General features: G+C 42.9%; 1 protein-coding gene and 1 long non-coding RNA gene across 10 annotated transcripts; one reads left to right on the top strand and one right to left on the bottom strand.

Annotated features, from left to right (window-relative positions):
- The first annotated feature begins 56,537 nt into the window (after positions 1-56,537).
- LOC144614936 (uncharacterized) lies at positions 56,538-61,571 on the top strand. The gene is made up of 5 exons (XR_013553250.1): positions 56,538-56,620; positions 56,905-56,988; positions 57,105-57,369; positions 57,603-57,805; positions 61,464-61,571. It is a non-coding gene; the product is annotated as an uncharacterized LOC144614936 (long non-coding RNA).
- Positions 59,144-134,821, bottom strand: SNX10 (sorting nexin 10). Of its 9 annotated transcripts, XM_060632757.3 has the most exons (8): positions 133,809-134,043; positions 130,988-131,135; positions 90,764-90,810; positions 73,423-73,509; positions 69,711-69,811; positions 69,217-69,315; positions 61,409-61,621; positions 59,144-60,937 (listed from the first exon to the last, which is right to left on the bottom strand). In XM_060632757.3, the coding sequence occupies exons 3-8, from the start codon at positions 90,785-90,787 to the stop codon at positions 60,856-60,858; spliced, it is 606 nt and encodes a 201-aa protein (XP_060488740.1). In that variant the 5' UTR covers positions 90,788-90,810; positions 130,988-131,135; positions 133,809-134,043; the 3' UTR covers positions 59,144-60,855. The 9 variants fall into 9 exon arrangements, with proteins under 9 accessions (XP_060488740.1, XP_060488737.1, XP_060488742.1 ...); XM_060632754.3 differs by lacking the exon at positions 130,988-131,135 and having other exon boundaries at positions 133,809-134,042; XM_060632759.3 differs by lacking the exons at positions 130,988-131,135; positions 133,809-134,043 and adding an exon at positions 133,763-133,782.
- Between the last annotated feature and the right edge of the window lie 9,358 nt (positions 134,822-144,179).

The raw sequence follows: 144,179 nt of genomic DNA, 5'->3' as shown, positions 1-144,179 counted from the left end.
CCCTTTAAAGGAAGTTGTCGTTGAAATCATATTTCTCCTTGCTACCCCAGAGTTACCCAATTTATTCTTTATCAAAGTGAAAGTCTTTTCTACAGTCTCAATGACCCTCAAACATATCAAGTTTTCCAAATTACCAACATGTTGGAATTAAAAATTTCTAATGATCTGCATTTCTACTAAAGCATAACTTTTGATGGACAGAGAAAAGCATTATTATAATAGACATTCTCCGAATAGAATTAGAAAAATGACAGGTGGAACTAAAATGTAAAGATTTTCAATTACAAGTTGCATACCCCAGGAATTCAGTTACTGACAACCTCTGCAGGTTGCAATACTTGAAATTCATTATAGTACATACATTCACGTTACCCACTCCTGATTAAATCCTGCAGTTAGTATAAAGAGATCTTCAGATTTCATCAGACGTCTGAAAGAATGGCAATGACTTTTCTTCCGCCATGAGATTTTTTTGCTCGCAAAGAAGAATGGAAAATTAAGGGTAAAAATAATATACATATTGTCACTGTGGCTACTTGTCTCAGATTTTTGTCAAAAGATTCTTGGCTATGGTTGGTGTAGACCTTCGTGACCGCTGAGGTCTTCGGTCAATCCTTGGCCACAGCAAGCGGTGGAATCTCATCCAGCAGTGGTCAAGCTGCACTTGCTAACTTGCTTCCCAGAATCCTCACTACTAAACTGAAGCCATCCATGTCTTCATGGTCAAAGCTGACTTAGCACCTGCTCTGGTCAGCTGACGACACGCCCTTCAGCCTGATGGTCACTTGAGAACCAATGGCTTCATTGGAAAGTTCAGCATTATTTTAGAAAGGTTATGTGTGGATGCAAGAAAGAGTAACCCAGTCAAATTAGCTTAGGCGTAGAGAATTTTCTTGTAAAGACACAACAGGCAATCCTGAAAAGAATGGGAAACAGACAGGAAACGAATGAGATACAGGCCAAGTGGGAACTAGAAAGAACTGAAACTGGAAAGCCTGAAATCAGAGTTCTGCTCTCAACATGGACTTCACCTCTGTCTCGCTTTTCTTCTTTCTTCACCTCTCTCTTTCTCTTGCCACAAGCTTCCTCTGCTTTCAACATGGATTGACCTGGAGCAAGCTTTCAGTCCCAACATCATCTTCACCTTTACTGACTGAGGTTCTCAATGTCCAGACTTCAAATACCCGTAAGACAGAGTCTGTTGAGCTCAGCCCAGACAACAGTCTGGTCCCCCCACAGTCGGGGCTGAGGTGGATTTAACCTGCTGTCGGGCATAAGAGTGGGCATTAGACCTGACCTGCCCGGGACCACCCCATCAGCAAGGGCAAGGCACATACTCAAAACATGTTTTCTAGGTCTTCTTCAAGGATCAGAGGTGACATATAAATTGAAAATTCCCCACATGCCCAACGGCTCATCATCTTAATGGTGAGCAAGAGTTCTAAAACAAAATGATGCCGAGATAGTTATTCAACCATAGGACCATGAATTTGCATTAGTTGTAATATTGTCAGAGTCCTTCTTGTCAGTGTAAAATGACTAACCATGGAACACACACGCACACACACCCCTCCTCCTTCCTCACCTCATGACGGACAAAAAAATTTGAGCCTTGGCCTTCAGACCAGACTTTGCCAACATCGCACCCTATGTCCACTGTAGCCCGCGTTTGCCCTGCGCTCCAGCTACCCTGCACTGTTTTCTGTTCCCTGTTCCAGCCCTGCCCTCTCCTTTCCTCCACGGCCCCCTTCACACAGTTTCCATCCCATCTTCTCTCTGGGCCACACTATAATTAAATATAGCTAACACACAGAAGCTCTCAAAGAATAACCAGGAAGTAACAAATGGCTGCTAGAAGTGGGGTATTTTCTCAAGCAGGTAGTTTAAATGGACACTTGATGTCACTGGTTGAGAGAAAGCATACAGGGCCCATCCTTGAGGGCCAGCTAAGCTGGCAGCTCCCTCATAAAACCTTCCCTTGACTACCCAGATGAAAAATCAATAATCCCTCCTCCAAGGAAGCATTTCTTGTCTCTATCACAGTTTTCCAAATGTAAGCACTTGTGGATCCTGAAAATTACAAGCCCACAGACCACATCCTGAGGAGCATTGCATTAGAAGTTAAACCCTGTCACCTGAGGGGCCATTTGAGCCATGTTCAGTCATAAACTTGGAACCTGAAATCACATGGCAGTTCTAAGTTATTAGGCTGACCTCCAGATGATCCCGAAGATTTTTCTACTAATATCCAGATGATCATTGAAATAAGAACACAAATCGTCATCATCAAATCTCAATTTTAGGGGCACCTGGGTGGCTTAGTCAGTCAGCTCAGGTCATGATCTCCCAGTTTGTGGGTTTGAGCCCCACATCAGGCTTTGCGGATGGCTTGGAGCCTGGGGCCTACTTCAGATTCTGTGTCTCCCTCTCTCTCTGTCCCTCCTCCCCTTGCGCTCTGTCTCTCTCTCTCTCAAAAATAAACTTTTTTTTTAACTTTTAAAAAATCTCAATTTTAAATAAATTTAAATCTTTAGGTAAATTTAAATCTAAAATTTAGGCCTGTGTAGTCCGGCATACCCAGAAAACTCTCATTCCAAGTCACTGGGTCCACATGGAATTAACCAGATACCAGCTCTCTCGTCCCGATTTGACTTTGTAGCTCTGGCTTCTAAAGAACCTCAAACATCCTCTACAGCTTAGTAAACTATATACCTTCTATTTACACTTGATCAAAGCCATAAATCCAGAGCTTGTTTTGGATGGTGATAGATTTCCAGCTTGTTCACTTGTAAACCCAAAATACCAATCCTGGTCTTTTAAAGGCTCCATGATTTTCGACACACCATCTGAGCAGGAATGCCCATCATTTGCCAAAACAAGAGAACTGCTTTATATGCTCACAAGTTATTTAAAAAATATATGTGTGTGTGTGTGTGTGTGCGCGCACGCGCGTGCACACACACACACATACACATATACAGTATTGACTTCATTTGAGGGCTTTCTGCTTTTTTATCATCGCTGGTCCAAACTGAGAATTACTGTGGTGGAGACAGAGATAACTCTTTCCTATCCTTTGTCTCATCTCTGGGTGATTTTTTTTTTTCTTTCAGTTTTGGGCTGGAGCTTTTTTTTTTTTTTTTGTATCTAATATAGAAGATGCCAAGGACTGTGCCAGCATCTGAGAATACAAGTATCTCATAGCTTCATGGGGAAGACAGATATGTAAATAGATAATGCAATGGAATAAACTTTGCAAATGAGGTATATATTAAAGGCTATGAGAAAGAAGGGAAACATTAACACTTCCTCGGGAATTTTAGAAGAGTAGTACCTGTTTTTACTAACCAGATTTAGTACCTCTTCTCACTAACCAAAAGAAATCTGAAGAGGGTTTTCACTTTTTTCTTAAGATTTTTTTCAAGTGTATTTGTTTATTTCGAGGAGTGAGAGACAGCATGAGCAGAGAAGGGGCAGAGAGAGAGGGAAAAGGAGAGGGAATCTCAAGCAGGCTCTGCACTGTCAGCACGGGGCCCCACGCAGGGCTCCAACTCACAAACCATGAGATCATGACCTGAGCGGAAATCATGAGCGTGACATTTAACCGACTGAACCACCCCAGGGGCCCCAGGATTTTCACTTGTATGAAGAAAGCTGTCAGTGTACTAATAGCTTTTCATAGAAGTGAGGTGACATAAACTTTTGGAAAGCAAGAGATACCTACATGGCTGCATAACAATTACCCCAAAACACAGCAGCTTAAAGCCAACTTTTTTCTTTTCCTCACAATTTCTGTGAGTCAAGAATTCGAGAGCTAGCTCAAGGTTTCTCATTAGGTTGCAATCAAGACCACTCACATAGCTGTTGGCCGGAGGCCTCAGTTCTTCTTGTGGGCCTCTCTGTGGGGCTTCTTGAATGTTCTCATAAAATGGCAGCTGGGTTTCCCAAGAATGAGTGAACTGAGACAGAGACAGAGATAGACAGAGAAAGACAGAAAGAGAGAGGTCCTAATCTTAGACATCACACACCATCACTCCCTGCATAATCTACTTGTTTAAAAGTTACTCAGTACAGCCCATACTTAAGGGCATAGCATTTAAGCCCCATCTTTGTGTCAAAGATTTATTTTGAAATCATGAGTATTGAAGAATGAATAGGAGCTTTCTACAGCAAAGCTGAAAGAGAGAACAATTTGGGCAGAGGGAAGAGATGTACAGGTGTGGGAGAACATGAGTTTCAAGAAAAGCAAGGAGTTCACTGGAGGTGTTCGAACTTATCTCAGCACCTTCATTAGATAAGATCTTACAAAAATGCATAGTATGCAAAACAAAACTGGCTCTGATATGGTTGAAGCTAGGTGAAGAAGGGGGAGAAGAAACTCCCATTCCAAGGCAGACCTTATTAGAACTCCCTGGAGGCCCAAGAACTTGGTAGAGTTGTCTGAAAACCACTCCTATAGGCAACAGATAGTAGTGTTTATCTCTAGGTGCAAGGCATACTCTCTGTTCAACTTTGTCTTATTAGGTAACAAATTGTGCACTTGTCCTATCACTGGCCTGTAACTAAATTTTAAAATTTCTCATTAAAAAGAGAATAATGATCTTGTTGCAGCACAGGAAAATTCCAATTTAATAATGGGTTATATTCTAAGAGATCACTTATAAGAAGGTTCTTCAGAGCTCTGTGTATCAGTTAGCTATTGCCACAAAGATGCTGTGTAACAAAGCATCCCCAAACTCACTTAAACAACTTAAGCTTAAAACAACTATCACTCATTCTCATGTATCTGCAGGCCAGCTGGAGATGAGCTCATTTAAGCTGGTGCTCAGTTCCATGACTTTGCTTCAAGCTGCAACTCTGCTAAATGAGTAGTAGCTATCCACAGAAAGTTCATCATCGACAGACGAGAAGTGCAAAAAGTACAAGAGGGCAAACAAAAAAAGACAAAGCCTCTAAATACCTAGAGAGATAACTGGCATACTTTTGCCCACATGGGGTTGGCCAACACCAAGTTTTATGAATGACCCCAGAGTCAAGAGATAGTAAGATACACTGTAGACTCCTCTTACATGAGCCTAAAGCAAGGGGGTGAAGAATTGGAGCCAATCATTGCAATCTATTAGCATTGTTCCTTAAAAACAAAATTGTAAATTGTGGCTTATCATATTAGCTCACCAAAACGGACTTAATGCTAAAAGGAATGACATCAGTGGCCTAGAATCAGGTAGTTCTACGATGCAGTCACATTTTTTAAGTAAGCTAAATTTGTCTTCCCAGGTCACTTTCTTTATTTCCTTAACAGTGTTCCCTCTTCTCCCCAAGTGCCCTGCATCCTCGGGGCCGCCCTAAACCCCTCACCTCTGTGCCACATTCATCCCCTGCCTACCTCCTCCCAATTATTTCAGCCCCCTGAACTCTGAACCCCTGACTGTAGAACCTCCCAACTGGATGCCCTAAGGAAAACCATCTTATTGATCCAATTCATACCCACATATGAATGGCCCCTTGTTTCTTCACACTTCCCAAGACTTTTGACTTTTCAAAGGGGCCTGTCCCATAGCCCAGTGATTCTCCCACTGGTGACATGCAAGACAGTAAATACATTGGTAAAAGCCAAAGGTCTGGGATATTTTCAGAAAAGGGGACTATGTCTTAGGTCTTCCAGTCACTCTCATTTTGTGAAGGAACGTGTCATTTATATGTGCAGAGCCTGCCCTATTCACTTTATTACTCTCAGTTCCAATATTTTCTTTTCCTTTCTATGCTGCTACAGGGAATTGAACTTACCAGGAGAAGATAAATGTCAGTGTTATGATTTACATCTCATTACAAGACTGGTGTTGTTTCCCATTTCGAAATTTACTCCATAGGCCAAATCTTCAAAGACTTTCTTTTTTATCTTTCAACATTAAAATGACATATTTCAACATGAAATATGCCTACTTTGACTTAAGAAGAGCTTAACAGTTTGGCCTTTGTACTGGGTTTTCATATGAACATCCCTATTTGAAATGAACAAACAAAAATAGAAATTACTGTCTTGAGAACACTGTTGTTAATCACATTTGAAATAATGTTTGCATTTAAAGGCAGATCATAAAGAAGGATTCTAGGTATTAAATTTTAGTAATACCACTTTTGTATCCTGTTCAAATGTCAGTGTACAGACAAAGGGAAGTGGAAAGTGGAAAGTTAAGGACTGAAGATACCATGTAAAAGACTAATATGAATAATTTGGGCCAAAAAATACAGCTTTATTGATCTTAAGGTATGAATTTATGTATGGTTCTTCATTTCTGCTGATGTTTCATGACAAAAAATAGCAAGGTCCATATGCCTGGTGACAGCATTATTAGGCCATATTTTAGCCACTTTGAGCAGCCTTTGAAACAGTCAATATCCTCCCCCATGACTTTGCCATGCAAACTATAGTACTTAGCATCAAACTATGTGAGGATGGGCCAGTAGCAACAATTATTTCTCCTCTTGTCTGGCCAAGTGTCGATAACCACACCATCAACTTCAGGTAGGCTATGCTAGGTTAGGATTTGAGGTGTTGGGTTTAAGAGTTCCTTCTCACACTTTTTCTTACATTGGCCAAGAGGTCATCCAAATTCCCTCTACCCAAGAAAGAATGCTTGTCTTTGCTTCCTAACAATCAAATTCTGATGCCGTCTAAATACAGGCAAAACTCTCAGTGAAAACCGGGAAAGGCGGGGTGTAATAAGGTATGATTAGAAAGGTAAGCTCTACCCTTGAATGGCAGAATAACCAATCAATCACCAGTCATGAAGCTGTCTTTATTACTGGCTCATTTAGAGTGAACTCATAGGTTAATGGCTAAAATGAGGCATAGGGTTCAGAACAATGGTTCAAATTCCAGATCCTACATTTACCAGCCAAGCTACTTAACTTTTCGGTGCTCGGTTTTTTGTTTTGTTTTGTTTTGTTTTGTTTTGTTTTTACCTGCAGGTAAGGATAATAGTACATACCTCTTAGAGTAATTATAAAAGTGAAACAAGTCCGCATGTTTGAAGTGTTGAGAATAATGCCTGGCCAACATCATGTCCCTACCATCATTATCTGGGGATTCTTCTTAACCAGGTTGTCTCTCTTTCCTCTTAACTCAGATTATTTGAGAACTGCTGAGTTAGCCCCTGGTTGATTCACATTTTTGAGTCCTTATTAAACAGTGCTATTGGGAGTGCAGCTTGGACAACCACTCAGATCTTGGCCTGAAGATGCTCCTTCCCTATGAGCTAGCGACACTACTCTTGGGCATATACAACAGAGAAATGTTTAGACCAAGAGACTAGATTGGATTAGACTATTCATGGAAACATGGCTTGTAATAACAAAAAGTGGAAACATCTAGATGGTCATCAAGAAAAGGATGGATAGGGGCGCCCAGGTGGCTCACGTCAGCACAGATCCCACCGTGGGGCTGGATCCCATGAATCATGAGATCATGAACTGAGCTGAAATCAAGAGTACGATGCTTAGACATGTGCATGCACATGTGCTCTCTCTCTCTCAAAATAAATAAACATTTAGTGGCATCTGGGTGGCTCAGTCTGTTAAGCATCCAACTTTGGCTCAGGTCATGATCTCATGATGTGTAAGTTCAAGCCCCACATCAGGTTCTGTGCTGACAGCCCAGAGCCTGGAGCTTTCTTTGGATTCTGTGTCTTCCTCTCTCTGTCCCTCCCTGGCTCTCACTCTGTCTCTCTCTCTCTCAAAAATAAATAAACATAAATAAATAAATAAATAAATAAATAAATAAATAAATAAACAAACAAACAAACATTTTAAAAAGGATGGATAAAATCAGTCTTAGAGTATTCACACAAGAATAACAGAATAATAATAGAGTATGAAGAAAGCATGTTATAGGTATCAACTTAGACAAATCTCACAAATATAATACTGGGTGAAAAAACAATTCATAGAAGTATATAACAGTCCAGTTCCATTTACATATAGTTCAAACCCAGAAAATTTGTTTCCAAAAAGCAGAAGCATAAGAGAAGTTTGAATAAGCAGAACTTGAAAACAAACCCATAATAGAAAAAAAAAATCACATCATCAACATACAAATAGTTATATGCATATTGGGAGCATTATATGCATAAAATTATGATAGTGGTTACCTCTGGGAGTAAAAAGGGTGTTTTGGAGTCTCAGTGGAAGAAATATAATGTACTCCATTTCTTAATTTGGAGGGGGTGGATGCATAGACATTCGTTCTATCTCAAAATCTTCTAATGCATATGTATTATGAATTTGAAGGTAATTTAACATTTTATTCAAAAGTTCTTGAAAGAAGGGGCACTCAGTTGCTTAAGGGTCTGACTCCTGGTTTCAGCTCAAGTCATGATCTCACAGTTCGTAGGTTCAAGCCCCATGTCAGGCCCATGCTGACGATGCACTCTTTTCTCTCTCTCTCTCTCTCTCTCTCTCTCTCTCTTTCTCTCTGTATCAAAATAAATAAACTTAAAAAAAAAAAAAGTTCAGGGCTCCAGGGTGGCTCAGTCGGTTAAGCATCTGACCTCAGCTCAAGTCATGATGTCATGGTTCAAGGGTTCCAGCCCCACATCAGGCACTGTGCTGACAGCTCAGAGCCTGGACCCTGCTTCAGATTCTATGTCTCCCACTCTCTCTGCCCCTCCCCTGCTCATCCTCTGTGTGTGTGTGTCTCTCTCTCAAAAATAAATAAGCATTAAAAAAATTTATTTAAAAAGAAAGAAAGAAAGAAAAAGTTCTTCAATGAAGAAAATCTGAACAAAGCCACTACTTTGCTTAGGGCCCCATCCCTTTTCCCTCAGGTGGCTCACCCACACACATTGGTGGCAGCAGGAATTTAGAAGGTGCTGGTTCCTTCTCTTCAGTTATGCCAGGGCACTGCTTTGCAGATATTTCTGTTTAAAGATATGCAGTAGAGTCAGGTCTGAGGGGCAGTCTCCTCTATTTACATATCTGTCCGTTTTCTTCATATAAGAATGCAGTATCCTGCCCCAAAGATATAGCACCTCTTCTCACAGACATGACTCTACCTAGCAGTGGAAGCACACAACCACCACGGATCCCACTGGCCAAGGGTTCTAGTCACCCTGCTTCCTTCTGGCGGCTTCCATTCTGTTTTACCCTCAAAGGGGCCCTCGTGCCCTGTGTTTGCCTGTATTCACCATCTGCAAGTTCTTTTGGAAGTCCCAGACCGTAACTCTTAAGTGTAAAAACAAGGGAATGGCATCTATAGGGTTAAAGCCCAACTGGCCTGATTACAGGTTCCATAACGGAACATCCTCTCAATGGGATTTAAATCCATACGCGGTGCTCATTATCCACCAACACGCAAGATGCGGCGCGGGGGGAGGGAACGGAAGAGGCCGAGAGCTCACCTGCGGTCATGGGAACCAGTCCCCAGTGGCCGTCCCCTCCCTGCAGCCACCAGGACTTCACTCTGCATTATTTATTTATTTCTAAGACCTGGGGGGGGGGGGGGGGGGGGGGGAGGGGGGTAGGAGAGGAAAGAGAAGAAGAAAAGGAAGTGATTTTTCTTCTTAATAGGTTTGCTCTTCTCGCTCTGGGTAGAATCAATGCGAGCGAGCGTTGAACACGCTCTTTCACATCCCCTCCCCTCCAAACTGCTTCCTCCCATTGTAAATAATTCAGACAAAATAAAATAATCATGTGCTGGTAATTACCACCCCTCCCCCCCCCCCCAAAAAAATGAACGACTGCTGCAATGTGGTCCCCCTGGATGTTGCAGGGCCATTAATGGTGCCCCTGCTTGTGGCAAGTTGAGGCTGGGGTGCGGGTGGGGTGGCCTCTGAAGGTGAGGGCAGGAGGGCTGCTGGATGTTACTCCTGCACCGAAGGGCCCTGAAATGACGCCACCGCGCTTCCAGGGAAATGGCCGGCTTTCTGCTAAAGGGTCAGGAAACAGCACAGATATAAACTTGTCGCTCTAAACCAAATTCTTATTTTTTTCATTCTAATCTCCATCTTTATGCATGAGAATAAAGCTTCTATGAGATGCTCCAAGGCTCCCCCCAACTCCCCCGCCCAAAACAAGTATGCCTTGTTTCCCAGCCTCACTTCCTCATAGAGTGGATTTATTTTTGTTTTGTGGATTTTTTTTTTCTTCACTTGAACGCCTTGCTCACCTGCGTGGGCCTCATTAACAAGAATTTTTCGGAGAGGAGCAAGCAAGTAGTTCTTTTGCTTCAGAACATCCAACAAGTTCAGGCAGGGATAGCACCAGTTCCAAAATGAAAATAGACGCTCTCGACCCCATAGAACAAAATGGTAGCAACTCATCACCAAAACAAAAGTCTCTCCCAACAAAGCTGTGCTTGTGAACAAGATCACTGTGGTGGAAGGTATCCCATTCGGATATCAGTAATTTACAGGGAAATCTCTACTTAGTAATAGTTATCCCCAGCCGACTCCTCATCTTCGTGGAGAATTAAAGAAGCTGTCAACGATAATTTTGACAACAGCATAGACAGGACTGGCAGGACCCCTTTATTTAAAGGCATGTGGTCTTTAAATAAAAAGCTGGACAAAGGAAAACTGAACTCAGAAACATGTGGGGGGGCGGGGCGCCTGGGTGGTTCAGTCTGTTAAGCATCTGACTTCAGCTCAGGTCATGAACTCGCGGTTCATGGGTTCCAGCTACATGTTGGAGGCCCTAAATCTGACTTGTCCAATATAGTAGCCACTAGCCACGTGTGGCTATTTACACTTACACTAATTAATTTAAAATAATTTAAATAAAATTTGGAATTCAGTTCCTGAGTCACTCTGGCACATTTCAAGGGCTTAGTGGCCACACGTGGCTAGTGGTGCCATCCTGGACACGCCCTGGACACGCAGACATAGAACGTCTCCATCATCTTAGAAAGTTCTATTGGACAAGGCTGTTCTAATGTCAGCACACTGTAGAACATAGATAGATACACTCCCTATGTAGGAGGAAGTCTTTCGAAAGGGAGGGAACAGGATCTTCAACCCTAAGTCACATCTATATTTGGTGCAACTGTTTAAATAAGTAAATGTAAATATCCATGAGAAACAAGTACAAAACCCAGTGTTTTAAAAATCCCATTTCTATGCTAATGAGCTTTCAGATATAATGGCAGGGCATTTTATTTAATGGCAGTGCTTAGTAAATGTATCCCTCAGTTTGGTTAATTTCCCCCTTCTTTCTGATGTTCTTCTTGTTCTTTTCTTTCTTGTAAGTAGACTTCACACCCAACGTGGAGCCCAATGTGGGGCTTGAACTCACGACCCTGAGATCAAGACCTGAGCTGAGATCAAGAGTCGGAAGCTTAAGTAACTGAGCCACCCAGACGCCCCCCATAAGCTGTTCTTAACTGCTAACGTAGGACAGTTTTTGGAGAGACGGATAAAGCACATATCTTGGGTGAAATGATATTTTTTTCATATCCTAAAAAGAGAATAGTGATTCTACTGATAATATGAAAATTTTGCATTAAAAAATTTGGCAGGCTACATAAGACATCCATTCATTTGCTCATTCTGTCACTTTCCTAAGCAGTGTTTACACCGAGGGTTGCCAAGTGCCCAGCACTTTGCTAAGCTCTGATAAACCTTCTTTTAAGATTTTGCACTCACAAAGGAGAAAGAAACCGACACCGTAACAAAGATAGTACATGGCAATGGCCATCAGAGAAGTGCAGGGAAAGAAAGCACTCGGGGGTTTAGAAGCAGGGGAACCCACTTCCTGCCAGGGAAGCAGGGCGGCTTTCTGGAAAAAGTAGCCTTTGAGCTGGATCCTGGGGCAGAAAGTGACAGGAGGTGTGTAAACTCAGGGAGACAGGAATAAAGGAGGGACTGTGTTTGGAGAGTCCTGGATATCTCAGGTGAGCTGGGTGGTAAGCTAAGTAAAGGGAAGTAGGGGAAGAAAGGGCCAGAAAGGCAGATCACAGATGTGATAGAGGACCTGAATGTTAGACTGGGCCAAAAACTTACCACCCTAATATCATCCCAGCTACCAGTGACATGCAGATTCCAGCACCCGCCTTTATTAATGAAGGGTGGTCGCTTTTATCCATACCTGTAACTACTTAAGAGCCTCTGTCCATTACCATCACCCCATGATTGGTGCTCTGTGTTATGAGAAGTAATTATGTCATCAGTTAAAATGCCAGCTGGTCACCAACACCACAATCCACTCACATTCCAACTTAGCTCCTCTCTTTCCCTAAAATGTTTACCAGATAGCTCAATTCATCTTCATCGTGATAGATCTTTTACCAAGCTATACAATTATCCTGGGAGAGTGAAAGAAAGAAGGGACTCATCCTCAAGGAGCAGGGATTTGTGGCAGAGGTGGGGGGGGGGGGGCGGGGGGGAAGAACCCTGGTCCTGAAGCCAGAAGACAACTTAGACCCGGTTTTGTCATTTAGCAGGGGAGACGCTGAGCAAAGCATATACATGCTGTGACCCTCGGTTTCTTATCTTCGTATAACATGGAGAGAGATAAATGATGTCTGCCCTCCCTCAGCTACAAAATACTGGGGAAACAGAACCTATTATTACATTTAGATAAGAGTTTGGAATAGTTAGTATTGATTCATCATCTGAGAAAAATAAATCCACAATAAGTTTTTCTTTGTGAAGAATGTCCTTTTCCTCTTCAAAGTACCCATTTTCTTCCTAATTCAATTACTATTTCTTTTAAAATATTGTATATCCACACCGAAGTTATTTTGCCTGATCTTTCTTGATTCACTTTCCTTCTTAGCTTTTGTCTGTTAATTTAGGAGAAAGCAAAGGATTTATTTTGTGATTTACATTTTGCAACTGGTTGTGAATGTCTTGAATTCCAACTTTGTGCTTAAAATCCTCTTCCTGGCCAGGGAGGATACAGAACAAGTGTTGGGGGCCTCTGACCACAATAAGGTTATAATCTAACTAGTTAGTTAAGATAATTTATGTTGTTACATTATGTATGCAGTTACGAAAACAAAAGAACTACTAAAGGTCAAGTTGTATTGAAACTGTGTGTGCTTCAGAGCCTAGAACAATGGAGAACCCCCCTAAGACAGGAACAGCAGGCAAAGTTTCACACAGTAGGTGAATTCCATCTGAGCCCTGAGGGGCAGGCAGGATTTGCTTGGAGGACAGGAGAGGAAGGGCTCCTCAGGAAGTGAGAAGTCTAGACCATGGTTACCAGTAACACTGTGACCTTGGAGCAATGAGAAAAGTGGCCAGATCCAGTGAACAGAAAACACTGGAGAATCAGAGGAAATAAGGTTGGGTCAGAACATGAAAGACTCAGAAGTTTAGCTCCTTTGAACAAATGCCTTTTGATAACTGAAGTTATATGGGGTCACACGTAACTCACCGCAGCGGGTGGAAGATAAATAAGATGGTCTCTGTGGTTCGAGACACTAGAATTCTGGGACAGAGGACTAGGTCTCCCGACAAGTCACTAACTGCACCCACTGATCTGGGTGAAGCAAGGAACCTCCTGGAGAAACCTAAACCAACGAGTCAACAAACGTGAACTGTTGGTCAGACAGTTTTGTGCCTGTCTTGAGAAGGGAGGGCATGAGAGAAGCCAGGTTGAGGGGGAGGGTGGAGAGATGGCGGGAAAGAACTTCCTTACCGTGTGGGCTGGGGTCTGGCAGGGCAAGCCAGTCTGTGAAGGGAGCAAGAGAGCCACGTAGGAGTGGTGATCCTGGGTAACGGATGGGGCCAGGTTCCTAGACCCACCTGCCCCAGCGGACCTGATGGTATCTACATACCTGGGTAGGAACCGAGAAGAGGACCTCCGTGCGTACCTTTAACACCAAAGCGCTCAAGCAACAATGTTCTGGAACTCACTTCCGAGAAACCCCCGAGCAGTCACAGTACCCATGAAAACTGATCCCATCCGTGGGAGCAGATCCATCTTTCAGGAGCCACACTGAAGCAAAGGAGGAAGGCTCTGTGGAGCAGGCCAGAAGTAGCCACGTGGTGGAAGCGGCAAAGGCCAGAAATTGATTAGATATAGTATCAAAAATAGGTACTTGGGGGCAGTTAAGTATCTGACTCTTGATTTCGCCTCAGGTCATGGTTTGCGAGTCTGAGCATCGGCATCAGGCTCTGCACTGGCAGGGCTGAGCCTGCTTGGGATTCTTTTGCTCTCCCTCTCTCTCTCTCTCTGCCTGTCTCTCTCTCTCTCTCTCTCTCTCTCTCTCTCTCTCTCTCTCAAAATAAATAAATAAACTTAAAAAATACATGTATTTTATCCCCGTAACCTCCATGCGAGGAGTGTAGCTCCCCACTCTGACTTTGGGCATGACCACGTGAATGGCTTTGACTGCGAAGTGTTAGATGGGCCACAGGCTGAGGTTTGAAATGTGCTTGCGTGGTGGGACTTGCCTTCTTACCCTTCTACCACCACTCTGAGAAGATTACGTCCCAATTAGTCCCTTGGCCCAAGTCAGAGCCGACCCGGACCCACACACTGAAGCAGAGCCAGCCCCAGCCAGCCTGCAGACCCTTGAGAACGGACGACATAATACAATCCACACAAACTGGAAATTCAAGTCACACAAATTTCAGAATGCAACACTCCACGAGCTGGGATGGTCCTTGCCGACCTTTAGCGAACGCACTCATCAACAAACGATAATCTTATTGTGCTATTCACAAGAGACTGTGAGGAAGGGCCCCACACAAAGAGTTTTGTTTTATTTTTTCCCATTGAAAGCAGCGGTCTACTCCAGCTTTGGCTAAAATAAAGCACAAGGTGTGAACAAAACCTAAAACCTGCACGGGCTACCAGCTGGGTTTTACAGTGGCAGCTTTTGGATCTCACACCTTTTATTTATTTATTTTTTCACTCAGAGCATTGTGTCTTGTTTTTCTTTATCTTTCTTTTTTCTTTTTTCAGTTTTTTATTTTGAAATAAATTTAGACCTACAGAAAATTTGCAAAACTAGTACAGACAGTTCCCATATTCCCTTCACCCAGTACTAACATTTCTTTGGATTTCATCAGTTTTTCTACTAATGTCCTTTTTCTGTTCTGGGACCCAGTCCAGAATCCCACCCACAATGTTTTGTCTCCTTAGCGTCTTCAAATCCTTGACAATTCCTTAGTCTTCCTTGACATTCATGTCCTTGACACTTTAAAGATTGCTGATCAGTTATTTTTCAGAACATGGGACACCTGGGTAGCTCAATCGGTTGAGGGTCCAACTTCAGCTCAGGTCATGATCTCATGGTTGGTGAGTTCGAGCCCTGTGCTGGGCTCTGTGCTGATAGCTCAGAGCCTGGAGCCTGCTTTGGATTCTGTATCTCCCTCCCTCTCTGCCCCTCCCTGGCTCTCTCTCTCTCTCTCTCTCTCTCTCTCTCTCAAAAATAAACATTAAAAAAAATTTTTAAAGAATGGATTTGCCTGATGTTTATTCATATTTGGAATGAGGTTATGCATTTTTAGTAAGAATACCACAAAAACAATGTTGGCTCCTTCTCAGTGCATCATGGGAATAGGGGGGTGGGGGGAACTGTCTTATTACTAGCGATCACTTATTACTTAATCACTTGGTGGAGGGAGTATCTGCTGGATTTTACCACTGTCGAGTTACTGTTTTTCCTATATAATTAATAAAATCTTGAGAAAGATACTTTACGATTATACAAATATCCTTTCTTCTCAAACCTTCACCTGCTGATCTTAGAGTCCATTGGTGGATCTTGCTTGCAACATTATTACCGTGGCATTCGCCGAATGGTGGCTCATCCACCTGAAGCTGGAAGGGAAGCAGCTCGTGAACATGAACCATCCCTTTGCTTCCCAAGTTCAACCCAACCAATAATGAGATTTGAACTAAATGTGCAAAGGGGTGAGAAAGGTCCGGTTCCTGAAACTAAAGAGTCTCAGCCACAATTTCTGGGCTGTTTTGCAGAGTCAACTGCACAGCAGTTGACAGATCTTGCTTAGAAGACAAAAAAGGAAAACAACCAGGAGCACAGCCAACTTCCATGCTAATCAAGGTGAATAAAGCCATGACACAGAACAGAAAACCACGGGACTCTGTTTAACACAACCAGGGACTCAACTTATTCAGCCAACTACCTTGTTTTCCATTTGTAATTAGAGTCACAAAGAAGCAGCTTCCTTGTGTGCGGCCCGCGAGCAGAGCCCCAGACAACATCCTCATTTTCAATACTTCTTCCCCTTTATCTCACTCTGCCTGATGCCTAATAAGCTGATTGCTATTTACTTTGGACCAACAGCTAATCTGTTAATGATTGATTTTAAATTTTTACAGTCATTTGTCTCTGGCAGGACCTGAGACTGCAAAAGGCAGTCCTTTCCTACCTGATGAATTGGCTTTTTCAGGAGAGAAAGAGAGAGAGAAAAGAAGGAAGGAAGGAAGGAAGGAAGGAAGGAAGGAAGGAAGGAAGGAAAGAAGAGAGGGAGGGAGGGAGAGAGAGAGAGAGAAAGAGAGGGAAAAGGAGAGGGAGGAAGGAAGGAGGAAAGAAAGGGAGAGAGAGATGGAGGGAGGAAGAAAAAGGGAGGGAAAGAAAGAAAGAGAGAGAGAGAGAGAGAGAGAGACAGACAGACAGACAGAGGGAGATTGATTTAAGTCAAAAGTCTTCATGGTTCCATTCTGCTGACCAACAATTGACATTTAATGAGAAATTTCAATGCGGAAGAAGAAACGGTGACTCTTCCTCTAAAATTCCTCTGCCTTTGAAATGGTCAGCAGATGATAAAAGTGGACATTCTGCTAATGGTGACATGGGGTAAAGACCCTCTTCCAAACGAGGTAAATTGTAATTGTACTATGAATTTACAGAGCCTAAAATTCTTAATTAACAAAATTGATGCTCATTGCCCGACTAGAGTGGGATAGCTAAACTAATGCCATCACTGTCTCTTAAAAAGACCTGAATTGCACACCATATATATATTTTCTGCAGCATATATGCAAAAAGAGAATTTTGCTTTCCACAAATAAAAAAAAAAAAAAAAAACACCCCACCATTGAATACACAATGGTTAATTGGTACCACACAGCAGTGCTCTGCAATTTAATCAGTGCTTCTAAAAATAAAACCGTGGATCACCACCATGTTCTGGAAAGGAGAGCAAACCCTGCACCTGAGTACTGCGTGCATTTATAAACACTGCTTCTTCCAGAAAGTCAAGCCTGCCTCAGAGACGCCATCCCTAATTTTGCAAATAAGAATGACCCCCAGGGCCAGCATTCCCATCAACTATTTATTAAAACGCACCCCAAGACCTCTCATCTCAAAATGGAATTAGACTCATTCAAGTGTCTCTGAAAAATGAGTGATTTAAAAGGTGAACGAGCACTTGCACAAAACGAAAAGGAAGGCCCCTGGTACAAAGTGGTGTTTCGGTATCTCTAAGTGGTGGCAGGTCTTCCTGGAGAGCCAGTGTTATAAATTAACAGATCAGACATTTTTGCAGAGGCTCTAAAAGGAAAGGCTAACCTGTTTGAAGGATAAAAGCCCTGATCTTATTAATATTTTAGATCCTGCAAGACATTGAGGCTCCACCTGCTGTTAGCGCTACCTGAGAAAGAATCGAGGCGGCAGGGGGACAGAAACCGCGGCCCCCCAAAGAGTCTACTGACCTTCCTGAGAGGCAGATACCATGTGACAGCAATTGCCTGTCTCAGCAGACACGCTGGAAACAGGAGAAAGTGTTAAATATAACCGGGGAGACAGTGATGAATTGACATACTGAAAAATCGAACACTTCAGTAATCAGCCTAAGGATCTGATATCAACAACATTTTTCAGTTTTGTCCAAATTCATTGAAAGGTGTACTTTAGCAAGTTCACTTCTCATTGGTAAGACCTTTCATCTTTATGCTGCTTTTCTGATTGGATTCTGTGTCATCAATGGTTTGGGTGTCTCTGTGCTCAGGAAGCAGACAGACTGTTCCCTTGGAGAGAAGAAGGACTGGAACGAGCACAAATACAAATGCGTTTTCCTCCGACATTAATTAAAATACTATTAAATATCTATCAAAATGGTTATTTAGAAAGAATTATTAAAGCCATGGTATATGAAAATGCATCAGGTACTGTGTTCTAACAGCACAGTAAACCTGAAATATTGAAATATTGCCCTCTATTTTGCGGTAGGAAGCTTCTATAACTATAATTCTAATTACGGAACTCTAATTAATGGTCTACATGGTCTCAGATAACTTCATTAAACACTTGGAATATTTATATTATCCAAAGACAATCTCTATCCATTAGAATAAGGAAATCCTTTGAAATAACTTTTTAAAATGCCACTGATATGCTTTTCTTTTTATGAGACACATAAGTCATACAATTTACTTTAAGGTTTCATTCATCTCTATAGCAGTATTGCAAAAATGCTTTAACTGAAAACCACTTTTGTCCCTGGTAGAGATGTAACAAGGCGTTCAGCCAAGGTCGCTCTGTCCTTTGAGATTTAAATTAGAAACTGGCTCAAGTGTTCACCCCACATCCTGTGGGAAGTCTGATGCTCTCCCCTAGATTTCTGAGAATCCCGGAGAACCTATATTTTTATACTCACTTCTCTAGAGCTCCAGTGACTTCTCTGGGCTGGATTCTTGACCTCGCTATCTCTCACATCTTATGGCTGCCTCATGCCAATTTAGATTCTGAAGGTAACCCCTTTCATTTGATTTCCGTCAAAACACCACAGAAAAACAGTATTCATGCGGAATAGTATTTGTGCACAACAGACTTTCTATGTCCTTAAAAGTCTTTCATCAGGTCCATCGTATGCCGCCATCTTGCTTTCTCCCTTACTTAGTCTCTCTCCCCTCTTCTTTCTCCTCTGCTCTCCACCATTCACAAATTCCTGTAAACTTCTTCCACAGAGCAATTTTCTCTCTCCTAGTCTAGCTCCAGGCTGTTCAGGCTATCTCCAGAGGCCTCATCTTCTTAGCCAAAAGCTCCCATTAAGGTGGTAGACAGCCTCCTCCCTGAAAGGAATTCCTGGCTAGCTCTTAAAATAATTGCGTTTTCCCCTGGGCTGGTCATGTATTATAAAAAAGTTCTGATTCATCCCTGCAAATATTCAGGAGAATAAACACAGGGACAACTAATTTTGTGATAAGTACCGTAAGAAAGCATGAAAGGTCTACGACAGATAAGAATATTGAATCAGACTTTGGGGCCCCTATTACTTAGGAGCAGAACTTTGAGGAGATTCTGCTTTCAGATTCACCCTGGAAAGGGTCAATGAAAGGATTGATTCATAGACAGCCAGAGAGCCAGGTGGGCTGAACCTCTATCTCAGTATCTTCCTAAGACCCGGAGCTCCTGGCTTTTCTCAGAAAGTTCCGTGTGGGAAGACATAAATGGTGTGGTGTGTGTGACTGACTTCCTCTTGCAGACTGAGTTAGAACCTAAGATGAGACAATGCTTTGCTGTGTAGACGGGTAGAAAGAATTCCAGAAATGACAAGAAGTCAATTGTTTTCCATTTGTTCCCAGCTTGAATACAGGATACAAAGCATCTCTCCAATACCCGTAAGCTTCAGGTCACTCAGAACTATATGAATAATAACATGTGACTTACATGCCCCTATTAGATCAACAGCCTTAGCGGGACATTAAAGTCCCAGATCCATGAAGACAAACAGGATGACTCAATTCATCGACAAATTCATACACATTCTAACCCCTATCAGGATAATTCATGCAGAAGAATTTTACTTTAAACCAGGTTGCTATTCAATGAATTATTTTTCTGGCTCTCTGGCAAAGTAAGGATAATCTCTAAGCAGATGATGAAAGTAAGCCAACTAGGTTCGAACCTAAACAGTAATTTTTATCTTAGCGCAATTCTGGAAGTGTGTATTCAATGTTGACTATGTCCAGCTCAGTGGGAGGCCAAAGTGAGAATTCCTGTCTCTATACATGGGAATAAAATCATTGCAAACTGCTTGAGAGGCACTTGAGTGGTTAATTTTATGAAAAATCAGTTGCAACCAATATCACCCAGCCATAATATGACTGCCCTATGAGAGACACATTGGACAAAATTTGCCCATGCACGGAGGAAAATGTTGCATTTCAAGGGACCCAGAAAGAAAGTGACTTATAATTGGTCAAATGTCCTTTAAATCACAATAGATACGATTTGATGTAGTCGTCCTGAATTCATTCACATAGTCAATATATGACAATAAGTAGCAAACATATTTATAATACTTTCTGTAAACCAAGCATTGTTATAAGAACTTTATATATACTGACTCGTGTATTCATCACAAGACTGTTAGGTAGGTACTACTATTATTCCCATTTTAAAAGGGGGGAAACCGAGACACGGAGAGATAATAGAACTCACCTGCCGTCACACAGACAACAAGCTGTCAAACTGGCACTTGTACACGGGTGGTCTGGCTGACCCGTGTTTTACACTTGGCTGCTGTGCCCTAAACAGCTTCCACTAAGTGTGGACCTACAGCTGATTCAAAGCAACGTTCACAGTAGCAGCCGCAGAAATAAGAATCGACTTCCGGTAGTCTGATTACCCCTAAGTGCCCGAGGTACTTTGAAGACACAAGAAAACCTCCCAAATCCAACCTACCCACAGGGAAGGCAGTGGCCAAATTAAGAGAATTTGCATTACAAAGTGTTTTAGAAAGTACTGGTTTGGTTCATTCCAAACGCCTATTGTGCCTTCAACCACAAGCCATTAAGTGTGTCAAGTACTCCAAGGACTTGGAGTTCCAAGGCTCCAAGGACCTGCTTAAACAAACAAATAATTATTATTTGCATACGGGGTTTCATATGCCAGAATATTAAAAATAATTTAACACATTCCCTATACTTCTACTTGGACTATTGCAAACCATTGCTCCCTTGAAAATGCCAGAGTAAATACTAGCCTGGCCAAGGGAACTAGTTCATGTTTTGAATTAATTGAGGATGCATTAGGGGCGCCTGGGTGGTTCAGTCGGCTAAGCGTCCGACTTCAGCTCAGGTCACGATCTCGCGGTCCGTGGGTTCGAGCCCGCGTTGGGCTCTGTGCTGACCGCTCAGAGCCTGGAGCCTGTTTCCGATTCTGTGTCTCCCTCTCTCTCTGACCCTCCCCCGTTCATGCTCTGTCTCTGTCTCAAAAATAAATAAACGTTAAAAAAAATTTTTTTTTAAAAATTGAGGATGCATTAGTGAGATTATACTGCAGCAAGGACAGTGGTTCCCAGTCTCTAACCTAATCCATGAGATATTGCAACCCTGGAAAATATACCTTTTTCTACTTCATCTTGCATTTAAGCACCCTCTTTGACATAGCCAGTTGGCAACCAAATACAAACGTATTTGTACTTGAATCAAGAAGCTGGGTAGAGTACATTCCTCCAACTCTCAGAATGCAGTTCTCTCTTCACTTATTATCCCAGCCCTTAATTTGCATATAACATAAATACTTGTTTGGGCACTTGTTTAATTAATTTTTGCTCAATAATTCCTTTTATTTCCCTAAGCCTCCAAAGACTAGGTGTATCCCACACAGTTGGCTGCCCTCTGGTCTTCTTTTGTGGCATGGCCAGAATCTGTTCGGGTATCTACCCCTCCCACACGAAGCTCAGGATTAATCCTAACCTGATCCAAGCCAGTGATTGATTTAGGTGTGCAGGTGAGCAAATGTCAACTGCAGGGATTCTGGGCTTCTGTGTGAAAGGATATGCAAGGAAGAGAGAGGCTCCCTCCGTTTCTGTTGGATGTCCCTGTGTCCAGATATGGTGCCTGGAACCACAGCAGCCGTTCACGACTGTGACATCAGCTAACCTGAAAATGACAGAACAGAAAGATGAGAAGGAGTTGGGCCAGGCATGATGGTAGCCAGCAATCAAATACGCCAACCTTTCAAACTTCTGGTTGTATGAAATAATAGATGTCCTTACTGGTTTAGCAAGTTGAGTCAGGGTTTTCTGCTGCTCAGGGCTGAAAGTATCCTAAAGGAGACGGCAGAAAAGCATGACTATATAATTCACTTTAATTAATTTGTTCAGCATGTGCTAATTGAACATCCACTAGCCCCAGGCATTGTTCTAAAACTTGCAGGCAGACCAATAAATAAAACAGACAAATCCTTGCCTTTATAAACATATGTTCTGGTGGGAAATTCACTTCGTGTGATGCCTTATACACTTAGCACAGCACAAAGTGGGGAAAGAGAAGTCACCTAACCTTGGAAGGAGGGGAGGAAAGTTGCATTTATTATCCATCAGGACACGTTTCAAGGGCTATCTCATTCAGTCACCACAGCGGCATGGCAGGATTAGTGTTACGGCCCCAGTTTGCAGGTGAGGACGCTGGCGCTCAGAGATCATAAGTGGCAGAGTCAGGATAAAAATCCAGATCTTCAACCTCAACTCTGACACTCTTTTGGTGCTAGTGCTACATTAAGCCTGCAAAGTAGTGAGTGGGTCAACAGTAGGAGCAGGACTAGAGACCCACAGGATCCGGGTGTGCTGGCACAGATACATGGCTGCTACCTGGTCTCAGACCAACACGGGGCCATTGTGTGCCCTGTGGGGATTGCAAACAGGACAAGGCAGTAAAATTCAGGACAATCCCAAACAGAGGGACATCTGGCAGTCGTGAGATAAGCACTCAGAGCTTTTGATGAGTCAGTGACAGCGCGGGAAGGAGCAGAGGTGAGTGTTCTGAAGGGTCTCTGATTTCCTGGTCTGTCAGCTCTGAGCCAGGCTGTCCTGTAAGGGATGTGACCCCACCCTCTGTAGAGGATAAACGCGAGAGCTGCTGGATCACCGTTAGGCGTACGGGAAGGGGGAGTTCACTCGAGAGCTGTATGTTTTGCAATAATAATGCATAAAGGAATCCTTCCCAGACTTCTGCTTGGTGTGCTGTTTAGTGACATAATGATGGTGGCTTCCATTTATTAAGCACTTAATGCATGCCAGGCAATGTGCAAAGTCCTTTGTCTGTGGGATCGTATTACGAAGTTAATTCTACCCTTATTCTTATTTTTACAGATGGGGAAAACCAAGGCACAGAGAATTTTAGTAATTTTAGTAACTGCTAAACAGGAGGCAGAACTGGGATTTGAACCAAGTCTGTCTTCCGACTGTTGTCCTCCGCTCTGTGAGGGTTTATGCAGCTTTCAAGATCCTGTGTGCTGGCATTCTCCACTCTGATTCTCAGCCTGTCCAAAGTGAAGAACTGGTTTGTTTGCTTATTTGTTTTGTCCAGTTTGCCATGGACCGATGCAGAGTTCTCATACGCTTAGAGATTCCCACCACATAAGAGTCAGAACCCAGCCTGCACAATATCCTATAAGATAATCTTCCGACCACTTCTTGGATGGTGTAGCAATGTCAAACCACTATGTCATTTTGAGATCTAGACACTTCCTCTCAGTTGATGTATTTGTCTCGTTGCAGACCAGCAGCAAACAGTTCACAGACATGCACTGGTCCACAGACCACACGTTGAACAGCAGTGATGTAGGACATTGAACCTGCAGCCCGCTAATCTTGCAAAGGCAAGGAGGCCAGTTGACAAGGATTAGTGTTTGTATGTACAGGTACATCTCAGAGAAGGAAAGCCCAACATTAAAAAATCCAAAGGAAAATGAGGAAGCAAAGACGTTTATAAAAAGGTAGTTCCCAGACCTAAAAGCATCTTTCATATTATAAACCAATAGGATAGGTGCAATTGTCTAACAGTAGAAGAAAGGAACAATAATTCTGGTGAAGTTATTCACTGGAATAGTATACAGTCATTGGAAAAATAGATATAATGCTAAATAGAACACAAGAGTAACATATAACAGTATAATCCCCATCTCTAACACACCAAAATCTGCTATCAAGAAAGGACTCTATAAACTATCTTGTTTCTAATTATAATTTGGTAGACGATTTTAGCTAGCATCAATGTTTTTCTTAACATACTAATTAATATCTCCTTAACTTATTTTAAGAAAATGTTACAAATTCATTCTCACTAAGGTGTAAATGACTAATAACTAGTAATGCTTTCCGGGGAGCATTTACCTTTTAATAGGAGACATAGCAAAAAGAATTAGTTGTCCAGTTTCAATTAGCTATGCATTAGGAATATTACTTTGAAATCAGGCAACTGAAAGAGGCTGGATCCCTGATATATATGGCATATGCCTCATAAACTTGGTCCCAGCTCTTCACTTTCCAAGAGTCCTTGCCCACAACAATGAGCCATGACACCAAAACAGAGATGCTGCCTTCGTCACCCACTTAGGAGGTATATAGAGAGAGGTTTTTCCATTTTTTAGGATTTAAGGCTCACCTACTTCCCAAAAGAATTTGAAAACACTGATGACACTTAAACAATTCAATTAGGGGCACCTGGCTGGCTCAGTCAGAAGAGTGGGCAATGCTCCATCTCAAGATTGTGAGTTTGAGCCCCACATTGGGTGTAGAGATTATTTAAATAAATAAAACTTAAAAATACAGACTTCAGTTAAAAAAAACACAGAATAAAACAATTCGTAATGGCTGGAAAATAGATATTAAAAAAAGTGAAGCAATGAATTTAGCTGACATTTTCCTTCTAGAACACAGTATTATTTTTGACTCAACAAAAATATGCTGATTGTATCTCGTGTAGACTTCCCACAGGAGGTGTTTAAAATGAACAGACTTGGGGCGCCTGGGTGGCTCAGTAGGTTAAGCGTCCGACTTCAGCTCAGGTCACGATCTCGCGGTCCGTGAGTTCGAGCCCCGCATCGGGCCCCTGTGCTGACAGCTCGGAGCCCGGAGCCTGTTTCGGATTCTGTGTCTCCCTCTCTCTGACCCTCCCCCATTCATGCTCTGTCTCTCTCTGTCTCAAAAATAAATAAACGTTAAAAAAAAAAAAAAAGAACAGATTTACTCAAAGTACAGCAACTTCAAGTTTTAACCATCTCTTCCTAAAGAAACTTGTGGAAGTCAGTGTGTAAATTATGAAGTATTGGGTAAATTCCAAAGCAATAGTATATTCTGGTAATTGTTTTATTTTTCCACTAGGCCATTTAAAGCATCTCAGTCCTGAACTACATTATGTACATTAAGTGTTATCGCTTTATAATGTATTTAGAACCCAACAGACTCCCTTTCCCCTCACCTCACCATCAGATGATCCACATAGGTCGAATTTGGTGTCAGGCAAATTAAAAGTGTTATTTTATTATCCAAAGTAATTGTTTCAGTATTAACAGGCCATTATGCTGAATTGGCTATGTTGGTGATTATGCCATTAAGAACGTGGGGCTAACTATTGGTTTAGCTGAATGCCCATGCTTGTGAAAACCTTCTTTAAGCTCTCCTACATGTGGCAAATCATTCTTAACTGGGTACTGCAAATGGTCTGTGTACCTCAGATGTATTTTTCTAAGCCATTAACACATTGAGGTCCCTCCCCCAATTCCCCAAGCGATCATTAATTAACAGTGTAAGAAGAAAAAACCAGGCCTCCCATTGCCATGCGACTGGGACCAATCCGTTCAGCAATGATCTTGCTCAGAACCAGTCAGTCATTGGATGATATCTCTTATTCACATCAAATATGCTATCATGGGAAGGAGGGTGTTGGGAGGGCAGAGTGTTAGAACAATGATTTTATTAAGAACATTTGTTAAAAATCTGCTGGATATGGATATGTTTCTGAAAGCTTCAAGGAATCTCAGTCTTGTAAAGAATTTTGAAATGAACTCCTTAACCCGGCCCTCAAATAGCTCCCATTATCTGAGGACTCACTAAGTGCTAAGACCTGTATTAAGTGATTCATTTATCATTATCGATGCTTACAAATTCCTGCCAGGTTTTCTATTTTATAGATGGGGAAAAGAAGCTTAGACAGGAGAATCTACCTAAGCCTCTTGGCAACCTGGAAGTTATATCAAAGATCCACTTGGTCGGTTTCTATTACATACCAACTCCCTAAAACACCTCACTGCAGCTCTGAGTTTACAATCTATGTCAGAGGGTAGCCTGTCTAAGCATATACCTGAGAACCATATGATTAATCGCGAAACCAACAAAACCCACAAAAATACCCAGAAACAAACACTGAGAGAAACAGGCAAAATCTGTGATACCCACTCACACACAGGGACATTGTCACTTGAGACTCAGAATTGTGAAGTAACCAGCTCTCCCCCCCAACCCCAAATTAATCTATACATAAAATACAATTCTAATGAAAATCCCAAAAGGATCCTCTCTGAACCTTTGAAAAATGATTCCAAAATCTCTCTGGAAGACTAAACATTCAAAAATAGCCAGGAAAACTCTAAAGATGAATAGTAATGAGATGTTAAAACGTGTGGTCCTGGCACAGAAATGCACAGAGCAATCAAATGACCGTGGTAGAGCCTGGAAAGTATATATGGACCTTTAGTACGTAATAAAAGTAGCATTTTATATCAGTGGGAATAAGATAAATTATTCAAGAAATGATCTTGAAAAAACTAGCTAGCCATTTGGAAAAAAATAAATAGAGTTGGATCCCAGCCTCGTTCTTTATACTGAGTTAAATTCCAGAGGGATCAACAAAATTACAACAAATGTAAAAATTGGAACTGTAAAAGTAATAAGGGAAAAAAGAACAAAGATTTTTATTATCCAGGAAAAATGGCAGTCTTTCTTAACATGAGTCAAAGGCCAGAAATGAAAAGAGGAAAACATGATAAATTTTATTTCATAAAAAATGTAAAACCCTTGTAATTAAAAAAGAAGGCAAATGACAAACAGAAAAACATTTGCAGCAAGCATAATTTTCAAAGAGTTAACATCACTAATCTAAAGAGAGTGTTTAAATACTTTCTTCTTTATATTTTCCAACGTTGTTTGATTTTTTACAATGAACATATACCATTTTTCCACCAAGAAAAATAATAAGTCTGTTTTTATTTTTTAAATGAAATATTTGTTTAACCATACCGATTTCCTCCACCACATAACTTCCAATATTGAAGGAACCGGGCAATAACTTTAGATCACACCCTTGCAACCTTAACCATAGGAGGTCTCAAAGTTGGATGTGCTTAAGAATCACCCAGGAAGGTTTTATTTCAGGGGTAAAGGAATTTGCCTTTAATTTTTAACAAGCGTCTCGATGTGTCTCGCCTGTTAATCTCACTTTGAAAGCATCTCCAATCACAGTACATTTTAACCTGTGGAAAAAGTACACTGAGAGACTATCTTGAATTTAGGAAGAGATGAAGAAAGGTCCAGTGCTTCCTAAAGCAGCTCCACTGGCCATTGAAGAATTGCTTTCTCTGTCTCCTAGCTTTGGTGGCCTCTTAATATCTGATGTTAAAATGCTGGCGCTAAATAAAACTTATTATCTAAGTTTTATCCTCAAGATGTCTTACATTTTATACCAGGAAACCAATTCTGGGTATGACACTGTATTCTCCACATTTCTATGATGTGAAGTATGAGCTCTGTCCTCTGCAGTTAAATGACCATTACAGGAATTCAATCTTCTGCATATAGTCCGAATTTCATTTACTGAAGATGCCATATATGTCTCCTAAGTTGAAATAAAAAATTTGGATTCTTTATTGGAACTTTCCTGCTCCATCATGACACTCTGTTTTTTTCATATATTTGGAATGACTTTGCAAGTTTCTGTTGGCTCTTTTTCCCTCCTCAGTTTTAACGTTTATTTATTTTTGAGACAGAGAGAGACAGAGCATGAACGGGGGAGGGGCAGAGAGAGAGGGGGAGACACAGAATCGGAAGCAGGCTCCAGGCTCTGAGCCATTAGCCCAGATCCCGACGCGGGGCTCGAACTCATGGACCGCGAGATCGTGACCTGAGCTGAAGTCGGAAGCTTAACCGACTGAGCCACCAGGTGCCCCCCCCCTCCTCAGTTTTAACTTCAGTGTTAGGATCTTCACAGGCTTTAAGTGTTGAGACACTAGTACAGTCCACTAGCTATGTGTGGTGTTTTCAAATCTACTTTGTTGGAATAGAAACTCAAGACTTCGAGTCAATTGATGACATGTCTAGGTACTCTAGGTACTCTCTACTTTGAGAGATCTTCCTATAATTGGGTTTTTCAAAAGATGTGATGGCCTTAGAAACTGACCATTTTTTCTAATTGTTTTCTCTTTTCTTTCAACTTTTAGTGACAAGTAGTTAGATCCTACCACCTACATATTTAGGCTTGCAGTCATTTCTCTCTTCATACATAGGTATTATCAGACTAGATAAAAACAATCGGTTATCTTTTTATATTTTATCTGACATTGAGTTATTCTTTCTTCACTCATCATTTGATTAGTTTGTATTGACCACCTAGATAGGGTCTAGTTACTTTGCTAGATCATAAACACATAAAAATTTGGGGACATCAATTCTAGATGATATCCTTTTGTTCTTTCCCAAGCTTTCTCAAGAAGGAGTTGAACTTCACAATCACAACAGAGCTCCAGAAATATCAACTATATAACTACTGTGAAGTTAGTATTAATAATCTTGGCAAATGGCCATGAAAAAATTCTAGGGTGATGTCTTACCAGTCAGGCCCTAACAACTAGCATTACCTTCATGTGTTGCTCATGGCCCCCGGACAGGTACTTTTGGACCTTCTTGTCTCCGCTGGTGTAAAAATACGTAAGCTTCCAGACACCCAATGATTGATTAGATGTCATGCTCTGCTAGTTGCGATACCTCATACCTGTTAAGGGGCACATCCTTTCACAATGTTTATCCTTTCAGAACAATTTTGACTTTCCTCCTTGAATCTAGGAGAAAATCACTGAGGAAAGACTGCTGTCTGAACAAGGATTGCATGTCCCCAGAGTCCTAATGATGTCTGGGATTGCCAGATCATCTTCTTCACCTACGTAGTAAGAATTCTCTCAACAACCTTGTGCTTCTGTTCGATATCTGAGAAAATTAGAAATTTATTCTCATGGCCCAGGCTTTGTTCCATGCCAATGAAAATATCAAATTTGGTTTTGTCAGGAGTCCCTCTCGGAGGTCATTGCCAAGAATTTCACATAGGAGGTGATCTCATGGGAAACTATGTTGGAAATCCCCAATATCAACGTGTGGGGGCAGGTGGCTTGACTCTGTGAGGTTTCAGCAGAGCCTCTCAGACCTCCTGCTTTCATTTGTAAAATTCAAGACTCTGAACAGGGACTGGTAGGTCTGACAGGACATCCTTCTTCAGTAATTCAATCATGTCATCAAACTCCCTAATCTGAGGCTAGTCACTGGTCACAAGAGATGTTATTGTGCCACATGTTTGGTCCTATGGGAGGTCTGCTTGTGCTTGTTTTGTTTGCTTCTAGATAGCCTCAAATACAACACGGAAATCCCTGAGCCTAAAAATTGGGGGAATTACGTAAAGTTCATCTGGAAGTCAGCACAGACTCAAACCAAGCCTCTCGTTCTTTTAAGCAAAATGAGCTGGCTCATAATTCTCAAAGAGGACTGGTGTCAGCCTGGAGGGAGGTCTCTAATCAATAGGCCACAGGGTTCTCTCTGTCTTTAGACATTCCCTCAGTCCAAATGTTTTCCCCCGCCAGCGACGAGGACATGGATGGCATGCTTATCAAATCCTATGAAATTTATTCAGCGTGTGAATCCAAGAAACAGGACACTTGACATCCAACTCTGCAATATACTTCAGGGAAACGATGTAAGCAGTGTCTTTTCAAACTCCGGTAAAGATAGGATTTAGCTGCATGTGCAGAGTAATTATCAAAAGATGTATACTGCCTGCTGTTGTTTTGTTTTCTTCTTCATTCTCATTAGTAACTTTTTTGGGCGTGGGGAGGTGACTAAAAAGTGTATGTAGCTTTGAGATCACAGCAAGTGGCGTTGGTAGTCAGTTGCAGCAAATTATAACGAGACACTTCCTATCATCTTAAAGGAACACCCTGAGATATCACACAGTGCTCCTTGGCACACAGAACAACAGACAAAGTCCTTGCAGGCAAGTTCAAGTCCTGTAGCTCAAAGACCATAGAATTTTAGAAATGATAAAATATTAGAAAGTACATAGCTCATATGTTCCATCTTAAGACTGAGGCACTTTAAAGGTACAGGATTTCCATGGCTTTTGAATGCCCCAGTGCAATTCAGATTTAGAGTCTAAGTGAAAATCCCACTCCCTCCTTATACCTCATTCTCTTTATGCTCCTGAATGCCTGACTCAGTGCCTCCTCCTAAGTAGGCTGTGCTTCCCTTTCTGCTCCCTTTCCTCTCTGTGAGCCATTCACACCAGCATTCCCACAAAGCTTCACCCTCCTATTGTGGTTTCTTCTGTCTAGAGGTCCCTCCCTGTTGCCATGGAAACGGTTCCCTAATCATCTTCCAAGACCCAGGTCAAATAAACTTTGAGGAAACTATTTACTCCGTCAGAGTTAGTTGCTCATTGTTCACTTTGCCCGTATTATGTGAATTTTCAGACTGGTTTCCATTCCCCTGTCTCTCCTACTCTGAGCTGCTGGAAGAGGAATTAAATGTCAGCCATCTTGAATGCCCAGCCTCAGGGAGAGCCAAGTATACCCAGGTATGTAGTGGACAATAAATGGCCAAATTAAAACAAGCCAATAAACAATAATAACAATAAAAACAACCTTAGGCCAGACCCAACTCCATAAATCTGTAGAAGCCACAAAGGTAAAAAGACAAAGCTTTTGCTCTCAAGGGGCTTACCATCCAGTGGAGAAGTCGCTTATAACTTCTTAGCAAATATTTGATGAATGATGAATTAACATGACTTAATTCCAATTGTCCCAAATTGATAGGCTATTATGAAATTCAACCGATCTCAGTGTGTTTTGTAGAGCAATCGCTTTTTATCTCTACTAACAGGACTTCCTACTTTGTAAGCTGACTTCCGCACTTCACCGCATTTATCACAGCGCCCCCCCCCCCCCCCCCCCCAGGGCTGGGCTCTCACCATAAAGCTGTGCAGAAAATATGGTGGGAAAATTCACTCACACACATCAAAAGTGTCCCCCATGATAAACCATCGTATTGGCCTGGCGTGGGAAAGTAGGCACACGTATGTTAGTTGGAGTATAAGACAGCATAATCATTCTAGTGACCAACTTGGCAATATGTCTCAACATTTTAAATGTACATCTCTTTGTCCCAGCATCTCACTGCTAAAAATTTACTCCATGAACATGTTTGCACAAATCTGCAAGTGTGTAAGTATATTCATTGCAGCAATGGTTGGAATAACATAAATTTAAAATTTGTTACATCCATACCCTGGAATTTCATGCAATCACCACAAAGGATGCAATAGATTAAATATGCTGGGGGGGGGGGGGGGAGACGTTCACTATGTTATTAAAAACAACAGATGCCTATATTTGCATATGTATAAAAATTACTAAAAGAATATAAAAAAAATATTAACAGAGATTATAACAACGGATGGTACAGACGCCAGAAGGAAACAGGAGAATTTCATTTTTTTAGTTCATAGTCTTTGGCAGTGTTTGAATTATTTTACTATAAAATATATCACTTTTGTGATTTTCTAAAAGTGTCTTCCATCTCCTTACCACCTTCTTATTTTATCTATTTCGGTTTCGCAACTAGATTTTTCTCAGGACTGAAGTTATTTATTCCATGTTAACTCTGAAACTCATATGCATCTCTCAAACTTATTCTCTCTAAACCACTTTTGCACTTTAAACACGGCCTTTCCCACGTCTTCAGTTTATCATCAACCAGGTGAAATCATCAGTATGTGGCCCCCCAATCCAGGTATTGACTTACAAAAGTACATTTGGGGGAGGCGGTGGGAAGCTAACTCAGCTGCAGTAGTGAAAACATCAACAAATGTTAGTAATGCCACAGTGGCAGGAGGTCAAAGACCCATGCACTCTGCACCAGGAGTCACAGGGGGACTTAACTGGGGCAGTTCTGGTTCTGCCGCTAGGACCAGGGGCACTCTCATCTCAAGGAAAGTGCGTAAGACACCGCCATTATCCCCGGATCATTGCCATGGTAGACCCAAACAACTCCAGTCTGTCGTGTCAATGTGTATTTGGGGAGTCTTTAATGCACGGATCATTGGCAAGTTGCACCATAAAAGCCCTGTAGGAGCCATGGCCATGCGTGGAGTCAATGCACACTCAGGGACGCCCTCATGCCTGGATCATTTGCAGCGCATCGTGTCAATGCATACTCGGGGAGCCCTTACTCCACAGCCTGTGCATGCTGAGGAACAATGTACACCAGAAATACTTATGAAATAGTCGTTACAGTGCATACACAGTATTCACTCTTTTAAACGGCATGTCAGCAAGTTTAGTGTGCGACAAATAACTCCTAAAAGGCACAAAACGCTCCTAGAGGCCCAACTTCACACACAGACAGTTGGCCCATGGAATTGTGGCGTGGCTGTAGCGGGAACAGGGGTCTCTCTTTACAGTGAACAAAGGGAAAGGGATAGTTGTTGGTCCATGCAGTCTAAGCCTCTGCCTCTACTCAGTGTAACCCCAACTATTTTCTAATTATTTTCCTGGGCATTTGACACTTGACATCCCAGAACCTTCCCTCTCTCCCTGCCCTGCTCCAAAGCACCTGCAGTCAGGTAAGAGGTCACGGCTAGAGGCAGGCTGCTTGGGTCTTAAGTCTCTAGACCAGCACTGCCCAACAGAAATACAGTGCAAGCCTTGTATGTCATTTTAAGTGTTCTTTGCAGTCTCGTTTTTTTTTTAAGGCAAAAAGGAACAGACTTAACAGATTTTAATATTTTATTTCACACAAAATACCAAAACGGCATGTCAATAACCAATCAATATTTGTAAATGATGGGGAGTTTGCATTCCTTTTTCATAGAGCCTGTATTTTGCACTTACAGCACATCTCAATTTAGACTAGCCACATTTCAAGTGCTCACTAGCCACATGTGGCCAGTGGCTGCTCCAGTGGACAGCACAGCTCCAGAAGCCCAGGAAAATGAGTCTCGCGAGCTTCAAGGTTCACCAGCAACTACCTATGTCAAAGCAGGTATGTGTCTGTCTTTCCACATCATTTCCTTACCAGTGCTGCCGCACCTACAGCCTTTTCTTAGCAGTCTGAGTGGGTGGCTATGTTTTGGTTTTGTAATCAGAAAAATGACCACAAACATGCATTCAGCAAGGGGAGAAAACCACTGCAGGCCAAAGTGATAATGACAGCATTTAGGTCCTCCTTCTCGGAGATGGAGATAAGGAGAACAAGGGGAGCTACCGGGGGAAGGGAAGGGTGCCAAGTGTGAGGGTGGTGGCCTCACTGCCACGAATTTCGTCCCCCTGGGTGCTGTCCGCAGGGCAGCGGGGACGGGCGTCTCGGGGTTTGCGGGGCCACCGGCGGCCAGCCGGGTGGGGTCGCTGGTATCTGAGGCTGAGCCTTGCAGAGACACAAAGCGGGAGGGAGGCGGAGACAAAGGCGCGGGGAGAGAAAGGGAAGAGGGCGAGGGCGGGGCGCCGGCCGGAGCTGACGCCGGGCGCGGGGAACCGGCGCCCCTGCAAACAAAGCGCCCGCGGCCGTCGGGGAGGGGGCGGGCGGCGCGCGCTCATCCGGGGCCTCGCAGGCCGGCGGGGGGCGGGGGCGGGAGGCTGGGCGAGTCGGGCAGGTCCATTTGAATATCAGGCTCTGGCACACTCCGGGCGCCGCTGACAACTTCATTACCTCCGCGTATAAAAATGACTGCCGGCGAATGCAAATGGCTCGCCCGTCTCAGCCGCCTGCCTCCGCTCTGCCGCCGGCTGCGGGCGGAGGCCCCGGGAGCCGCCGCCGCCCGACCTGACGAACCGCCCGCGGCAGGGCCGGCGCCTCCTCCCGCGCCCCCGCGCGCCGCCGGGACCCCGGACCCCCCGCCCGGCGCGGGCTTTGAGGGCCGCGGGGGAGGCCAGTTTCGGGAGAGACATGGGGGTGGGGGCGGCTGAGAACTGCTGATCGACTGAGATGTGCTCGTGAGTGTGAAGCAAATGCCCTGCCTCTTAACTGTCATCTAATTAATGTATGGAAATGCCGGGAAAACAGAGTACTCGGTGCGTGGGATTCTCAACCTTGAACCCTGAAGGAAGAGGTTGGACCCCACTGGTCCCCGGCCGCCCTGCCTGGTGATTAATTTGAACGAAAGCATCCCTACCGCCCATTTGCGCCTACTGAGCAAGCAGGGAAGCGAGCGTGCTGCTCCCTGCTCCCCAGGCCTTAGGGTGCACCTGCCCCCCAGGACGATGCCGCGTCACCCTGCAGAGCCCCTCTCCCAGTCCAGATGGCAATAGAGGCAAGTCTAGGGCGGAAGGAAAAACAGCCCTTACAGAGCCTCCCTCCTTCCTTTGGCACGTAGAACGAGAGGAGGGCTCGCTCCCTGGCAAGAAGTCACCTCTCTCCTTGTGACAGTTCCACTTATTCCATGAGGACTCCTTGGGAGCTCCTCTAGGGCAGGAGTTAGGTCATTTTTATTAATCACATCAACAGCAATAGTTAACATCTGCTGATAGCTTTTTAGGCGCAAAATATATACCCACTCCTTTATCTAGATGACTTTATTTTTGCCATAACAACGCTACTGCTCTCCTAGAAACCCAGGGTTATGGAAGCCTTACCAGGGGCCCAGAGTAACCCAGCAGGAAGGGATGGAGCAGGGGTTGGGAAGCAGGCCTGTCTGCCAGCAAGTCTGCTCTCAACCACTCGGCAATATTCATTTTACGGCGCCGCTGGCACTGCTGTGCTGGGCGCCCTCCTCTCGACTCCCCAACCCCCTCCCACAGGGTCCTCTCCCTTGTGGCCTAGGAGTAAGTCCTAAATCTGTTCCAGTCAACCCCTTCCTTTGTCCCGGGCTTGGTTCAGAAAGGAACACGTGACCAGTCCCGGCCAATGTCATGGGAGGGGACATCTGCTAGGGGGCTCTGGGAAGTGCTTAAAACAGGGACACGCAGAAGGGATTCCCGTTTCTTCTGTTGGATGATATCTTGGTGCTGTGTGTAGTTTGATAGTGTCTACCACCTGGTAACCATGGGGGTGCCAGCCAGCGAAACTACTTTTTGTGGAGACAGATCTGCAGGATTCAGTAATGCGGGCAGAGGGAGTCCAAGGCCCCAGGGAGGGAGGGGGGGAGGGGGGTCCCACAGGACCAGCCAAAAGGGTCCTTGGCTTGGCGCAGGCTAGAATTCCAATGCAAGCCAAAGAAAGTGAAAGCAGAGTTTATTGAACAGCGTGAGTGACAGAGCACAGCAGAGTGTCTGGGAAACTCTGGAAGGGAAGGAGGGTGAATCTCGTCGTCACTTTTTCCAGTTTATACTGGAAAGGGGTCTGGGGTATGTGTTCCTTCAGGAATCCAGGGTAGCGGCCAAAGGCTAGTGTCAGGTGAACAGTAGGTGCTATTCTGTAAACGATCGAAGGTAGGGGTATTGAGGTTGAGGTTTGTTTGAAGCTAATGTCCTGGAACATGTCAGGGATCTGGCTCTCTCTTCTTACATGTTGTGAAGCCTATGACAAAACTCGGAGAAGGATTAACTGTCTTGCTTCCCCCCTTGAATTGGGAACGTAGCTTTTTGGGCTTACTCAGAAGCAAAATGTGGAACACGAGTAAATCGTTTCTAGCAGAAAAACAGCAGAGATGGAGCCTTTCTAAAATGGAGTCCCTTCATCAGTACACAATGAGAGAGCTAAAGTGTAGGCAAGTCTCATTTTATTCCCATGTCTACCAGCAGTGAAATCACGCTGCCTCATGTTCGTTCAGGGGTATGTTTAAGTGAAGCCTGTTTGGGAACGAGAGAAAATATAAAGAAGTAAAGAAGGGAACCCCCCCCCCCCCCAGAAATTTGGTCAGGTCTCTTCCCTGGTCTCTTTACCTGTCTTCATCGGTAAAATGAAGTAAAATGACTGAAGTGTCTGCACAGACGCTTAAAATGAGACCTCGCCTTTGCAGATTCTCTTCCCGGACAGTCACCTCCAACCTCACTCAGTGTCAAGGCACTAGGCAGCTTTTCCCCAACCCCCTTTTTTTCTTCAAGACATTCCTCTGTCTACACAGGCAAGGCGTCTCTTCCCTCTCAGCATCAGACCCTCCATCTAACTGTCCCGCACACACACGCACACACACACACACGCAGGTGTCTGAGCTTGACCCCCTGTGAAATGTTGCTTACTAGCCTTCAAGTAGTGTCTTTAGAGAATGTGTATCTGGTTTGGGACATTTTCAAAAACGATGGCTACGTAACCAGGCACTTAGTAGTTTCCTTTGGCAGATGCTTTAAAATATAGAATCCACATTAGAATGGAAAATTGATTTTTATTGTTTCATTAAAACCACGCACACTTTTGGGGGTGCCTGGGTGGCTCAGTTAATTGTCTGACTCTTGACGTCGGTTCAGCTCATGATCTCACAGTTCATGGGATCAAGCCCCGCGTTGGGCTCTGTGCTGGCAGCGTGGAGCCTGCTTGGGATTCTGTCTCCCTCTTCCTCTCTGCCCCTCCCCCACTTACATGCTCACTCTCTCTCTCTCTCTCTCTCAAAATAAATAACAACAAAATCCACACTTTTCATTAAAATATGCAAAAAAAAACACTACATAAAATACATACCATGTGCTTTAACAATCCATCCAGAATCAAGTATGGTGAACAGCTCAAGTATCTCTAATATTTCCCACCACTGAGGAAAAGAAGCCCTCATGCATTAGCAAGGCATTCAAGACATGCCACAATCTGTACCTAAGCAGCTCTCGCCTTATCTGTCTACATCATATACCCCTAAATCGTACTCTTGCATTTTCTCTCCCATGACAGACACTTTAGTATGTTCATGGCCCATGCTATCTAGAAAGCCCTCGAACCCCATCTCCAACTATTCAAATACCACTGCCCTTTTCAGGTACAGATTAAATACGACCTCCTCCCCAAATCTTTTCCCCTTCCTCACATTTAATGACAGAAAATTTTGTTACCTAGTATTTGTTCTCAGTAATATTTAGCCTATGTTTTGAGTTTATTGACACCCAGTATTCTAAAAGTAATGTACATGCCCAAATAGCATAGGCCTTAAATATCCTCAAGCAAACAAATCAAATAGGTTATATATATTATCAGCAGAATGTATAAACCTCACTCCCAACTTAAGGATGTTCTCTTAGATATGATAAAGTTTCTTGCACTTCTTGTTTTTACTAGGACAACTTTTTTTTTTAATTTTTTTTTTAACGTTTATTTATTTTTGAGACAGAGAGAGACACAGCATGAAAGGGGGAGGGGCAGAGAGAGAGGGAGACACAGAATCGGAAGCAAGCTCCAGGCTCTGAGCCATCAGCCCAGAGCCCGACGTGGGGCTGGAACTCACGGACCGTGAGATCATGACCTGAGCCAGAGTCAGACGCTCCACCGACTGAGCCACCCAGGCGCCCCTTTACTAGGACAACTTTAATGTAAGTAATAGAAAAGCTGTCCCTGCTAGTTCAAGTAACAAGGAAAATGTAGCATCTCACATAGGAAGTCTCAAAGTGGCAGGTGCTGAGGCCGATTAATTCAATGTCTCCATAATGTTTAGTGTTGTCAAGGACCCACGCCAGCCTCAGCTTGTTGACATTGTCCTTAGCTGGTTCTCCTCAGGGTCTCAAAATGGCTACCAAAGTTCCAGGCATCACCTCAAGACATGCTAAAGACCAGCCAAAAAAGTGGGACTGTTCTAACCTTTCATTTCCTCTGAAGAGTTAGGAAAATTACACCAGACGCATCTCAGATGATCTTTTCTCATATGTCATTAGCCGGAATTGGATCACATCTCCAAACTTTTACTGGCAAGGGAGAGGAGATTATCATCACCAGTGACTAACCGGGATTTATCCCTGGGTTATATTGGGAGAGCAGGCAAGGGATAGGACAGGTAACATCAGAACAAACGGCAGATTTTAGCCAGTCATCTCATCTGCATGCAGACCATACCAAATTTACCGGCTTAAAAAATAATTTGTTTTTCTCAATATTCTAGACTGGGTGAGGAAAGGGGTGAACCCCAAGCAAGAAGGGAGGTTTGGTTGGGTGGGCAAGTGACAACATCTCTTTCATGCAAATTATGATGGTTTATTTGAAAGTTAGAAACAGTCACACTTAGATTATTCTTGTAGTTGTCCTTTCTACAAAATGTGTTAAAAATGGGACATATTAGGGGCTCCTGAGTGGCTCAGTCAGTTAAGCCTCTGACTCTTGATTTTGGCTCAGGTCGTGATCTCACGGTTTGTGAGTTCAAGCCCCGAGTCGGGCTCCACGCTTGGGATTCTCGCTCTCTCCCTCTCTCTGTCCTGCCCCTGCTCGCTCTCTCTCTCTCTCTCAATATGAATAAATAAACTTTTAAATAATATTTTTAAATGGTATATTTTAATTGCATCAATAGCCGATTGGCTAAATTCAACCGATAATTTTCTTCATGGGTGGTAGAATCATGTTTGCTCTTTTGCATTGTTTTCTCCTAAATAAGTAGCCATGCTATGTACTCCACATAGGGGTTTTCCTTCAGTAACATTAACGCTTGGCTGAATTAAGCCATTTCTGCCCTAAATCCTTTAGGTTGTCGAGATCTGAGAATTGAGGTCAGGAGGATAGCAAATAATTCCTTTGGTTTTGCAAATAATTTGGTAACTGGACTATTCGCCACCAGAGTATTACCCTTTTGAAAACCTGTAAACCACAGAAGCTTTTGAGGATACAATTATTAAATAACCATTCCTCTCGTTTTAATCAGGGCAGGTAGAAAATGGCAACCTAATATTCTTTGTTTTGTAATGCCACCGCCTTACCCTAAATAGGCCTTCCAATCCTAACTTCCATATGTGTGAGGCAAGAAACGCTTTAGTGGCGGCTACGGTGAGATTCATATCATTTACTAAAATAATACATGGGCTTCCTTTTGTGATGATATCTTCCATCTTCTAATAAATGTATAACCGCCTCTCTAACAATACCCAGTCAGATGATGAATGTCCGTATAATAATACTACCTCTCTCCCCCATTTTTTTTTTCAAGAAGCTCGTGGAACTGCTTGCACAAAAACAGATGTATTTCGACCTCATCTCTGTGAGTCATAGACCACGCAATCCAGAACGACAGCCCTCTAATGTGGTAAGTGAAGAACAGGAGGGCCCTTGCGTTTGGAGAACTTTTTGGAAGTTGCCGGGCTAGTTGGTGGCAGAGTAGGGTCCCATCATCTTGTTTTCTGGTTACCTGTCCTTTACACCACAAAATGCCATTAATGATTGACGTTAAGGACAGAACTCACTCTAACCAGGTCATCAGGTCAAAGTCTTTATAGGTGGCACCCGCTCAGCCAGGTCCCCGAGAGGGCAGGGTGTAGGTTCTATCCTCTGGGTGTCCTCCCCACCAGCCCAACACTACCTACATCCTGACCCACAGGTACCTCGGGTCTCCTCAGATCCCTGTTTTCATGACACGTCCCAGCAGTCCAGGCCAACCCAGGGTGTGAGGAGCATCCCTGACAAGGTGCTTCTCCCCCACACTCCCATTCAGCACAAGAAGGGACAAACAGAAGAGCACAGCTACAAGGCATCGCTGGCCATCATGTCACCCTCACGGTGAATTTGAAGCCAAATTTTAAGAATAGAGTCTTTCAGTTCAATCATGAAAGTAGGTTTTTACTTCTCAAGGTCAGCTGAATTTTCCCCCTTCAATAATTGTTTGGAATTATTCCAGAATGGAATAATAGATTTATTCCATGGGCGGCATTCACTCAAACCTACAACTCATTTGTTCATATCGTACATTTCTTTTTTTTTACGTTTATTTATGTTTGCGGGGGCTTGGTGAGGGCAGAGAGCGAAGGAGACACAGAATCCTAAGCAGGCTCTGGGCTCTGAGCTGTCAGCACGGAACCTGACACGCGGCTCAAACTCACAAGCCTTGAGACCATGAGCTGAGCCGAAGTGGGACACTTAACCGACGGAGCCACCCAGGCGCCCCCATATTGTACATTTCTAAACATCAGAAAGGAAAAGGAGCTCCAATTCACTAATATTTTCAACAATTGAGGCACAACTAAGAAAATGAGGCCATATTTCTCCTCTCTATCCCTTGCCTCCTCTCCTTTGACCAACAATTGCCATAATCCACACTAATGAGGTAGACTGTGTTAAGAATTTTCTTCACTTAACAGTTCTCATTATTAATAAATTTTACACTGACAACTATAAAGTGAACACTTTGGATTTATGCACCTAACCTAATTACATATGCTGCATGTACGCATTTCATTATTTACTTGACAGATTCATTCCTTGATATCATAAATAATTAAACAAGAATCAAATATTAACAATCAGATACATGTTAATTCCCCTCGAATCTGTAGAAACAAACTATATTTTTATCTTCAGTTCAACAAGCACTGATGAAAATTTCTTCGTTAGGCAAATTTCATAAGCAAAGTTCTTGATCTACTTTTCTTACTTTCATTGAAAATTAAACCTGGAGCAAATTATTCCAGGATTACTTCATGGGCAAAAAAATGGAATGTAACAGTATTTCTAACAAGCCGTTGGATTCACAATCCTTCTCAAGCACTGCTCTCTCTTATATATGAAACATTAATCTGTGTGTTTGTTAGTTTTCAAATATGGATTTTATTATAAGCCAGGAGACAGCCCCATATTAGTAGTTGGTAGTATATAGCTTGGTTTCCAGTGAGCTGGTGGTTTTAACCAAACAATTATTTTATAAGTTGTTTAAAGAATAATATCTGGGCATTACAGATAATGGTGGAACTAAATTTACTGGGGCTGAAAATTCACTCTGAGGTCAAAGTATAGCTTTTTCTGCTTTGATGAGCTGGGTTTCAATTTTTTTTATTCGTGTATAGCAACATCTTCATTGATCAAACCATTCTCACATTTTATCAAATTTGCTTTGGTAGAGCATACCATACAATTTCATCATTGAAAAAATATTAAAGATTCATAGATAGCCACATTATTCATAACACAAGATTAATGCCAGGCTGACAGGTTTTTGTAAAGATCTGACTCTTTTTTTCTAAGTGCATATACCATATCTATGTGAAATGTACCTCTGATGTTGCATATTGATTTCTCCCTTCTCTTCTCTTCTGATGCTAAAGAGAGAATATTATGGGATGATTGTCAGGGTTAGTGTGTCTCTGACCTACACATGTACTATTAATAATTTATGAGCCGATTTGAAATACAGCACGAAGAAACCGACTGAGGACCAGTGCCACTGCCTGGGAGGACGTACACCCAGGGCTGACAGCATGTGCACCCAGATTTTGAGGTTCTGTTAAAATACATGGAGAGACACAAACGCTCTAAGTGCCAGAGCTAACTGGATAAAAGGAAGCCATGCTTCTTTGTTAGAAAGTTCAAGTAGCTACATTTACCTCTTTCCGTCCTATCCTTTCTATGACATCAGATTTCCTTTGTCAATTATTTAATTAGATTGCCAAGGGAACTCATAGCATCTTAAAACATCAGGTAATCTAAATTCAAGGAATATGAAAGCATATAAAGCAAAAGATCAGGGCTTTCTTCTTATTTCCCCCATGCTTTTACACATAGAGGTTGTCTGATGAGTAACCTCCCAGACTGTTCTGTGCTCATTTAAAGATAGAGAAGACGGGTGCCTGGGTGGCTCAGTCAATTAAGCGGCCGACTTCGGCTCAGGTCATAATCTCGTGATTCACGATTTCGAGCCCCACGTTGGGCTCTGTGCTAACAGCTCAGAGCCTGGAGCCTTCTTCGGATTCTGTGTGTGTCTCCCTCTCTCTGCTCCTCCCCGGCTCACACTCTGTCTCTCTCTCTCTCTCAAAAATAAACATTAAAAAATAAATTAAATAAATAAATAGATAAAGATAGAGGAGATGGGGAGGAAGAGTTCCCCCTGCCCTCAAAAATGGCATCACACTCTACATCACTGTGCTGCGATTTGCTTTTTTCCCTCAACAATATATCAAAGACATGCCCCGTATCACCACGTACATTTGTAGCTCGTATTTTAAACAACAATATAGGGCTCCATTTTATAGAGGTGCCATGGTCCATCTATCCATTCCCTCATTAAAGATTGTTACGCTGTCTCCAGTTTTTCACAATGAAAAAATAGTGCCACATACACTGAACATATATGCTTATGCACTTGCTCAACTATTTCCCTTAGATGGAGACCTAGAAGTGGAATTGCTAGGTCGGTGACTGATTTTTCAGTAGAACATGTGACTCTTGATCTCAGGGTCATGAGTTCAAGGCCTACATTGGGTGTAGAGCTTACTTACAAAAATAAAATAAAATGTCCTTAATCCATTAAGTGCATAAGGCTAGAATAAATGAATGTCCCTATTTAGGATCTGACTACAACATTGCATTAATAGATTTGTACATAATATTTAAGTACATTTTCTTAAAAGTATAGTTTTAAAACGTTAATAATATGAAGTAATTTAGGAAAAGTTCATCTAAAGTTTTAATTCCTGAGTAGCTTTATGCAAAAGCAAACTAAAGTCTAAGTTGTTCCTAATGCTTAACAATATGCCACCAGGCCACACATCCGTATGTATTTTTAAAAAATGTTTATTTGTGGGACACCTGGGTGGCTCAGTCGGTTAAGCGTCAGACTTCGGCTCAGGTCATGATCTCACGGTTCGTGGGGTCGAGCCCCACGTCGGCCTCTGGGCTGACGGCTCGGAGCCTGGAGCCTGCTTCGGATTCTGTGTCTCCCTCTCTCTCTGCCCCTCCCCCTCTCACACTCTGTCTCTCTCTGTCTCTTGAAAATAGAGATGTTAAAAATACAATAAAAAATAAAAATGTTTATTCGTTTTTGAGAGGGAGAGAGACAGCGTGAGTAAGGAAGGGGCAGAGAGAGAGGGGGACAGCAGATCTGAAGCAGGCTCCACGCTGACAGCAGCAAGCCTGACGCGGGGCTTGAACTCACAAACCCGTGAGACCATGAGCTGAGCTGAAGTCCGATGCTCAACTGACGGAGCCACCCAGGCGCCCCTGTATGTATTATTTTTAATACCAACACTCAGAGCAGGCAGTCTTCATTTTAGCAACACTACATGTAACAAACCCTCTTAAAGTGTGTTTATAGAGATTGACAACTGTTAAACTATCGAATGTTTTACAAAAATATATTCAAAGAATTTTACGTTGAAAGACATCTCATCCACGAAATCTAATTAAAACCAGTATTGTTATGTTTATGTGAAATCATCACGAGCGAAGTGTATTTGTAAAATTCTCTGCTGTTCACCTAAACGGCTTGAAGCTTTCTACAAACAGAGTAGCGGTTACCTAGTGTGTCTGTCAAGTTCCATTACATGAAGTAGAATATGCTTTCAGAAAAGACGCCTTGCATCCGATGACAGGCACTTCCTATCTGCTAGGTTTCATAAAAATTGGAACATTGATCATTTCATGTAGAGATTTTCTTTAGCAAGAAGATAAAGGGAAACCTTGTTATGCCAAATGACTTACTAGTCAAAAGTATCCAGGACACTGAAACCTGGAAACTAGTTAATGGTTTGTAACAAGTCAGAAATAAAGATGTTCAACCAAGAAAATGACATTAAGCAGCACCGGCTACAAGAGAAAAGAGCAGCCTGTCAGAATCATGCAAGGGCTGTGGTGACAGGTAGACAATAAAATGGGATGACACCCGTTCCTCTCACTGGGGGTGTTTTCAACGGCTTTCTCTTGAGAGTTTCCATGCACTTCCTTTGTAGGAGACTTTCCCTCTGAAAATGGCAGCAGACCCGTTGGAGGTCTTATTAAAATTCTCCTTCTGTGTTATAAAATATGTTGTATAAGGCAGATGGCTGTACCTGAACAGTTAATTCTTCATTGTGTAAAGGAATGTGGGGATAAGTCATTCCCGTAAGAGGTAGCTCCTCGGCTGACATATCCCAGCAATACTGCACCGTAGGCATCGGGAAACAGGAAATGAGTCAGGGGTGAAATCCGTCCACAACCCCATCTAAAATGGCAGACAGCACGAATCCAAACAGAAGCAATATGGTACATGATTAATATTTCATACCCAGATTGGTATCCATTATATCTCCAGATGAATTCCACACACTCGCTTAAATCTCCACAGTGTATAGTCCAACAGCACCGTGAGGATAAACACTGTTTTCATTTTTAAGAGAAATTTTCTTTCATTTACTCTCCACCACAAAACTGCTGTGGGAAGAGTGTACCTCGACCTACCTCATCATGAGCTATAAAGGCTGTGCCATCAAAGAACAGAAAAAAAGCAAACACCCAGCAAGTGCCCAATGAGTTCCTTAACACCAGCAATTTCAAGGAATGAACCTACTCGATCTAAAATAATACTATCAATGTGTTTTACTTAACCCCGGTCTACTGTAAAGTTCGATCATTTCATATATGTCTACTTAAAATGTTGTAATACCACTGAACTAATTTCCAGGAGAGTAATAGCTGTTAGAACAGTTTTCGAGACCATTTCTCTCTTTTAAAAATTCTGTTCCCAACATATTTCAAGTTACATGACAAAATAAACATTTCATAACCCTTTTCAGCTAATTTTTTTTTCTACTAATGTCATTTCAACCAGTGGGGGGAGGGGGGTCTATATTTTTCACAGTTCTACATCTAAAGTTATTTCTGATATAGATTAGCTGTCCCTTCCTGAGCAGTGAAAGACAAAATCTTAGTGTCTTTAACCCCGTCTGGTTTACAGCATGCACATATTTACACGAAATAAAAAGCAAATATTTGCTCTTTTCATACAGCTGTCAGTACAAACTTGGGTTGTTTAGAAACCTGTTCACACAAACAGAATTTGTGTTTAATACATGACATATGAGAAAAGGTCAACGATAGGTAAAATCAAAGATTATTTAAAAAGAAGTATGGAGTTGATAACACATTTTTGGAACAGGAGGTGGCCGTGTTATGCCATACATTATATAGCACACTGACAACTAGAACTTCGTTGTTGATTCATTTGGTTGTTTATTTAAGAAAACATGGGCCTCATTTTAGTTGCTCACTTACCAGAGTATTAACTTTGGGTTCACTTGCGGGGATAAGTATACGAAAATGTTGTTACCCTAAAATATTTCCAATGAAAGCTGCCTTTCAGCTCTTTCTTTCAGGGGATTTTTCTAATAGCTAACGGGCACGTATTCTGAGGTCAGGCAAGCTGAGCATTCCCGATATCACTGCCACCTACTCTGGGATCCTGAGCCACACCACCTCCAGTTACCCGACAAAGTCACGCGGCTGCATTAAGAAACTGGTAGCTCCCGAGTGTGCGAGAGCAGGAGCAGTGATTTACCAAAAGATGGTTTCAGGGCTGAATCTACTTTCTTCCTTCCCCCGGGATTTGTGCTGTCCTGGGGACAAATTTCACCTGCCCCCAGACCCACTCTGTTCTGAAGCCCCGAGGACAGAACTTGTTCAGCTTCCTGTGGACAGCGTCCCATCTGCGGAACACACATTTTAATAAGTAAACTCTATTTCCAGGGAAATACCTACTGGTACTAACAAGAAAATAGCATCTCTACAAGATGCTCTGAAAAGAAACCCTGTCAGCGCCACTCACTCTGCCTTCAAAGACAAGTCCCTGTAATTACTTTCTCCTCTTCGTTTCCTTGTCTGGATAAAGCAACAAGATCAGGAGAGCCTATCCATTTTCCCCAGATACCTTCCAAAATGTGCGTCTGCTGTGCAGGCTGGGATCAGAAATTGCATTATCTGTATTTGTATTAGTAATTCACTGCACAAAGAGAACAGGGGGCAGAGGAGGAGAGCAAGCATGGAAGCAAACATCAGACAGACAATTGTATATATGCAAATGCTTGCAAATTTCGGCCAGCATCTCCCTATCTATAACCAAGCAACATGGAAGCCTATTCATCCCTCATCTTCTTTGCTGCCAACTATGGTTGTGGTTTTGGAGGAAAATATTGAGAAAACGTTGAACCTTCAGCCACCAGGACTAAATCTAACTCAAAGCCTACCATGTCAAAAGCTAATGCATAAATATAATCAGTGATTTTCTGGAAAGACATGAGATATTCAACCTCCCAGCCACAGAGGGTGGGAAACAATACGCCCTGGGAGGGGGCAGGGGAAGAGAATGGTAGCGTGCAGCTCTCCAGCCCAATTGACAGAGAACTGAAATGTTGCCTCTTGGCTTGGGGTTGTGTATTTGCATAAGCAGCCTGAGCAAGAAGGGGCATGGAAAACCGGAAACAGGCATGACGAAGAAAATGCCCCAAATTCAAATTCATAAATGCAATGTACTACCTTTCAAATGAATATGCATGATGGTTGAAAAATGACAGCGGGACTCACCATGCATTTTGCTTTGTCTTGAAACCGATTAGTCCCAAATAATGATGGTTATAGAAATGGGGCACCCGGATGGCTCAGTCGGGTAAGTGTCTGACTTCGTCTCAGGTCATGATCTCACAGTTCAGTCAGGAGTTCTAGCCCTGCGTCAGGCTCTGTGCTGGCAGCTCTGTGGAGCCTGCTTTGGATTCTGTGTCTCCCTCTCTGCCCCTCCCCTGCTCGCTCGCTCTCTCTCTCTCTCAAAAATAAATTTAAAAAAATAATAATGGTTATAGAAATTCTCATGACTTTCTTTTTATATATTTAGTCTACTCACTGCAAATCAGTAATAATATCAATAATTCACCCATATATATGCATTTCACATGGAGTAATTCCGCTCACCTTCACAATCATGCTTGGAGAGAGGATCGGTATTGTACTCACTTTACAGGTAAAGAAAGCAAGGCTCTGATGTTCAGAGGTTCACATCATTAATAAATGACGGGACTGGAACTCCTCTTCTCACGATCAACTGAGCCCCGGGTGCTACCACAGGTAGCTGCTGAGCAACATTACAAAGAGAATTCACTCCAACTGTAATGGAAGTGGCCCTTTTTCACCTCCCAGCAACATTTGGCCCTGCTGCTCAGTCCTGCCTTCTTGAAACCCTCTGCTTTCATTATGCTCGGGAATCGCTCATTGATTGGCCTTCTGCCTCACAGACTTTCTCGGTCTCTTCCAAGATTTCCTCTTCCTTGGACTTCTGTCCCCTCCTCTCAATTTCCGCCAGCAGTGAGCAATCTCATCCACTTCTGTTCTTTCGTTTATTCATTCAACAAGTATTTCTTATGCATCTCCAACGTACCACACCCTAGTCTAGTCCCATGGGATAGCACAGCGCACACCAGCGATCTCCCTGCACAAATAAAGTTTATACTGTTGGGTGGGTGCAGAGAAAACGGATAAAACAAATAGATAAGGAAAAGAGATACAGGTGGTGAGCGCTGTGGAGAATAGAAAGCAGAGAAGGATAGGGGAGCGGCCGGGTCAGGGAGTTGAGACGAGATTGCAACTTGGGGGGTCAAGGCAGGCCTCACTGGCCAGACATCTGTGCAGAGGTGACCTCTGCGATTCTCCTCTCAGACGATTTCTGAATTTCCACATCTGACCTCTCTCCTGATTCCAACCCCACGCTGGCACTCCTAAACACACCATCTCTTCCTGTACCCACACCCCAAAGTCATTCACCCTTTCCTCCTCTTCCTCCTGCACCTCCTGAGTCAATAAATGTATCAGGAGGACCTCTGAAGCAAATGCACTATTCTGGGTGCTAAGGGAATTCATTGGTCAATAAGACCTATTTTCTTCTTAAGAGCTGTGTCTGGGGAAATCACAGAGGGAAATGATTAAGGGTTTATAAACAGACCTGTGTTCAATTCCATCTCCTCCATCAATGAGCAGCAGGTTCATCTATTCAATGGGGATAATGGTACCTACTCATATTAATGCTACAGGGATTAAATGCAACAATATCAGGAAAGTGAGCAAGTGCGTTAATGAATGAATAAATCAGCGAATGGTGTGCTTCCTGCCGTGCGTGAGCTGGGAAGTACTTAAGATATTTACATGACGTCATCAGGGCCCACTCTCTTGTCTCCCAGCTCTGTTCTGTTTCGCGTGGCATCACTCTCCTCATTCTCAGGCAGGCTCCCCTTACGGTGGCAAGACGGCATCCCAGAGTTCCGGGCTTACACCCTCACCCAGCCACTCCAGAAGGCGAAAGAGAGTTTCTTTCCTCCATAATTGCACGAAAGTCACTGGTCCTGGTAGAGTCATGTGCCCACCCCTGAGCCAATCACTTGGGCCAGGGAAATACCGTTGCTCTGATTGGCCAGGCTGGTGGCCGCCCCCTCTAGGTAGGGAGGTTGAATCAGCTCCACTGTGAACCGAGAGCAAAGAGATGCCCCCCGAGGAAAATCAAGATGCTTGCAGGAAGACAATGCGCAGTAGGCACGTAACGCAATGTTTGCCTGCTACTCTCGACTGTGGCACCTAGTTCATTCTATCCCGTATTACGGTCAGATGCTTCCATGTGTATCTGCCCTCCGATTGAGAGCCCCTGAGAACAAGGGCTATTTGTTTGTTACCATGGTATCCCCAAGACCCAGGACAATCCTTGAATATAGTACAAGTTCAGTAAATGTTTCTTGACACGAATTGATTCATGACGCTAGTTTCAACTAGTTCTTCTTGTGCTCCTTTGAAATTCTGTGCTGTCTTGTTCTTTTTTTATTACACGAGGGTACGTAAAGTCTCAAACACACACACACCTTTTAACGCCGAAGAGGCAAGACTCCAACAGCAGAAGCAAATAAACCACCTTCATAATTTACATATATATTGACTCTCCTCTAAAATCATTATCTCAGCTAATTTTACGCAGGTGAGAAAAAAGCAAGATTCGGTGGTGCCTCTCTAAGCCGCTTCGTTTTGCCGTTCTGTTTTCGTTCAGCAAATGTTGCACTTGCTAAAAACTCAAGGGGTAAGACTCACACTCGGCCTTTCGCAAGGTATCAGCAGTACACGGTTGTCATCATTTGGATTTCACCGCAGTGCAGAAATGTCCTTAGTCTTTCCTTGAGTAACTTAACTTCGATCTCTGTGGCCTTTCTCAAGGACGCCTCTCAAATCCTGTGGCCTCAAGTGGGGCACTTTCCTCCACTCTCCTGGGCACACAGCCGCCTACTGGAGACTGCCCCGGCTTTGCTTACAGCTAGATGTGGCCGGGTCACTGAGTTCTTGCCAAGCGACGGGTGTGGTGACGGCTGCCACTTTCAGATAGCTTCTTAATCACAGAGTGACGGGCACGGCCGCGGTACGGGGTGGGGGGGGGGGGGGAGTGTATTATACTACATTATCCTTACCTGTGGGTGTGTTTGAAAATTCCTACTGGCAGATGAATCCAAATAAATTAAAATAAAACATAATTAATTAATTAACACGCACTCACCCCAGTTGTTCTAGCCTTTCCATCGGACTGGCTAGAAACAGGAAGGAAAGGGGCAACCTTGGAAAGCAAGTGTGGAGGGTGACAGAGCTACTCCACCAGCCTGGGTCCCTGAATGATTTCCTGGAGCCGGGCTTGCTGGTCTGTGTTGGACAGTGGCTGGAAGAGAAATTGATTTCTGACTCATTGGAGCCATTGCACTTTGGGCTCTCTTTCTTATAATTAGTGTTCTCTACCCAACTCCAGCTCCTTATTTACTTACGTTCTATTTCGAAGCAGCCTGCTTTCCTCTAACAGACAGGATAATTCGCCTGCCTTCACCATCCCCTTACTGCTTTCTGGTTCTCTTCGCGGTCAGAAGGGTGCTACAGCTCAATACATGTTTACTACGGGTACATTTTCTGCTCCTCTGCAGGTCAGGCTCCACAAGCCCCCCAGATACCTAGATTGCACTGAGACGACCTTAATTCGCCCACGACACAGCTCACTGTCAAAACCCTTACAAGAATGTCATGTTTGAGTTTGCCGGTCTACAGTTTACCACAGTTATGGGCAAATTTGATTCAGAAAAGAACCATAGATTCTTACAGCAAAACTTAGGATGAAAGAGTGATGTTGAGAACATTTCAACAAGAGAATGAAAAGTGAAGAAAAAGTTTAATTTTTTTTTTTTTTTTGCATAAAATATGGTTGTATTCGAAACCATCCCGTAGGTTGCATCCAACCCGTGGAACTGTTTGGCCTTCCCCTCCCCAGATCTGGCACAGTCCAACACCACTTGCAGGATTTCTGAATTTCTGTACTTCAAGGACATACACGCTCCAGTGCTGCACCCACCCCCCCCCAACTCCCGCCAGGCTTCTTACACATTTCCCTGGAGCCCGAGGGATTTGGCCATAGACTGGGCTTCACACGTAGCATGAGGCACACGGATTGAAAATAATTTTCTTTTAAAATAAATTTTAATGTTTTTTTATTTATTTTGAGAGAGAGAGAATGAGCAGGGGAGAGGCAGAGAGGGTGAGAGAGAGAGAATCCCAAGCAGGCTTCACACTGTCAGCGCAAAGCCCGACGCGGGGCTTGAACTTATGAACCGTGAGATCATGACCGGGGCCGAAACCAAGAGTGGGATGCTAAATTTGACTGAGCCACTCAAGTGCCCCTAAAATTAATTTTCTAAAAGGAGTTGTTACCCCTTACCAAAGGACACAGGCTCTTTCCCCAATGGTCCTTAGAAATAAGGACCATTCACACTTGTGGCTTTAGGTGAATTCCCCTGAAGGTCAGAGGATGAAACTGGTTGATAGACCTACAGAGAGGAACATAGAAATGGGGTGCGAACTACCCTTTGTTGTTATTGAACCTAAAAAAATTGGGAGTCTCAGGAAAGCTGTCCTGGCAGTGTGAGACTGTGGGTTTCCTCTGCTCACTTCTGCGATGGGGGAAGGGGAGGGGAGGGGGAATTACCTGGCGACTATAGCCAGCCTGCTCCCGCCCTCTGCCCCCCCCCCCCGCCCCCGGCACACCCACATACACACACACACACACCCCAGCCCCCCTCCCCCCAGGGCTGGCTGCGCAGGCTGGAGTCAGTGGTAGTGTGGGTAGGAACCGGGAGGATCGGAGATTGTCTTCACCAATTTACACAAGAGCAAGGAATGGATAGGGCAGGTTCGAAAAGAAGGGGAGAAAGACGAGAGCCAGTGTGGGCTGGGATTTGGAAGTCTCGACAGACGCCCAAGTTGCCAGAAGTTTGAAAGAAACTGACTAGGAATGTGAGGGGTGCGTGTGTGTGTGTGTGTGTGTGTGTGTGTGTGGAGAGACAGAGAGAGACAGAGAAAGTGTAGGGGGCTAAAATGAGATTCCTTTGGTGTTTGTTTTAGGAGACTTTAGTAAAACTTTAAAACTCCGTCTGGGCTTCAGCTTTATGTAGGGTTATATGACAAGAGCTGCAGACATTTGGAGAAAAGGCTCACCTGTCCACAGAGTCAAATATTTCTTTTTTTAATTAATTTATTTTTTTTAGCGTTTATTTATTTTTGAGATAGGGAGAGACAGAGCATGAACGGGGGAGGGTCAGAGAGAGAGGGAGACACAGAATCCGAAACAGGCTCCAGGCTCCGAGCTGTCAGCACAGAGCCCGACGTGGGGCTCGAACTCATGGACCATGAGATCATGACCTGAGCCGAAGTCGGACGCTTAACCGACTGAGCCACCCAGGCGCCCCATAGAGTCAAATATTTCAACTCGATCATCAACTCTGTTTTGGATGTCACTCTACTGTTGACACACTGCACTAGGCACAGTGTCTTGTCAGAACCGAGTTGGCCAGAAGAAATATTTCATCAAAATGTTTCATTGAATGGTCTCTTTGATCAACGAAAAAAGTAATGTCGAGCAAGGCATTTATTGACCCGCCAGGCAGACCTCACGAGTGGACAATTATATTACCATCGCAAGGCCTATTGCAAAAGAGAACTGGGAAACAAGGCACTGTGCATGAGGGTTCTCATGCACCGTCAGGATGACCAAAGTCTCCAAGTTCAAGGAGGTAAATGTCTCTGAATTACCTGCTGCATTCTCTAAGCTCTTCTATTTTTGCTGGTTCTGCCACAGGAAATGGAGCCTTAAGAGGGTCCACAGGCCTTTTGCCCACCACATGGCATCATTGACTCCAGAACGTGCTCCGTATTAAACTGTAGGTTGGTGCTGGGTGGCAGGGGGGTGGGAGGCAGAAATGAAATGCGTTCCTCACCGTCCAGGAGCTTCTGCCTGAACAGAGGAACAGACAGGCGGGTGACCAATCATGAAGAGCAGAGGGAGAAGTGCTACCAGAAAGTCACGCGGGGATACGTGGGTCTTGCTACAGAAACACCACGAAAGGGCACCTGACTTGTAGTGGATGCCCTCAGAGTAGACCTCAGCCATCAGCGCATAGGAGACATATCATGAGTCCTGAATAACTAGTAGGAATTAGCCAAGCTATGAGGCATTGGGAGGGGAAAAGAAAAGACCCTTCTGAACCAAGGGAACCCGCAGTGACTTCATCAGCAATTCACATCCAGCCTCTCGTTGTATTATTATCCTCACGCTATAAATGAAGGAACGAATTCCGTAAGGTTGAGTGACCTATTCCCACTTATCTTGTAAGCAGTGAAACCAAGATTTAAACTTGTTACCATTTTCCCTGCCTCTTTATAGAACTTGCTCTCTGAAGGAGAATCCTTTTTACTTAGTGATATTCACACTTCCCTCACACACCACACCTCAGGGACACCTGGGGTGAATGCAAGTGCATTCATTCTGGGAAGAGATCCAAAGTATTACAGAATCAAATATCATGGAATTTTAGATTTTCTTCTTCAAATCAGGTTAAGGAAACTGCATAGAGAAGCCACCCCCCCACGCCCTCCCACACACGTACACTTAAGAGATTCACAGTGCATATTAACATATGAAAGGCACTGACAAGTCCTGCAGAAAAATTAATGTTAAATTTTGTTTAACTCAATGTGTCTGAAATGTAACTGACCATGGAAACCTCCAACTTAACCCCTTTCCTTCCTTCTTTTCTTTCTTTCTTTCTTTCTTTCTTTCTTTTTCTTTTTCTTTCCTTCTTTCCTTCCTTCCCAACCCCCTTCCTTCCTTCCTTCCTTCCTTCTTTTTTTAGTAACACTTATTAACACCTTTAAAGACATTCTGTATCCAATTTTCTTACTGCAGTGATGAGGAAACTGCAGTGGAGAGGGGTTGGGAGCTACCTTTGGGTATGTGCTAATGGCAGAGTCAGAACTCAATTCATCAGACTTCCTTCCAGTCAACATTCTCTCAGACAAATCATGCTTCAATATGTCCGTTCCATACTTCCAATATGTAAACAGTACACACAGCACATGAGTTGATAACCTTGTAATTGCCAACTTAACAAATTACCCCTCTAAAAAAAACCACAAAGAAATCCGTAGGTGAGAGCTGAGATCATGTATACAAATCTGAAGTGTGTTTATATACACTATTAATCGCCCTTGTCATGGTTTATATTAGTTATCCAACTCTTGCTGATATCAACTGTTTATCTTCACAGCCTTCCCACTGAAATAATAATACTAATAACAACTACTAGCTCTCTCGTTGCTCTCAGTGTGAAAGATAACATTAATATTTTGATGGCAATTTCTAGTGTTTATCTTTATGCATTCATTTAAACGGAACCAAAGCTGAAGAAATCACTTGTTAACAAGATAATCACAAAACAAATCTTTGCACCAAGTACTTCGTTGCGAGATCAAATCCCATCATCGCCACCTAAAAGGAAAATTCTTACTTACTTTGGAATTCAGTTGGAATCCAGACAGCACAAAAAAGGAAGGGAAGGTTTTTTTTTTGTTTTGTTTTTTGGGTTTTTTTTTGTGTGAAGATTTCTATTATAACAGTATCTATTATATTAAAATTTAAGTTATGTTTGAATGAAAACATTTTCCAGGTAATATACAAATTAAAGAACACATTTCAAGAGCAGTCAGGGTGCAAATTTGAAGAGTATTTATGAATAATAATGGATTAGGAAAGGCCAATTGGGCTGTCTGTCTAAACAGTTAAATGTTCAGTGCCTGCATTCTGCATTTGTTACCAAAGGCTTCTTTATCAGCAGAAGGAGGCAAATGATACCCTGAAAATGTTTTAAACGTGCAACTTTGCTTATCTTCCTGTATTAATGATCCTTACGGCAGTTGTTATATTAACCTTATCACATAGAACAGCAATAGGGGAAAACTATTGTGAAAGGAAGGAAAAGAAAAGGCATTTAGTTTAATCTTGAGACCCTTTTTTCAACCTAGCAATTTTCTGATTGTCAAGGGCAGGGGGTAATGAAAGTAAGGTTTTTACTGGGTTTTCTTAAAATCTCAAAAAAGAAATCAGACATTTCAGACATTTCCAAATGGGTGATTCATTAAACATCATATGCTGTGAAGAGGACAGAGATTAGATTATCAATGAAAGGCTCATTACGTGAGTTCTGGGTTTCGTGAGGTCCGGGAAAGAGCTCTGACCGGGAGACAGTGAGTGACTCCTGAGAAAGCCAGCCTCTCCTTCAAGGCTCTGAATTACTCATTTGTGGATATGACAAGAAATACAATTTGCCCCTCAGAAGACTTCTAGATTCTTCTTCATACAGTCCCTGTGCTCACATAGAGGAAATTCAAAGGCTCCGTCTTTTAACTCCGTTTAACTTGGACAACAATACCAAACCCGACCCTAAGACCCCTTACCTTCTCATTCTCTCAAGGTGCTTAGGGAACCACCTAACTTTATGACTGCAATTAATGTTTTCGTTCCACTGCAAATGCTTGAGCTTAACACACAGACCAGCAGAGTGAAGCCCCTTCGGCTTCTTCAGCCAGGTAATACGCTTCTTCCTTTTTTTTTTTTTTTTTTTTTTTTCCATTATCCCTTTAATGCAGAGCAGGGCTACTGATTACAAAGAGGCAGTTTGACTCCAGCAATAGGTCTTCCTCACTAATCCTCACTGTCATGGAAATTCCAGCTGCTACAAGAATAAGAGGTTCAATCCATATTTGCCAGCTCTAATATGAAATCTGTCAGAGCCCAAATTAATGAGTTCCAAATTCCTTACATCACGATAACAGGTTAAGACTGGTCAATTAATTACATAAATCCTTCCCGATTCATTGTGCGTTTGCAGCCCAGATTGTGTCTTACATTACTCCATGACACAAGGCCTTTTGGCTCCTGTTGTTCTGCAGAAAGGCCCCATTTAAGTGGAGGCTGCCTGCCACGGCAAAATGTTAAATGTCACACGTTAAATTTGCACTTTTCTGTAATTGCTTTTGTTAAAAAAAAAAAAATTAAATTAAAGCACAGGGCTCCCAGTACACCACTATGCAGAGGGCTGGGGTGGTACTGAATGGATCCCCAGGCGTGCAAGGAGCTACCTTTCACCTCTAAAGGTTCACAGGGTCTCTCTGTAGCAAGTGCCCAGTAGGCAGTGGAACCCAGAACGCGCACATTTGTGAAAATGAACCAAGTTTCCCGAGGATCCGTGGCAGCAAAAATATATATTTGGGAGAGTCTTTTCTTGATGAAAGGATTAAAATAGCACTCTTTACATAGCCAGATTCCCTTTTGTCTACCAGCAAAAGTTAGATATATAAAACACGGTTGATCTAATCACTTCTTCAGGAACATACATGGTACAAACGAATGCGTGTCATACGTGTGTAGATCTTTGCCATAAAAAAAGATGTTGCTGATGGCTTTGCTATTTGGGTTTGTAACTGGGACACATCTACAGAGGGAAAATAACTGAGGATTAAGATCTCAAAGGAGTTAAAAAATCGTCCAGGTCAAACGTTTTCCTTTCTAAAGCATCAAAATGAGCTTGGAATCACAACTCGTTTGAACTAGACGTAGACTGTGGACTTCCAGCTTCCTAGGGCAGCCGGTCTTCACTCCGGTACATGTCCTTGTGGAATGGCCTTTTATGTGCCTAGGTGTTGTGTACTGAAGGACCGAGTCTCTGGTATTATTTCCTGCATCATTTCATTGAGGGCTGGGGGTTCTGCGAATACGCTAGCGAGCAGACGATGCCACTAAGCACAAAGTGAAATCTACATGGGGCGCAGGTTCCTCCGACCTGGAACCCCTAACGCCACTCACTCCACCACGCGGACAACTAGCCAGACCCGAGGCTGCGTGTTCTCTCCGCCGCCCTGGCCCCGCAGCGCCCCCCTCTGTCCTCCGACGGCCTTGCACCGGCTATGCCATCTGCGCGCGCCTCTTTTTTCCAGGCGAAGAACAGCCCCCCCCCCCCCCGCCCCGCTTCTGGGCCCGCAGCCTAAAGCGGTGGAGGATCCGTGTTCCTAAACTACCCCGCTACCCCCACCCCCGCACACAGAGACATTAAACTCTGACCCAGGGCCGTTTCTGGACCCGGAGGCACGCGCTTCTATCCCGAGGCCCAGTCCCGCCACCAGGCGCGACCGTCCCCTCCCTCTCCAAACGGGAGGAGGCGAGTTTAAGGCGACGGCGCGTCCGCTCGGCAGGTTTTAAGGTCCTGGGGAGACTGGAGAGGAAAGGGGTTAACTAACGGGTGCGGTGCGTGCGCAGACATTCGGAGCGCACCGGCTTCGCCCCAGCCTCGCCGCGACCCCGGGGCGTTCGCCGCCCCCCCCGTACCCCCCAGGCCTCGTCGCCTCCAGGCCGGGCGGCACGTCGTCGCCCTCTCTCCGGCCGGCCGGCGGGGCCGGGGGCCGCAGCGCCGCGAGCATCTTGCAGAACAAAGACTCAGGTCTAGACGGGGCAGCGCCGCCGCCGCCGCCGCCGCCGCCGCCGCCTCCCCCGGCTGCGGCTCCGGCGCGGCCGACCCCGACCCAACCATCCCCAAACCCACCAGAACGGCGGAGTTGCGGCTCCACGCGCGCTCCCAAACCCAGCGGGGCCCCAGGAGACCACCGAGCCCGGAGGCCCGCGGTGGGGACGTCGCTATTCAAAGCTCCCCCCGCCCCTCCGACACCAAACCCACCCTCCGAGGCCCCTCTGCATTTTTATGTTTTATTATTGTTTTTCAAGCAGCCAGAGTCGTCATTTTCACATTGGGAAGGGGGCCTCGTGGTGCCCACGTTGGCAGCAGGTGGGGCAGGGGAGAGGGCGCTGCAGGTTTGTGCTGTAAATCGCTGTCTTTTTGCGGCCGTTGTTCCCACTCGCCACCCACCGCCCCCCTCCACCCGGGTTTTCTTTTTTTTTTCTCTCTCTCTCTCTCTTTCTTTCCGCAGCGCAGTTGCTATGGGTTACCAGGGCGGTTGCCATGGGTTACCGGACCGAGGCCGGCTGGCTCGCTACCTGCCACCCAGTCGCCGCCGCAGCCGCCGCCGGCGGAGCGCCCGGGCGGGAGGAGGCGGGAGCGCGCGTGTACGGGACGCGGCGCGGGGGAGTGTGCGCGGGCCGCCGAGGCGCCGCAGCCAACGGGCGGCCGAGGGTGCAGCGGCGGGAGCGCCACCGCCAGTGGGGTGGGGGCAAAGCTATAAAGAAGACCCAGAGGTAAGAAACTAACAAAAACACAACCACAAGTTATGCCCGTGCTGTGCCTCTGCAGCAGCAAAGACAAGCGGTGTGGGGTTTGGGGATGAGTCTACACTTCTCGTGGGGGAGAGAAAGGGTGTGTGCCTCTTTGGCATAAGCCATTTGCATAGTGTCTTTAGACCAGAGTTTACTTTCAGCAGAAAACCGTGGCTGAATTTTTTCCCCTCTTTTCTTCTGTATCGTTTGAAAAGAAGTCTTTGGAATTTTGGAGACAGAGAAAATGATCATTACCAGAGTTGGCGCAGCTGAAATAAATGACTGTCCAAGGCAGTGTTCATAACAATGATCCAGAAAAGTTTCCAACAAGAGTGAACAGCAATTGTGTCTGACTTAAAGGGACAATGGTGACTCGTTTGTGAGATGCATACGGCAAAGAACAGAGTCAAAATCCTTAGTAAATATTTCAAATTTTAAAATGTTGCTTACCTACATTCTTCTAAAATTTTTGAATTCCCTCTATTAAAATGTATTTCTTATGACCTTTATTTGCAAAGAAAATTGTATCTATGCTTTGAATGTCAAATTGCAGTAATTAATTTCAGACGGCGTTTTGTACTTGAAAATGTGTCTATATAATAAAGGAAGAGAAGGTCTATATTCCAAACAAAAACAGAAAATTGTGTTGAAATTAATGGTTTTCCTCCACTGAAAAGATGCTACATTGGATTTACAGGACACCAACTAAGCAATTTAAGTATTAAGAGGGCAACTATTTAGAAAGAGAATAAGCTTTTGTTGTGTTATATTTGTCTTAAAACTGTAGAGGCCTTTTGTGAAAAAAACTGTCTTCCATTTATAGCTGAAATACTAAAAACCTTATTTGTACCACAGTAGCTCCATAATGATAAATCCTTAAGGCACCAAAAAAACGGAGTTCAAAACAACATTCAATTTACTGTTGGATATAACTGTAATTGTGGCGAGGCTAAATGAATTTGTTTATGTTCTCAATAGCCATAAAAGAAATTTTATTCTTTTACCTTACTACAGTAAGGTTATTGCATATCACTTGTTTGTATTTAATTATTCAATAAAATGTGCATTAGGCTTGAAAAGCTCCTGCAAGATATTTAATATCTTAAGGGACATAACTATTTAAAGATAAACATTTCTGCTTTTCCTTGGCAATTTTTAAAACTTGTAATTTTAACTAGAATCTAAGTCACTTTCTTCCAAGTGAGACTTTAAAGAAGCCCTAAGTAACAGGTTGTTGACTTTCCTTGTCGACACCTCTGGGTTATATATAAAACCAGTTCTCAAACAAAACACACAAACTGGCTTTATAGGTGAATCATTTACCCTTTAAGAACTAGCCAGGGAAATACAGTTCTGCTGTATGTAAATCATAAAGCATCCAAGATTACATTAAAAATAGTTTTAAATACACATCGACTTAATTTAGTTACTTAGTAACTACTTTTTTTTCCCAAAGAAAGCTTTATAAAATTACGCCAGAGAAAAATAAGAGACTTGAACATAGCAAGAAGGCCACTGGGGGCTGAAGTTTACCTAAATATCTCAGCTGCAGAAAATGAGAAGCCAGTGCTTACAAAACAACCAAACCCAAGGCTAAAAACCTCAAATGTGTACAACTATACTGAGCAGTAAACCAAATCTTACCCACGTTTCTCATTAAAATTTACTGCTTGCTCAAAAACACCCTGAAATTAGGTGGAAGTCAAAAAAAAAAATGTATTCTCTTCTATAAAATAAGTGATCCAACAAACTGAACTTGATTTTTTCATGTTTAATGTGAAAACGATGATCATGTGAAGGTTACATACCACAGTATTAGGCATTACTTAATATCAACTTTAATGGCTATGTTACATCATCTAAAAATATGACAATTGGTGGCACATTACATGCTGTTGAAAACTGCTGTAAAACAGAAATAATGTGAATTCAGACACATATTGCCAAACAAGCTGGGGATCGCTCTTACATGGCTAGATGGCAAACTTCACAGGTTAGCAAGATAAAAAGAAATTGCTCCATCTTTTCCGCCCCCGTGTTAAAATGAGTCTTAGATGATAAAATAACAAGATCCAAGATACATTAAATAAAAATATTTACAAAAGTTCAATAATGTTTTGGACCAAACAAAAACAAAAAAGGAAAACTTAAGGAAATCATTCTTGTTCTAAATTTAATTTATTTTCTGTTCTTAGTTACGAGCACTTCAAAGGCTTTTTAATAATACAGTCACTTTTAAACTCCCAGTTAAAATGAGGTGAGGTAACATTTAATTAAAGCAACAAGTTATCGCAGTTACGTAGAAGTGTCTTCCCGGTAGTTTGAGAGACGCTTCACACCATTCAACAGAGAAGAAACTTGGATAATTATCTCAAGGAAACGCTGCCTCATCTGAAATTTGAAGTTCAATGTAGTTTATCTAAGACATTTTATCTTTGGGCCACTAACAAAGAAGACATTTTATTAAACTGCGCCAGTCCTCAGGCAGATGCCTTAAAAGAAAGGCTCTTGAAAAATGAGTAATTCTTAAATTAGCAAGTTGATATTCTTTTCTAAATGATGGGAATGTTTATTGAAAACATTAAATGTATTACTTTTTATAAGATCCCACTTGTAACTTAAAAATAAGTAACAAGTAACCACCACTGACACTGAAAGTTATCTAGTGATAAGAAATTGCACATTTAGTCAGAAAACAGTCAACCTGGAATTCTAATTACACGCCGGTAATGAAACCACAGTACCTGTTTCCAGAAACCAGGTGTTAAAGCTTAATGTGAACAATGCAAATGTATTTCTGAATCTATATATTGCAAGTATGAGCAAAATTACGAGCACGATTTCTGTTTTCATGGAAGACGTAAACATTATTTTACCATGTCTCTAGTCATAAGGTACATTTTCCATCTACGTATGAAATAAAATACTGGAAAGGCGAAGCTTCTTAAAATATTTCAAACACCCAAAGCGAAGTGTTTTGCCAGTGCAGGGGAGGTGCCCAGAAAACATCAGCCACATGTCTGAAAGAGGCCGTCCGGTCGATGCCGTCAGTCTTCATACTGGCTAAGATCACACGAGCTGGGTTTATGCTGACGCTGTCCCACTGACACGAGAAGGAAGGCGCTTTCTGGATTTTCAATGCTGCCTATTTATCTATCTTTTCAAATTCAGCAAAACCAACTCGGTGCTTCTAAATGTATGTGGCATTTCAGTTCAGGACAGGATCTAGTTTTACCGATAATGTTTGCCTACAAAGGAGAGTTGCATTCGCGGGCCTTTAGCTTTTTACAGGAGCTTATCCAAAATAAGACAACATAAAAATACCACTAATAAACAACCCAACGTCTTTAATTAAATACCTACTATCATGACAGGGAGCGTTAGGTAAGAAGCTATTATTAGTGAGCTTGCTTCTCCACGACTGGACGTAATTCACTATTCCGAAGATGGTAACATCAGAATTCTTTTTCAGGATTCCTGCGGGGCTGTGCTCATTTTACATCCGTGTGAACTGCTGTCATCACTACTGTGTCCGAGCCCAGAGGATGAACTGGAAAAGAAGAGAGGGGGAAAATAATAAAAAGAGGAAATTGGTTTTCACAACACACTCAAAGCCTGAGTAACAGAGGAGAACTTTAATTATCTCCAGTCACAAAGAGAGACAGGAAATTTGGACTTTTAATTAGCCATTTGGAGTGCAGTTGGATATTTTTTTAGCTAGATAATTTAAACGCGAATAATTCAAGTCTGACTAAATGAAAGTCACATAATCAGAATGCAGATAATTGAATTTCTACTGCGTTCATTAATTCAGTGTGGAGGTGTGTGTGAAGACTACTATGATGAGCTGTCACAGCTCAATAAAATCTCAGTCAATTAATTTTTTCATTATCTTAGTATTACATCAACAAAACAGTGAGGTGCCTATGCATATACACACATGTACGTGTATATGCGCACACACATGCGCGCTCTGTATCATACAGACGCATACACGTTAACTCGAAATGCAAGGCGATACCTTTCTGAGTCATAATCTATATCATTTTCTTTTTTTCCTTCTTCATCTTCTTCAGGGAAACGTCTGTTCATCAAGGCAAACTTGTGAATTGCGTCTTCTACCGAGTACTTCGTCTGCCCGGAGACGCAGGCCTCAATGTCTTCCGAATTCAAATGGCTCTGCAGGAAGAGGTGAAGGCAGCTGTCCGAGAGCAGAAGCGCGTTCTGTAGGACCCTGGGCAAAAGAAACAAGGAGACATCCTCGGTGAACGGGGGTGGACAATTCGAGGGTAGGAGAGAGGAGAAACGTTAGAAATGTGCCACCGCTATAATTTCTCTACTATGGCAAACTTTGCATCAATTACAGACTCTGCCTATTAAAAGGATGAAAGCATATGTTAACTTTTATTCAATTATTTGGAAATTTAGGTGAGTAAAAACACGAAGCTAATAGTTAACAACATCTGTTAAAAGAATAACTTCAAGGACGTTTCTTCAATTTAACCATCTGTTATGACCGTGTGGATTAATTATGGAAAGATTCTGCTGATAGTCCTAGAAATTTATTCTACTTAAAAAAAATTTTTTACTGCCAACCAGCATGTCTGTTCTGTGATCTTTATTGGCTAGGCTGTCATCAAACATCAAAACTTTCCACTGCCATTAAAAATTATATTTAAAAAGTCAATACGTTTCTCAGCATGTTTTACATTTTAAAACTTTACAAGTATACTTATGTACATGTTTACAACAGCTAAGTTGAGAGGTGGCTTTTTTTGAATACCTAAAATCGGCGAGAAATTTCTCCATACTCTGCAGTAGCACTGTGTATCTATGTTATTAAAATAAGCCATCAAATAAAATTGCTCCCAGCTAATTTTACCATATCTATACTTAAACCATGATGATTCTGTGGTAAGTACATACTAGCCTTCCCATATTCAAAGTCAAAGTTTACAACGAGTACAGATTTCAACCAGTGCATCAGAACTACACGGAAAATTAAAAACGACTCTAACAAATCCATACATGCTCAAATTCATATTATTACTGAATGTGGGTTTTCTTTCTGAAATGCATGTCTTGGGAGGGGAAATGAAGTCAGAGTACACCCTTATTTTTATTTTTATTTTTTTAAATGTTTTTATTTATTTTTGAGACAGAGAGAGACAGAGTATGAGCAGGGGAGGGGCAGAGAGAGAGGAAGACACAGAATCTGAAGCAGGCTCCAGGCTCTGAGCTGTCAGCACAGAGCCCGATGCGGAGCTCGAACTCATGGACTGTGAGATCATGACCTGAGCTGAAGTCGGACACCCAACCGACTGAGCCACCCAGGCGCCCCACCCTTATTTTTTTTTTTTTTTTAATTTTTTTTTCAATGTTTTTTATTTATTTTTGGGACAGAGAGAGACAGAGCATGAAAGGGGGAGGGGCAGAGAGAGAGGGAGACACAGAATCGGAAACAGGCTCCAGGCTCTGAGCCATCAGCCCAGAGCCCGACGCGGGGCTCGAACTCACGGACCGCGAGATCGTGACCTGGCTGAAGTCGGAGGCTTAACCGACTGCGCCACCCAGGCGCCCCTCCACCCTTATTTTTAAATGAAACCCGTTTCATATTTTCAGGAAAGATCTTGATGTATGATAATTTAGTCTCTACAAATAGTCCAATAAAGATATAATACAAGGCACTCAGACCAGATGGAAGGGACAAAACTAAAATACTAAAACCTGAGCATAATTTTGCCCAACATGGGATTTTTCATAGAGAGCTCTAAGAAAAACAGATTATGTATGTCAGGCCAAATGAACCTTGCCTTATAGTCTGCATTTTTACACAAATAATTAGGAAAAGTGAATCTTTTCTGGCCATTCATATTAATTTACTTAAAATCCAAGGTCATTACAAGATTTCCTTTTCTTCAAAATAAAACAGAGGCAAAAGTCTAAACACGTACAGTATCACAACCAAAATGTAGCTTCGACAGGCTTACCAAATGTAGCCTGGGAAAATATTCTTTACTGGCCCCACGAAAAGGAAAATGAAAAGCTTTGTGCGTTTTGAAAGGGCAAAACTCTCAAGCAAAGCAGCTAAATACTTCCCTTCCCTCCGTGTCTTCTGCCCTGGCTTCTCCCAGAAGATGAGCATGTCACATGGTAAAGATTAACTTACCAAGTACAAGTAGTAAAGTAGTAAATCCCTTTTACTACTCTTTGAGATTTATTTTCTACATTTACAAATGTTTACCACTCTTGTTTTAAATACTTGAAATCAAGAGAAGATTTATGTGGCAACAGCCCATTAATATGAACTTGCATCCACTGTGAAGTTTGCACGGAGTGTTTCCTGCGCCCTTCTGTCTGTCAGTGGTTTTCCTGCCAGCCAGGGTACAAGTAACTGCTCACAGGATTATACTTACTGCTTTATTTCTGTTGGAAATGTGTTTTATTTTCTTTATAAAATAATGGGTAATCCTTAAAATTGATTTTAGATGGTTCGAGGCATTACACCACAAAAGTAATGAGCACTAATGCCAATGATATTGGACACAAATTCATTTTAGCTTTATTTCACGTCTAAAGCAATTCTACTGAGCCTTGAACTGCTCACACGCTGTTATTAACTTGCTGGTAACCTAACACACGGGTACAGCAAACAAAAGTGATCAGAGTCCAGGTTGATCGGGACCTCAAGGCTACTGTCCTTTTTCTTGAGCTATAATTCAATTTCCAATTTTACTGTACATTAGACTCATTATTTCCCAGTGTTTTCTCTTCTGCTCGCTACTGCCATCTGGAGGACATGCCCGTGAAAAGCGAGAGGGAGCCCACACACACCCAGCTCACAATTCTGAAGTGGGAGAATGTGGCTGGGGAGGCGAGATCTGAACACCACACAGGCCTGGAGTTCAAAGACAGTACATCTGAATGCCCGCTGGCTGGCTAAACTTATGCTACCATACTCCATGGGTATGGCCTTTAAAGAAGCAAAATAATTTTTTAATGTACTTATGATTTTTTTTTTTTACTCAGATAATTCATTTCACAATTAAAAATACAAAATTTTGAAAGCATTTTCCCATCTGGTTCAGTGAGCGTAACCAGTTCATTTTAAGTAACACCTGGTTTACTGTATTTCAGAGAACGTTGTGACTGCCATCATCATAGTATTAAATCCTATTTTTACCTTAGTCATATTTGTGCCACACTTTCCACAAACAAATCTAACAGCAGAAATTAACTTCAAACTTAATATAAAGAGTACTTTGTAAAATGGTCAATAAAATGTCATCTTTATAAGCCTCCATAAAAACAAATGTATACAATTTTCAAGCCTTTACAAAAGGAGCAACAAATAGCCTCTAGAATTTTAGAGGTATTTCTGAAAAGATATTTACAACATGAGTCAAACGTTATTCCTTTCCCCATAACAAATTTAAACTAAACAAAGCAAATCTTGTTTTTCCCTTGAATTGGACACAGTTGAAAATCTGGTTTTCCTCAACCTGATTTTATTAGGTGTATTATATACCAGTTCAGTTGGGAACAATATATAGCTATGCAAAACCATTTAATCCTAACTAAGGATGCCCTGTCTACTGAACCCAATATAATGATATATACACATGTGTACAGTGTGGAAGGTTCGCAGTTGGATGTAGGGGAGAAAGAATTTAAGTCAGCCTGTTTACCTCTTACCATGAGGGAAAAAAAAAAAACAACCTACAAATCTTCTCCGAAGACATTCATGATCTGTGCTATGGTGCCCTCTATTGAACACAAAGACTTATATTGTGTGTGTGTGTGTGTGTGTGTGTGTGTGTGTGTGTTTCCATGGTATCCTTTCACAAAAAACTAATATTCCTTAAATTTTTAAGGAATATAAAGCTATAATAAAAAGTCTACACTGTAAGGCACATGTAGTTATATTAATGGGATGAATTCAGCAAAAAAGGAAAGCTGGCTCCCATTCATGATATGAATCAAACAAAAAATTAGTAGGACTGCCATGTTTATAGTTAGGGACTTACCAACACAGTTTATCATTTTAGTCCATAACTTTCTTTTCCCATAACTATTAGCAGAAGTGACTTACAATTTATAATTAGCTAGGGAGGGAAAATCCAAACGGGAGAGTATAGCCAAGATTGAGGGAAAATGAATGTATTTGAAAAATCTCACACTCATACTGACCAAATTTAACTATCATGTAAGAGTTCTACTAATTATAAACCTGCCAGATCCTAGAATGAATATGCCTCCACCTTTCCTCTAACTTCCTTGTTTATAAAAGTGAGATGATACCCAATTCCTAATATTATTGTAGGACCTGAGCTAAAACATGCAAAAAGCTAGACACAAAAGCTAGCAAGTATTCAATAAACAGTATAAATTATTATTCTTTGGCACCTAGTCAAAGGAACAACTTTCCAATTCCTTTATGAAGACTGGCCTGGATGCGTACTTTGTTATTAAAGATGTATTACTGAGGTGCCTGGGTGGCTCAGTGGGTTAAGCGACTGACTTCGGCTCAGGTCATGATCTCATGGTTCATGGGTTTGAGCCCTGCGTCGGGCTCTGTGGTGACAGCTCGGAGCCTGGAGTCTGCTTTGGATTTTGTGTCTGCCTCTCTCCCTCGCTCTCTCTCAAAAATAAACATAAATTTTTTAATAAAAAAGTATTATTCCACCTTAAGATGAATATATATATAGTATACACACATATGTACAGAGACAGCAGCAATTTGGTTTTAAAGGGTTTGAACATACATACTCTTCTTGGTTCATAACTTCAAAACTTACATAAAAACCAGATTTAAAAAATACATGCGATGATCAAAACAGGGAGGGGGACAAAACATAAGAGACTCTTAAATATGGAGAACAAACAGAGGGTTTCTGGAGGGGTTGTGGGAAGGGGGGGATGGGCTAATTGGGTAAGGGGCACTAAGGAATCTACTCCTGAAATTACTGTTGCACTTTATGCTAATTTGCATGTAGTTTAAAAAAATAAAATTATCAAAAGAAATACATGTGATAAATATACAGCACAAGTATATATCACATTTGAATGCTGTGGTATCTTCCCTCTCAAGTTCCTAGAAGTACTACACAAAAAACAAGGTACAGGCCATTGACAGTGACCACTACTTAGCAGGTACCTCATGGGGCCTCAGGGGATGTCAAGCTGGGGTCAGGACACGGCGCTGAGATGGCACTGAGACCGCCGAGTTGCAAGTCACATCCCGCTTCCCAAAATGGACTTGGGCTCAGGGGATCCCAGGGGAAAAGAGCTGGAAGGTTGCTACTTCTACACAGACTGGACAAAGCTATGCATCCGAATCCGAGGGACACAGAACGGAGGGTGAGGAGGACCTGAAGGGGCCACGGTATTTAGGCCATTTAGGTCGGGGGTGAATCCGGCCGTGTGGTATTATAGACTTGTTGCTTCCTTCAGGTTCAAACCACGTAGAAGCACCAGCTTCACTTTTAATGTGAAACTCACCAGCTTAGAGACTACTGTTCACACACCACAGTGGAACAGACACCACAAGCGAACTTGCTGTCTCTTCTCTGATTTGACTTCTGGATGGTAACCCAGACCCAATTTTAATGAACCTAGCCATCCCCTGGTAAGTACATAGGACTTTCCCACTAGAATGGAAGCTTCAAGTGGATAAGGATTGGTGTCCATTGTGCGCAGTCGGAAGTAGTCACTTACTAAATAGGTTTCCAGAGTCCTTACCAATGCATCATCTTAACGACACAACCAACTAGGGCAGCAGTGAATGTGCTACATCATCATACCCTTTACAACAAAGGCACACAAGAATTAAGTGACTCTTCCAAGGTCGGATGGCCAGAAAAAAATTAGGAGTTGCGACTTATAGGAGACCTGGAACCCAGCTCTTCAAGCTCCTGATCCAGGATACTTTCTGCTATGATGTCTGCATCAAATTCAATCCGCAAACAGCCAAACGACACAGTATGTAAAAATAACCAAGCACAAGCCTAAGTGCACTGCAGCCAAATGACATTCATTCAGTCATTAATTTGGCAGATCAACTGTGGAAAAAAGGTCGTATTCAAAGCAGCGAAGTGATTCCTGGTCAAAAACACACGCCCTGAGCTTAACTCAATGTAAAGACAGAGACACATGCTGTTCTTTGACCTCCAAAAAGGAGACTTCTCTACGGAAGACAAGCGGCCCCCGAGTGCTGACAGGGACTGCAGGATTTGGCTGTCCCCACCCAGGCCCCACTGCCAATGGCCAGTCTGCAGCTTCCTGAACAGCATCTGCACTGACGGGCCATTCGGCCAACTTGGACAACTGGGGCCACATCTTAAGGGAGATGCCATCAGCCACCTGGGTCTCATACAGACAACAATTAAAAGCAGAGCGGTCTCCAAAGGAAACGGGCAGAAAAAAGTTGACCAGGCCTTTGTTCCGTCATGCCTGTGATACCCAAAAGAATACCACCGTAATGTGTTCTGAGGACTCGGCTTGGTTAATGGGTTCTTATGGTCTCTTGTCATTTTTATTCCTCTGTTCTTTTTCCTTTCTGGCCCTCCTTCAATTTATAATCGCGGATATTTCTGTATGTCTCCATGACCCCTTCCAAGGAAAGACACTATGTCAACTTAATGGAAATAAATATTAATATTCATGTGCATACTTAATATCCAAACCCTTTATGAGTGAGCCATATGGGGAGAAGGCAGTATATTATTTCAGGCTGGCTCTAAGGTCCCATGGAGTGAATGAACTCAAAAGGAGATTACTGCAGACCCTGAAGTCAGGAGAAAAAGAAAGAGAGCTTAGGAAGCTGGGCCCTGCCACTAACCAGCAGTCCTATGACTCAGCCTATTTCCTTATCTATAAAATGGGAAGTTTAAAAAATTAGCTCAAAGCTGTTTCATGTCTAAGTGGATCAAAACAATAACAGCCAATACCACACATGACATGTCACACTATTGTGAGTACTTTCTATTCATTAACTCACCTCATCCTCTCAACAACTATATGAAGTACATACTATTTTTAACCCCATTTTATAGATGGAAAAAAACAAAAGCACACAGGAGGTAGAAAATGCTCCCAGCCCCTCAGCTCATAAGTAGCAGAGCCAAGATTTGAACCCAGACAGTCTGGCCTCAGCGTCTGTGTGCAAACCAATGTGCTGTCTCACAGGATGGGTATTCTAGCATTCTGGAGTGGGGACAGAAAGAAATTATAGCGGTGAGAATTCAAGTCGTTTTAACTGCACTGCCTACCATCACCAAGCAATCCAGAGTTAATAACCCACCGGGACTATTCAACCACCAATAAATACTCCCTTATAAACATTCCCTCCAAAGAGGAGAGTTAAAGTCTTCCTTTAGAAGAGCCCAGAACAGTATCACTTAGCAGCCAATGCACTGGAGAACGGATGTTGGTCTGTCGATCCGAAATGTCGTAAATAAAGATAGTTTTTAAGTAGCACCTTTTTAATAAAGCATGTTTGCTTCCTCGCAAATTTTACTTTTGTCAGCTGAACTCCTTAGTAATTTGGCTCTGCTTCACAGCTTCAAGGACCACAGATTTATTCATTACCAGACTCAATTAGCTCATTGTTTTCCTTCTAGAAGATGTGGTCCCAGATGTGCACGATAAGATGTCAGCCACAAGATGGCGCTCTAATATAGGAAATGAACTACTGAGCTAGGCTCTAGATTATTATTAATATTTGGAACACTGATATTCTTCTCCCCCACATAATTATAGGACACTCAACTTTTGCAAAGCACTTTGCTTACAACTCCTGTATGGCCGCAAGAGTTTCTGCACACTTACTTTCTGAGGAAATCTTCCAAACCCTGACGACGCTGATCTACATGCTGGCGATTATTCATGTTGAAAAACAGGTTTTTAGATGGAAGTTCTGGCAGTTGCCTTAGGAAAAAGGAAAAAAAAATTTTTTTAATAATCAAATCAAGGTGGGTTAGGGACAAAATTTCTCCAAGCGAAAGCAAATTATGTTATAATTATCATATAGTTGTATATATTATAGAGTATATATAATAAGGGTATAAGATAATTAACTTAAAGAAAAACCCATTTTTAAAAATTTTTGAGGGCTTTCATGGTCAATACTCAACAGGTTAGTGAAATGCAAGTGATAAATTTTGTATTCAGATGTAGCAGCCACAAAACTAACTAAAGCTATAGATGGCAATCAAGAAGCCTATCAAATCCTTCATGTTTTCTGAATCTTAATGCATGACGAATTTTAAAATATTGAATATAATAATAAAGCCTCCCCAATATCACTTATTTAAATCACTTACACCAGCAACGCATTACTTTGGAGTCTCTGCCTCAGCCACACAAATTCTCTGTATCTTCTTCGCACACAGGATGTTTTCATTGTAAAACACATGCTATTGGTCTGTTTGAAGAAAAAGAAAAATACAAGCCCCATTTAAGGAAAAAATGTTTTTCCTCCATCTCGAACTCACCAAATGTGCCCATGTTCATTTGCATAGGATTTAAAAAAACCGAAAGCACAGTTGCTCTTGTGCCAGATTCCAATCTTGCACAAAGCCCACCACTATCTATTACATCCCTGAAAAACAGCCGGGATGACATCAACGCGCAGTGTTGCCCTGGGGCAAAGCCTGACCCTGCCGTCCCCTGAGTCCTGAGGTAGCCTCCTGCTCACCTATTAGTACTGCTTTCAAAGATGAATCATAAAAATTAAACAAATCCTGCAGTCTAAATGACCAATAAAAACTCGGGGTCATCCCTTCCATTTTAATACCGTCCACCCATGAGGCTGGAGAAGCCTTTGGGAATTAGAGACACCTTCTTATGGCCCTTGACACGACACCACGAGAAGCCATCATATCCTTGATACGGCCATCAGTACAGATCACACAAACCACCAGGTTTGGTGGTTTTCAGGCATCCTGAAATCACTTTTTTTTTTTTTAATGTTTATTTCAAGTAGGCTCCACACCCAGAGCGGGGCTTGAACTCACAACCCTGAACTCAAGAGTCTCACGCTCTACTGACTGAGCCAGCCAGGCACCCCCTGGTATCACTTTTAAACAAGAGAAGAGCATTCTCCTTCTCTACTAGATGTGCAAGGGAGTGCGATCCAAGGTAGAGAGAGGCTTGTGGTACACAGGGACAATTATACCCATGGGGAACCCACGTGCCAGTTCTGGCCCTGCCATATGGCAAGTCACTTAAACTCTAGTTTGCTGAGTGGTAAAATGGGGGTGAAGTAGTACACACCTATTTTACTGGGTGGTCATAAGGATTGATGGTAAGTACCTGACAAATGTTATCTATTAATACTGTTATTAGATAGGAGATGTCGGTTTGCTTCCAGCTACCCTAAGGCAGACTTGGAAAAGCCACCTACAGAGTCCCCATCCTAAGCAGAACAGCAATGCTTCTCCTCGGGGTAAACCCAAGACCAGTAAATACATGTTTCTCCTTTCTCCTTTGTGTAAAACAAGAGAGACTGGCAGATACCTGACTAATGGTTTCGTAAGATTTCTGTTCTCTACATTTATTTCGAACTTCTATTTCATGATCTTTACCCTGCCAAATGAGAGTGTTTTGGGTCCCCAAGATTTTTATTCTTTCAAAAATCATGATTATCCTACCACTTAGCACCTAAGCACCCAGCAGTTGTTTCCCTTGGCGAGTGTGAGTGACTATGTGCCTGAGTTCTTAAACCACCCCCACCCCCACCCCCACCCCCACCCCCATGAAAGGTACGGCACAGCTCCTGGTTCTCCTAAACTTGATAAAGTTCAGGAAACCTCAGAATGCAGACAGATGAAGAGATCTGCCCCCAAAGGAGCTACTGGTCTAAAGCCTGTCACCTTTGACAACACGGCAGCAAAACGCACAAGACGGAGTCTGGGGCACAGTAACATTCTGTGTGTGGATTTCAAAGCTTACTATGGCCTCACTCTAAAGTGACCCCTGGGGGACTGAGTCAGCAGACCGTTCACACCAGGACGAGTGTCCTAACAAGGCCTGGGCAGGTGTCCTCTAGAGGACCAGGCCACTGCAGGGACTCCTGACACCTCAGGTAGGACTGAACCGATTTCAACTCCCTTTCATTTCTCTGTTCTGGATTATTGTGGATGTCAATAATGTGGGTGTCAGTTGGAGATCCACCTGGTACCTATGCCAGACAAAGGTCCATCCATAAGTTCTTCATTTGCAGGACAAGGTTAGGAGAGCATATACAGTTCACTAGTTTACAATTCTAAATAAATGCTGAGATTCCACAGTCACCTGGTGTCATTTCTCTTGAGGTTCATTTAAATGGGTTAACTACCGGCTTCTCTACTGCAAAGCCCTATGGGTACAGCACCTAAATGAGGCTGACTAGAGCTCTCTAGTCCCCCCCACCCAGGCCCCCACCTCATTCCTAATCATAAACAGGTATGGATAGTTAGGACCAGACTATGCTGAGATCACTAATTTTTAAGTTCCTCTAAATCTGTTTGCTTATTCTGTTATCTCCCAAGCCAAGAAGATTTAGTCATTGTCAATGTACTAGCATTTCAGAGAAACGCCAGAACACCACCAAATAATATTTGTGGAATCTATCATTTCTGGCTTGAGACAGACATTTCTGAATTCACCTAATGCAACTTATGTAGCAGAGAAAAAAATCTACGCTTTCATTAACTCTCTGAGGATAATTAAATTTCATGTCTCCCATGAAGTGTGATAAGGACACACAAATTTTTCAGAGGAAGTTAAAAAGGCAACTAAAGAATTACGTTTCATTTCCAAATGCTTACTCTTACATACTCATAATTTTCCACACAGAACACATATCTGGTGGGATTTTATGAATAAAACCAAAACAAAATCAAAATACAAGGTATACCCTGGCAGTGGTCTTCAACACAATCATCAGAAAAGCAGTTCTAAAAAAAAAAAAAAAAAAAAAAAGCAAGCAGTTCTGAGTTTTTATTTTCTAAGTTGGAGAACTTTGAAAGAAAAAAAAGGGAAGAAAGGAGAGAAAAAAAAGTTTTATGGCTGATGCCTGGGTGTCTAATCTATCAATTTAACTATTTACAATGGGAAGATTAAAGGTGGCTAGATTTTACTTCACATTGCATACAGTCACAGATAAAATCTGAGTCTATGCTCCCAAGAGAAGTCTGGACTAAATCAGATGGGAAAAGGAACCTATCTTCACGATCAGGTCCAATAAACTATAGCCTGTGGGCCACATCCAGCCTGCCACTTAGCTTTGCAAATAAAGTTTTATTGGAATACAGTTACATCTATTCATTTGTGTATTGTTTAGGACTGCTTTCGCCCTACAATAGTGGAATTGAGTAGTTTTGAGACAGAATGTATACTCCAAAGCTGAAGACATTTACTACCTCAGTGTTTACAAAAAAAGTTTGCTGACCCTTGTTCAAGATGATTACAGAAGGCCATACACCACACAAAAATGCTCAAGATTATGATAAAGTATTACTTCCAAATAAAGTACATCATTTCTAGTTATTTACGTATGTTAATTACGAATCTAGACTAAGGCAAAATAATTGCACGTATTTATTTTCCACTTTCTTATTCTACATATAAAACCACTGCACATCAGTTTCCCAGAAAGCTCTATATCCTCTTAAAACCTAAGATTTATCAGGCAATCTATTACCCAGAAATATGCTATAACAGATCATAAAGAAATACCATTAATGAGCTATAAATACACTTTAACTGTGAATTTTAGATGTATTCACATATTCATACATGAAGGCAATAAACTTTAAAATATTAGTATTAGCAAAGGTACAATAAGCAATTCTAATGAGTAATTTTCCAACTTTAGGAACCAACTTACTACTCCATTCGAGACACAGGCATTAGTTATAATCATCCAAAGTCAGTTATTTGAGATAGGAACATTTTTACAAATATCAATTTGAAGTATAACAGTGTGTCCCATCAAATGCATGATACCTAAAAACTGCCATGATTTCTGCAGACTATTGACTGAATACTTACATGAATACATATCTCATAGTCAATATAAGAATGCCAAAAGTCCTCCTTCTGAATCCGAGGATCTCGAACCCAGACGCTTACAAATTCCTGTAAAGGCATCATAAACAAAGGAATATGTTTCAGAATCGCGAGCAGGGCTGGAAAGAAGGGAGAGAAGCACACAGTACTGGAACAAAACTGAAATGAGCTGTGGTTGTTCATTCTTTTAAAAACAAGAAGTAAAGCTAATGAATCAGGCACTATGGGAAGTCCAAGAGCATTTCTGCCACAAATGGAATTTTTAAAATGGTGTAAATCCAACCTGGGGGTCCTTCTAGGGAGTCTTACAGGTTAATGAAGACCGTAATAAAGTAACTGATGTGTCATTTTGAATCGTGAAATACGTTCAGATTTTTCTCAAATCTTACTTTTCTTTCTTTTTTTCACTTTCTTTACAGCAGCCATTTCTTACTTTTTTCATCTCCCTACGTTAAAACCATAGGCCCTGGGGCACCTGGGTGACTCAGTCAGTTGAGCGTCTGACTTCGGCTCAGATCATGATCTCGCAGTTCGTGAGTTCGAGCCCTCAAATTCGGGCTCACTGCTGTCAGCCTGTCAGTATAGCGCCCGCTTCAGATCCTCTGTACCCCTCTCTCTGCCCCTCCCCCTCTTGCGCTCCCCCCAAATATAAATAAAAATAAATAAGTGAAATAAAAAAACTATAGGCCCTACCTGATAAATCACTTCCTAGAAGAAAATAGAAGAGTGGCAAAGGACATGGGATAAGCAAGCAACGGAAGATGAAAATGACTTTCTACACACCCCACCTTCATGAGAATAAGCAACAATAACTTAGAAAGATGAAACCCTTTAACCCCATACTTTTCTATTTTTTTAAATACACTTTCCCTTATAGTAAATAATTTCACCTTCTTAATAACCTCATGTTATAAGTAAAAAGAGATGTTAAAAAAAATACCTGGTAGACAATCTTGTTCCTTTCAAAAGATAACAAAAATTGGAAATACAGGGTAAAATTTAAAACACAATGGTTTCCAAAAAGTGCTCTTTACTAAATATTCTTAGTATAAAAATATGACATCATATACAACAAACGATTATGTTTGGCATGATAAATCTGAAAGTATTAATTTATTCGCTTGGTGATCACAAATTTGCTAACTGAATTTTTAAATCTTATTACTTATTTTTAAAGATTTCATTTTTAAGTAAGCTCTACACTGAATGTGGGGCTCAAACCCACAACCCGAAGATTAAGAGTTGCACGCTCCACCAATTCAGCCAGCCAGGTGCCCCAAATTCTTTCTAAAGATATTATTTTTAGATAATCTCTATACCCAACATAGAGCTCAAACTCACAACCCCAAGATCAAGAGTTGCATGCTCTACCGACTGAACCAGCCAGGCACCCCTAATTCAATTTATTTTTTTAATTTTCTTAAGTTTATGTATTTATTTTGAGAGAGAAAACGCGAGTGAGCTGGGGAGGGGCAGAGAGAAAGGGAGAGAATCCTAAGCAGCTCTATGCTGTTAGCACAGAGCCCAATGTGGGGCTCCATCCCATGGACTGTGAGATCATAACCTGAGCCGAAGCTGGATGCTTAACTGACTGTGCCACCCAGGTGCCCCAAATTTAATTTTATTTTAAATATTTCAACTTTTTATCTAAAAAGGGGGGACATCAAAGCTGAAATCTTAGGCTTCTGTTACTGCTTTGTGCTGGCACATCTGAGAGGCAGGCTCTGAATGTTTGTAGAGCAGAAGCAGAAGAGAGATGATGGTGTTTTCTGGACAGAGTACCTCTATTCTGTTACACAGACCATAAAATGATCATTTTTCAGCCCAGGGCATTTTTTAAAAAGGCGAAAAAAACCAGCTCACATTCCCTTTTGACACCTATGAAGTTTCACCTTTTTTAAAATTTTTTGTTAATGTTTATTCATTTTTGAGAGACACAGAGAGAGAGAGAGAGTGCAAGCAGGGGAAGAGGAGAGAGAGAGGGACATGCAGAATCCAAAGCAGCTCCAGGCTCTGAGCTATCAGCACAGAGCCCAACCCAGGGCTTGAACCCACGGTCCAGACCGCAAGATCATGACCTGAGCCGAAGTGGGATGCCCAAACGACTGAGCCACCCAGGTGCCCCTCAAATTTCACCTTCTAAGGCAACATAAACTTTGTTCTTGAATTTGAGACTTCTGCCCTACTGCCTGCCTGAAGGATACAGGGATTATGAGTTAATCTTCCCAAAAGTCTTACTTTAAAAGCTTTCCTTATGTATTTTTTTTAAGTCATTTAGAAGACAGATAATCAAAATAAGACAACATAGTGATGCTCTTTTGGCCATTATTTCTCAAACCCCCTTTTTTAAAGTTTATTTTTATTTATTTTAAGAGAGAGAGCAAGTGGGGGAGAGGCAGAGAGTGAGGGAGACAATCCCAAGCAGGCTCCATGCTGTCAGCACAGAGCCTGACGTGAGTTTCAAACTCACCAACCCTGAGCTCATGACCCAAACTGAAATCAAGAGTCAGACACTTAACCAACTGAGCCACCCAGGCGCCTCTCAAAAGTACATTCTAAATTGTAAGAGAAACTGTTCAGAGATGGAAACTGAAACAAACCCAGGCACCCTGCTCTTAGTCTAACTGTCATTTCCGTCTCCTGTGAGTGTGTGTGTGTGTAACTCATTTCCCTGCAGTACTTTTCACACACCCAGAGTTCTTAATGGACTAATCATCAATGAATCAATGAACAGAAGGGAAAATAGGTTAGGAAGAGAAGACCAGAATCCAAAGCAGACCACATTTATCTTTCCAAACCATGCACCTCCCCCCTCCCCCACACACACACTTAGAGCTGCATTCTGGCTTTCATGGGCCTTGGGGACTTTTGCCTTCATGAGACCTTTCTGCCACACACACACCAAAAAAAAAAAAAAAAAAAAAAAAAAAAAAAAAAAAATCAAAAATCATACTTTATAACCACACTGACATAAAGAGGAATATATTAATATTATATATTAAAACCTTTCGTTTGATCTGAAAGTTCATTTTATTTTTCTGGTTTAAAAGGAAATTAAAACATTTTCAGTGGCCGACCAACACATGAAAAAATGCTCCACATCACTCATCATCAGGGAAATACAAGTCCAAACCACAATGAGATACCACCCTCACAGCTGTCAGAATGGCTAACATTAACAACTCAGGCAACAACAGATGTTGGCGAGGATGCGGAGAAAGGATCTCTTTTGCACTGCTGGTGGGAATGCAAACTGGTGCAGCCACTCTGGAAAACAGTATGGAGGTTCCTCAATAAATTAAAAATAGAACTACCCTATGACCCTGCAATTGCACTAGTAGGTATTTATCCAAGGGATACAGGTGTGCTGTTTCAAAGGGGCACATGCACCCCAATGTTTATAACAGCACCATCGACAATAGCCAAAGTATGGAAAGAGCCCAAATGTCCATCGATGGATGAATGGATAAAGAAGAGGTGGTATCTATCTATCTATCTATCTATCTATCTATCTACATACAATGGGGTATTACTCAGCGATCAAAAAGAATGAAATTTGCCATTTGCAACTACGTGGATGGAACCGGAGGGTATTATGCTAAGCGAAATTAGTCAGAGAAAGACAAATATCATACGACCTCACTCACAGGAGAACTTTAAGACACCAAACAGAAGAACATAAGGGAAGGGAAGCAAAGATAATATAAAAACAGGGAGGGGGACAAAGCATAAGAGACTCTTAAATATGGAGAACAGACAGAGGGTTTACTGGAGGGGTTGTGGGAGGGGGGGATGGGCTAAATGGGAAAGGGGCATTAAGGAATCTACCCCTGAAATCATTGTTGCACTATACACTAACTAACTTGGATGTAAATTAAAAAAAAAAAATTAAAACGTCTTCATGTTTTAATGAAAACCCCTAAAAGCAGTGTGGACCTTGATCACCACTATGCCTACACTGAGCAAGGCAGGATATTGATAACAGCAGGCAAGGTTATTGTGCATGCCCCCACTCCATCCCTCCACCACCCTACAGCCAGAAGGCACCCAGTCATCAGGTCACATGTGGGCCATGAGCCCTCACAGGGTGCTGGCAGCTCCACTTTTCCACTGGAGAGGCCGGAGTTCCTGAATATACCAAAAGGGGAATTAAATATTTCCAACGGCTCAATGTTCTGTATTTTTTTTCAAATGTTTATTTTTGAGAAAGAGAGAGAGAGAGCGCGCGCTATGCACGCTAGCTAGGGAGGGGCAGGGGGGGGTGGACAGAGGATCAAAGCAGGCTCTGCGCTGACAGCAGAGAGCCTGCTGTGGGGCTCGTACCCACAAACTGTGAGACTGTGACCTGAGCCGAAGTCGGACACTTAGCTGACTCAGCCACCCACATGCCCTTCAGTGTTCTATATTAATAGCAGAAGATATGCACCTGTTAGTGAAATAGTGGGTCTCTACACAGACTAAACAAAAATGAAAAGAAAAGGAAATCCATTTGTCAATGTGTACAAACTTGTGATTAAAAAAAAAAAAATCTAAACTAAAACTATAAAACCCACAGTTACTACAGTGTCACAATGCCCCTGACCACTCAACATTCTATTAATCGATGATGGTAGCAATGACAAATAGTTCTGGGGAAAAAAAGGGGGGCTTTTATTTCCCCCCACTATCTGCTTGCTACAGCCCAACCATTAACATGTAAGCTTTGAGTAACATGTCCCGTTTCATGGAAAGAGCACTGAATTTATGGTCACAAGACTAGGGATAAATTCTGGTTCACGGCATTCTAAATTATGAACTTATTCACTGAGCCTCTGTTTCCACATCTGGAAAATGGGAATAATGCCTGTTCGAACAATATCCCAGCTATTTGTTACAAGTATCAAATTATAAAACACCAGTGGAAACCCTGGGAAGTTTTTCATTAAGTACTACATAAAGGTAAAGTATTATTACACAGAAAGGAAAATGCTTAAAATAAACCCAAAGCATTGAGACCTTCCCACAGACACTGGAAATAAAAAATTAAGCTAAACCAATTGTATGTGTTTCTTAAAGTACAAAAAATTATTAATTTAAGAACCCAGCAGCAAACACGCTAACACTGTAATTTTTCAGCAAAACTCAGACTGACCTAAGGATTTCACAGTACTTGCCCAGAGCAAGCGCCTCATAATATTTATAGAAGGGATGGACAACATAATGAAAAATTACAGTAAAAAAGTCTTTTCTTCATCTCAATGGGTTGGAATTCTCAGACTCTGCTATTATTGTTACTTATTAAAGTCTACTCTTTACATAGGGAAGGACATGTTGAATACATATTCAAAAACTTTGCTGGGGGAAAAAAAGTCTTGTAAGAGCAGCAATGTATTTTTTTTAATGTTTATTTATTTTTGACCGGGGTGGGGGGGTGCAGGGAGAGAGGGAGACAGGGAATCCGAGCGGAACCCAACATGGGGCTTGAACCCATGAACCGTGAGATCATGACTTAAGGGGAAATCAAGGATCAGACACTTAGCCTACTGAGCCACTCGGGCCCCCCCAAGAACAGCAATGCATTTTAAATGCACATTTAAAGTCAACTATGGTGCTAAAACTCCAAATATTTTTTCAATCTTGAAAATTTTTAACTTGGTAGGAGGGCTAAATTTCCCTATTCTTTTGTGGATGGTGAGCTCTTCCCTTCTCACTCTCTTAAACATCGCTAGGGCCCTGAGAGCCACCCCCAGCTGCTGTTTTTCACACCCAGATGCACTTCCAGGATGATCTCATGCAAACATATGCTTTCGAGCACCCAGCAGGAGCTGATGATTCCATCCCCAGCCCAGCCTGGGCGTCTCTCCACATCTCCAGCCTCTTGCCTAGAAGTCTCACGAGCACAGAGTCTATACCATTGCCACACACCGCATCCTTCTCCCCCATCTCATCTCCAGCAACCCCGCCTGAAACGCAACTATGCCAGACTTCGCCTGCACCCAGGTCATCCCCCACACTAAGACAAGAATGGCCCCAATGCACACATCTGGGGATGTCACTTTCCTGCTAAAAGTCCTTCAAAACCTACGCCATAATTTTCAAGATCAAGTTCAGACTCCTTAGGTAGCACAACATGATTTTCGCTCTACTCATGGCCAAAGGCTAAACAAAGGTCGCCTACATGACATGCCAGTTCAGCCCTCCATGCCTTTGAACATACTGTTCCCTCTGCCTGGACTGTGATCCCTACCCTACTTTCCGCTTTCTTCTTCATCATCATCTTCCTCTAGCCTTCATGGTCTGCTAACTCCAATTCTTCTTTCAAAATGCAACTCAGTCTCTGGAAATCCTGCAGTTCACCCAGTCTGATTCATCTGACCCTCTTCCGAGCCCCTAACACCTCCGGGCACATCCTGGGCACTGTCCCTACTTGCCACAGCTTACTGTGCTGTGATACCTGTAGGTCCCCTCTCTCGGACACTGAGGTCCTTCAGGGTAGCCCAGGCCGTCACAGCCAGCCTGGGTGCCTGGCACAGCCAATGCATTCCATTAATATCACCTAATGAATAAATGAATGCCTGCAGGAATGAATGAACTGCCTTCGGGAAAAAAACAAGATCCAACCTGAACTGGAATAATATCCTCATCCGCTTGGGTTCTTGGACTCCGTGAATTAATGAGAAGTTATTTAGCAGCTGGTCTAAAGTTTATCTTAATTTACCAAACCCCTTCCTCTAAGGGTGTGCCAATTAACAGCATATGGCTACGCGAGCGATGTTTAAGATCTATGAGAACAAACTGTTTTCGAGCACCCTAAAGAACTCTAGAAGCACCTATTTACATAGAAATAATTGAAAATCATCCTGATAGCTTCAATAACTTGGGTCCCCGAAGACCCGTGCCAGACGACAATTTGTTTGCCTAGTTGGAGTTAAAATATGTACTTGAAAGTAATAAAAGTACATTTATTTTAAAATATTCTATAATTCAGATGGGCCTCCCCTCCCCCACCCCGCAATTAGTAGGAATTAGTGAAGTTTCGCCGTACATCCAGCTATGAATAGCACACCCAGGAAGCCAAGGTTCACCTATAATCTCTTAATTAGACACATCCCTCACGATGCTGCCCACCATCCTTCAAAGGAATGTTGACAGCTTGTCAGCCGCAGAGGACAGTTCCGAGTTCCACACCTACAATCATATGGATTTCCTCTGAAAATTGCTTCAGCAGCAGCAGTCAGTCAATTTAATAACCTTATTAAACACTTTAATGACTTCTTGGGCCTAATGACTGTATCTAGTGTGGAGGAAGAAGCCAGGCAGAGTAGAATTAAAAATTTAAACTAACTGATCCCTACTGTTCTCCATGTGGGAAAAGGCTTCTGAAGAAAGAGAGACTGCTAGACTCTTTGAAAATCTAATTCCTGTGTTCTCTTATAATAATCGCTCTTTGATTGTAATGCATCCTGTCCCCCACCACCACTGCCCCAGGTTCAACCTTTGTCTATTTACTCGTCTACCTTGTCTTCTCTTCCTTAGCCCTGATAGGAGATGAAATTAACAATAAAAATAACTGTATTATATAGAGCACTGTGACAAGCGTTTTACATATGTTTTTCTTTAATCTTTACAACAATTCTAAGGAAGCGGTCAATTAATTATCTGTCCCATTTTACAGATAAGGAAAGTAAGGCTTCTAAAGCTTAATTTAAGCAACTGGCCCAAAGCCAAACAACCAACAGGCTGAGCTATTGGCCATTTCAATATTCAAACTCAAAGCTTGTACTCTCAAACATTCTATCTAGCGGTACTTTTGGCAATGATAAATCTCAGATGATTTCCATCTTCTCTGTAATTATTTTGGAGGGAAAATATTATCTTTGTTGCTCTTAGCCAATATCAGTTCAAACAACATGCTCTTCTCAAAGGCTTTCTATTCCATTTTTATATTTCTAGCCCCAAGCACTGTAGTATAGTCCTCATGAAATGTTAGAAAATTAATCAAACAACTGATTACAGAGATGACTCAAAAACAAAGAATGTAGATTCTGTATGCTGAAAATTACAAGATGCAGTTGAAAGAAATCAAAGAAGTCTACATTTCTCTGTATATGTCTACATAAGTATATGTCTGTACTGCGTTCATGTATTGAAAGACTCAACACAGTAAAGAGATCAGTTCTCTCCAAACTGATCTATGGGTTTAATGCAATTCCTGTATAAATCCCAGTAAGATTTTCTGAAGACACAGATGAGATTCTTCTAAAATTTACATGGAAAGGGACAGACCCTAGAATAGCCAAAACAATTTTGAAAAAGTACAAAAGAGTGAAAAGAATCCCCCTGCTGCAGTAATCAAGACAGTACAGTATTGGGAGAGGTACACAGATCGACAGAACAGAACAGAAAACCCCGAAATAGACCTATACAGGGATGTCCAACTAACTTTTGACAAACGTGTAAAAACAATTCAATGAAGGGGGCGCCTGGGTGGCTCAGTCGGTTAAGCGTCCGACTTCGGCTCAGGTCATGATCTCGCGGTTTGTGAATTTGAGCCCCGCATCAGGATCTGTGCTGACAGCCCAGAGCCTGGAGCCTGCTTCAGATTCTGTGTCTCCCCTTCTCTCTGCCCCTCCCCTGCTCATGCTCTGTCTCTCTCTGTTTCTCAATAATAAACAAAAAAAAATATTTTTTAAATAAAAAAACAATTCGGTGAAGTATAGACAGCCTTTGAACAAGTGGCTCTGCAGCAATTAGACATCGACAGGCCCAAGATGAACTTTGACCTGACCCTTGCACCTTCCACAAAAATTAATTCAAACGGATCATATATTTAAATGTAAACACAAAACCATAAAACAGTTAGGAAAAAATATGAGAAAATCTTTGGGTCCTAGGCGTAGATGAAGAGTTCATCGACTCGATACCAAAAAGGATAATACACATAAGGAAATGGTTATACAGTGGACCTCACCAAAACTAAAAACCTTTCCTCTGCAAAAGACCCTGAAAAGAAGTTGAAAAGACAGATGACAGACTAGAAGAAAATATTTGCAAATCACACATCCTTCAAAGGACTTGTACCTAGAACATATAAAGAACTCTCAAAACTCAACATTTATGTGGCACCTGGGTGGCTCAGCAGGTTAAGCGTCTGACTCCTGATTTCAGCTCAGGTCATGATCTCAGGTTCCTGAGTCTGAGCCCCACATCAGGCTCTGTACTGACCACGAGGAGCCTGCTTGGGATTCTTCCTCTCCTCTCTCTCTGTCCCTCCCCACACAAGCTCTCTCGGTCTCTCTCAAAATAAATAAATAAACTTAAAAAAACAAAAACAAAATTCAACATTAAAAAAAATAAAGAGTTCGATTAGAAAATAGGCAAAACACACACAGAGACCTTTCGTCAAGGACATATAGATGGCAGACAAGGACATGAAAAGTGGTATAACATCATTAGCCACTAGGAAATGCAAATCACCACCATAATGTGACATCACAGCACCTACCAGTTTCTGGGGGTGTTATCCCTATAGTTTATGTTAGCCATTTTGATAGGTGTGGGGTTTTTTTTTTAATTTTCACTGTAGCCTAGCTTTGTAGTACAGGAAGCATAACCTTGTGCTAATTGTAAGAATATTTACTCAGATTACAAAAAGACAAGTAGGGACAAAAGCTAATAAATCAGAACCTCTAAGTGCTAATGAAGAGTAATTTTTCATAGCCTTGATGAGAATTTTCTATCACAAAAATGAAAACTTGTTTCATTATGTGTTCACTTTCTCAGGACTTTTTTTTTTCCTATTCCAAAGTATGTTTTACATGCTTATGTGTTTAAACTAAGGATTCATTCATATTTTCATTCATTCATTCATTCATTCATTCAACTAAAGAACATGGACTCTGTGCTAGGCACTGTTCTAACTTGTAGAATTTAACCAATGTCTTATTCACCAGTGTTCTGTTCAGGACTCTCACATAACAATCTCAAAACTAATATTTAACCCATTTTGCACACTACATTCTTTACAAATAACAAGCTTGAAAGGCAGAAGGAATGCATCAAGTGAGCTTCCTATTTCCTAATAACAGTTATGACAAATCACCTAAAGGAATACTACAAGGGATGTTACTTTCTACTTTATAGCTTGGAGGGTGTTTAAATGCCATGCTCTGGCAGTTTTGAATGATGATTTTTAAGAAAGCTTTTATTACTTTAGGAGAAATAACCATGGATAAGATTCACTTAGACCTGCCTTTTGTATGACTTATAACAGTTCGTGATGTTGCAAGCTTTTTTATACAAGTAGGGTTCAAAATTAAGGAGAGTTACCTTTTGTATCTCGTAATACATTAGGAAAAGTGCAGTGGGAAAAAACTCATCTTTTGCAGTAAGAAGTAATTGCCAACCTGTATTAAACTATACCACAGGACACAATCAGCAAAATCCAGTTTGTGAAAATATCTACTGAACAAAAAGATGTAGTTTCTTCAACAAATTAATTACAAAAGGGGAAAAAGGCAGAATAACAGACTGTAAGCAAAACAGTAACTAAATGCAGTGTGTGGTCCCTATTTGGATCATAATGAGAACTAAATATATACATTCCCCCTACCCCCAACAGAATCCAAAAAACTTGAACACTGACTGAAGATTTGATGGTATGAAAGAATTAATGCTAATTAGTTAAGGTGTAATAATCTGGTTTGTTCCTAAGAAGGGTCATTTGTTAGAAATGTATACTGAAATATTTACAGATGAAAATACACAACGTCTAGAATTTGTTTCAAAGTAATTCACTGCCTGGTCCCACGAAAAAATGAATATGGGTGGGGGATAGCTTGGTCATGAATGAACAATGTGCTAATTGTTGAATCCCTAGAATAACGTAATGAACCCTTGTGTACCTCTCTGCTTTGTGTACGTTTAAAATTTCACAATGAAAGGTTGCAATCAGAGAAAGTAAAAGGAAAGAAGGGAGAGAGGAAGGGAGGGAGAGGGAGGGGGGGGTCATCCTAAGATGACTGCTTTATGAAAAGGAACAAATGTGGCACCTGAAAGTGAAAGCAAGTCAGAAACAGAGACCTAAAATGTTAACCATTTATTCAACATTTATTGACACCATTAACATAATAGCCTAATACTTATCTACCTTAAAAAATAAGATTTTTTCATTCCTATAAAAATAAAACATGTATGTAATTAAAGAGAGATACATAAAATTTCAAACACAAATGAATACACCATGAAAATGAAGTCCCCTACATGCTGGACGCCCTGCTTTTTGTCTACCTAGTGAGGACTTTTATAATTTTTATATTATATATAGATATAGAATTGGCATGTGTATGTATATATATTTAATTTTAACACAAATGGGATAATATAAATACTGTTTTGTATCCTGCTTTATTTACTGCACAATCTTTTAGAAACCTTTATATGTTGAGCATATATAATTCAATGTAATTTGCTTCAAAAGTGTTAATTTTAGGGGCACCTGGGTGGCTCAGTCGGTTAAGCATCCGACTTCAGATCAGGTTGGGATCTCGTGGTCTGTGCGTTTGAGCCCCGCGTCGGGCTCTGTGCTGACAGCTCAGAGCCTGGAGCCTGCTTCGGATGCTGTGTCTCCCTCTCTCTCTGCCCCTGCCCTACTCATGCTCTGTCTCTCTCTCTCTCAAAAATAAATAATAAAAACATAAAATTTTTAAAAAACAATAAAAGTGTTAATTTTAGCACAGTTTTGGATATACAGAAAAATCCCCACTTATCTCACATCCAGTTTTTCCTATTATTATATCACACCACACAGGCAAAGAAGGAAAAAAAAATTTGTTTGGCGGAGTAGGAGAGCGTTCTGTCTTGTCTTGTCACTTGCCTTCAAAGTCCCCAGCATCACAGGACCCAGGTGGAAGGCCTGCTTATGGGATATTCTTTAATGACATTCACTGGTTCCAGACCAGTCAGTTTCCAATCAGTTTCCCAATAACGAAAGTATGCTTTCCTAGAGCGAGCCCAAGAGGTTGCCATCAGTCAGCAAAAGCATATCCTGAGCATGTAAATGTTAAGTTTTGAGGCAACACATCCGAAACAGCAGCACATCCCTGGCATCTGTCCGTGTAGGGCCCTGTCTCCTCCCTCGGCGGCAGGGTCCTCATGGTCCCTGGAACTCTCCTGGGCCCACTTGGATCCGTTCCATTCAGGGTATCCACTGCCACAGAGCTGAGGATTTATTGCCACTAGGTGTCAATACTGGTATTTGCCGCTCTACCCAGAATCAAGTATGTACATTTTGAAGAAAAACCCTCATCCTAAAGGTATACATTTCTCAAGGTAGAATTCAGTCGTCATGATCCAGGAGAGCAGAGGAGATATACATCCCATCCCCCACACCTACACCCACAAAAGGGGTTTCAGCCCACCCTTCCAGTCATATCACAGAGGCTGGACTGTCCCATTTACACCACGTGAGCCCTGGGCAGAGGAACAAACCCAGTGCCCTGGAGGGACCAGAATGTGGGACGTCATGAAACACTGTCCGGCAGGAGGGAACTGTTTATTCACACATCACAGAAGAGGAGCTCAACGTGGCAGAGAGCAAGGGCCTTTAGTGACGCAGAAAAGCCAAACTGCTCACTCTGGACATTAGAATAGAAAAAGAACAAAAATGTCTGACTCCACGAAAGACAATCTGAAACACGTTTCCTGACACAGCCACCTGCCTTTTCATTAGGATACTGGGTTCTGTCTCATTAAACAGAAGAGTTGATTCAGTTGAGTCCACCTAATTATTCTTATTAAAATATGTAACCATAATATTTTAATTGTAAATTAAAGTTGCATGCATGAATGAATCTGAATTCATTTTAATTTTACAATGGCCCAATGCCAGGGCCTTTTTATGGGGAAGATCCATCAGCTTGCATACTGTTCTCCTGGGAATCCAAACCAATGTGCAAATGGAATATGTTTAACTAACAAGGGAAACTCTCGCTCCCTGTTCTCCTCTCTCTAGATTTATTACAATAATAAAGCTATTTTAACAAGAGAGACTAGATTTGGTTACCCACCCCCCACATCTATAAAATTTTTTTTTTTTACCAAACTTCTAGGCTGGCTCTATCAGTTAGGTAGAACCAACATGTCCCTCTTAGGCCATCTGAATTTTAAACAAAGGTAGTAAATAGGTCTCACTTCATGTGCCAATGTCAAGATTAATTAGGAATGTCTGCTATGGGCACTGAGTGGAAAGTGCTTACACACACACTGATTCCTTGGTCTAGATTCTAGAACAATCAGTGACACTACATTCAGCCCTTACATATGCAGTCAGGTGGGAAATGAATTATTTCCACTGAACAACAACCAGGCACTAGGATATTGAAAAGCTCAGCCAAAACCTTCTCCACTTCTGACCACACCGACTACAGGTTAGGTGGTGAGGTAAAAATACCTTTTTATAATTGAGGCTTTAGGAAAGCCTCTTCTTGACTTCTAAGCGGAGGCCTGAGGATAAGGAGGAGTCAGCCACTCCACTCAACATGGAGTGAAGTCTGGGGGAGGAGAGATTATCCAAGCAGTGGGGAAAACATCTGTGAAAGCCCAGGGGCCCAGAGGACACAGAGCATTCGAGTCTGCAAAATAAGCTCCAAAATAAGAAGTGAGAAGTGCATCGGGGCAAAGGGAGGCACAGAAGATGAGCCTAGAGAAAGAAGCAGGGTCCAATTATAGAGGGTCTTAGTCACACATTTAGGAGTTTTAACTTTGTTTAAGAGCAATGCCATTAGAAGCCAGGAGATCATTCTGGCCACAGGAAAACAGTGGACTGTCTGAGCAACACTACATTACAATACATCCAGAACCTGGCCCAGCTATGCTCAGTTCTTGCTGACAAAGGCTAACATAAATTTCCAAACATTAAATCTCTCTCTTCTTATCATACTTTTTTCCTTTTCAGTTGAAGGACTTTCTAGTTTAAAATTCCTTAATTTTATGGGGCGCCTGGGTGGCTCAGTTGATTAAACGTCCTCCTGTTGGTTTCAGCTCAGGTCATGATCTCATGGTTTCATGAGTTTGAGCCCCACATCAGGTTCCATGCTGACAGGGCAGAGCCTGCTGGGAGTTTTCTCCCCCTCTCTCTCTGCCCTTCCTTTATTCGCACACACTGTCTCCGTCTCTCTCAAAAAAAAAATAAACTTTAAAAAATTACTTTAAAATTCCTTAATGTTATAATATTATTATTATGTTTATTTATTTTTGAGATAGAGAGAGCATGAGCAGGGTAGGGGCAGAAAGAGAGAGGGACAGAGGATCCAAAGCAGGTTCTGTGCTAAGAGCACAGACAAAGTCAGATGTTTAACCGACTGACCCACCCAGACACCCCAATGTTATAATATTATATAATTATTTATAATAAAGGACTTTTGCAAGATCAATAAAACACTTTCTTTATGTAGGTGGTTAAATTATTTTTCGTGTTGTAGTTTTTATTAATTGAAATGCGTTTGTAATCAAAATCAAGTGCTTAAACCAAGTAAAAAATTTAGAAAATTAAAAATTAAGAAATTTTTGGGGCGCCTGGGTGGCTCAGTCGGTTAAACGTCCGACTTCAACTCAGGTCATGATCTCGCAGTCCGTGAGTTCGAGCCCCGCGTCGGGCTCTGGGCTGATGGTTCAGAGCCTGGAGCCTGCTTCGGATTCTGTGTCTCCCTCTCTCTCTGCCCCTCCCCCGTTCATGCTCTGTCTCTCTCTGTCTCAAAAATAAATAAACGTTAAAAAAAACTTTTTTTTTAAATTAAGAAATTTTTAAGTAAACCCTCTAATTGGAAAAACAGTCTTTGTTGCTTTCATTGGCAGTTTTCCCCCCTACGAGAACTTTTTTTTTTTTTTTTGAGAGAGAGCACAGGTGCACACAAGTGGAGGAGGGGCAGAGAGACAGGGAGGAGAAAGAATCCCAAGAAGACTCCAGGATGTCCGTGCAGAGCCCAACACGAGGCTTGGGGCTCAATCCCACGAACCATTACATCATGATCTGAACCAACACCAAGAGTAAAAAGCTTAACCAGCTGAGCCACCCAGGCACCCTTCTCCCCTAAGAGAACAAGGTTTAAAATGTGCCCTTGGAATGTGCCATCAATCGCATAGTCTCACTCTCTCGGCACTGCCTGCCCAGTGGTCAGGACAATGCAGGTGGTGTAGTGAAGAGTTCACCTCACCCAGAGAGAGGTCTGGCCTCTGCCCTCAGCTACTGGGAGGTGATCTCTAGGCCCCTGGAACATCCTGCCTGACAGGAGTACCTTTGCCAGCCTGGGCTTTGGCCACCAGACAGTCCAACAATGTGCATATGATGGGAGTTCAGTTGTACCAAATGCAACCTCTGGAGGAACTGGAGACTAAAGATATTAGCCTGACCCCAGGAGGAGTAGAGACTAAAAGGCAGCCACACAGGAGGACGCCCGGGTGGCTCAGTTGGTTAAGCGTCCGACTTTAGTTCGGGTCATGATCTCACGGTTCGTGGGTTCGAGCCCCACATCGGGCTCTGTGCTGACAGCTTGGAGCCTGGAGTCTGCTTCATGAAGATTCTGTATCTCTCTCTCTCTCCCCCTCCCCTCTCCCACTCACGCTCTATCTCTCTCGTTCTCTCTCTCAAAAATAAACATTAAAAAAATTAAAAAAAAAAAAAAAAAAGCCACACAGGGAGTATGTGACCGAGCCGCAGTAAAAACTGGACACCAAATGCCCTGCTGAGCTCCCCTGCACATATCCTCACACATCAATGGTGGGAGCGTAACTCCAGCAACTCCATACAGAGAAGACGAGCAGGAGCTCCACATCTGGATGCCTCCCCAACTCTGTCCTCTGCATCCCTTCCTTTGGCTGGTTCTAATTTGTGTCCTTTCCCTGTAATAAGCCGTAACTGTGAGTATCATAGCTCTCTCAGTGAATTCTGTGAGTCTTACGAACTATCAAAACTGAGGATGGTTTTGGGAATCCCTGAAATTGTAACTGGTGTCAGAAGTGACAGAAGTCATGTGGGGACTTGTAGTTTGGCCAACTTCACAGAGAAGGTATTTCCTGAAATAAGCAAATAAGTATTTCCTGAAATTTCCCAGTGTTGTTTAATATAGAGACAAGAGAGAAGTCCTGGTATTATGTGAGGTTACCTCTGTGGGGAAGATAGGGGGGACTGATGGAAAGGGCCACACAGCACTGTCTGGGGTGCTGGAACCACCTATAGCTGAGTGTGGTTACACAGGTGTACACATAAGGGATAATCTGTTGTACACGTAAGATTAAGGAATTTTATGCATTTTACTGTTTATATGTTATACCCCAAAAGTTAAAAAACACTGTCTTTGAAAACAGGAGAGCCAAAAAAAAATGTAAAAAAAAATAATAAAAAGAAAATGCAGGAGCCCAGCCTGGAATTAAAGGGTAGAAGTGAGCTGGAGTAATTAGAATATGAACCCAAAGACAGGGCTGAAAGTAAGGATGTGAGATCTAGCAAAGAAGCTTCTGGAAGGATTCTCTGAAATGGACTTCTTGGATTGTTTAGTGCTTTAAACTTGGACAAGGCAAACTAAGGACCATGTGGCCGTGTGTGTGTGTGTGTGTGTGTGTGTGTGTGTGTTGCATACTCCCTAACAAGTCCCTCTGCCACTGTTCAGTCTCATTAGGCTCACCCAGTGACAAAGTGTGTGATACAGGAGTAGGCAGGATAGGACAAATGGGTACTCCGAAGAGAGGCCACTCAGCAAAGGGTTGGTGTGGTGGTTACCCTACCCTCCGCCCAGTCAGATAAAGCTCAAGAAGCCAGGACTGGAGGCCTGGGAGGTGAGACTGGGTTCAGGAAAGAACAGCGTTCTCTGAACTGTGTGAAAACAAGCCAAGAGATCTGAGAGGTAACAAGCCAAGTGAAAGTGAAACTAATGGCGGACAGTTCCCCTGGGTCATTACCAGAGGTGGGGGGATTCACTCATGAGGCAAGAGAGTAGAAAACCAAGAAAGCAAGAGGGAGACTGTTCAAAGCAGAGGGTGATAGAGCCTGGGAGAAATCTGAGTCATGGAAAAAGATATTTTTATAAGCAGTGGGTGGAAGTGAGCAAGGAGCCAGCTCAGTCACTGGAACCAAGGAATGAGGGCTGAGGACGCATCGATGTTGGGAAATGGGGGCAGCGGGGGCAGTGAGGACAGGAGGGCAGGTGTTTTGTTCTGTCGTTAGCCCTCCTCTAGGATGCCCTGAAGTATCGTGACTCTTCACCACAGACTGATGGTTACTGAATGAAGAACTAATCCGCAGTGAGTCAAAATGCATGGATTATTTATCTTTGGATTTGTGATGACATACCTCTTTCTGTTGTTCTGGAAACATCTTCAGCACAGGATACAATCAATCTGAAAAATAAGATACCAACAGTCAGTGATTTGGAAGCAGAAATGTCTCTCATGGCCTCCCACCAAAATCCTCCAAGGGAAAATGTCTCTGCCTACTCAGTCCCTGAAAGATGAACCTCTGCTCCTCCTCCCTCCTATCCACTTCTGACCAGACCAAGGTGAACATCAGACTGATGTTTAGGACATGGCAAGTCTGAGGCAGTTGGATGCTGACAGGCGCTCAAACCCGAAGGCCAAGCAGAGTGTAGCTACAGGTGAAGCCTTGGTAAGTCAGAGCCTGGAGGTGGGGGAGCAGGGTGGCCATGGGGGGCCGGCAGAGGATGCCCACTGGCAGAGAAATGGAGACAATGGAGATGCCCAGAGAGAGCCACTGCTAAGAACAGCTCTGATGGCTTTACCAGCAACCAGACATTCAAGGAACGGGTCATTCCTGTGACATCTGAACCACTTCAGTGTTCAGATGAGAAACGGTGTGGGCCCCAAGAGGGATAAAGGTCAGCACCTTGATTCCAGTCAGTACAACCAACCTGATGGGTCATTCCAGGCCCTGAAGGTCCCTGGGATTGTCTGCTGGATTTTAAACCCCATTTATTACATAAGCTCATTGAATCTGACACCTGCTCTCTGTCAAAGAAAATTAAAATCCCCTAGCTGTATCCCTGCACACGTATTCTTACGACAGAAAGGTGGCTATGGCTGTGTCATCACTGTCTGTCTTTATTTTGACCATAGGTGTCTGGGTCCATTTTCCGGATAGTTTTTACCATCCACAAAAATCTCCTGAGCCTCTACTAACATCCTTGGGACTGCAGGGAATATAAGGAAGCGAGAACCCTAGCTTCAGCCTCCAGACCCACATGATGTTGCTGATAAGATGCCGCACAGCAGGCAGAGGAAAGGACCTGCTGCAGGAGGAGAGTGGACTGCACGTGAGTGGCCGGAGAGTTTCCAAAGGGAAGGCAGTTCCTGTCACCTGGGAAACACAGGAGGACCCATGGAGAACACAGGAATGTCAGCATTCACGGAAGGAAGAGGGACCTCCAAGGAACAGGGGTGGTAGCAGCATGCACAAAGGAGGGAGAAAAGCATGATGGACAGTCAAGAGAAGGTGGGCAGGCCATTTCCACTGTGGGAAAGGGATGGTGGGGGTGGGCCAGGTTGCACTGTTGCTGCCAAAAAGATATGCCCAGGTCCTAACCTCCAGGACCTATCTAGAAAAAGGGTCTTTGCAGACATAAAGAAGAATCTCAGATGTGATCATCCTGAATTATTGTGGGTTCCGAATACGATGACAAGTGTTTTAGGAGAGACAGAAGAGGAGAAAACCTGCACACAGAGGGGAAGCCGTGCGAAGATGGAGGCAGAAATTGCAGAGGGGCAGACACAAGCCAAGGACACCCGGAGTCACCAGAGGCAGGGGAAAAATGTCCCTCTAGAGACTCCAGAGGGAGCACGGTCCTGCCAACACATTGATTTCAGACATCTGGCCTCCAGAATTACAAAAGAATAAATTTCTCTTGTTTTAAGCCACAAAGTTTATGGTAACTCCTTTTGGCAGCCATAGGAAACCGATACAGAAAGGGTCTGCGGGGATCAGATAGAAAAGACAGGCTGGGGTCGTAACTGTGGAAGGGGTGGGAATTCATTTATTCACTCGGCAAATTTACTCGGCATATTTACTCGGCAAATATTTATGGCACTCCTACTATGTGCCATGTGCTGGGCTAGGAGTGGGGCACACAGGGGACTACAGCATACATCGGAAGCTCAGAAGATGACTTTATAACCATAATGTGGAAGGGAGAGGAAAGGAAAGGACACCTGTTTCAAGAACGGAGGGACAAAATAGGGGGTGGAGTGGGGAGCTGGGAAGGCTTTACTGAGAAAATGGCACTTGAGCTGAGACCTAAAGGATGGTGTGGTTTAGCGTGGAATGCAAAAGGAGAAACATTCTGAGCAGAGGGACTGGCATGTGCAAAGCGGTGGAGGCTGGGAGGAGCAGCTAGAGGGCCGGGTCATTGAAGGGGTTCCTGCATTGGATAAAACTTACACCAAGAGTTGCATCCATCTCAGGACGGGTCTCGTTTCCTACACACCCTGCAATGCACCACACAGCTGAGTCTCTGCCCAGGTGGGTCTTCTACTCTCATGCCTTCACCCCTTCCAGACCCCCCTGCAAAGCTCCAGTCCTTTTCCAGGATTCTGCTCAGAAACCACTTCCCCTCTTCTTGCCCCAGCTCTCTGCGCCATTACACAATCCCCTGCCATCATGACCCTCATCTGCATCACAATATTTATATATGCTATCTATATGACCCCGATTGAGTCAATTTCTCCAACAGAGAGTATCTGTGCTTTCCTGTGTAATCAAAGGAAATGTGTAATCTTCTGTGAGGGAGATGTGAGCATCCTCACCTTGCAAGTAAGAAAACAGAAAGTCAGAGGGAACAAGTTGTCCAAGGTCACACAGCCAGTGACAGAATTCCAGTCTACTTTCAACTCAAGCCAGTCTGCTTCCCGACCCTGTTCTTTCCATTGCCCAAGGTTGCACCCATGACTGTGTCATATGAACCAATGGGTCAAAGTTTGGGTCTTAATTCTCCTTAAAGGGCTTGAGCTTTTCCCACCCAGACAGAAGGACTCTGCAACCCCAATAGGGTGCCAGCCACCCCGAGATGCTACATACCAAGTAGCACAGAAGTAGGAAACTGAATGTTTAAACCAGTTCCAGAACTTCACAGAGAACCACACAGTCAACCTTTAATATGGAGAGAGGTGGGGGGGGGGGGGGGGGGGTAGGACTTTCATTTTTTACTCTATATACTTCCATATTGTTTGAATTTTTCCAGTTAACACAAATTCATTTTATACTTTTTGAAATAATGATGGTTTAAAACAAACACCATAATTCTGTCAGAAGTAGTGACTCTAACATAAATTATGGAAGATTTTTCTTTCATGTGAAATAAATAGCAGATTTGAATTACAAAGAGACAGTACCTTTATAACAGAAACTATCAGCTGGTACTAGACCTTGCCATGGCATTTACTAATGAAGAGAAGGAAATTAACTGCTAGCACAATAGTATGGTTTGAGATAAAAGGCCAGTTGTCTATAATTTAGCAAACCAAAGCCGCTAATGAGAAGCTGCCCTCTGAAAACACGACACCCGCCTGGTGGGCTATAATATTATTAGGTTTGTTTAGATTTCTAAATTCTCCAGACTAGCCCATGTGTCTTTCATAATACTGTACATAGGGAATTCTTGCCTCACTGGAAGATTTTCATTCCAACAACTGTGGAAGTCTGCCTCCAGCTGACCATCAACAAGACTGTCTTTGGAGCGCTGGACCTCCCCACCACCGATGGGGAACCACTGCACATCTGGATAATCACCCACTGAGATCCATGATCTTTCCTACTTACCTTCCTAGAGAGAATTATTAACTGCCCCCACTATTCTGAACAACAGGGATGACTTCTCAAACTTGTTCAGGCTAGAATTAGGTACACAGAGATGACAGAGATATGGATTGTCCCCCTACTGGGAAACATGGCGGCCACGGAGACTCATCTCAGAGACTCAAAATGTATCTTCACAACTCTATCACTGCCTTGAGAGTATGATTTGCCAAAACCAGAAGCTTCAGGAGAAAACCGCCTCCATTTTCCACCTTGGAATATTTCTTCTATAACATACAAAATGTCTGGAACCAAGATAGAATTCTATAGAGCAGGGATGGCAAATCTTTTCTGTAAAGGGCCAGATAGTATATATTTGAGGTTTTTCATGTCAAACAGTCTCTGTTATAACTATTCAAGTCTAAAATTTGTAGTGAAGGGGCGCCTGGGTGGCGCAGTCGGTTAAGCGTCCGACTTCAGCCAGGTCACGATCTCGCGGTCTGTGAGTTCGAGCCCCGCGTCAGGCTCTGGGCTGATGGCTCGGAGCCTGGAGCCTGTTTCCGATTCTGTGTCTCCCTCTCTCTCTGCCCCTCCCCCGTTCATGCTCTGTCTCTCTCTGTCCCAAAAATAAATAAAAAAACGTTGAAAAAAAAAAAAAAAATTAAAAAAAAAAAAAATAAATAAAATAAAATTTGTAGTGAAAAAAGCACCCAGATGCTAAGTAATCCAACGTACACGGCTATGTTCCAACAAAACTTTTATCTACAAAAACAGGCAGCAGTAGTTTGCAGACCCTACCTATGGAGAAATTAAGTATTGTGTTTTCAATTCTATACCTTACTGAAGCCCTCTCTTAGATAAACAGGAAAAAAAATTCACAATGTTAAGCGTGGTCTGTATACCCATGGGCAGTCTCTTCTCTGACAAGCAAACTACTGACCGAGAGTCTGTAGACCATATATGGGGCCGGAAAGAGAAGGGATTACGTACTTTTCCCCATGGTGAAATAAGCAACACAAGTATGGTTTACGTCATTCTCTAAAATGAAGATGGGGGTGGGGGGAGTGAGCTTTTAGTACCATAGTTTTGGGTTTTCTTACCATCTCTTGTCAAAGGCTGATTAACCCAACAAATTTGTTAATCATGAACTAGGTCAGAATTTATATCAAAGGCACAAGGACATTCTAAACAGAACAAAACTGGTTTTATCGAAGATCTACACAGAGTCATTGACTCACTGTAACAATATACAATTTCGTAAACCAAATAGGTATGTTTTTCCATATTTCCCACCCAGAAGCCAAGAGAAATCTCATGTGCTCCTAGCAGAAAGTACAGGTAGATTTTTAATTAACCTCATGGTGGGCAGGGCTCTTCTAACAGTAATGGGACAAGGGTATATTTTTTTATTAGGAAACAACTTTTATAGCTTTCTTTTCTTTTTCTTTTCTTTCTGTCTTACTATTTATTTATTTATTTATTTATTTTGTTATGTTAGAAGGAGTCATCAACCCTCAAACAAAATACACTTAACCTCTTCTCCCTTCGGCAGGTGTGCTCAGGTTCCAAGAGCTGGGGCTTGAGCCTGGAGACAGGCCCACAAGCTGTGCATGGAGGAAGCAAACAAGTAACAAAGATACCACCTCACCTTTCTGTTAGGTCTCACCATTTCACCTTGAAACTGCTTCTTTTTTTTTTTTTTTTTAAAGAATGTGTGTGAGAGAGAGAGAAAGCAAGTGGGGGACAGGGGCAGAGAGACAGAGAGAATCTTAAGCAGGTTCCACACTCAGCACAGAACACAATGTGGGGCTTGATCTCATGATCTAGGATCATGACTTGAGCTGAAATCAAGAGTCAGACGCTCAACCAACTGAGCCTCCCAGGTGCCCCGACACTGCTTCTTCCAATGCATTTTCACCCAAGTCTTAGAGCCTTCACACCAACATATTACTTTTTAATGTTGAAGAGACTCCACTCCGGGACAAGAGGGCTTAACGAAAGGAGTAAGTCACCCAGTTCCTTTCCTGTTACGATTCTGCCTTCAGAGAGGGCTTTTAGAAGAAAGTCAGACAAAAGCCTTGGTATTGAAGGGGTGTGAGCACTGGAGGAGAGGGCCCATGTGAGGAGTTGGCTGAATAGCCTGTGTCAGTCTCAGCAGTAGCTAAAAAGGTGGGAAGAGGGGGGTGGTTGCTTTCAGGGGCACCCAGGACCTGTGTTGATTCGGGGTTCTAAAAAGCTTATTTCCTTACCTTTCGAGAGAACCTCCTCCCACCTACACCCAGTCCTGTGCCTATGGCCTCTGTAGTGTGCACAGAGGAGGGAGACGTGTTCTGTCTACACCTGTGTCTCAGCAGCTCAGCACCTAGCAGGGGAAAGGCTCACCATGCCAGAGAATTTATGCTGTGGCCACTGTGCTGCCCTGTGAGATGCCCTGGGGTGCTGAAGGCCCCATAGAGTCCTCTAAGATACCCAAAGGAACTGGTACTAATATTACTGTCAGTAAACACCCCTCCACCCTCATACACACATAAAAATAGGAAAAAATTTTTAGAAAACAGTGACAGACGTGGCCACATGAAAATTTAAACCTGCTGTAGTGTACATTTCAAAAGGAATATGAAGACAAATGTTAATATTTGTAATACATAACAAAGGATTAATATTTCTTAATTTATGAAAAGCTCTTGTAAATCCATACCAAGGAGCATTTTTGTAGAAACATGGGGTAAAGGTTACCAATAATCAATTCATAAAACGAAAACAATAAAGGTCAAACTCAACAACAGAAAACAAACACCCTGATTAAAAACTGGAAAAAAGACTTGAGTAGACATTTCTCCAAAGATGATATACAAATGGCCAAAAAACATATGAAAAGACAGTCAGTATCACTAGTCATTAGGGAAATGGAAATCAACACCACAGTGAGTTATCACCCCGCATCCATTAGGAAGGCTAGTAACAAAAAAAAAAAACAAAAAAACAAAAACAGAAAACAAGTATTGGTGAGGCTATGGAGGAATTGGAACCTGGGTGCTGGCGGGAATGTAAAACGGCACTCCTGTAGAAACCAGTATGGAGGTTCCTCAAAAAATTAAAAATAGAACTACTCTAGAGTCCAGCAATTCTACTGCTGGGTACATATCCGAAAGAACTGAAAGTAGTATCTCAAAAAATTGCACACCCACCTTCTTAGAAGCTTGATTCCTACAGCCAAGAAGGGGAAGCCACCCAAATGTCCATCAACAAATGAATGAGCAAGATGTGGTATATATGTAGAAGGGGACATTATTCATCTTTTAAAAGGAAGGAAATTGTGACACATGCTACCGCATGGATGAGCCCTGAGGACGCTATTCTAAATGAAGTGATCAGTCACATACACAGAAACCAGGTACTTTATGATTCCACTTACCTACATGAGGTAAGTAAAGTTCCTTAACTAGCCAAATTCACAGAAACAGAAGGTGGGATGGTGGCTGCCGGGGGTCGAGGAAGGGGAAAATGGAGAGTTCTTGTTTAATGGGTACAGGGTTTCAGTTGGGCCAGACGAAACAGACCCGGAGATGTTGTTACACAACAATGGGAATATACATAGTACTACTGGACTGGACACTTGAATTGGACAAGATGGCCAATTTTACATGTTCTTACCACAATTAAAAAGTTTTAGGGGTGCCTGTGTGGCCCAGTCGCTTAAGCGTCTGACTCTTGATCTCAGCTCGGGTCATGATGTTGTGCTTCGTGGGATGGAGCCCTGCGCAGAAGCTGCTTGGGATTCTCTCTCCCTCTCTGTCTGCCCTTTCCTCACTCGTGCGTTCTCTCTCTCTCTCTCACAAAATAAATAAACGTTAAAAAAAAGTTTTAGGAAAAAGGTCAATGATTTATTTAAAATGTTTAACCTTGCTATAAACAGAAATGCAAATAAAAAATAAGGAACCATCTTTGTGTCTATTAAATTAGAATTTTTTTTAATGATAATATCTACACTGGCAAAGATCATGAGAAATGGGACTGATTGCTGCTGGCAGGAATGTGAGCTGTTTCAACATTCCTGAAAGACAAGTGGGCCATATGTTTCAAAAGAATTTTTAAATTGCTCGTGTTCTTTGACTCAATCATTCCACATCTGGGAACTCAACCTAAAAAAATCAATCAGACGTGTGCAAAAAAAAAAAATTTTATATGAAAGAACGTTCACAATGCAGTGTTTTTAAAAAGTGTATCAAATAAAATGGAAACGTAAATGTCCATCGGTAGATTAGACAGAATGAATTATGGCAGCGCTTCATAACACACCAACCAGCTTGGGCCACTACAAATTATGTTATAGAAGAATATTAAACGTAAGGACTGTTCAAGAAGTTCTGAATAGGGAACGGGTTGACACCAGGCAGGGAAAGATAAGGGACCTCCACAGAGGCAGACTGCATCAGAGAGCGGGAGGCTAAGGAGGCAGCAGGGGCAGCAGAGTTTGGGGAAGAAGAGGAAGAGATAAACGTGTTCTGGACCTGCCCGCACTAGGGGCCGTGCATGAAGTCTCACAAACTTTCTGATAGGGTCCCAATAAAAAGTCAGGGACAAAAATCCTCGGTGGCTACCCAGTTGGGACCCCTTCTCACTCTTGAGAGCTTTGTACTTCCCCTCAATAAACTCTATGGTTTTGCTCGCTCTCTGTTGTCCGCAAAGATTCCTTCTTCGACTCCGTGAGACAAGGACGAGTGTCTCTCCCACCCTTCTGTAACAGGATCGCCAAGTGAATTTTTTATGTATGTTTTTATTTCTTTACTTATTTATTTAAGAACCAGGGGCACCTGGGTGGCTCAGTCGGTTGAGCATCCGACTTCAGCTGAGGTCAGCTCAGATCACGATCTCACAGTTTGTGAGTTCGAGCCCTGCGACGGGCTCTGTGCTGACAGTTGAGAGCCTAGAGCTGTTTCAGATTCTGCGTCTCCCTCTCTCTCTGCCCCTCCTCCGCTCGTGCTCTGTCTCTCTCTCTCTCTCAAAAATAAATTAAAAAAAAAATAATATTAATTAAAAATAATTAAATTAGGGGTGCCTGGGTGGCTCGGTCAGTTAAGCGTCCGACTTTGGCTCAGGTCATGATCTCACGGTCCGTGAGTTTGAGCCCCACGTCGGGCTCTGTGCTGACCGCTCAGAGCCTGGAGCCTGTTTCAGATTCTGTGTCTCCCTCTCTCTCTGCCCCTCCCCTGTACATGCTCTGTCTCTCTGTCTCAAAAATAAATAAATGTTAAAAAAAAATTTTTAAATAAAAAATAATTAAATTAAAAAAATAATAATAATATTTAAGAACCAGAGCCTACATACAAGGAGTTAACAGTGGTCATTTGAGTGGTGGGATTCTAATGGCTTTTTACTCTGTTCTTTTCTGTATTTTTCAGGAAGTTTACAATGCATTTGTTACTTCTGAAGTCTGAAAACACTGCGAAATTTTTTTTTTAAATAAAACTTAATGTGCTCAATTACTTTTATGTTACCATTTCCAAGAAAACAAACAGCTAAGTTAATTTCACTTTGTGTTTTACTTCCTCCTATGATGTTCAGCAATTTTTCTACATAAATCAAGAATTACTGACTTCTTACTTTCAGCTCATAAAGATAATGCCATCAGTGAGGTTGTTTTAAATTCAAAGTTTAACTTAGTGCCAGTTTTCCACATACACCACCTATGTCCTTCGCGATGCATTGGGCAGGTCTGGGGGTGAGGCCATACCCCCCCCCAAACCTCTTCTAGGGGGGAAGCTCTGGGCCAAGGTCCTGCTGAAGGGACAGCTCTACAGGTAGCCCCATTTTGTATCACCTGAGGGGACCCTTCCTAGACACAGGTGATGGCATCAATGGTTAAGTATCAGACTCCAGAGAAGCCAATCCACAGGTTAGTCAGGTGCCCAAGACACAGCCTGGCAAGCAAACAAGGGCTGGGCACCTGCTCCTGCCCATATTTGGCACAGGACTGGCAGTACTCTGGGACCCGAAGCTGGGAAATGATGAAAGAGAAACAGGAGGGATTACAACGTCGCAGCCAGAGGTCTGAGGGACCAGAGCTTGTACTGAAACAGAAGCCATGCTGAAGATAAAAGATCTCATGAGATATCAAAGAAACTGGTCACCAGAAAAGCTGAATTACGGCACTGGCTTCAGCTGCTGACATCCACACAGCTGCCTGGAGCCAGCATCCAGAGTGTCCAGTAGCTTAAGGGTCCCGCGTCTCCTGGGTACCCATGCACCCCTTTACTCAAGGTAGCCTGAGGGAGAGCCCAGCTTGGGCAATCCAAAAAGAAAAAGACAAACAAGCTGGCACCAAAACATGAAAAATGGACCGATGTGGGGCAGCTGTGCCCTTTCGAGGAGGACCAGCAGCGCGTGCAGAACCACCTGTAAAGCCAGCCCAAGTTCTTCCTCAGTCTGACCTTAGAACTTAAAAACACAAACCAAAATGGAAACACAAGCAGAAAGCTGAAATTCAGTGAAAGCTGGAAACACAGATAAAGTTACTGCTTAAGTTTGCCACCATTTATCACAAAAGAAAAAATCAAAGAGAATACGGCATTTCTTTTTAAGGTGTATTAGCAGTCTAAAAAAATACTGGTGCACGGTACAAAAAAACAATGAAACCACTGATTTGGTAATCTCCACAACATATGGGTTCCTTTTATGGTCATGAAATGATGGTGGGCCAAATACGGGGTCTAAAATCCAGGAAGAAGAAAAAAATACATCGAATTTTAACCTCAACTATTTTGGTGGCATTTAGGAAACGTGCTACCTTAGACTTAAGGTCTTACCTGGACACATAGCCATGTACACTGTGGGCCTAACTCTACCTCCCCTCATCTATACACTAAGGACAACACTGGGGAATAGCAACACATGACCAGAAGAAACAGAATTGAAGGAAAGAAGCCATAAAACGCAGATGTAGGAGACAGACGGGGACACTAGAGCAGACAGGCAGGTAACACTAGACTTCCTAACTTGTGACATCCGCTCTCCCCAAAACAACCCTACCCTCCCAGATCAAACCCAAGAATGTTTTTCACATTTCCCAAATGATCTCCTTCCTTTTTTTATGCTATTAAGTTTCTCTTAACTAGTGATGTGTCTGGGCTACTCCTTTTCCTCTTCTGGAAGAGCAGGTAAGTCTTGGGGTTGGGAGACGGGGTATTAGCAATCTAAACATTAGTGTGAATTTGTCCAATCAGACAGCATTCCTATTAACCAAAAGCTATCTACAGCTACTCACTCCCCTCCCCCACCCCCATCACCATGCAGAGTTTTGACGAAGAGGGAAAAGAGGGGAAACCATTGGTACTTGGGGGTGTGGAGTTCTTTGGAGGTTGATGCATCCCTCAGCGCCCTGCCACAGAATCGTGAAAGACTGAGACCACAGCCCCCTGAGGAACAGCAGAAAACACCCTGCTCTTCTTTCCTACCAACAATTAGAAGGCATTTTTTTCAACGTCACTTATTCTAGCCCCATCCCCTGATCAGGGGACTTTACAGAAGTACAACCACAACTTCCCATTAAAATACACCTTAAAAATGGCATCAAAAGAATAAAATATCTAGAATTAAATTTAACAAAAAAGTACAAAGCATATACTCTAAAAATTACCAGATATCATTTAAAGAAATTAAAGATCTAAATAAGTGGGGGAAAAAACCTGTTTATGGACAGGAAGACTTAACATTGTTATTGTTAGGACAGCAACTCTGCTCAAACTGATCTGTAGATTCAATGCAATCTTTATCAGAATCGCAGCTGACTTTGTGCAAATTACAAGCTGATTCTAAAACTCCTATCTAGTTGCAAGGGACCCAGTATAGACAAAACAACCCTGAAAAAGAAGAACATAGTAGCAAGACTCTCACTTCCTGATTTCAAAGCTTACTACAAAGCAACAGTATGTAAGAGAGTGGCACAAAGATAAACAGATAAACAGAATAGAATTAACAGTCCAGAAATAAATCCATACTTTTATGGTTACCTGATTTTCAACAAGGCTGCCAAAACAATTCAATGGGGGAAGAAAACCAGTCTTTTCAACAAATGGTGCCAGGACAAGTGGATATCCACAAACAAAATAAAGCTGGACCCATACTTCATACCAGCTAGAGAAATTACCTTGAAATGGATCAAAGACCTAAATGTAAGAGCAAAAATTATGAAACTCTTAGAAGAAAATACAGAGGTAAATCTTCATGACGTGGGATTTAGCAAAGGATTCTTAGATATATACCAAAAGCATGAGTAACAACAACATCAAAAAAAACAAAAAAAAACAAAACCCAGATAAATTAGACTTCATGAAAATCAAAACTTTTATTCTTCGAAGGACACCATCAAGAAAGTGAAAAGACAATAAATGAAATGGGAGAAAGTATTTACAAATCATGTATCTGATAAGAAACTTGACCTAGAATATATAGAGTTCATACAATTCAGTAATAAAAAAAAAAAACCTTAAGAATCTAATATATAACCTGGTGACTATAATACACTGTATTGTATAATTGAAATTTTCTAAAAGAGTAGAACTCTCACCAAAAAAGGGGAGGGATATCAATAGGTAGGGTGATGGATGTGTTAAGTAACTTGATGGGGGAATCCTTTCACAATGTATACATACCATCAAATCACATCGAACACTCTAAGTAACTTACAATTTTGTCAATTATGCTTTGGTAAAGCTGGAAAAATAATAAAAATAAAATATATATGTTGTATTACATTTCACATATAAATAGAATAATAAAAAGACCACTGACAACTTATAGAGATAACTGATAGCTGATAATTCAAAACCAGGCAAAGGATCCTCAACAGACATTCCTCCAAGGAAAACAGAGAAATGGCCAAAAGCATATGAAAAGATGCTCAATATCATTAGCCATCAGGGGAGAGCACATCAAAACCACAATGAGATATCATTGCACTCCACTAGGCTGGCTAGAATCACAAAGTCCGATAATAACAAATTTGGCTAAGGACATAGAGAAACTGGAACCCTCATACACCGCTGGTAGATTTGTAAAGTAGTACAGCCACCTCAGAAAACAATCTGGCAATTTTTCAAACCACCAAACACAGGCTCATCATTTGACCCAGCAAGTCTCCTAGGTGGATACCCAAAAGAAATGAAAATGTATGTCCACAGAGAAACTACTATATAAATATCAGCATTATTCATAATAGCCAAAAGGTGGAAATAACCCAAACGTCCAGCAATGGACAAACGGATAAACAAAATGTGGTATATCCATCCAATGGAATGTTATTTGACAATAAAAAGGAATGAAGTATTGATACACCTGCAACTTGGATGAAGCTTGAAAACATCAGGTTAGAAAAGGTCCACAAGAGTCCACCTGTTACAGAATTTCATTCATATGAAAGTGCCAAATAGGGAACTAAGGACAGAAAATAGATTACTGGTTGCTTAGGGCTCAGGTGGAGGGTGTGGAGAGTGAAAGGGTGGAGTGTAGGGGTTCAGGGAAGTGACAGCTAAAGAGCAATGAAACGAGGTGATAAAAACATCCTAAAATAGTTGTAAGTATCTGTAAATAAACTGAAACCAGTGAATAGTACACTCAACTGGGTAAATTGTATAGTATGTGGATATTTCAAGAAAGCTATTTTTTAAGTGTTACCTGAAACTCTGAGTTTGACCCATTTTATTCATAGCCCCGGTGTCCCTCATCCTACAAACACCATGTGTGCCAAACTGAAAGCCCTGTGGGCATCATCTACCCCTAGGGTTCTCTCACCCCGACTTGGCTCTGACCCCATCCTTGCTCTGCCATCCCGTCTTCCAACCCTTCCTCCCACTATGCCTCGGAACTTCATTCCTAGATCCAGCAAGTGCCCCACATTCACACCCACCTCAGCGGCACGATTCTGGCTGGGCCCTGGCCACTCTTCCCTTCCCTTGTGACCCTCCCAAGTCAGCACTCCCATTTCTAAGGACCAGGAGAAAACCAAATTCCCCAGGTCACTACAATCTCCAGACAATAACCTACCAACAAGTGCCTAGAACCTAGGAATGTGGCCAACTCCCTCCTCCTCACTTCCTGGAATGACTTCCTTCTCGCCAGTTTCCTACTTCTCCTTTCTACATTTTTAGGAACCTTCCCTGTGCTTTCCCATTTTTTCCTGATCCCTCCAAGGAGGACCTCATTCACGGTAATGACCTAAAACCTCTTGGTCTTGCCTTAGCCTATTGATTCCTGTGACCTAACCTCTTACCAACAATGTGTTTACCATGTGACCATATCACATCCTAACCAGGAACTTCTCTTTGAAATGTAAAACTAAAAGTCTCCTCTGATTACCCTTCTTTTCTCACTTCCTCATTCTCATCAAATTTGCTCTTCCATTTGAATGAAAACCACAAGAACTTTGATCCTACCCCTCCTATTCTCCCTCTGGACCTCACTTCCTCATATAGTCTCCCTCCAGTACCCCTCATTTCCTGTTCCACTGACACACTCTATATGTCAACCTCCAAACACGGATCAACTTAACCTCTGTCACCTCCATTTCACCTACCGCTGAAGAAAAATGCCATCGTTTCTATGACTGCCTCCATCACCAGGTTATGAGTTCCAACTTCAGTGGGCTCCTCCAGGGTTCAGGAATCTTCCACTCATGCCAGCAGCTTCAGACCTTCACCCCTCACCTCCAGCCACCTACCTCCTCCCAGTTTGCTACCCCACCCCATCATCTGATAACTCTTATTTCCCATTTCATCAAAACAGTAAGACCATCAGGTTTACATTCTTCATCCTGGTTCTCTGCCCCCTTGAAATCTACCCACATACTCACCCACTTCCCTCAGTCTCAGAGAAAAAGGGTCACATTTCCCCCTGTCTTCGTGATCTTATTTCTCCTACCTCCTCCAAGACGTCGGTTCAAGTACCCCTCAGCGTTACTAACTCCAACTGCTTCCTTCTCCAACAAACGAGCTCAAGCTCCTCTTATCCCAGTGTAGATGGGCAACACTGGCTAATTCATTCAACCTATTAAGGACCAGGCACTGCTGCAGATGTCAGAGATAGGACAACGAGCAAGACACCAGGTCCCTCATTTCGCTTACATCATAGTGGGAAGGGACGGAAAGACGACATGTAAACAAACAGACAAGGTAATGAATAAGCTTAATGAAGAAAACAACAGGATGATGTAATCGAGCATGATGCCGGGTACTTGGTGGGGACTACTTCACATTCGGGTGATTCGGAAAGGCTTCTCTGAGGAAGTGACGTCTGAACTGAAACCTGAAAGGCCAAGAGGGAGCCAGTGACAAGGTGGTCTTGGGAAACAGCACTCCCTGGTGAGGCTCCCATGGGGGAATGGGCCTTCTTCTCCCCAGTTCTGCACTGATACCTCCCGGGCTGGCCTTGAAGTACACAAGGGACAGTATGTTCCTGGTGGGGACATGAAAAGGTTCCCTGGTGAGGCACCACACACGGCTTCTCAGCAGAAGCCACGTACTCACTGTCACCCTCCACTTTAATCAGGACAGTTCCCAAATGGGCCACTGGCAGCCCTCTTTCCTTCTACTCTCTACTCATTCTGTTTTGGCTAACACTCCCTTATCACATGCGAAGGAGTCCAGAATCAGAACTGCCTTTGAGGACAGCCTGGCCACCTCCTAGTGGACATCTCCATCCAGACATCTGTAGGCACCTCTAACTTACTGTGTCTAATCCAAGCTGGCTGTCACATGTCACCTTTTCCCTGCACTTCTGGGGCCTAGCCTATTCTACCACCTCCTGTGCTGCCCATTTTAATAATGAATCACATCAACATCCACACAGTGACTCAAATGGGAGTCCCAGAAACTGTCCTTGATTCCTTCCTTTCCCTTACTTTCCAAATCCAACTGGTAAGCAAGCCCTCTCTCTCTGAATACCTCCTACGTCCATTCCCTTCTCCTGGCCTCCAGGGTCAATGGACTAGCTCAGGATCTTGTCATTTCTCTACTGAACCCTAGCTGAAATACTGGAGATTCCCAGGGCCCAACACCCTTAGCAGATGCTCAGTAAATGATTTTTGAATAAACAAAAGAGAGGGAGCATGCATGAGTGAACAGAATGATTGAGTGATCAAATCAATGAATAAATAAAAGAATAAATGCATGCCGTGTACAAAGAAAGCTAAGAAATATAAAGTCTAAAGGAGGAGTTAAATAATGTCAAAGGAGTCAAAGGAGTTAAATAATGATCTACGGTGGCAGGGTTTAGATTCATACATAGCAGGGTTTCGATTCAAACTGAGGTCTGCAGGCCCCAAATCCCATCATGGCTAATGGTCACAGGCTTACACGACAGGCTGGACCTCAAAAGATAATAGTAATAGCCAACACACAGAGAATGCTTCTGATAGAGTCACCATTCTAAGAACTTCGCATACACCCTCACAAAAATCCTATGAGGCAGGTACAGATGTGATCCCCGTATTAACAGTTAAGGAAACAGAGTCACCAAGAAGTTAACAATTTGTCAAAGGTCATAAAGCTACTGAGTGACAGAATTGGGATTTGAACCCAGACAGTCTGGCTCCAATGTCTGCGTTGGTCGTCCCTTTAACCTTTTGGCATACTGCCTTCATGATGGAGGGAAGATGGCAGAGGGAGGTTCCAGGTGAAGGGAACGTACGATTACATGCAGCAAGGCAAGAAGGTGGGAGTCAAATCTGGCAACAGGAAGGGGGGGGGGGGGTTGCTGTGGCTGGGATCAAGGGGAAGTAGAAAGTAAGGCCCCAGAGAAAAGACGGTGTCAGACACAAAGCTTCCTGTTTGTTACCTGGTCCAGGGCCAATGGCCAGTCTTGTTTGATACGTAAAGTGCCTCCATACTTTCACAAGGTAGTGAACTGTCAGAGGAACGTGTTCACTCTGTTTTCTTAACCACGGTATTTAGTTCTCCTGAATATCAAGGTGGAAGAGCTAAAAGGCAAAGGAACAGCTAAGTTGTTCAAGGTCCTATGGTTAACTAGATGGTAAAACCGGCCCCAAGGTCCATGGAAATAATCATCGGCACCCTAACCTGCAAGCATTTATTTTTGATACAGTATTAGTTTGAAAAGATCACACATATTTTTAAAAATCTCTAATTTTGGGGGCACCTGGGTGGCTCAGTCGGTTAAGCGTCCGATTTCAGCTCAGGTCACAATCTCGTGGTCCGCGAGTTCGAGCCCCGCGTCGGGCTCTGGGCTGATGGCTCAGAGCCTGGAGCTTGCTTCCGATTCTGTGTCTCCCTCTCTCTCTACCCGTCCCCCGTTCATGCTGTGTCTCTCTCTGTCTCAAAAATAAATAAACGTTAAAAAAAAAATTAAAAAAAAAATCTCTAATTTTGTTTCATAGTACTTCAAACGTGAGCCAATAAATTGCCATCTTCACACCTCACTACTGTGAAGTTATATACAAGTCAGTCAAATATAAATTTATATTAGAGGGGTGCCTGGGTAGCTCAGTCAGTTAAGCATCCAACTTTGGCTCAGGTCATGATCTCACAGTTCATGAGTTCGAGCCCCGCAACAGGCTCTGTGCTGACAGCTCAGAGCCTGGAGCTTGGCTCAGATTCTGTGTTTCCCTCTCTGCCCCTCCCTCGTTCGTACTCTGTCTCTCTCTCTCTCTCTCTCTCTCTCTCTCTCCCTCAAAAATAAAAAAAAAAAATTTTTTTTAACTAAAAAAAAAAAAAAAGACTCTCTCTTTCCTGGGCGCCTGGGTGGCTCAGTTGGTTAAGTGTCCAACTTCGGCTCAGGTCATGATCTCGAAGTTTGTAAGTTCAAGCCTCACATTGGGCTCTGCGCTGGCAGCTCGGAGCCTGGAGCCTGCTTCAGATTCTGTGTCTCCCTCTCTCTCTGCCCCTCCCCTGCTCGTACTCTGTCTCTCTCTCAAAAATAAATAAAACATTTAAAAAACTTAAAAGTAAAAGAGTCTCTCTCTCTTGGGGCGACTGGGTAGCTCAGTCGGTTAAGGGTCCGACTTCGGCTCAGGTCATGATCTCCCTGTTGGTGAGTTTGAACCCCACATCAGGCCATCTGCTGTCAGCACAGAATCTGCTTTGGATCTGGTCTCCCTCTCTCTGTGTCCTTCCCCCACTCATGCTTGCTTTCTCTCTCTCAAAAATAAATAAACATTAAGAAATATATAAGATTTTCTCCCTCTTTCTTTGCTCCTCCTTCCTGCTCACGTGTGCACGCACACACTCTCTAAATAAAAATAAATAAAATATAAATTTATAGTAGGAAAACTTTAGTAGAAAAAAAATTAAAAGGCAGACCTTAAAGCTAACCTTTCACCCTAAAACTGCTTCGGAAAGAAAAGGGAAGCAGCCTTGCAAGCCATCTAAGCAAGCCCTTAGGTCCCTATGGACCTACAGATTCCTAATCTCGTCAGTCACTGGAAATGGTCACCCTGGAATCTGTAAGTGCTACTCTGGTTCCCTCCTTCATGGGGATCTAGGAGATCAAACAATGACCACAGCTTCAAGGCCTCCCAACTCGTGGGAGACCAACATGGTCATCCCTCACGGTCAAGGGGAGAGACATAAATACTAAGTGAAAGAACCCAAAGAAACGTTCTCTGACCTCTGAAAGTAAATATTCCGGAGGGCTCGTCTGGCTCCAAGGGAAAGGGGCAGGACCAGATCACTCAGTGCCCTCTGCCACGGGAATACCAAGCAGGGAGGGAATGGGAGATAAAGCAGAGGCAGGGTGACGTGAGCAATTCGTCTGACAGAAATAACCCCTGCCCCAAGCCCATCAGAGCCCAACGTTAAAACCTGCTAAATAAACTACAAGTGCACCCTCTTTCTCTGCCCCTAACCCACTCGCATTCTGTCTCTGTCTCTCTCAAAAATAAACATTAAAAAAAATTTTGAACTACAGGTATAAAATTAAAGTCACTTGTTGAGCCCCTTAACGTAAGTTGCTGCTGAACATAGAGAAGTAGAGGGCCAGGAAGTCACTAGGGTGCCCAGCAATCAGCTGGCCTCGCTCACTCCTTTTACGTGATTCACTTCCTGCCCCAGCATAACCTTGACAGCAAGCTGTCAATGCTGGATCCGTGACCTCGAGGGTGTGTTGTACATCCGGAAAGGAGCCTTGGCCCAGGGAGTCTGGCTAGGCAAGGGCTCACAAAACTGACCAAAGCAGAACTACTGATTTTCACAAAACTGACCAAATCAAACAAAGCCAAAGGGAGTGTTTTCCAAACAACACTGATCTTGTGGTCTTGTGAAGTCCAAAGATTAACAAAATACTAGGAAGGCAAACAAATGCCAGTGGTTGGGGAGTGGGAAAGAAAACTCAGACTGGCTTTGTTCTAGGAGCAGACTTGACAGATTCAGGTTCTTTGTGAATATATCTGGATTGAAGCAAAAGCCCAGATTTAACACTGATTAAATCGTTACCTTCACAAATTTAAAAAGCGTAAGCTAGCTGGGAGAGTCCTCATGCCCATTAACTAGACCTGTCACGTGGCTCTGGGCTGGGCACTGCTCTGCATGCCTCAGGGGCACATAAGACAGGACTCCATGCAACTCAGGCCAGGATTTACACCTTGACCCTGACCAGAATACAGGGTTACCGACTTCAAAGTCTAGAGCTCACACACCCTCCAACCCAGCATCCCTACTTCTAGGAAGGGATTTCTGAGAAAAACTGGCACCAGGTGCAAAGTCCCATCTGTGAGGCTGTAGCCATGTTTATTAACTGGAGAAACGGAGACAGCGTGAATGCCCGTTAGTAAAGGACAGATTGAATAAAGTAAGGCGCATTCATGGCATACCTTGCAGTTGTTCCAAAAGAGGGGATGGGATCTGTAAGTGCTGAGATAGGGGATTATTCACGACGCACAAAGTGGGAACAACAAACTGCAGAATGATATGTAGTGTGTTTCCATTGTTCAAGCGTGTACATTGTCAAAAAGAAAACCAAGGCCCAAAATGGAGTCACTTACACAAGGCCACGCCACCAGCCGGGGGTGGGGGTGGGGGGGGGGACTTAATGACTAACCTAAATGCAGTTTAAACCTCCCCCAGAAAGTAGTCTTAACCAGTCAGTCAGGAATTTTCTGGTCAACACTAATGAGATAATCTGTTACAAGGGCCTCTTGGTCCTACTCCTCCACTCTCCCCACAGAAAGAAGGTAAAATAATCTGCAGGTAATACCCCCACTCTTCCCAAGGGACAATGGCTTTGCCTGAAGCAATTTTTTCTTTTCTTTTGCTAACAACTTCCCTGCCCTACCCTCCTTCCTATAGAAACCTTCCATTTTTTGTACAGTTCCTTGGAGCATCTCTCTACCTGCTAAAAATGAGATGCTGACCCGTTGAATTTAATTTTTTAACAACATACATGTGTATACACTTAAATGCCCAGTGATGCATTGAAAAAGATTCCACAGGATATGTGCCAAAGTGAATGCAATGAAGGTGTATGGGGGGGGGGGGGGAGGGGGAGGGAAGCACTTTTTTTTTTTTTTTTTTTTTTTTTTTTAGTTTATACACTCCTGGATTGTTAAGAACTCTCATTGTTAAAAATGAGATTTTGTGATTTGAAAGTATTTATGTAAATATATATAAATATATAAAATAAACCGGAGCCCCTGGGCATCTCTATTCCTCTTTTGCTGAATCAGAAGATCCCAATTACCAGGAAAGGAAACACGGCCTGGAGAAGTGAAGACACCACTTTCTTCAGAAGTGTGTAAGATATTTCTCCCTCCTTTAGCTGACACATCAGGCCAGATTTGTATTCAGTTCCGATCCATCAGAAATGATGAGGGAGCCTGAGGCAGGCTGAGGGGCAAAGCACACGCTAGGACCCCCACCCCCACCCCCCCCCCAGCCAGGTGGGACATGTATGATATTTCTTGGACACTCCAGGCTACCCCAAACCTGGAAAGGACAACAAAACAAATGGCTAAACTGGTAAGAGTCTCCACCAGTTTGCCAGAAAAAGGCAATCCCATCATAGCCTAAAGTCCAGGAACTCCCTACTGTCTTAATGTTCATGCTTTACTGGAGGGAAAAACAACCTTAGCTTGACAATAAATAACTAGGCTTCCAGTAAGTCTTTTGCATGTAGAAGTCTCTTTGGGAAACTCCCTCTCAGACTTTATCTCCCCCAACTCCATTAAACAGTCAACACCCCCCCCACACACACACACATAACCCCAGTGCAACTCTTCCTGCCAACGGGTCCTGTCCCCATGCTTTACTAAAATCACCTTTCTGCACCAACAACATCTTCAAGAATTCTTGAAGAATTCTTGGCAGTCGGCTTCAGACCCCACGAACCCCCCATCACCCGAAAACTTCATCAAAAAATAATTATTATTTTTTTAATTAAGAGAGAGAAAGAGAGTGAGCAGGAAAGGGGCAGAAAGAAAGGGAGAGAGAGAATCTTAAGCAGACTCCATGCTGACTGAGCCCTGACATGGGATTCGATCCCACGACCCTGGGATCATGACCTGAGCCAAAATCAAGAGTCGTACAACTCAACTGACTGAGCCACCCAGGGGCCCCAACAGTTAATTTTTGAAGCAAGATTAGCAGAAACACAAAACAGGAACTGTAAAGCAAATCCACATGGTTTGAAAGCCAGCCCGGCCCAGCCCGAACAGGCTCCATCTAAGTCTGTGGCCAGTATCAGGCACTGACAGCCAACAGCTTAACTGGCCAAAGTCTCAGGGGTATGTCTTTCCAACTCCACCCACCTGGTCTACACCCATTTCTGAATATATCATTTATCTCTAATTCATCCTTCCCTTGCTTCCAAATGGATGGGAAGCAGTTCCCAAATAGTTAAGGCAGTAAAGCTATTAACATAGGAATTGTGATACAGATATGGTAAGAATGAGGAAAAAGTAAAAAGGTCATTTTAAGTATAAACTCCTAATACTTATTTAATTTTGGGTTGAAGCATATTTAATTTGGGGTTGATATACACTAGGGCTCCTTAAGATCTGTACTGTAAAACCAAGGAATATAACAATCAGGAAAATAATCCAGAAGGAGAGCACTACATTCTCCACTTCTACTGACTCAGTAAATAAATCTGAATTCAACAAGCTTCCCCATGCTCTTCAGAGGACACTGGCCTTTTTCTAAGCCTTTGTCTTAATTCTCATATAAGTCTAATCGATCTTCTGGCACATACCTAGCTTGCTGACACAGCAGCTTAACAATCCTCGATAACCAGCTCAAAAGGCAGCATGGAAGTGTTTAGTGCTCATACTCAGAGCCATTCACATCTGGATTCAAATCCCAACCATTCCACTCATGGCTGTGTGACCTTGGCTGAGTTACTTAACTTCTCTGGTCCTCCATTTTCTTATAGGGGGCAAAGAAAGGATTCTTAATGGTGCTGGTTTCGTAGGATGAGAATTAAATCACATAATGACTTACTGCACTTACCAAGTATGCAATAAAAGTTAAGTGTGACCAATGGCTGAATTCTTGGCACCTTTTTCTTCAAAATCTAAGAAACATGGAAGATGCAAAAAATTGTATATTTTCAATAAAAACTTCAATTGGATGGCTGCATATGCATGTATATGTCCCGGAGCAGAGAGAGAAAAGCAAAACTTGCCATTCACAAAGGATGCACAAGCCCACTGCATCTTTAGCTATAAAAAATATCCATGTAAAACTATAAACACTGCAGCAAAAATCAATGGCCAAACAGAATATGGTACTGGTACAGAAAATACGCATTAGCCTAGCTATTCGTGATTGACTGTCACGAGAAATAGAAATGGAGATGTGATCTAACAATACTGTGTCTTAAAATCCTAGTCTATTACAAATGCTTCCAAGGCAGCCCCATTATGAATGTGATTTCACACCAACAGCTCTGTACGAGCCGAATTTCCCACATCTTAGGTGCCAAGGACAGTTGGCCTGGTTGAAGACCAGCAATAAATCTCCCTTTCGGCTTCCATTTTCCAAGTTAAGTATCCTCAGGTATTCGGTGGCTCTTGATAACCAGGATAAAAAAAGATGTAAACAGGTACCTTTTCAGAGTCTCCAAATGAGCAGAAAACACAGATAGTAATAAAAATAGCTACCACTTCTGAATGTCAACCAAGTGCTGGCATTGTGCTGAGTATATTATGTGCACTGCCCCGTTTAATTCCTAAAATCACCCATTTTATGGATGAAGAGGTCAAGGCTTAGAGAGGTGAAGCAGCTTGCTCAAGGTCACCAACTTGTCCAGGGGCAACACTGGAATCCAAACCTACCTGCCTAGTTAATCACTACTCACTTTTCAGATCTCGGTTCCACTCGCACCAACTCCCTCCAGCAAAGTCAAATCCCCCACTTCCCTTGCATCGTTGTCTTCCTCTGAAATTCTGATCACAGTGATATTTGTACCCTTATTTGTGTCAATACTGAATTAATGTCTGTCTCCCCACCAAACTGTAAGCTTGTTGACTTAGGGTCCCTGACCTCCTACCCCAGTACCATGCACTGATTGTGCAAAAAAGTGGGGAAAAACAGTATTTAGAAATCAGCCAGCCGCTTGGGCACTGCACCAAGCACAGGCAGTTCAGTGTTCGTCCGTGTGTGGGTACCACAATGCCACCTGCCCATTCTGAGGGACAAGATAACTGGAAGAACTGGAATAAGCAGAACTGGAGGATCTCAAGCACAAAACCTCTCAGGGGTGAGACATGGTTTTATCTTCCCATCTGAAAGAGGGCAGTACAAGAGATGGACTCTTCATCAACCCAATTAAGATATTATTAATAATAAATCAGGGTGGCTCAGTCGGTTAAGCGTCCGACTTCAGCTCAGGTTGTGACCTCATGGTCCACGGGTTCAAACCCCATGTTGGGCTCTGTGCTGACAGCTCGGAGCCTGGAGCCTGCTTCGGTTTCTGTGTCTCCCTCTCTCTGTCCCACCCCTGCTTGCTCTCTCTCTCTCTCTCAAAAATAAATAAAAACATTTAAAATAATAATAATAATAAATCATGCTTCTGATTCATTGTGGTCAACTCTTTCCACTGCATATGGCTTAATTCTGTTTTGACACTTCTTTAATTAAATTTTTAAAGATTTTGCTTTTAAGTAATCTCTGTACTCAATGTGGGGCTCAAACTCACAACCTTGAGATCAAGAGTCTCATGCTCCAGCCAGGCGTCCCCTCTGTTTTCTTGCCCCCCCCCCCCATTCTAATCTGCATTCTATTCCCTTCCTTGAATATCTTTTTTCTCAAATACTTGAAGCAGAATCACATCCCATTCACAGGCTAGTTTCTTAACACTCAGCTACGAAACCAAAAGCAACTGGAAATAAAGGAAACTATATACAAAACAAAAAGCAGTTATTGAATCTCAGCATTTCTTTGTAAGGCACTGTCACAAGGAAAATCCCAATGGTTTGAGAGTAAAATTTTTTTGTCTTTTTTTAAGTAGGCTCCACGCCCAACATGGGGCTCAAACTCACGACCCCAAGATCAAGAGTCGCGTGCTTTACCGACTGAGCCAGCCAGGCACCCTTGAGCAAAATCTTTTAAGCAAATCATATAGCACCATCCCATATTATACTCCATTCATAATATTAAAATGTTAAATGGTAGAAGCATTAAGTCCTTCACGAGACTCAAAAACACATCCAGAGCAAGCTATTTTAGTCCAATAAGATAAAAAAGGAGTAACTTTTTTAAAGAGAAAATTGCATTTGCTGCCTGTCAAAAAATCAGGTTTTTTAAGGGCTCAGGATCTGATTATCAGTCTGATGATAGTTCTAACTTTGTAATGTTTTTTAGTTTTATATCACAGGTGAACGCTGAGCTTTAAGAGTATGGAAGAGGTGGAGACAATCCGGAGAGGGGGTTTTGTTACATAAATGCTCAGGAAAAAGGGGGGAAAAGTTAACTTAGTCCCACTGGTTTAGCAGAGCCCCAAATTCATGAAAGGTCTACATGATCTAACCCTTTTTTAACATGCAATCTTACCCTATGATCCAGCAACTACATTACTAGGTATTTTCCCAAAGGATACAAAAATACACCCTGATGCTTATAGCAGCATTATCACCAATAGCCAAACTACAGAGAGAGCTCAAATGTCCACTGACTGATGAATGGATAGAGAAGATGTGGTACATACATACTACGGAATATTACTCATCCGTCAAAAGGAATGAAATCTTGCCATTAGCAATGACATGGATGAAGCTAGAATGTATTATGCTGAGCAAAATAAGTCAATCAGAGAAAGACAAACGTCATATGATTTCATTCATATGTGGAATTTAAGAAACAAAACAGATGAACACGTGGGTCAGGAAAAAAAAGAGAGAGAGAAACAAATCACAAAAGATTCTTAATGATAGAGAACAAACTGAGGGTTGATGGAGGGAGGGAGGTGAGAGATGGGCTAGATGGCTGATGGGCATTAAGGAGGGCACTTGTTGGGATGAGCAGAGTGTTGTTTGTAAGGGATGAATCACCGAAGTCTACTCCTGAAGCCAATATTGCACTGTATGCTGACTAAGATGTAAATAAATTTAAAAGAAAAAAACACACAATCTTTACAGGTATAGAATTCCCCCAAATATTCTTTTCAGAGAGTCACAGGTACAGCAGGTTCTCCGGGCCTGGCAGAACAACCAACCGTGAAGAGCCCAGTTATGCAATGTCTTAGTCAAGGAAAGTGCTGCCTGTGAGGGAAACAATAGCCCTGAGGAGACAAAACACCAGTGTACAAGTTCTAACACCATCCAGTATCTACTAGAAGGACCAATTCTAGAGAGCTGCTGTGTGATATGTACTTATCGTTAACAATACTGCATGGCAGTGGCACCTGGGTGGCTCAGTTGGTTGAGTGGCCGACTTTAGCTCGGGTCATGATCTCACAGTCCGTGAGTTCAAGCCCCACGTCGGGCTCTGTGCTGGCAGCTCAGAGCCTGGAGCCTGCTTTGGAGTCTGTGTCTCCCTCTCTCTCTCTGCCCCTCCCCTGCTTGTGCTCTATCTCTCAAAAATAAATAAATGTTAAAAAAAAAATTTTTAAAAACAATACTGTGTAGCATACTTAAAAATCTGTTAAGAGGGTAGATCTCATATTAAGTGTTCTTACTACAATAAAAAAAAATGATCAGGTATCTGCTAAGTGGTTTTCTAGTTAGCCACACATGAAGGCTGAGAGAGAGAAACTGCAGGGTCCCCAAAATGCCCCATGCATGGAGGTTCTTCGCGCCTCTTCTGTGCACGTGTGCATGCACACACACACACACACACACACACACACACACACACAAACTAGCTTCTTCCTCCTTTTGCCAGTTAACTTCTACATCTTGATTCCTATGTGTGCTTCACGTATCTTTTTAATATAAATACTAGGCCCTTTCCCAAGATGCAGCACGGTGTATAAAAGAAGAAACAGAGGGGCGCCTGGGTGGCTCAGTCGGTTAAGTGTCTGCCTTCCGCTCAGGTCATGATCTCACGGTTCGTGGGTTCGAGCCCCGCGTCGGGCTCTGTGCTGACAGCTCGGAGCCTGGAGCCTGCTTCGGATTCTGTGTCTCCCTCCCTCTCTGCCCATCCCCTGCTCGCTCGTGTGTGTGTGTGTGTGTGTGTGTGTGTGTGTGTGCGCGCGCGCGCGCGCGCACTCGCTCACTCTGTCAAAAATAAACATTAAAAAAAATTAAAAAAAAAAAAAAAGAGGTTCTGTTCCCAAGTGTGCTACTACCTGGGAGTAGACTCAGTCCAAGCCAGTTTCCTCAGCAGAGGAAGGGATGAAAAACTACAATCCTGATCTCAAGGGCCCAGCACAAGCCCTAACATGACAGTTTTAAGAACTATGCGTAGCCTCTGCTCTGGATGAAGTAACCCACAGCCAGACTCACGCACGACCATTGGCATCTGGAGCTTCCTCAGAATCTACTTTTAAGCAACTCAAACTTCTTTATCACAACAGTCTTAAATCTCCAGTGACCCCTCCTGGCAACTATCATGAAGTCAACAGTGACCAAAGCTTCTGTCATTTGCGGCAGAAGCCAAGATCCTCTTTCCTTTCCTGCACACAGGACTGGGAAGCAGCCCTGCATCCAGAGGGCACACCTGTGCACTCACCTACCAGGCAGTGAGAAGGCGGTGAAGGGCAAGGCCAGGCGCCCATACAAACACCGCCCAAATGCCAGCTGAAAGCCCCGGCAGAGGAAAGAGAACCTCCACGGCATGATTAAGGGAAAGGAAGAGCAAAGCACTCTCAGACGTTTCCCAACCCATCATGCTATCACCCAGAAACCCAGGAGACCTTGAGCCCAAACTGCCGAGTTACTAGAAGGCCTCCACCTTGGTAAACCAAAGGCTGCCATTTACAATCACAGCTTGGCCAGGGTGCCTGGGGGGCTCAGTCGGTTGAGTAACTAACTTCAGCTCAGGTCATGATCTCATGGTTCGTAGGTTCAAGCCCCATGTCGGGCTCTGTCCTGAATGCTTGCTTGGAGCCTGGAGCCTGCTTCAGATTCTGTGCCTCCTTCTCTCTCTGCTCCTCCCCCGCTTGTGCTCTGTCTCACTCCGTCTCTCAAAAATAAACAAATGTAAAAAAATAAAAAATGAAAAAAAAAACAAACAAAAAACCAATCACAGCTTGGCCCCGTCACGGACATTACCATGTACCCATAAGCTGTGAATACATATGCTTTTGTCTCTTGTTTGTGATCTGTCCCCACAAGAGTAGGGCAGGCATCGCATCTGTTCTATCACTAATGTATACCTGCTGCTTGGCACAGTATCAGCCACGATGTCAGTACTCGATGACTATGGAACGGATGAGTGAATGAACAAATGGATGAATGATATCCTAGTCACAACAGTCCTCTGAGGCGGGGCAAGTATTACGGTCTCTGTTTCTCAGATAAGAAGAGACACCTAATGGAGGTGATGACTTATCCAAGGACAGGCAGGCCTGGGCATTTCCTCACATGATCATAATAAATCCACTCATTAGCCCCTACCTGTCCCTTTGCACAAGTTCACTCACTTATCAGATAATGTAGTAGAGAAGAGGCCTTGGAAGACTGACACTCCAGCTTGTAAATTCTTAGGAGACAAAAGCAGGAGTGAGAGGAGGGGCAGAAGGATGAGATAAGCCAAGAAAGAGCACAGAGTTGGGGGGGTGAGGGGGGATGGGGAGGAAGGGAAGGCGGGAATCCCGTATTTCAGGGACAGCTCCCTGAGAGGCCCTGGGCATCCCTGAGTCAGCAAGAGGAATCTGAGCAGCTATGAGGAAAGAGGGATTTCCAAAAGGCAGAGGTTGAACACACAGGACACAAGGACTAGGCAGTCGGGTCTGGAAAATCCAGATTCCCATTTCTGCTTACAATGCTGCACCTCAGGATCATTCTCTCCAAGAACTCTGAAGGTTCTGGTGGGTCATCTGTGCAAGAACCAGCCCTACATGTTGAGAAGACACAGACCCCAAATGGCCAGAAGAGAGCTGGCTTCTCAAAGGCAACAGGGATAGGCCCACACTCACCACCGGGCCCAGCCATCAGCCTGTGGGGACTTGCTGAAGCCACACAGCTCAGGTCTCTGCTCCTTTGTCTGTGGGGACACAGAAGAGGCTGAAAACTGGCTTTGAAGAAGCAGGTGACTCTGAGCATCTACACACATGACAGCCAGCTACAGATCCCACAGTGTTCTCTAGAGACACGGAATCCTGGTGATCCAGTACTGACAAGACACCAGGTGGTGGCCCCGAATCCAAATCCTGCAGGGTGGCCCTGGTAGCAGAGAGGAGAATGAAGAGTGACCATCTTGGTTAGAGGTCAGGCTGCTCAGAGTGAAGGGATGGAGTAGAGGTGAGTAGGAAGAAGACTCTGGAGTCAGGGCTCAAAAACCACACCTGCCTCCCCTCTTAGAGAAACCTGATCAGCACCCTCGCTGAACTCATTGTCATCCTACTTGCTGAAACCTCTAGGGCACTAAGTGGATGTCCTTCCATCCAACTTCCAAGGCCACCATCATCTGGCTCCATGGTCTGAAACAGTCTTGGTTTCTGCTCCTTCTTCCCACCGGCGATCCCACCATTCAACTGAGAGCCTTCCTCTCCCCAGCAGTGGGCTCGGTGTCCCCAGATGCTCCATCACGTCTCTCTGCCTATCTCTGCCCTACCCATCCGTTAGGGCAAAATATCAAAAGCGTACACCTCCACAGCCCTTAGAATGGCCAGAAACTACTCCGAGCACTCGACACACGTTAACTTATTGACTTTGCACAACAGCCTTTCGAAGAGGCGTTATTAAGTATCCCCACTTTACAGATGAGAAAACTGAGGCACAGAGAGATTGACTTTCTCCAGGCCCCATAAATAAGAAGAGGCAGAGCCAATATTCAAACCCACAATCCGCACCAAAGTCCCTCCTCCCAATCAGCAAGCCACACTGCCTCTCACGGCACAACTCACCTGCACCTCTTCCCCGAGCCTTCCCTGGCTCCTTCGTGGACAGCTCCTTGCAAATCTTCATGCCACTTTCCATGTTTGCTTGGCATGGTAATTGACTAGATTCTTGTCTTCTCTTCCCTCCTAAACTCGAAAGCCCGTGAGAGCAAAGCTTCGGGGCTATTTCTACATCATCTTTGCACGCATTTCCTATAGCTGCTATAACAAACTGCCATCAATTTCGTGGCTTAAAACAACACAAACTTATTATTGTACAGCTCTATAGATCGGAAATCCAACACTGATCTCTCTCGGCTAAAATCAAGGCATCTACAGGGCTGGAGGCTTTAAGGGAGAGACTGCTCCCTTGCCGTTTCCAGCTTCTAGAGGCCGCCGGGATTCCTAGGCTCCTGGCCCTCTTCTCCATCTTCAAAGCCAGCAACATATCATCTCTCTGACCCTTGTTCTGGGGGCGCATCTCCCCCTGACCATGGCCAAGAAAGTTCTCTGCCTGTAGGGATCCATGTGATTCGACTGGGCCTACGTAGAAAACCCAGGATAATCTCATCTCCAGGGTCTTAATTTAATCACATCCACCCTTGAATACAAGGAAACATTCACAGCTTGTGGGGATGAGAACATGGACCTTTTGGGGGGCCATTATTCTACCACAAGCTTTGTATATACACTTCGAACACAGTGTTCCCCTGACTAGTGGAGAACCGAATCCCCATCAGAAATCAGCTGCACCAGCCCCTGAATGTTTGATCAGATGGTCCTTCCACTGGCCTCTGACTGTGGTGTACATTAGTCTCGTGTCCCCAAAGTGGCCAACAGCTCTTTGAAGAGTGTCCTCCCTTTTCATAGCCCCAAACTCTGATAGTGGTGAACACATAAAGACGTTTAATAACCTGGGGATCAAACACAATGCTGAATCTATACGTAGGTTCAATCCCTACCTCAACGACAGTTTTATGTTCTATTTTTTGTTTCATATTTATTAATTTTTAAAACATAACTTATTTCAAAATATAAAATACACGAAAGAGTATAGAATAAAAACTCTCCCTCTTTTCCCTACCTCTTCATCATTTTTAATATAACTTCCAGAGATATTTTATGCATATGCGAGTACATACACATATGATCCCCGCCCCCCCGCTTCCTTTTCTGTAAATCGTAGACTCACATATGGTCCTTCCTACACTTCACTCTGTACTTAACAATACACACTGCTCCACAGATATTCATAGACCATTCTTGTTCTCTTTTTGTGGCTGTGTACTACTCCACTGTGCAAATGTCCCCTAATTCATGTTCACCAGCTTGCACGGATAGGCACTCTTGCTGTTAGAAACAGTGAATCCCGTGAATTTACCTGAAGGATAAATTTCTGCACATGGAATTTCTGAGTCAAGCAAGACCATGTGAATTTTCCACTCTGACAAATACCAGCAAGACAGCCTCTATAGGAAACTAATACACATTCTTCAAGCGAGTATGTGAGTTCTGTTTTCCCACAGCCTCCCTAACATGGATGGTTTTCAAAATGTTTTTCTCTTTGTGAATCCCAGACAGGTGAAATGTTGTAAATTTCAGTGCAATTTAATTAGAATTTAAAAAATTATTTGTGAGGTCAGCATTTTTATGTGATTAGGAGCCACTAAGTTATTTTCTATGAATTGTTTGCTCATATCCTTTGACCATTTTCTTATAGTATTCTTGTTCTTTTCCTTATTGATTTGTAGGAGTTCTCTATGTATTAGGAAAATTAATCCTTAATACATAACATGAAATACAAATATATTTTTCTGGTTTGTAAACTTTTTTTTTTTTTTTTTTGCTTATGGGGTTTTGCTATGCTAATTGTTTTTAGGTAATGAATTTTATCAGTCATTTCCTTTATGGCTTTTAAGTTTTGCCCCATATTTACAAAGCCTACTCCTAAGTGTAAAGTTATAAAAATATTCTCCTTTAAATTATTCCAGAAACCAATCATCTGTAAGCAGTGAAAAGTTACCTTCTATGTCATAAATTATATCGGGGCCATAAGTGCAATTGGCCATAATGTACACAAACAGAATTTAAGTTCTTTGGGTTTTTTGTTTGTTTGGTTTTTTTTTAAGAGAGAGAGAGAGAGAGAGAGAGAAAGCAAGAGAGCATGAGCAGGGGAGAGGGGGAGAGGGAGAGGAGGAGGGAGGGAGGGGGAGAGAGAGAGAGAGAGATTGAGAGAGACAGAGAGAGAGAGAGAGAGAAAGAGAGAGAGAGAGAGAGAGAGAGAGAGAGAGAGAGAGAGAATATCCCAAGCAGGCATCAAGCAGGCTTGATCCCATGATCCTGGGATAGTGACCTGATGAGCCAAAATCAAGTCAGATGTTCAACCAACTGAGCCACCAGGTGCCCCCAGAATTTAAGCTTTTGAAAGTTAACTTTTATTTTCTGATGTTCTGACGTTTATAAAAGCACTGTCCCATGACAGTTGGTGAGGCAGGCAACTTACGTGTCTCATTTCACACAAGAGGATACCAATACCCAGAGAGGATAAATGGCCACTGAAAGCCACACTCTGTGGTGCAGACTCAAACTGAGGCTCCTAAATGCCAGAAGCTCTTCTCTCCTCTCCCCTCGACCGCCTCTCCTAACACAAGGACAACATCCACGTGCATTGAATCTTAAAGGACATCTCCAAAGTCATTTCTAAATAATTTCAAAAGAAAGTGAAAAGTAACTTTTCTATTCAAAAACAGTTAGGTATTGAAGTGGGTCACACAGCGATCCAATTAAACAGTGACTCATCCTCAAATGCCCAAGCCAATGTTCTCACCAGTTGACAGAATTCCATGTCCTATAGTGTGCCTATATAACCTCACACATTTAATTGAAAAATAAGGGACGTAAAAGTTCCCAGATCCCATGGCTTCTGAGTGGATCCTGAAGAACAGTGCTTCTCCATTTGGGGAAGGGGAGAAGGAGGTACATCCCAATCACAGAGGGCTCTTTTCAAATCGCACAGACCCGAGACTTCCCCATCACCAACCCCTCGACAGCCCACCCCAGAAGGTCACTGCCTGCTCCCTCAAGTGTACTGGTGACAATTTTTGAAAACCACTGTTTCAGAGGACAAAGTCTATATCTGCACAACCCCTGTAAAGCACAGCGCTCTGGTTCTCTGACCAACCCCTTGGCTCAACTCTGCACACTCATGGTGCCTAGTTGCCCTACAGGTCAATTCTGAAACTCCCACCTCAGTCCCTTTGTGCCTCTTGTTCCCTCTAAAGCCCCTCCCACCCTGACCTCCCCACCTAACCCACCATGGAGGCTCCTTCCCATCCTGCAGCTCTTGGTTTCAATACTACCTCCTCAGCGGAGCCTCCCCTGATCACCCACTAAAGCAAACTCCCCCCAGTAATGTTCTACCCTTTTATTTTCTCTTTAGAATTTATCACAATCTGTATTGTTTTATCTATTAATCTATTTTGTTGTTTATTATCTGTCCTCTCAAAGGTCCCACAAGGACAGGGACCTTGTCCAAATCATTCAGGCTTTATAACAGCACTTAGCAGAGTGCCTGGCATATAGTAAGTGCCCAATAAATATCGGGTCAAATAAATTTGACTGCATTACTCCCAACTGATTTTCTCCATGTCTGCACCACCATCAAGTTTCTAAGCGGCCTAACCACGTAGGCTGAGAGAAGGGGCATACAAACACTTCACCTGCCTCTCCTCCCAGCCCTCTCCCTTCTCACTCATGGTCATTAATCATTCACCTTGGAAGAGAAGAAAGCTTTCAGCCAGCAACAGCCTAGAGGGGACTATCCGAGCCACCCAGGTCTTCCTCTGTCGTTTTCTATCTTTCCTCCTGACCTAACTCCACTGGACTGTAAAAGAGGAGAATGGGGAATAATGTTACAGTTATGCCACTGATAATCAGAAACTGTAATCAAAATAAAAAATAGCAGACTGCTAACCATGTGTCAGACACTGAAGAGCTTGTAAGATGAATTATCTCATCTAATCCCCAAGACGGCCAAGTATCATTATTCGCATTTTACAAATAAGGAAACCACGCCCAAGGTCGTGGAGCTAGTAAGTGAAGGAGCCAGGATCCAAAGCCAGGTAACCAGCCGCCTCCTTACTCACCACACGGGACCCACTATGTCCAGCATGGCACCTGCACTACCTCCTTAGAAATAAATGCTTAGGGGCGCCTGGGTGGCGCAGTCGGTTAAGCGTCCGACTTCAGCCAGGTCACGATCTCGCGGTCCGTGAGTTCGAGCCCCGCGTCAGGCTCTGGGCTGATGGCTCGGAGCCTGGAGCCTGTTTCCGATTCTGTGTCTCCCTCTCTCTCTGCCCCTCCCCCGTTCATGCTCTGTCTCTCTCTGTCCCAAAAATAAAAAAATAAAAAAAAAAAATAAAAAAAAAAAAAGAACTAAATGCTTAAAAGACAGCAACCGATACACTGGCTCATTAATGTCTCAAATGCTTTAGGAGGTGAGCTGGGGGCAGAGTCCTGTCTGTATATGAACCTGGGAAAGCCTGCAGCCAAACATCTAGATGTGACTTTCTCCTCAGAAAGAAAGAATACTGAGAGAGGTGTGCTGCATTCACATGACAGACCTCTTTAGTGTCACTGGCAATAAAGGACCCTCTAAGCATTACGGGGGACAAGGACAAGTCAATTCAATATGTAATCACTGAGCCCCTGCTGTCTGATTGTTACAGGTCTGGTCCTGGTGACGGGTATTTTTTTAAATGGTTAAGTAACACTTTCTCACTTCCACGGCCTAAAGATGCCCAGGCACAGATATGAGACACTCCGCTTGTAATGTAGAACTCACTGTGTGTCAGTCTCCCCCCCAAAATAGCACTGACAACAAGGCCACAGGAAGAATGGAGAGGCAGAGGCTTCACGGAGAAGACAGGGAGTGAGGAGGCCTCGATGCTCGCATCAGGACAAGCACAGAAAACGGGACCAGGTGATTAAGCAGCAGTACCACGTTCGGAGAGCCAGGAATCCGGCCCCCCTAGGAGTGGAAGAGCTGTGTTGGCAGAATACTGCAAGGAGGTTAAGTCTAGAAGGGCTCCAAAGGGCATCTAGGATGGGGAAGTCCCTGCATGATAAGAGGAGGATTTGATGGGGCTCTGGGGTGGCTAAGTCGGTTGAGCTTTTGCTTTCACCTCAGGTCATGAGATCAAGCCCTGTGTCGGGCTCTATGCTGAGTGTACAGCCTGTTTAGGATTCTCTCTCTCTCTCCCTCTGCCTCTTGCTCTCTCTCTCTAAAATAAATTTAAAAAATTTTTTTAGATTATATATTTAAAAAAGAGGAGGAATTTGAACTTCGATCCTGCTGGAAGGCAGGGATGACTGAGTAAGTTGCCATGATATGATAGCAACAACTCATGCAAGGATGGGGTGGAGGATGGATTGACCGGGAGAGAAATTAAAGGCCATGAGCTTCATCAGGGGGCTGCTTGGATGCTCCAGCCAGCAGAAAACATCACGGACCCAAGGTGGGCTGGGGGGATGGAAAAGCACTAGAAAATAACAAGAAGCAGAACACAGAGGGTGTTGGGTGCAGTGAAACTATTCTGTAGGATTCTCTAATGGTGGACACGTGTCTGACTTGTGTCAAAACCCATAGAGTATACAACACCGTGAGTGAACCTTAATGTCAAGTGTGGACTCGGGGTGATGATGGGGGAGGGGATGCAGACAGTATATAGAATCTCTCTGTGCTTTCCCTGAATTCTGCTGTGAACCTAAAACTGCTCTAAAAAAACACACAAAATCTATTTAAAAAAATATATATCATGAAAAAAACTTGGACAAGAGCATGATGGAGAAAAGGGAGTCAGTGATGACTCACCAATCAGGTGACCGGAAAAAAGACTGTGGTCACTGGCAGAATGAAGAAGTTGGAAAGGTGTGGGGGTGGGCGGAGGGCGCTGTTTTGAGAGCTAAGAGAGAAAGATGAGGTCGGGTGGGAATAAGCTGGGATGATGTAGGACATCCACACAAAACAATCTTGTTTTGGAGAACAGGTTGGCAGTGAGATAAGAAAAGGGTACAGGGATGCAAATTAGAGACAGAAGTGAGCACTAAATGTTCCTCTTTAGTACCAGTGATAAATTCTCTTTCAAAAGGAAAAGCATTACAACACACTGGAAATGACAATCTTTCCGCGAGCTCGCAGCCTCTGTTGCAAAGAACTGCAACTAGGGAGGCAATTTCAGTTACTTGTGAGAAGAGCAACACAAGGAACTGTGACCTACTGGTCAAGTTCAAATCTGTCCAAAGTGACATCTGTCCAGATAGGAAGAACTCGCAAGTTAAAATGAGGGACAAGCAAGAAGGGAGATTTCATGTTTGAGCAAGATTTCACTTCTGACTTCCCCTAAGAGGAGTAGGAAGGACACAGTGAATGGGAAAACAGTGGAGCTGTTCAATGCCAAGCAGCCTGACTGTGAATTCTCATTCTGCCCTTTGCCAGGAGAAAGTAACCTTTCTGTGCCTCAGTTTCCTCATCTGTAAAAACAGGACACCTGCCTACTTCGTGGATCTGCTGCAAAGACTGAAGGAACAAACATGGAGGCAGATGCCAAGGATTTGCTGTGTCAGCCGCTGTCCCTGTTCATTACGGTCCTAGACTTCTCCAAGACCCCTGAGGAAAAATGCTGAAGTCTCCCTCAATATCACAGAGCACCTGTGCCTTTAAAAAATGTTCTTTAAAGAAAATGTTCTTTTCAAGTATCTGTTTTGTCAGATGAAACAGTAATATTTACAGAAGCAGAAAATCTTAGATCTTTATACAGCTCTGAAACTCAGCCCACGTGTGTGAAATGCATACCTGGGCCATTGCCTGCAGTAAATCATTTACCCGGGGATGTCCAATGCCCAACTTTGATCCAAGAAGGCGAAGATAAGCCACATAGAAAGTCCTTTTCAAGTGGGTAAAATACCAAAGTTATTATTCCTTAAATTACTTGCCAAAGCACTGACTAATCCAAGGGCATTTTGACATGTGTTTGTTTACCGACTCGGTTTAGCAAAGTTCTCAAAACAGAGGTCAGTTTTTCAAGGTTTCTCAGCTGTCAGGGAAATGAGCTGACTAGGAAAAAACCAGCATCTAGTCTGCACCTCCTTGTAAATCACTGCATTGATTTCCTGGCATAGGAGCTTTCATGCGTGTTTGAGCAGGAGCCCAGATTCTCAGGGTTTGATCATCCATAGATAGCTGACAAAAAGTCTCTGTCTCCTGCTGAGATACCAGAACCCAGAGCTATGGTAACACCATCTCCCAACCCAGCTGGTGACCCCGGAATGCTGTGAGGACGACTGCCTTCTCCCCTTTTCCCCCTTTGCCCCAGCTCTTCCAAATGCCACTCCACAATAAGGAGAGCTGCTATGTCAATAAGAAAGGGGAAGAGGGGTGCCTGGGTGGCTCAGTTGGTTAAGCATCTGACTTTGGCTCAGGTTATGATCTTGTGGTTCATAGGTTCAAGCCGCAAATAGGGCTCTGTGCTGACAGTTCAGAGCCTGGAGCCTGCTTCAGAGTCTGTATCTCCCTCTCTCTCTGCCCCTCTCCAGCTCATGCTCTGTCTCTGTCTCTCAAACATTAAAAAAAAAAAAAAACCAAAACAACTTTTAATTAAAAAAAAAGGGGGGAAGAAAATTATCACCTGATAGAAAATTCTCTTCTTTACGTGTTTATATTTCTAATTTCTAAGAAGCACAGGTCTCCAATATACAAAGCCCCTTGTTGTGCTCTGCACTTTGAACTGTTTGGGTTTATAAGTCTGAGGAAAGAACTGGGAAGAATCCAGAGTCATGGAGGGAAAAGACTGGAGCTCAGAGGAAAATGAGGAGGGAGGGAGGGAAGGACTAAGAGGCAGAGGGAAGGACACACAAGATGGCAGGTCAGGGGCGCCACCAGCTGACCTCCCACTAACCTAGTTAAGTCCACTGACCCAGCAAAGCACATGGTGGCAGACTGCTCTATCAGCATGTCAGGGCTGACACCAAGGTAAAACAGAGAGAGCAGGTGAGCCTTTCTCCCACTTGCACCCCAGGGAATTAGCAGAAAACCTGGGAAAACTGTGGAATTCCCTGGACTATGGCTGGTGGGTTCTCCCCGAGGTTTATTAGTTCTCTAAGGAACAGGAGGCCCCCAGGTGCCACCTGGGTTAGAAGAGAATGTGCCTTTCTTCCCCACACTAATTAAACAGTCTGATTTTACTACATAACATCTAATCACCACAGGAATGCACCAAAAGGCAAAGAATGGACATCCACCCCGACTTTGCTCGCACTCCACAGGTCTTACATGGCCCCCAAGTTCTAACAGGAAAAGGCGGTAAACTGGGAGGGAAAGCAACAAGCCTTAGTGAACAATGCAGGCGTGCCTCCCCAGATGCACCCCACTTCTTTGAAACCAGTCCCCAAAAAGGTCAAGCTCGTATAGTGTGACCCCAGCCCGACCCTCCCCCACCCACCCCACATTCATGGCCCTGCCATGAGTCTCAGCCATCTGCAGGGACAATCCAGTCCACACCATGGGGCTGGCAGATCCAGGAGACCACACGTTTCAATGTATGTTCTTAAAAAGATTACTCTGGCTGATTTAGGAAACTGGATCCGAGGGGAGCCGAGGGGAACGAGAGGTGTGATCAGGCCCTGATATGAATGTGTGTGGCAGCAGCCTGAGCTAAGGGGGGGGAGCTGGGGTAGGGGGTGGAGCATAGACAGATGGGAAAATGAACTGAGACCTTGAGCCGGCTGGGAGGTAGGGTGGAGAAATGGCTCCCGGTGCTAGCCTGGACACACGAATGGACGGCAGTAATGATTTCTTCAGATGGGCAAGGGAGGAGGACGGGTTGGGTGAGAGTGGGGAGCAGAGGAAGAATCACCAAGAAGTTAAAGAATCTCCAGTTTCTGGGCCGGCATCTGCACAGACACCTCTGCGGACCTGTACTGCATTTTGCATTCACAATGCTGCGTTCTTTTTCCTAAAGAGGACCCCACACCGCTTGAGTGTCAGGCCCGCAAAACTGGGGAGGGGAGGGACAATAATGTTGGGCAAGTTCACTTAAAATGTCCCTGACACATCCAAGGAGTCAGATTTGATGTTAACTACATAATCCTGGGGCTCAGGAGAGAGCCAGCCATCTGCATCAAGGAATTAATGGTTCAAAGTCTCAGAAACAAATTAAACCAGCTTGTCCAGTGTTTGTCATTGCATCTGGATCACGTGGGAATCAAAACACAGAATCCCAGGTCTCATCCCAGACCTACTGCATGAGAATATTTCAAAGTAAGGCCCAGAAATCTGCTTTAACAAATTTCCCAGAGAATTCTAATGCACAAAAACATTTGAAAACCACAGATATACGGAGAGAGTGTGGAGAAATAAAAGAGGATCAGGGGGCACCTGGGTGGCTCAGTCGGCTAGGCGTCCGACTTTGGCTCAGGTCATGATCTCACAGTCCGTGAGTTCGAGCCCTGAGTCAGGCTCTGCGCTGCCAGCTCAGAGCCTGGAGCCTGCTTCTGATTCTGTGTGTCCCTCTCTCTGGTCCTCCCCTGCTCATGCTCTGTCTCTGTCTCAAAAATAAAAACATTAAAAAAAATTTATAAAATAAATAAGTAAATAAAAAATAAAAGAGGATCAGGACAGGCCAAGGAGCCACCAAATGGAGGGGTCAGTGGGAGAGTGGAAGAACAGGAAAGGCAACAAATCACTTATCTGATTATTAACAAAGTTAAACATTTGTGTGTGTGTGTGTGTGTGTGTGTGTGTGTGTGTGTGTGAATTACCTGTTAATAGCCTTTACCTGTATTTTTATTGGATTATTTTCTTTTCTCTATTGACTTTGAAAACTCCATGCCTTTTTAGATATTGCAACTATTTGCTTTGTTAATCTGTCATCTGCCTTTCAACTTTGTTTACGACATCTTTTTTCTTATATTAGTATAATGTTTCATAAAGTTAAATCAGTATTTTCCTTTATGCCTTCTGAGTATTAAAGTTGGCAAGGTCTTTCCTACTCCAAAGTTATTTTTGAAAACCATCACATGTATGTATATTTTAATATCTATAATTTGTTTCTGACTTATAATCTTTACTCTAAATGGAATGTGCTTTTATGAATGGTATGAGGCAACCATCTCAACAAACTTAACTGTAGTTGATTTTATGTTACTTTCAATTCCTGTCTTCACAATGGAACCATTTCTGGACTCCCCATCCCTGGTCCATGATATATTTTGAAATCTGGCTGGACAGTACATTTCAAAATGTATTACCTATTAGGACAAATCTATTCTTCCAGGTAAACTTTATCAATTTGTAAAAATGAAGCAAAGTTAAAGCACTGGCCTAAACTAATAAAGATCTCATGACCTTTCAGTCTTGCTTAGTCACTGGAGCATCAGCCTTTGGCCAGGAGGTGGCCTGACTTCCTAGTGACTCACACACTACACAGAATTCTCAGACTTCATGGAATTTAGATCGAATTTACACACGTCTCAGCAAAACATTTTCTAACACTACAATTCTACCAAGAGGCCTCAATGGCCTCCTTGCGACTCAATCGGTGCATGTTATGACTCTTTCCTCACCTTCTCCCCCATTTTTATACTCCTGCTCGTACCTTTCGGAGTTGTTGATGCCCATCCTGAATCACAGTAAAGGGGTTCAGTTTACAACATGATATGCCAAAAGATGCTGTATTTTGATAGGCACTTCCAGGAAGCTTTGCGGGCCCCACACACTGTGGCAGCCTATCAGGTGAGGAGTGAGTCTTTTGACATCTCATAATTTATTCACCTGGCACCACTTATTCCAAAGGGAAACATGGGAGTGCGATGGAAAGAAGACAAGACCAGGAAACCCGAGTTTTGGTCCCCTTTCTACACCTAATTAGCTGTGTCGTTCAGATTAAGTTATTCTACCTTTCCACTGGGTCTCCATTGCCCCATTTGTAAAATGAGATGTCGGGAATAGAACAGTCATTTCTCACCTTTCTTTCCGCCACGGGTGACCCTTTAAGAATCGGAAGCTGTGGATTCTCTCCTCCAGAATAATGCACTTTTGCACATGAGTATAAAATCAGACATTTTCAGGGGGTTCACAGATCCCCAAAAGCCTATCTCTGTATTCCTAGGATCAAGATCTCTGAGGCCTACCACACACTGTTAAAAATACCAGAGAATACCATAAACGTACATAGAATCACAAAACCTTACGCAAAGTTGAATCTTTGCAGAACTAAAAGCATCTCCTCTGCAGATAACTGGGAGGAGGAAGTAGTTACTTAGGGAAGAATAAATGAAAGTGCCAATAAGACTTGCCTTTGATTGAGGCCTGGCTCAGCCCTTTCCGTACATTCACGGGGGACTGGGTGAGAGCACCCATTCCAGAGCCAGGCTGCCCAGGTCAAATGTTGTCTCCATCATTTACTAGTTGTCTGCCCTGGGCTCTGAACCACAGTTTCTCCATCTATAACCAAAAAAAAAGAAGGATGTGGGGCGCCTGGGTGGTGCAGTTGGTTAAGCGACCGACTGACTCTTGGTTTTAGCTCAGGCCATGATCTCGTGGTTTCGGAGTTGGAGCCCCACATTGGGCCCCACATAGGCCTGATGGTGTGAAGCCTGCTTGGGATTCTGTCTCTCCTTCTCTCTGCCCCTCCCCTGCTTGTGTTCTATCTCTCTCTCTTAAATAAAACTTAAAAAAAAAAAAAAAAAAAAGAAGTGTGAGGGGGTAGAAAGGACTATTAATATATACATAGACTATTTGAAAAAGGGCCTGGCCTACAGGAAGCCCAAAATTATTATTAGCTATTATAGAAAGGTGGGATACATTTGCTGAGTGGTTAAAATTGTGAGCTGTGAAGTTTAGGTAAGTCTTAAATACCTTGATGCCTTAGTTTCCCCAGAGGTATATGTGCTGCCGAAGCGAGCACAGTTTCCCCAGAGGTAAATAGGATCAGATTCGTAAATTTGTTGTGAGGATTAAGGAGACTGTCACATAACAACTCTCTCACAATGCCTAGCACATAGTAAGTGCTCAAGAAATGTCAGCTGTTGTTATTTACAATTCTGGGACGCAAGGATTACCATTGTTTTTTTTGTTTTAATTTCTGAATAAAGGATAAGTCAGACAGGTTAAGTGCCCCCCACTGACAGTACCTCAGCTAGCAAATGACTGTGCCAAGACTTCAACGTGGGTGAGCCTGAGACCATAACCTGTAACCACTACCCCGTACTATCTTTTATTTGAACAGGGCTAAGAGAGCATAAATGCTGATTCATAGTTACTGCGTTAACCAAGAGAAAGAAAGAGGTAGGTGCTAACAGTCTAAAATTTGGGATATTCTCCATGGAAGTCAGCCCTGACTTGGCAAAAAGCTCTTCTTTGCCACTCTTAGAAATGAAAGACTACAGACGCTGGACTCTCATCTCAACCAGTTCTAAGCCTTTTGCAAACTTGGTTGTTAAACCACAGCAGTGACACCAAAAGAGGAAAAAAAAAAAAAAAAAAAAGAGGCCATTTCACAAACTAGTTTAACTAACAAAGTGAACCCTTTAAAATGAAAGCAGAGACCCTAAGGCTGAAAGAAGATACTTAAGAGTGCTCCAAAGCCACGGAAAACTGCGTCTAGGACACAATCATCAGCCGTTAATGAATACATTTTTATTTAGAAAAGAATGACAATTCAGATCTATTTTTTGGATACCATGCTCCAGGAGGCCTTCCCCTAAAGTAAAATAAGAGGAAGTTCTCACCACAGCCGAGTGGTGGGGAGAGAAGTGGAGTGCCAGTCAAGAGACCCCTGGTGTGGAGCACTGTCACCTGAGCACGCCCCCACTCTTTGAACACCAATTTGCTCACCACTGAACCGGGTAACTGGTAAGGTGGGAACTGAGAATGAAATACTCCGGCAGAAGAAAACAGGACGCTGAGTTAAATACAAGCCAGTGCTTGTAATCACGTTTTTCACATCTTCCCCTATTTACTTCTAAATGTATTTTATTTTTGTACCTTTATTCAAAACACCCCCAGTAATCAACCTGAAATCTACCATTCCTTAGAATAAAAATGGCCTTAGGAACAGCCATCCCTGGAAGTGATGGCAGAAATGGCAGGAGTGCTCACCTCACGTGCCTGGTACCTCCCGGACACCGATAGAGGAGCCGGTGGGTTCTCACTGGCTCTCTCCCCGCCGTCCACCTTACATCGCGGCCCAGCTCACCCGCCCCCCCCCCCACCCAGGGTGGGGGTGGGGGGGAAGGGCAGGGAGTTCTGCATTCCAAGCCCGCCCCTGCCCCCCTCCACGTCCCCCGAGGGTCAGAGTCAGAAGCCCACTGGAATCTAGGCCTGTTTCTGCTTCCATCCGGCTGAAGGACTCCCCTCCCCGGGCCTTAGTTTCCCCGTCCTTAAAATGAAAGGTTTGAAGGAGATCACGTGAAAGCCTCGTTCCTGCTCTAAATTTCTAATTCCATCATTCTTACAAGAAAACGTTTCCTGCAGAAATAGACGCCTTTCCTTTCAAGCAGGGCACGTTGCCCTGCGTCCCCGTGACCATTCCCCTCGATAATCTCACAGAAGTATGATGCATCAGAACTGAAAAACAGGCTGTTGCTTTCCGGTGGTACCAAACCCGGTCACCAGTCAACGTGGATTTTCTCTCAGGCCTCTTCCCTCAATCCCGCAATCCCACGAAAACCCCTGCCTACCCTTCCCAATTTCTAAACTCAAAACTACCGTTTCATGGGTTAAAAAAAAACAAAAACAAAAAAAACAAAAACACCCAAACCCGGCCTGGAGTAAGGTGCTACAGCACTTTTTTGGGCATCCAGGATTCCATCTCCGCCCCACCCTCTCGCCGGGGTATCTCTTTAGCCATATACCCCTGTATCGATACGTAATACGCTCCATGCCCTCCCCTGGCAAAGAAGCCGACCATTTCTTCCTCCCCTGCACATCCCGGCTGGAAAGGTGGCAGCTCCCCGCTCCAATCCCGGGAGACCCAAGCTCTTCCCGGCCCGCAGGGAACGGCACCTGGGCGCATGGGCCCCTCAGGAAAAGAAAAGGGTGGCCGGCTCGCCCACGGCCGCGATCCCCACCCCGGCGACGCGAGGAGGCCTCCCCCGCAGGGCTCCTGTCACTTACGGATGGTTCCTCCGGGCAGGGCCAAGCCGGCGGGCTGGCTGGCGGGCGACGGAGTTTGCTGACTCAAAGGCACAGCGGCGGCGGCGGCGAGCGCCCAGGAGCGCACCCGAGCGCAGCCCCGCGCGCCCCGCGCACGTAGCGGCCCGCGCCCGCGCTCGGCTCCCGCAGACCTCGTGGGGCCGCCGGGCCTCCCGCTTCCGCCGCCCCGGGGCGCCACCGCACCGCCCAGCCCAGGTGCACCCCGGCGCCGTCCGGGAGCCCCGCCCTCCCGCCCGCGGAAGATGAGACGCACCCTCGGCCCGCTGGGCTGCAGCGAACGGTGCCGCCGCCCGGGTGCGCCGCCGCGCCCCGGAGCCCGCGTTCTCTTTCCCGAGTCCGCCAAACCCGGCTGGGGAGGCAATACCCGCGCTTGCCGGGGCTCTAAAGCTGAAGGTGTGCAAGCGGCATCCTTTGGAATCACCACCTGAAAGCCACCTGGAGTTTGCCAATCCTGCCCCCTTAGTGATGGAAGGATTGATGAATGGGGAGAGAGGGGATAGATATAGCGTGACCGACAAGAAAGGTAAACTGTTCATGGTAGAATCTAGGCGGTGGGCACATGGAGTGTTTGCTGTAAAATTCTTTCAACTTTGCTGTATGTTTGAAATTTTTCTGCCAAGGGACCTGAATCCTTTCCCAATGACACCTTGGGCTACGCCTGACCCACCTGTTTGCACGGAAAACCCCAGGGTTCACTGAAGCACCTCCTAGATGACTACAGGCCAGAATAATAAACGTAGCCTTATACTTCATTTTCCCAGCACGAAATTTCCCGTCAGAGGCAGCCAGCTGCAGATTATCATTCAGGGCCTTTCCAGGCCCACCTGAAAATGTGCCTGTCTTTGGGGCGTCTGGGTGGCTCAGTTGGCTAGGCGACCCACTTCGGCTGGGGTCATGATCTAGCAGTTTGTGAGTTTGAGCCCTGCGTTGGGCTCTGTGCTTACAGCTCAGAGCCTGGAGCCTGCTTCGGATTCTGTGACTCCCTCTCTCTGCCCCTCCCCTGCTCACCCTCTGTGTCTCTCTGTCTCTCAATAATAAATAAACGTTAAAAAAAAAAAAAAAAGGAAAAACTGTGCCTGTCTATCCTCCACACCTAAACTAACTTTGCATAACAAAATTCCAAGTCTACAAGGTAGTGTCTTAACATCTTGGATCCTGAACTTAAAGCTCTGAATCTTAAAGCTACTGGTGTTAAAATTTAACAGAATCAAATTTTAAAGATCTTATTGGCTTTATTCAACTATTCATGAATCTGGCAGCATCCCATGTAGCAGACAGAAAGGAGCTCTGAGGAGCTGGACAATGTGAAAGATTTTATAGGCAGAAGGGAGCAGAACAAGTAATACTAGGAAAAAGCAGGTTGGTTGTGGCCAGGTTATTTTCCTGGAGGGTTTAGCAGGAGTATATCAGGCAGATTACCCAGTCTGTGCTGACCAGGTTATTCCTGACTGACTGGTTTAAGAGTCCATTTCTGGAAGATCCTGAAACTGTAATGAAGTCTTAGTTTGGTGAGGTGGGGCCCATTTTCAGCCTGTTGTCTTGTTTTTAATGTTGCTATTTAATCTCTTAAAACTGCACCCAAGTCATAATACACAAGTGATGTAAACATGATCACTTTTGAAAATCAAATTAAAGTTTATTTTTCAAATCTTGTTCCTTTGCTCCACAAAGAAAGAATTGAATGGAAAACAAAATGCTGCATATGTCTAAGATCCCAAGAGATTCTGGAAAATTAAAATCTTTCTAAATTTATTATTGTCAAAGCACAACCTTATAACTGTAGACAGAGCAGCAAAAAAAAAAAAAAAAAAAAAAAAAAAAAATTTTGGAGAGTCTATAGGAGGTCATTTAAATATCTGTTAGGATTATGGCCCTAACAAAGAGGAAGACTATGGAAAGAATTCAGAATAGAATGATGCAATAATGAGGTATTTCAATGCACTCCATGGATGTAGCATCTGGGTGGTGTTACCAACTTAAGAATTATAATGTGTAGCCTGAATCTAGGGGACTAAGCTAGGTGATTGCCACCTTTTTAGGTTCTGACTTTTTGTTACAGCATCAATAGGCAGGTAAAAAAAACTAGGACTTTCTGGTGCTTAAAAAATCCTAGCCAGCTGAGAAAGTCACCATAAAATTGCTTTAAAAAAAATTTTTTTAATATACTTTAGAGAGAGAATGAGAGTGAGTGGGGGAGTGACACACAGAGAAGGAGAGAGAGAGAATCCCAAGCAGGCTCTGCGTTGTCAACGGGGAGCGTGACACGGGGCTCGAACCCACAGACTGTGAGGTCATGACCTGAGCTGAAGTCAAGATTCTGACGCTTAACCAACTGAACCATCCAGGTGCCCCCATAAAATTGCTGTTAAGAAGAAATTCTTTTAACCGTCCAATCTGGCCTCAATAGTTACGAGGGCCCGGTTAACTGAGTTTAAACCCTAACTTTATTACCTCTCATTATGCGATCTTGGGAAAATAATTTAAACTTTCTGGGCCTCATTTTCCCATTTGAAAAAGGAGGATGGTAAGATTAGCACCAGCCACATATGGTTGTTGTGGGGGTTAAGTGAAATAACCCAGGTATGGGTGTCTGGTCGACCACATGACTCTTGATCTCGGAGTCATGGGTTTAATCCCCCACGTTGGTTGTCGAGATTATTTTAAGAAAAAAAGTGAAATATTTAATCCAGGTAAATCTCTTGGAACTGTGCTGGATACACAGCAAGGGCTCAAGAAATTATATTTATTATTATAACATTATTATAGCTTTATTATAACTGTTACTATAATTTGATCCTCTAATCTCTTCCATCTCCAAGCTGCCCATAAGGAAGCCACCTCCAATATACTGCCTATAGCTCAAAAAAAGTCACTAAGAAGACACTGAGTCCTTCCTCTATTCCCTGGGAAAATTGCAAAACCCACAGACAGTACAAATGGAAATTGCCTGAACTCAGTGTTCAGAAATTATAATTAGCTGTTACTATACAGAACATTACATTAAAAACTCTTTACCTTTAAATTTACATTAATTGTCCTGTCTTCTTGAGAAGGACTGTGATGGTAGATATGATGTACAGAAGGTGGTTTTTGTCATGCATCAAACAATAAGGGCCATCAACAAAAAAAAATTAAGCAAATTGCAAATAATTTGGATTTTGATTTCCGACCTTACAATCATAATCTTTTTTCAATAGTATGAAGACAAATTAACATGAGTAAAAAATAACCACTCCTGACCATCAATCTAACCTGTTTTTTCAAAATACCTCTCTTATGCATCCCTGCCAAACACTGACTAAAGAAAACTTTTGGGCCAGATTACCTATTTGTAAGACAAAAGGGCTTATTTAGACTTCTCATCCATTTACCCACCACTTCATCTTCCTGGACTACCTTTCTCTCAGGTAATGCCACAATCCTACCAACTTTGGCACTGGCTTTGACCTGCTCCCTTCCCTGATCCACAGAGATCCAAGTTCCATGCTTTTCACTGTGGTCAGATCTTGATGTCACTCACCTTCTCTGCTTTCCATTCTCTTATCCAGCTCCCCACTCTTTCAGAATCCTACAGCATCCTCTTTACGGTGGTCCAAGATAGTGGTTTTCAATTGTGTTTAACAAGGGACCCTTTCTTAAAAATGAACCCCCTTTATAAACAGCAATAGATACTATTGCGTTGCTATACATTTATTTGAAGAATTCGACTTTGTAACATTGGCATATTATAAAGAACTCCCAGACCACTAGAAGCTACTTTGTTGAACACCAACATTTGAAATCAGGGGTTTGTGAATGATTGTTGGAATCTACTATCAGCATCAACATATAATTTATTTCTGTATTTGATGGCTCAATATTGGAAAAAAAAAACCTAATCTACTTAGAGAGGTGTTTGTAAATAGTCACAGTTTGCAAACAATTTAAGATTTTCTTCAATATAAACCATTCAGAAGTTTGAAAGAGGAATAATGGAAATTTTCGTTTCAAAGATGAAGCATTAAGAATATATAACACATCCTCGTGCTTTATTGTAAATAGAAAATGCCAGTCGGGGGAGGGGGGGTGCCTGTCTGGTTCAGTCAGAAGAGCATGTGACTTTTGATCTCTGGGTTGTCAGTTTGAGTCCCACACTGGGTGTAGATTACTAAAAAAATAAATAAATAAACTTGAAAACAAGGAAAGAAAATGCAGAAGACCAATATTTAGAGTAGATGCTAACATGTATATAATGGGAATTATCGCCAGATGACAGGCTGTGTGCACATGTCTTTACATAACCGTATAAGAAAAAACCCTCCTGTGTTTCTCCTTTACTCTCCCATGACTACCACATCCGCAGCACTTCTGATACAAGATGTGTGTGGTTCCCAAGCCATTCTGCGACACCAGATGGGTGTCCTACAGTTCGATTCAGTTCTGACGCTATCTACCTGAAGTTAGTGTCAGATCCCACAGGTTAAGTCTTCAGGCCCACAAGCCTGCCTACACTTCAGATGCCACTTGCAAGGTCCCAGTTGTCACCTCTACGGATGGTTCCTGATTTATGACAGTTCAACTTAGGATTTTTCAACTTAACAACAGTGTGAAAGCCATATATCCTCAGTGGAAACTGTACTTCGAAGTTTGAATTTTGATCTTTTCCTGGGCTAGGCATATATGGTATGATCTTTTGGGATGCTGGTCCCTCTCCCCTTGCTAAAGGTTAGGAGGTGGAGTGGAAAGTTTCAAGCTTCTAACCATGGTTTGGTCTTTCTGGGGACCAGCTTCTATCTTGAAGCTATCCAGGAACCCACCCAGCGTTGCCTAATTAGAACAAAAGACATTCCAAAGGATCTTGGAAATTCCAAGGGATTTAGGAGCTCTGTGTCATGAACCAGGGTCAAAACCAAGTATTAGAACACAAGATCTCCCAATGTTCTTATCACTTAGGAAATTACAAGGATCTTAGGAGTCCTATCCCAGGAAACCGAAGCATACGTGTGTGTGTGTAATTTTTTTTGTATTATTTCACAACAACCAACAGAAGCACACACCAAGCAGAGGGGTGGGTACCTCGCCTAGTTCTCCATAAGACCCACCCATGGATGCATGCTGCAGTGATGTTCTGTCATTCTGCTCTTTCCAAATAGCCAATAGCTTCATTCCCTAAAAGGAAAGAAAGAACCAAAAAGAAAAAAAAAAAAAAAAAAGCTTTGCATTATTCAAAACTCCATTTTAAAAGCATTGGTTTTAGTGGCAGATTTTATTATTACAAACCAAAAATAATAAATGGGTTCATTAAAACTGACCAAAACCAAATAACAGAACTTAGCATTACTGAGCATATCTTGTACTTAAATCCAGTCCCAAGACATAGGATTTCTAGGCCTTTGATATAAATTGTAATACGGTATAATTAGCACCAACGGTCAACCAAAGAGCAAGAGAACAATGGAGAAGCCACCCTCTCGCATAGACGAGCCAGTAGAGGTTCCTGCTCTGCAAATGCTCTAGCCTTTTAGTTTATACACACGGTACTAGCTCTAGATTTTGGGTGCATTGCAGCCCACAGCCATGTGGAGGTGATAGAGGGCAGTGGTTATGGTTCCTGAGCCAAAAGCTCTGTTCTCTTCCCAAAGCTCTCACTTGGTAGCCACATGACCTGATAAATCACTTCATGTTTCCAAATCTCACTTTTCTTATCCATGATAGTATCTACCCAAGGGTTGGAATTAAAAGATAATATAAAAACCTAACAGCGCAGTGCTGCAACGGAGTAAAAAAAAGAGCTTTGTAAGCATTACTTAGACAGTATTGCTTCTAATGCACACCTCATCTTTCCTGAGTAAATGATTGCCTAATATCTAAATCTCATTGTGCTAACTCTTGCAGAAGAGGATATGCTTATACTCATGTATGCAACTTTCTGGGAACAGGCATAGACACGCCTACATTTTTTGAAATAACCAGTCTGTGCATATGCATGAAATATCTCTGGTACACTTGGATGAGGAGAAATAGGGCGTTGGGGCCAAGGTGGGAGGAAGATTACTCTTCACTCTATATCCTTCTGAACCTTTCAAATATTAGAGAGCACATTCACAAATATACAAACGAAGTAAGAGACAAGCACGGAACACATGAACAGACAACTCCACAAAAGAAGTACCAATAGCTAATAGACCATAAAAAGAGAATCCATTTTTCAACCGTTGGCTTAGTTTAAAAACTGTAATCGAGAGCATCACATGGTGACAACAGATATTTTCAGGCTCTGTTCTTGAGAGTCTAAATTGGAAGAACAATTCTGAAGCGTGATTTGCCAGTGTCCTACCAAATCATGCATACCCTGTAGGCCAGCAACATCACTTCTCAGCATCTCTCCTAGAGACCCTTACTTGTGTGATTGAGAATATGTACGTGCAGGGATGGGTACTGCAGCGTTGTTTGTAACAGCAAAAAACTGGAAGCAAGTTCAATGTCCACCAATAAGGGAACGTTTAAATAATCTATAGCACATGCGTAGCAATGTCTGTATGCATTGACATCAAAAGATTTTCAAGACAAATTAAGTGAAAAAAGAAAAGTGAGAAATAATGTAGTGTGCTACTATTTTATGTAGAAGTTTTAAGCTTATAAAACTTGTTCTGTTGGTATATGTATATATATGTATGTATGGTCTAGGAGAGCTTTAAACTTTTACAGAGGTTTCCTCTGGAGAAAAGAATGACCTAACATTGCTGCTAGACCTTTGTGAGAATTTGTTAAACACTCTCTTTCATCAGGACACTTTACTGCCGTCTGTGCAGAACTATCACTGAAACTACGTGAAAACTTACTACCCTGTGAAGATTGCCCCCTAGGGTTGTTCAGGGGTACAACCTGCATGATCCTGCTCTTTGCCTATAGAGGACATGCCCCTTATGTGTAAGAACTAAACTTCTTTGAGGTGAGACTGAGATCAAGTTTTATTCTGAGTTCTACACAAAACAAGGTAACAGTTACCTTGGCCACATGGATAAACATCAGGTCGTTTTCAGTGTGTTAAAATTTAGCATGTAACACATTTCAGCGTGCAAAGGCAGCTAACTGGCAATGCGGTGAGGTCTGTGGGTTTAATATCATCGCCAACATCAGAGACTGACTGCTTCCAAGTGCAGGGAGGATTTGAGCAGCAGCAACCTTGGGTATCAGATGAGATAAATTAATTACCTCTCAACTCCTTCCTTTTAGATGATAAGAGTGCAATAAATCTTGCATAACAAAGTATCATTTCTTCAGTGGAACCAGGTATCCATCTTCTTGCTTCTCTTTATATTTCAAACCATGTTTTAGAGGCACCAGGAATTGGTAAAGTATTTGTAGCAATTGCTCATGGCAGCTTCGAATGTTTTTGCAATATTAAACAATTCAAATTACTGTTAAATTTCTATGCGGGTTTAGATATACAAGGGTCAAATGTGTTACTGGTTATTTATAGAGGCAATGAAATTGGCATTGAACATAAAATTGTGAAGAATTTTGTTTGTATGAAAATATTAAATAGTATTTCATTAATTTTTCAAAAAATCAAGTCAAAAAGTGTCAGTTTCTTCAAACAATTTATTTAACAAATTTTATGTTTAGTGTATATGCTTCATTTTTGCTTTTTTGGTTTTTCATGTGTGTGTTTTGTTTCTGGGGGCTTCTGTGGGTCAGGAATTCAAGTAGAACTCAGCTAGGTGGCTCTTCCACATGTGTTGGCTTCCACATGTGATGGCTTCTGTTGCCCCCATTCACTTGCTTGTATTTGGTTGGTGGCGTGGCTGGCCTCTCTCTCTCATGTAGGTCTCAAGTCATTTAGCCTCTTTAGACTGGTTCCATTTCTTCCCATCTAGGATGCCCCCCGTTGCCAGCTGCAGCACTTGTCCCTCAGGGTCCCAGGAGTCTGCTCAGGCGATTTCCGGGATAAACCATGGAGTCTCCCAGGAAGAACTTGTCCTTGATGTGGGGCAGACAGGGCATAAGGCATCTCTGAATCCAGGACCTGTCTGCCCATCACAGGGAGCTCAGCTTTGCAAGCTATTCTGAGCATTTCTGGCCACTCCCACATCCCACCAGCTTCTCAAGGTCTATTTTTGCTTTTTATGTATTTTTTTTAAAGTTTATTTATTTTGAGAGAAGGAGAGAGAGCACACGCGAGCATGTGCCTGTGAGTGGGGGAAGAGCAGAAAGAGAAGAGAGAGAGAGAGGGAGGGAGGGAAAGAATCCCAAGCAGGCTCCACACTGTCAGCATAGAGCCCAATACGGGGCTCAAACCCAGAAACCGTGAGATCATGACCTGAGCCTAAATCAAGAGTTGGGCCACCACCTGAGCCACCCAGGTACCCCTATTTCTGCTTTTTAATTTTTAATAGGTGATAGTGAATGTTTTAGAAGAGGAATAATTTTTGGAAAACAAATGAAACTTTCAATAGAAATACATTCAAATTTTGGTCATTTTGACCATAGTTACATCTTTCTTTGTCTGTTTGTTTTGTTTTCCTTTTTTTCTTTTTTTTGATTATAGTTACAGCTTATTTTTAATTCTTTAGATCATTAGTGTCAATAGAAGACAAATTGTGTGAAAAATCTTTATTATAGTAATAAAATTAATGATTTAGATAAAATAAAGAAACATAACTTTATGGGATAAATATGTAATAATTTATGAATTGTGAATGTTTATTTTATCCCTCATACAAACATCACCAGTCCATCAACAGAAGACTGGATATGCCCAATAATTATTAAATTTGGTCATCTTGGGTATTTTATCAAATGTCAATCACATAAAAACACGACCATGAACATATTTTTCAAGTTTGACATTATAAAGGTCCATCTATCAAGGTAGAAGAATTGTGTTTCATTTAACAGTTTTCCAGTCTGATTTATAATTTGTAAATATTTAGATATATGATATGTATGTCTCCATTATACACTTGGCCTGGGGTCTGAAAATGTAAGGGGCACATTTATAAAAAAAATATATATATATATATTTACACTGTATTTACATCATATATATCTATATATATATGATGTAAATAAAATTAACATCACACCATATAGAAATATCATTTCAAGATGCATCATAGACCTAAATGTGAAAGGTAAAACTCATATGTTTCCAGATGAACATTTAGGATACTATTTGTTGGCCTTAAAACAGGACACAAAAAGTATTAATAATCAAGAACACAATTTGATAAATTGGACTACCTTAACATTAAGAAGTTCCATTCATCAGGGGCACCTGGGTGGCTGAGTCAGTCAAGCGTCCGACTTCAGCTCAGGTCATGATCTCAAGACTCGTGAGTTCGAGCCCCACATCGGGCTCTATGCTGACCGCTCAGAGCCTGGAGCCTGCTTTGGATTCTGTGTCTCCCTCTGTCTCCGCTCCTCCCTCACTCATGCTCTGTCTCTCTCCCTCTCTCTCTCAAAAATAAACATTAAAAAAAATTTTTTTTTAAAAAAGTTCTGTTCATCAAAGGATACCACTAAAAGAATGGAGAAATTAACCAGAGTAGAAGATATTTGAATATATGAAATCTAACAACAGATTTGTGTCCAGAATATATAAACAACCCCTTCAAATCAATTTTTTAAAGGCCAAACAGCCCAATAGGAAAATGAGCAAAGTCTTGAACTTCCCAAAAGATGATATTCAAGTGAACAATTAACATAAAGCTATAACAAGGTGTTCATCCTCATAAGTTTTCGGAGAAATATACATTAAAACTACTGACTGGAGTAAAACAAACAGTAAATCTTGCTGAGGATGAAGAGCAACTGGAACTTTCATGATCCATTTTGGAAAATCCTTTGGTATCATGTAGTAAAGCTGAACAGACACATACTATATGGCCAAGCAAATGCACTCCTGGATATATGCCCAACATAAATGCACACATACGTTCATGGGATACATATAGGAATGTTCATAGCAATGCTATTCATAATATTCCCAAAATGCCAACAGCCCAGATGACCGTCACCATCAGGAGAACTAAACTGTGGTATATTCATACAATCCTGACAGTGAATGCACCTATTACTATGCAGGACAATGTGGATGACTCTTACAGCATCGTGTTCAGTGAAAGAAGCCAAAAACAAGATTGTATAAAACACAAACCAGGCGAAAGTCAGCTGCGGCGTTATTAGTCATGGCAGTGGGAAGTCATGACTGGAAGGGACATGACCTAATATTCTACTTCTTGATCACGCTAGCATTCACACAGGTGCATATGCAGAATGGATGCAGAGAGGGAGACAAAGGGTCTAATGTGATTCCCCTCGCACATCTTGCGGCTCAGCCCCTGCCCA

Source organism: Panthera onca, chromosome A2 (genome assembly GCF_046562875.1).
Source record: "Panthera onca isolate mPanOnc1 chromosome A2, mPanOnc1 haplotype 2, whole genome shotgun sequence".
Taxonomy (NCBI): Eukaryota; Metazoa; Chordata; class Mammalia; order Carnivora; family Felidae; genus Panthera; species Panthera onca.
The sequence above is the reverse complement of the archived record's forward strand: the minus strand, read 5'-3'. Positions and strand labels throughout refer to the sequence as shown.

Excerpts from the sequence above, each read along its gene's own strand:
- SNX10 (XM_078441236.2), bottom strand. The coding sequence starts at position 134,383 with ATGAACAGTTTACCTTTCTTGTCGGTCACGCTATATCTATCCCCTCTC. Across the intron at positions 118,801-133,808 it reads CCTGCCCGGAGGAACCATCC|ACAAAGGAGCAGAGACCTGA; the intron begins GTAAGTGACAGG and ends GTGTCCCCACAG.